Source organism: Cyprinodon tularosa, unplaced genomic scaffold (genome assembly GCF_016077235.1).
Source record: "Cyprinodon tularosa strain WSP-4 unplaced genomic scaffold, ASM1607723v1 ctg1188, whole genome shotgun sequence".
Taxonomy (NCBI): Eukaryota; Metazoa; Chordata; class Actinopteri; order Cyprinodontiformes; family Cyprinodontidae; genus Cyprinodon; species Cyprinodon tularosa.
The window spans coordinates 170,001-292,705 of record NW_024037990.1 but is presented as its reverse complement, the minus strand read 5'-3'; the positions used below and the strand labels follow the sequence as shown (position 1 = coordinate 292,705).

At 45.6% G+C, this 122,705-nt stretch overlaps 4 protein-coding genes across 7 annotated transcripts in view; 3 read left to right on the top strand and 1 right to left on the bottom strand.

Annotated features, from left to right (window-relative positions):
* Nucleotides 1-9,603: 9,603 nt before the first annotated feature.
* On the bottom strand, nucleotides 9,604-60,458 carry trdmt1 (tRNA aspartic acid methyltransferase 1). The gene is made up of 10 exons (XM_038268272.1): nucleotides 60,323-60,458; nucleotides 56,584-56,693; nucleotides 55,968-55,987; nucleotides 39,018-39,110; nucleotides 31,975-32,044; nucleotides 29,888-30,120; nucleotides 18,849-19,571; nucleotides 14,525-14,582; nucleotides 14,154-14,283; nucleotides 9,604-9,812 (listed from the first exon to the last, which is right to left on the bottom strand). The coding sequence occupies exons 1-10, from the start codon at nucleotides 60,384-60,386 to the stop codon at nucleotides 9,670-9,672; spliced, it is 1,644 nt and encodes a 547-aa protein (XP_038124200.1). The 5' UTR covers nucleotides 60,387-60,458; the 3' UTR covers nucleotides 9,604-9,669.
* A 1,740-nt stretch (nucleotides 60,459-62,198) lies between these two features.
* rsu1 (Ras suppressor protein 1) lies at nucleotides 62,199-101,093 on the top strand. Of its 2 annotated transcripts, XM_038268240.1 has the most exons (8): nucleotides 62,199-62,471; nucleotides 64,999-65,049; nucleotides 65,885-66,005; nucleotides 66,960-67,078; nucleotides 71,079-71,160; nucleotides 81,621-81,736; nucleotides 86,060-86,192; nucleotides 100,562-101,087. In XM_038268240.1, exons 1-8 carry the CDS (start codon nucleotides 62,363-62,365, stop codon nucleotides 100,662-100,664), a joined length of 834 nt encoding a protein of 277 aa, XP_038124168.1. In that variant the 5' UTR covers nucleotides 62,199-62,362; the 3' UTR covers nucleotides 100,665-101,087. The 2 variants fall into 2 exon arrangements, with proteins under 2 accessions (XP_038124168.1, XP_038124175.1); XM_038268247.1 differs by lacking the exons at nucleotides 62,199-62,471; nucleotides 64,999-65,049 and adding an exon at nucleotides 65,604-65,624 and having other exon boundaries at nucleotides 65,860-66,005; nucleotides 100,562-101,093.
* LOC119772011 lies at nucleotides 62,518-64,376 on the top strand. The gene is made up of 2 exons (XM_038268259.1): nucleotides 62,518-62,697; nucleotides 62,752-64,376. The coding sequence occupies exons 1-2, from the start codon at nucleotides 62,537-62,539 to the stop codon at nucleotides 63,005-63,007; spliced, it is 417 nt and encodes a 138-aa protein (XP_038124187.1). The 5' UTR covers nucleotides 62,518-62,536; the 3' UTR covers nucleotides 63,008-64,376.
* A 6,723-nt stretch (nucleotides 101,094-107,816) lies between the features above and the next one.
* The window catches only part of c1ql3a (complement component 1, q subcomponent-like 3a), a 22,238-nt gene continuing 7,349 nt past the window's right edge, over nucleotides 107,817-122,705 (top strand). Inside the window, exons 1-2 of one of the 3 annotated variants that reach the window (XM_038268299.1) lie at nucleotides 107,817-108,626; nucleotides 115,170-115,222. In XM_038268299.1, coding sequence (XP_038124227.1) covers nucleotides 108,086-108,626; nucleotides 115,170-115,222 — 594 coding nt within the window. In that variant the 5' untranslated portion in view covers nucleotides 107,817-108,085. Of the gene's footprint in view, nucleotides 108,627-115,169; nucleotides 115,223-122,241; nucleotides 122,290-122,404; nucleotides 122,423-122,705 lie in introns of those variants that run through there. The other 2 variants (XR_005279213.1, XR_005279215.1) reach the window with 2 other exon arrangements.

Below are 122,705 nucleotides of genomic sequence, written 5' to 3'. Positions count from 1 at the left end.
CGAGTCAATTTACATAATCCTGACAGATCGAAAAACGTAGCAAAAACTAGCAAGCGGGTGATTATGTATGTTCACTAAGTAAATATTATGTAAATAAACCCTACACTTCTCGCTATAAATGTAATCAAAACCCATTTAAATGCAGAAACTGATTGAAATTATTGATTTTCCCACTAAAAGTTAGAGAAATCTCAACCATGTTTATACCAAAACGTTACAGTTTCACATTATCTTGAAAAATCTTTGCAAGAAACGAACAAGCAAGTGATTATGTACATCCCCTGAGTAAATATTCTGGCAACAAACTATACATTTCTCACTAGAAATGTAATCAAAACTCATTTTAATGCAAAAACAAACTCAAGTTATTAATCTTTCCACAAAAAAATGAGCGAATGTCGGCCATATATATATATTTTTTTCTTCTCCCAGCTGGAATCTTGAAAGTCACGTGACTAGGACGTAAAACAATAGAAAGCGTATAGGCAGAAGAAACGTAACAGTACCACAAAAAAATGGCCATTAATGTACCTCCACTACGTTTTGCAGTGTGGACCAACGTAGTGGGGGTACATTTTCCCATGAGACTGGGTTGATCTTTAACAACGTAGCCACTCTTATGGGTGGACCCTCTGTAGTTCTGAGGTTTCCCCCCCCCCGACTGACCAGTGGGGTCATTAGTGAGGAGGTATAAGAGCCCACTCATTTCTTGGAGGGTAGTTCCATTATTGTTCATATTTTTGTTCGTATTGTTCTTAAGTTTACTTCGGAAGGGTTAGAATGGGGCCCACATCGCCTATACAACAAGTTCAGGAGTCATGGGGTCACATAGTTTGAGATTTGCTTCCTTAAATGTAAATGGCATGCGCAATCCAGTCAAGAGGAGCAGGGTAATGACCAAAATAAAAAAAGATAAAACACAGGTGAACAAGAACATAACAAATTAAAAAAGTTCGGTTTTTTTATTCATTCTTTAGCTCATGTAAAAACAGCCGTAAAAGGGGAGGGGCTATATTAATCTCAAACTCAGTTGACTTTCAGTTGACACATGAAGAAAGAGACAAAGAAGGTAGATACATCCTAGTTAAAGGCCGATTAGAAAATAAATTGATTACCATGATAAACATATATGGGCCACCAGAAAGTGAAAGAGGATTTCTTCAAAAAATATTTGATAAAATAGCCTCAGAAAGTGAAAGAACGTTAATCTGTGCAGGGGACTGGAATACAGTCTTAAATAACTCTCTAGATACTACAAGCACCAGACGTCAATCCACTAAATCAAAAGATTTAAATATCTTAATGAAAGAGACCGGAACCTATGATGTCTGGAGAGACCTACATAGATCAGAGAAGGACTACACACATTATTCAGCTACACACCAAGGTCCACTCTAGAATAGACTTCTTCCTAATGAATAAAGCAGACAGACACAAGGTGATGGAGCAGCAAATCTATCAGACCACAACATTATCTATCTATCCATTAATCTAGACAACACACCAAAAAATACTTTATGGAAACTAAACATTGGCATCTTAAACAACGAAACTGTCGTAAAAGAGATAAAAAAAATAAATAAAAGATTCCATAACGGATAACCAAAACAGCCAAGTACCCCAGCGTAGTGTGGGACACTGTAAAAGCAATAATGAGAGGGAAATTTATTTCAAGAACAGCTTACTTAAAGAAAAAAAAAGAGGGCTGAATATGACAAAGAAACCTAGAAAAACAACATTCAAGGAAAAGGAAGGATAAAACATTAAATCAAATAAAAAGAGGTCAAAAAACAAATAGAGAATATCCTGAAAGATGAACAAGAAAAGAAATTGAGATCAGTAAATCAGAATCCGGCTCTAAGGCAACAAAAAGTTTGGCAAAACGCCTTAAATCTCAACAAATTAAACAATCAATACATGGTATATTGGACCCAAAAAAGAATAAGGTAACAAACAATTTAGAAGAAATTCATACTGTCTTCAAAGAATATTATGATTCTCTATATACTCATCCAGACCCAAACGGATTAATAAACATAGAAGAATTCCTACATTCACTAGACCTTCCATCGCTGGGAAAAATACAAAATGAGGAATTAACCGCACCCATAACAAAAAAGGAACTAAACAAAGCAATTGGCAAATTAAAACCAAACAAGAGCCCAGAGACAGATGGCTTTCCCAAAGAGTGGTATAGAATCTTCAAGGAAGACCTTTCCACAGTAATGTTAAATTCATTCAACTTTACGCTGCAATACTATGGAAGCAATTTGTTACCATATTTCAAATGAATAAGCATTTTCAGAAATGATTTTTCATTTTAAGAATGTGGCTGCATTGTTTGACTCATAAAGGAAATTAGTAATCAATAATTCTATTCGCAGTTTAATTTTCTTCTTCAAGACTGCTAATCTTAATTAAAATGAAAAAGAAAAAGACATTTGAGATTTATTTTTCTAAATGTACCCCAGCAAATACATACCAAAATTCAATTTGAAATGAAAATGTTTTCTCTTTGATTATGGCATAAAATGTGCAGTCTTAAAGAAGAAAATGCAAATGCAAATAAGATGATTGATTACTAATTTCATTCATGAGTCAAATAATGCAAGCACATTCTTAAAATGAAAAAGCATTTCCAGAAATGCTTTTTCATTTTCAAATTTTACATTTAAAATTGAATTTTGGTATTTATTTGCTGGGGTACATTTTGAAAAATAAATCTCAAATGTCTTTCTCATTTTAATTAAGTAAAAGGATGAGCAGTCTTGAAGAAGAAAATTAAAATGCAAATAGGATGATTGATTACTAATTTTATTTATGACTCAAATAATGCAGCCACATTCTTAAAATGAAAAAGCATTTCTGGAAATGCCTTTTCATTTGAAATATGGTAACAATTTGCTTCCATACAATACGCCATCACCCCTCCATCTTGGAAAGAGGCAGTAATCTCTGTTATAGGAAAAGAAGGTAAAAACAAGACACTTGGTCAATCTTACCGCCCAGTCTCTGTGCTAAATGTAGACTATAAATTATTTACCTCCATTCTATCCAAAAGACTTGAACATCTGTTACCTGACTTGACAGACGATGAACCATCAGGTTTTAGCATGGGAAGCCAAACATAAGATAATTACTGCTGTCAAAATTATCGCGTTATTATCGCGTTAACGCGAGGCCATTTTAATGGCGATAATTTTTTTAATGTGAGATTAACGCTATGTGGTTTTATGGTACAATTTTCCCCCAGTCTATGCATTTTCCATAGGCTTCGAAAGCGGAGCTCCTCAAGGGAAAAAGACGAAAAAGATGTTAATGGATGAATTCAGAGCCGAACATCCAGATGTTAACCCATGAATTCAGAGCCAAACATCCAGATGTTAACAGATGAATTCAGAGCCAAACATCAAGATGTTAACCGATGAATTCAGAGCCAAACATCAAGATGTTAACCGATGAATTCAGAGCCAAACATCCAGATGTTAACGGATGAATGCAGAGCCTAACATCCAGATGTTAGCGGATGAATTCAGAGCCAAACATCCAGATGTTAACAGATGAATTAAGAGCCAAACATCCAGATGTTAACGGATGAATTCAGAGCCAAACATCCAGATGTTAACAGATGAATTCAGAGCCAAACATCCAGATGTTAACCGATGAATTCAGAGCCAAACATCCAGATGTTAACGGATGAATTCAGAGCCAAACATCCAGATGTTAACCGATGAATTCAGAGCCAAACATCCAGATGTTAACAGATGAATTCAGAGCCAAACATCCAGATGTTAACGGATGAATTCAGAGCCAAACATCCAGATGTTAACCGATGAATTCAGAGCCAAACATCCAGATGTTAACCCATGAATTCAGAGCCAAACATCCAGATGTTAACGGATGAATTCAGAGCCAAACATCCAGATGTTAACCGATGAATTCAGAGCCAAACATCCAGATGTTAACAGATGAATTCAGAGCCAAACATCAAGATGTTAACCGATGAATTCAGAGCCAAACATCAAGATGTTAACCGATGAATTCAGAGCCAAACATCCAGATGTTAACGGATGAATGCAGAGCCAAACATCCAGATGTTAGCGGATGAATTCAGAGCCAAACATCCAGATGTTAACGGATGAATTAAGAGCCAAACATCCAGATGTTAACGGATGAATTCAGAGCCAAACATCCAGATGTTAACAGATGAATTCAGAGCCAAACATCCAGATGTTAACCGATGAATTCAGAGCCAAACATCCAGATGTTAACGGATGAATTCAGAGCCAAACATCCAGATGTTAACCGATGAATTCAGAGCCAAACATCCAGATGTTAACAGATGAATTCAGAGCCAAACATCCAGATGTTAACGGATGAATTCAGAGCCAAACATCCAGATGTTAACCGATGAATTCAGAGCCAAACATCCAGATGTTAACGGATGAATTCAGAGCCAAACATCCAGATGTTAACCGATGAATTCAGAGCCAAACATCCAGATCTTAACGGATGAATTCAGAGCCAAACATCCAGATGTTAACGGATGAATTCAGAGCCAAACATCAAGATGTTAACCGATGAATTCAGAGCCAAACATCCAGATGTTAACAGATGAATTCAGAGCCAAACATCCAGATGTTAACGGATGAATTCAGAGCCAAACATCCAGATGTTAACCGATGAATTCAGAGCCAAACATCCAGATGTTAACGGATGAATTCAGAGCCAAACATCCAGATGTTAACCGATGAATTCAGAGCCAAACATCCAGATGTTAGCGGCTGAATTCAGAGCCAAACATCCACATGTTAACCCATGAATTCAGAGCCAAACATCCAGATGTTAACCGATGAATTCAGAGCCAAACATCCAGATGTTAACGGATGAATTCAGAGCCAAACATCCAGATGTTAACCGATGAATTCAGAGCCAAACATCCAGATGTTAACGGATGAATTCAGAGCCAAACATCCAGATGTTAACCGATGAATTCAGAGCCAAACATCCAGATGTTAGCGGATGAATTCAGAGCCAAACATCCAGATGTTAACCCATGAATTCAGAGCCAAACATCCAGATGTTAACCGATGAATTCAGAGCCAAACATCCAGATGTTAACAGATGAATTCAGAGCCAAACATCCAGATGTTAACAGATGAATTCAGAGCCAAACATCCAGATGTTAACAGATGAATTCAGAGCCAAACATCCAGATGTTAACAGATGAATTCAGAGCCAAACATCCAGATGTTAACGGATGAATTCAGAGCCAAACATCCAGATGTTAACGGATGAATTCAGAGCCAAACATCCAGATGTTAGCGGATGAATTCAGAGCAAAACATCCAGATGTTAACCGATGAATTCAGAGCCAAACATCCAGATGTTAACCGATGAATTCAGAGCCAAACATCCAGATGTTAACAGATGAATTCAGAGCCAAACATCCAGATGTTAACGGATGAATTCAGAGCCAAACATCCAGATGTTAACGGATGAATTCAGAGCCAAACATCCAGATGTTAGCGGATGAATTCAGAGCCAAACATCCAGATGTTAACCGATGAATTCAGAGCCAAACATCCAGATGTTAACGGATGAATTCAGAGCCAAACATCCAGATGTTAACGGATGAATTCAGAGCCAAACATCCAGATGTTAACGGATGAATTCAGAGCCAAACATCCAGATGTTAACCGATGAATTCAGAGCCAAACATCCAGATGTTAACAGATGAATTCAGAGCCAAACATCCAGATGTTAACGGATGAATTCAGAGCCCAACATCCAGATGTTAACCGATGAATTCAGAGCCAAACATCCAGATGTTAACGGATGAATTCAGAGCCAAACATCCAGATGTTAACGGATGAATTCAGAGCCAAACATCCAGATGTTAACAGATGAATTCAGAGCCAAACATCCAGATGTTAGCGGATGAATTCAGAGCCAAACATCAAGATGTTAACGGATGAATTCAGAGCCAAACATCCAGATGTTAACGGATGAATTCAGAGCCAAACATCAAGATGTTAACCGATGAATTCAGAGCCAAACATCCAGATGTTAACAGATGAATTCAGAGCCAAACATCCAGATGTTAACGGATGAATTCAGAGCCAAACATCCAGATGTTAACCGATGAATTCAGAGCCAAACATCCAGATGTTAACGGATGAATTCAGAGCCAAACATCCAGATGTTAGCGGCTGAATTCAGAGCCAAACATCCACATGTTAACCCATGAATTCAGAGCCAAACATCCAGATGTTAACCGATGAATTCAGAGCCAAACATCCAGATGTTAACAGATGAATTCAGAGCCAAACATCCAGATGTTAACGGATGAATTCAGAGCCAAACATCCAGATGTTAACCGATGAATTCAGAGCCAAACATCCAGATGTTAACGGATGAATTCAGAGCCAAACATCCAGATGTTAGCGGCTGAATTCAGAGCCAAACATCCACATGTTAACCCATGAATTCAGAGCCAAACATCCAGATGTTAAACCGATGAATTCAGAGCCAAACATCCAGATGTTAACGGATGAATTCAGAGCCAAACATCCAGATGTTAACCGATGAATTCAGAGCCAAACATCCAGATGTTAACGGATGAATTCAGAGCCAAACATCCAGATGTTAACCGATGAATTCAGAGCCAAACATCCAGATGTTAGCGGATGAATTCAGAGCCAAACATCCAGATGTTAACCGATGAATTCAGAGCCAAACATCCAGATGTTAACCGATGAATTCAGAGCCAAACATCCAGATGTTAACCGATGAATTCAGAGCCAAACATCCAGATGTTAGCGGATGAATTCAGAGCCAAACATCCAGATGTTAACCGATGAATTCAGAGCCAAACATCCAGATGTTAACGGATGAATTCAGAGCCAAACATCCAGATGTTAACGGATGAATTCAGAGCCAAACATCCAGATGTTAACGGATGAATTCAGAGCCAAACATCCAGATGTTAACGGATGAATTCAGAGCCAAACATCCAGATGTTCACCCATGAATTCAGAGCCAAACATCCAGATGTTAACGGATGAATTCAGAGCCAAACATCCAGATGTTAACGGATGAATTCAGAGCCAAACATCCAGATGTTCACAACTTGATTCAGGAGACAAACATCCAGATGTTAACGGATGAAATTCAGCGCCAAACATCAGATGTTACCCCTGATTTCAGAGCCCAAACATCCAGATGTTAACGGATGTATTCAGAGCCAACATCCAGATGTTAACGATGAAATCAGATCCAAAAATCCAGATGTTAACGGATGAATTCAGAGCCAAACATCCAGAGGTTATCAGGGACCGGATATTCAGAGCCAAACATCCAGATGTTAACGGGGATGAATTCAGAGCCAAACATCCAGCATGTTAACAGGCCCGATGACATCAGGACAACATCATGTTGTTATCCGGATGAATTCAGAGCCAACCATCACAGATGTTAACGGTGAATTCAGAGCCAAACATCAGATGGGTAGCAGATGAATTCAGAGCAAAACATTCCAGATGTTAACGGAAGAAATTCAGCAGCCATAAATCCAGATGTTAACCCGATGAATCAGAGGGCCAAAACATACAGATGTTAACAGTGAATTAAGAGCCCATACATCCAGATGTTAACGGATGATAAGAGCCAAACATCAGATGTTAACGGATGAATTAAGAGCCAAACATCCATATGTTAGCGGCAATGAATCAGAGCCCATAACTTCACAGTGTTAACCGATGTATTAAACGAGCCAAAACATCCAGATGTTAACGGAGAATTCATAGCCAAAACATCCAGTGTTCAACGGATGAATTCAGAGCCAAACCATCCAGATGTTAGCGGATGGAATTTTCAGAGCCCAAACATCAGACTGTTCACCATGAATTCAGAGCCAAACATCCAGATGTTAACGGAATTGAATTCAGAGCCAAAAATCCAGATGTGTAACCACTGATTTCAGAGCCAAACATCCAGATGTTCCTCAACATGAATTAAGAGCCAAAACATGCCGATGTCTTAACGGATGAATTCTGAGCCAAAAATCCCAGATGTTAACCCATGATTCAGATGCAAACATACAGATGTTAACGGATGAATTCAGAGCCAAAAATCCAGGATGTTAACCGATGAATTCGATCCAAACATCCTGATGGTAAGGGATGAATTCGAGCAAAATACAGATGATTAACGGAATGATTCAGAGCACATACATACAAGATGTTTGAGGTATGAATTCAGAGCCAAACATTCCAGATGTTCACCCTGAATTCAGAGCAACATCCAGATGCTTAAGGATGTATTCAGAGCCAAACATCCAGATGTTAACGGATGATTCAGAGCCAAACATCCAGAGTGTCACCCATGAATTCCGAGCCAAACATCCAGATGTTAACGGATGAATCAGATCCAACATCCAGATGTTAAGGATGAATTCAGAGCAAACATCCAGGATGTTAACGTGATGAATTCAGAGCCAAACATCAAGATGTTAACGGATGAATTCAGAGCAAACATACCAGATGGTTAACTGGAACTGAAATTCAGAGCCAAACATCCAGATGTTAAGGATGAATTCCGCGGGCGCGCGCACAAACATCAAGATGTTAACTCGGATGAATTTCAAGCATCCAAACAATCCAGATGTTAAACGGGATGAATTCAGAGCCAATAACATCAAGACTCGCGTAACGGATGATTTAGATGTGTGTGTATATTGACAGACAGACACCCCCAAACCATCAACTTTTTCTATATTCCTAGCTTGATCACCAGGCAGTTCACTGCTTTCCTAACTAGCGACACCCTCTCACATAGAGGGGCAACACTGGCGTTTCCCACCAAGGTTCACAGCAGGTTTGGGAATAAACGAGCTCGTCTTGTGTGTCCACGTTCTCAGCTTTAGGGATTATCTCTTGTGTGATATTATATATATATGTTCCGATCCCCACCCCCCCTACCTTCTCTAGCAGCCCTGGATCACCAACAGCCTTATGCAGCAGACAGGGCCAAACGCCTTCCCATCGTACACCTCACAGCTTTATCCTAACTAAACAGAAGATAACTCATAAAACAGTTTTTAATCCTCAGATTTTTATTATGAAATGATGTAGAAAGTGTTCAGGAAGTACAGACGCCTCTCAGACATTAAAACTCAGCAAATAGACCACGCTTGGTCGTCGTCTGTTAGCGGAGCGATCAACAGATAGTTTTTGCCTCCTCCGCTCACTCTCCGTATTGCGACCGAGCATACTCACTCTCTGACTAGCTAGGTTAGATGTGTCCCTATCCAGTGCCTCCCCACGTTCAGTCTCCTTCAATGCCGCCCCTCTCTCCCATCAGTTTAGCGCTCCCCGACACCCCCTCGCTACATCAGACTCTTGAATCACCCACGCCTCTGTACGATACCCCCCCTCCGCTCTCTATCCAACTGCACACCTACCCCCTAGGGACTCAACTGCGACTTCCCACGCGCCCCACCCTTCCCCCCATCCTGCACCCACCCCCCCCCCCATGGTCCATACCGACAACCCCCTCCTCCTGCACTCTCCCTCTCTGATGCCCCAGGAAATCCAACTCACTATTTTGATTGATTCCATCATCTTCTGCATTGCGAGCATCGGACCGCGGTACCAGAGGTCGGACTTCCTAAGGAAGCGTAGAGGGTTCTCCTTCAGAACGTCCAAAATATTCAGACAGCATCTGTCGTAGGAGTTTGGCCACAACCAGAACATTCAGACTGTTTCCCAAAACCCGGTACTGCTGGATGATGGAGACGCCGTCTGGAAAAGCTGCAGAGACATTAAGAAAGAGAGATCTTTAAAAACAAGAAGTGGATCATATCATAACTTTAGCATTTATTTAGCTCCATGTTCATCCAGCTAAAGTTCAGCATAAAGTATCGATTCATCAGAAATCATCCCAGAGAAAGATACTAAAATAACTCGATTCAGTCGGATTCATTCCCACTGATCTGACCTAGAAACTGTTTATTATTCAGATGGGTTCAAATCTTTATTTTTCTATTAATGCCTCAGAAGGTCTGAACCAGGATCAGGCTGAGAGGGAACGGCCTTCTGCTGCGATAGACGGGGATTTAATGCCTCAGAAGGTCTGAACCAGGATCAGGCTGAGAGGGAACGGCCTTCTGCTGCGATAGACGGGGATTTAATGCCTCAGAAGGTCTGAACCAGGATCAGGCTGAGAGGGAACGGCCTTCTGCTGCGATAGACGGGGATTTAATGCCTCAGAAGGTCTGAACCAGGATCAGGCTGAGAGGGAACGGCCTTCTGCTGCGATAGACGGGGATTTAATGCCTCAGAAGGTCTGAACCAGGATCAGGCTGAGAGGGAACGGCCTTCTGCTGCGATAGACGGGGATTTAATGCCTCAGAAGGTCTGAACCAGGATCAGGCTGAGAGGGAACGGCCTTCTGCTGCGATAGACGGGGATTTAATGCCTCAGAAGGTCTGAACCAGGATCAGGCTGAGAGGGAACGGCCTTCTGCTGCGATAGACGGGGATTTAATGCCTCAGAAGGTCTGAACCAGGATCAGGCTGAGAGGGAACGGCCTTCTGCTGCGATAGACGGGGATTTAATGCCTCAGAAGGTCTGAACCAGGATCAGGCTGAGAGGGAACGGCCTTCTGCTGCGATAGACGGGGATTTAATGCCTCAGAAGGTCTGAACCAGGATCAGGCTGAGAGGGAACGGCCTTCTGCTGCGATAGACGGGGATTTAATGCCTCAGAAGGTCTGAACCAGGATCAGGCTGAGAGGGAACGGCCTTCTGCTGCGATAGACGGGGATTTAATGCCTCAGAAGGTCTGAACCAGGATCAGGCTGAGAGGGAACGGCCTTCTGCTGCGATAGACGGGGATTTAATGCCTCAGAAGGTCTGAACCAGGATCAGGCTGAGAGGGAACGGCCTTCTGCTGCGATAGACGGGGATTTAATGCCTCAGAAGGTCTGAACCAGGATCAGGCTGAGAGGGAACGGCCTTCTGCTGCGATAGACGGGGATTTAATGCCTCAGAAGGTCTGAACCAGGATCAGGCTGAGAGGGAACGGCCTTCTGCTGCGACAGACGGGGATTTAATGCCTCAGAAGGTCTGAACCAGGATCAGGCTGAGAGGGAACGGCCTTCTGCTGCGACAGACGGGGATTTAATGCCTCAGAAGGTCTGAACCAGGATCAGGCTGAGAGGGAACGGCCTTCTGCTGCGACAGACGGGGATTTAATGCCTCAGAAGGTCTGAACCAGGATCAGGCTGAGAGGGAACGGCCTTCTGCTGCGATAGACGGGGATTTAATGCCTCAGAAGGTCTGAACCAGGATCAGGCTGAGAGGGAACGGCCTTCTGCTGCGATAGACGGGGATTTAATGCCTCAAAAAATTCTGAAAAAGGGTTCAGGTTTAGGAGGGGAACGGCCTTTTCCCCCGGCGATAGACGGGGTTTTAAATGCTCAAAAGGTTAAACTAAACCGGGGTCAGGCTCGAAAAAGGGTAAAAACCTTTTGCTGCGATAGCCCGGGGGATTTAATGCCCCCCCCAGAAGGCCCCCTGAACCGGATCAGGTTTGGTTGGGGGGAACGGCCTTTGTTTGGGGCCCGAGGGGGAAATTTTAATGCCTCAGAAGGTTGAACCGGGGTTCCAGGCCCGAGGGGAAGGGCCCCCTTTGCTCCCGATAAAACGGGGTTTTAATGCCTCAAAAAGGCCCCTTTAAAAAACCCGGGGTCAGGTCAAAAAAGGGAAGGGCCCTTTCCCTCCCTGCGATGGCGGGGGGATTTTAAATGCCCCCCAGAAGGCCCTAAACCCAAAGGATCGGGCCCTTGAAAGGGGGGAAAGGCCTTTTGTTTGGGGAAGAGGGGGAAATTTAAATTGCCCCTCAAAAGGTATTTAAACCAGGGGCACCCCAGGCTGGGGGGGAGGGGGAAACGGCCTTTTCTGTCCCAAGCCCGGGGTTTTTAAATGCCTTTAAAGAAGGGTTTCCTAAACCCAGGGGAAATTTTTTTTGTCGGGAAAAAGTAGGGGAAAGGTCGGGGCTCCATAAGGAGCAGAGGTGGCCCTTTTTCAGTGTTGCCATCCAGGTGTGGGTTTTGGATTTTTTGGGAATTAACCTTAAACCCGTCTCTATGTTTGGCGTTTTTGTGGGGGATTTGGGGATTTATTAGTGAGGGGGGAAGAGGGGGTGCCTCCTTACTTTTAGAAAAAAGGTTTGAAATAGATCCCCGCCCTTCTGGGGTGTTTAAGACTCCCTAACGGCTGGAAAACAGTTGTTTTTTACGTGACTAGTAAAAATTTGTTTTTCTTTTTTAAACCTAAAAGGGGTTTTCCCTCGGGGAATGTTTTGTATGAAATAATTTTTAAATAAAGGGTGGGAGGGCCCCCCTGCCAAAAGGCCTCACCCTTTGTTTAACTTCAAGTGTTGATCTTTTCTGCAGAATAAAAAAAAAACTATTCTTCCCGGGCCAAAATTAGGAGCTCTTTTTCTTCACCTCTGCGGGCAGCTCTTTCTCCCTTTTTTCCTGTTTTTCTGTCTTTCAAAATAAAGTCCACTCATCGTCTTCCATCATAGTTTAATGCATTCCTGACTCATTATTCATTTTCCACCATAAACTGAATGAAACTTCACTGTTTTGACTGCAGTTAACATCTGTGTGTGTGTCAGGGTTAATTTACATTTTATCTACTCCTATTATAAAGGACACTTTCAAATGCATTAAGCTTAAACTTCAAACATCAATAGACTATGAACGGACTCTTAAACCCTTCTTCCCCTTTTATTTCTTTATTCCACTTATTTTCAGTAGTGTTCAGTGTTTGGCTTAGATATTAGATATAATACTGTGTGATTGTAGCTAATAACGATGCATTTTAACTCGTGTTCATTATACACAGTGAACGATTTATCACTCAGGTTGGATTCACTCTTCTTTCAGTAGCATCTGAATGAACTGAGACACATTTATTTGGTTGGTGATTAATAACGCTGCTAAGAGCCAAAGCCTAAATTACTAAACTGGGGAAAGACAACTGGATTTTAACAGCCGATTGAGGAGTCCAACCTTTTAGGAAAGAGGCTAAAACGCTGGTCAGTAAGCAAGTTACAGTTATAATTATTCAACTGATCATAAATAACTATCTTGATGTGAATGACCTATTAATAGATTATTTATTATACTCATAATCTCCTGGTAAACCTGGACAACAGCGTATAAATAGATCCATTAAAAATGACTTTAGGTCTTGATTATAAAGACAGTTTAGTCTCCATCAGTAGAGCTTCCTCGCTGTAGATCTAGTCAAGTAGAAGCTGCAGGCTATCAGCTGCTCCAGAGCAATGACTTTTTGCAGATGTCATAAAACAACAGAAAGATTCTGAAGCAACTTTATCTGCTTTCCTATCAAGCTTTTTAGAAAGCAAATGTTTTATTTTCAGGCTTGAAGGTTTTCCTCCAGTTAGTGGCTGCATGTCTGCCTGGTGTGAAGGGATTGCTGCAGAATCAGTCTACAGCAATGGTGGGTTCACTATCAGTATTTAACTAGCATTAGAAAACCAAGCAGATGTTGTGATTCTGGAGTCTGTTGAACAGCTGATGGCGTCATTGATCTCACATTTATATCAATCCCATCAAAATCTAATATCTGATTCTATCGGCCGCCATCTGAAACCTCATTGGTAGGACTGGGAGATATGACCTCACATCCACATCAGGGTCAACTGGGCCATTTGACCTCCATGAACATTAATCTCCTCTATCAGGAATGCAGCTAATCTATTTAGAATTGATCTATTGAATTAATTAAATTACTAATTGCTTTCAGTTAAATATTAAAGTCTTGAAGCCGTTCAGGTTTAAACATTCTTCAGCGTCTCATTGAACAGGAGGAAACGTTAATGGAGCCTTTATCTGACCTTTGACCTCCACAGATTGGCTGTGCTGCAGGAGGCAGACGTACAGTTTGCAGAATAACATTTCATCAACATCTATGCTCTGGCTCGGCTCCACAGGATGAACTGATGTCATTTCCTTTACAGCCGTGTTAGCGGCTTCATGGGGCTCCTCTCAGACCGGCAGGAGCCAGTCTGCTCTAGAAACACAGCTCTAGGTGGGAAAGGTCAGGGTTGACTTACAGAAGCTCTGAGGGAAGCCCATGAGGTTGGCCACCTCTCTGGGAGTAAAGTAACGCAGTTTTAACTCCATCAGCTTCTGCAGCTTTTCCTCCTCAGACAGCTGGTCCACATTGGAGAAAACATCACTGACCTGCAGAGCAAAGGAGGAAAACATCTTTCACTGGCACATCTGGACAGTTTAGATCTTCTTCACTAGAAGCTGAAGCCATCGCTGGTCTGTTCACCAATATTCACTTTAAACCTACTGAAGGAATCAGGATTTATGCCATTTATTGAACCTCAGCTGACTGAACATTCATCCTTTAAACACAGGTGAACATCTGTATGTAACAGCTGGAGGAGCCGTTATCTGGAAATAAACAGAAGCAAACCTCCTTCTCCAAGTCGCACTGCAGCACTGATCCAGTTCCTTCCACATAACGTCCGTAACTGAGAAAAAACACAGTCAGTCAGTTTGACCAAAAGTACTACTACTAGTACTACCTAGTACTACACAGTATTTCAGCTTCATGTCAGAGTGTTTGAGTGTAGATATAATAACTAAGAGTTCAGGAAGACTGGAACCGATCAAAGAAACAACCAGCTGGAGGTAAAACCATATGTTCTTCATCTCAGTCTGATGAACACGTTAATTTAAATTAAATGAATCCATTAGTTCAACGAAATGAATCCATTAATTCAATGAAATGAATCCATTAGTTCAACGAAATGAATCCATTAGTTCAACGAAATGAATCCATTAATTCAATGAAATGAATCCATTAGTTCAACGAAATGAATCCATTAGTTCAATTAAATGAATCCATTAGTTAAACGAAATGAATCCATTAATTCAATGAAATGAATCAATTAGTTCAATGAAATGAATCCATTAGTTCAATGAAATGAATCCATTAGTTCAATGAAATGAATCCATTAGTTCAATGAAATGAATTCATTAGTTCAACGAAATGAATTCATTAGTTCAATGAAATGAATCCATTAGTTCAACGAAATGAATCCATTAGTTCAATGAAATGAATCCATTAGTTCAATGAAATGAATCCATTAGTTCAACGAAATGAATCCATTAGTTCAACGAAATGAATCCATTAGTTCAATGAAATGAATCCATTAGTTCAACGAAATGAATCCATTAATTCAACGAAATGAATCCATTAGTTCAACGAAATGAATCCATTAGTTCAACGAAATGAATCCATTAATTCAACGAAATGAATCCATTAGTTCAACGAAATGAATCCATTAGTTCAACGAAATGAATCCATTAGTTCAATGAAATGAATCCATTAGTTCAATTAAATGAATCCATTAGTTAAACGAAATGAATCCATTAGTTCAATGAAATGAATCCATTAGTTCAATGAAATGAATCCATTAGTTCAACGAAATGAATCCATTAGTTCAACGAAATGAATCCCTTAGTTCAAGGAAATGAATCCATTAGTTCAAGGAAATGAATCCATTAGTTCAACGAAATGAATCCATTAATTCAATGAAATGAATCCATTAGTTCAACGAAATGAATCCATTAATTCAATGAAATGAATCCATTAGTTCAATGAAATGAATCCATTAGTTCAACGAAATGAATCCATTAGTTCAATGAAATGAATCCATTAGTTCAATGAAATGAATCCATTAGTTCAACGAAATGAATCCATTAATTCAATGAAATGAATCCATTAGTTCAACGAAATGAATCCATTACTTCAATGAAACGAATCCATTAGTTCAATGAAATGAATCCATTAGTTCAACGAAATCAATCCATTAATTCAATGAAATGAATCCATTAGTTCAACGAAATGAATCCATTAGTTCAACGAAATGAATCCATTAGTTCAACGAAATGAATCCATTAGTTCAACGAAATGAATCCATTAGTTCAATGAAATGAATCCATTAGTTCAATTAAATGAATCCATTAGTTAAACGAAATGAATCCATTAGTTCAATGAAATGAATCCATTAGTTCAATGAAATGAATCCATTAGTTCAACGAAATGAATCCATTAATTCAATGAAATGAATCCATTAGTTCAACGAAATGAATCCATTAGTTCAACGAAATGAATCCATTAGTTCAATGAAATGAATCCATTAGTTCAATTAAATGAATCCATTAGTTAAACGAAATGAATCCATTAGTTCAATGAAATGAATCCATTAGTTCAATGAAATGAATTCATTAGTTCAACGAAATGAATCCATTAGTTCAATGAAATGAATCCATTAGTTCAATGAAATGAATCCATTAGTTCAATGAAATGAATCCATTAGTTCAATGAAATGAATCCATTAGTTCAATGAAATGAATCCATTAGTTCAATGAAATGAATTCATTAGTTCAATGAAATGAATCCATTAGTTCAACGAAATGAATCCATTAGTTCAATGAAATGAATCCATTAGTTCAACGAAATGAATCCATTAGTTCAACGAAATGAATCCATTAGTTCAATGAAATGAATCCATTAGTTCAACGAAATGAATCCATTAGTTCAATGAAATGAATCCATTAGTTCAATGAAATGAATCCATTAGTTCAACGAAATGAATCCATTAGTTCAACGAAATGAATCCATTAGTTCAACGAAATGAATCCATTAGTTCAACGAAATGAATCCATTAGTTCAATGAAATGAATTAGTTCAACGAAATGAATCCATTAATTCCATTAATTCGATGAAATGAATCCATTAATTCCATTAATTCGATGAAATGAATCCATTAATTCAACGAAATGAATTAATTAGTTCAACGAAATGAATCCATTAGTTCAACGAAATGAATTCATTAGTTCAACGAAATGAATTCATTAGTTCAACGAAATGAATCCATTAGTTCAATGAAATGAATTCATTAGTTCAACGAAATTAATCCATTAGTTCAACGAAATGAATTCATTAGTTCAACGAAATGAATTCATTAGTTCAACGAAATGAATCCATTAATTCAACGAAATGAATCCATTAGTTCAATGAAATGAATCCATTAGTTCAATGAAATGAATCCATCAGTTCAATGAAATGAATCCATTAGTTCAACGAAATGAATCCATTAGTTCAACGAAATGAATCCATTAGTTCAACGAAATGAATCCATTAATTCAACGAAATGAATTCATTAGTTCAACGAAATGAATCCATTAGTTCAACGAAATGAATCCATTAGTTCAACGAAATGAATCCATTAATTCAACGAAATGAATTCATTAGTTCAACGAAATGAATCAATTAATTCAATGAAATGAATTCATTAGTTCAACGAAATGAATCCATTAGTTCAATGAAATGAATCCATTAGTTCAACGAAATGAATCCATTAGTTCAACGAAATGAATCCATTAGTTCAATGAAATGAATTAGTTCAACGAAATGAATCCATTAATTCCATTAATTCGATGAAATGAATCCATTAATTCCATTAATTCGATGAAATGAATCCATTAATTCAACAAAATTAATCCATTAGTTCAATGAAATGAATCCATTAGTTCAACAAAATGAATCCATTAATTCAACGAAATGAATCCATTAGTTCAATGAAATGAATCCATTAGTTCAATGAAATGAATCCATTAGTTCAATGAAATGAATCCATTAGTTCAACGAAATGAATCCATTAATTCAATGAAATGAATCCATTAGTTCAATGAAATGAATCCATTAGTTCAATGAAATGAATTCATTAGTTCAATGAAATGAATCCATTAATTCAATGAAATGAATCCATTAATTCAACAAAATTAATCCATTAGTTCAATGAAATGAATCCATTAGTTCAACAAAATGAATCCATTAATTCAACGAAATGAATCCATTAGTTCAACGAAATGAATCCATTAGTTCAATGAAATGAATCCATTAGTTCAATGAAATGAATCCATTAGTTCAACGAAATGAATCCATTAGTTCAACGAAATGAATCCATTAGTTCAACGAAATGAATCCATTAGTTCAATGAAATGAATCCATTAGTTCAATGAAATGAATCCATTAGTTCAACGAAATGAATCCATTAGTTCAACAAAATGAATCCATTAATTCAATGAAATGAATCCATTAGTTCAATGAAATGAATCCATTAGTTCAACAAAATGAATCCATTAATTCAACGAAATGAATCCATTAGTTCAATGAAATGAATCCATTAGTTCAATGAAATGAATCCATTAGTTCAATGAAATGAATCCATTAGTTCAATGAAATGAATCCATTAGTTCAACGAAATGAATCCATTAATTCAATGAAATGAATCCATTAGTTCAACGAAATGAATCCATTAGTTCAATGAAATGAATCCATTAGTTCAATGAAATGAATCCATTAGTTCAACGAAATGAATCCATTAGTTCAACGAAATGAATCCATTAGTTCAACGAAATGAATCCATTAGTTCAACGAAATGAATCCATTAGTTCAATGAAATGAATCCATTAGTTCAATGAAATGAATCCATTAGTTCAACGAAATGAATCCATTAGTTCAACGAAATGAATCCATTAATTCAATGAAATGAATCCATTAGTTCAATGAAATGAATCCATTATTGAATTAAATGAATCCATTAAATGAATGGATGATTGTTAGGGACTGATGATGGTGTGAATGAACATGGCTCTGCTTGATCATCGTATCCTATTGATCCAATAACTGTTGTAGATGTGAGGGACGCCTCCATCAGACCCACCCTTTGGTGAAGCAGACGGACCTCCTGCTGTGAGGCTGAACAATGTCCAGGATGGAAGCGTAGCGCAGCAGCGTTTTAGCTCCCAGCAGGTATGGCTCCATGTCCTCCTTCACCTGTGGCTCTAAGAAGGCTTGTATCTGCTGAACGGACAGGTTCTCATTCTGACTGCACTTCCTCTGCACGTCTGCTGGCGTCTCCCGCTTATACAGGACGTCAGGAGGAAGTCCTTCCTCTGCTGGCGTCTCCCGCTTATACAGGACGTCAGGAGGAAGTCCTTCCTCTGCTGGCGTCTCCTGCTTATACAGGACGTCAGGAGGAAGTCCTTCCTCTGCTGGCGTCTCCTGCTTATACAGGACGTCAGGAGGAAGTCCTTCCTCTGCTGGCGTCTCCCGCTTATACAGGACATCAGGAGGAAGTCCTTCCCCTGCTGGCGTCTCCCGCTTATACAGGACGTCAGGAGGAAGTCCTTCCTCTGCTGGCGTCTCCCGCTTATACAGGACGTCAGGAGGAAGTCCTTCCCCTGCTGGCGTCTCCTGCTTATACAGGACGTCAGGAGGAGCTTCTTCCTCTGCTGGCGTCTCCCGCTTATACAGGACGTCAGGAGGAAGTCCTTCCCCTGCTGGCGTCTCCTGCTTATACAGGACGTCAGGAGGAGCTTCTTCCTCTGCTGGCGTCTCCCGCTTATACAGGACGTCAGGAGGAAGTCCTTCCTCTGCTGGGCGTCTCCCGTTTTATACAGGAAAGTCCAGGGGGGAAGTCCCCCCCCTTTGCTGGCGTTTCCCGTTATACAGGACATCGGGGAGGAAAGTCCCCCCCTGCTGGCTTTCTCCCGCTTATACAGGGCGGGGGGGGCAACCCCTTTTCCTTGCTGGGGTCCCCCCCTTATACAGGACGTCAGGAGGAAGGTCCTTCCCCGGCGGGCTTCCCCTGCTTTATAAGGACTCAGGGGGAAAGCTTTTTTCCCTTTTGCTGGGGGCCCTCCCGCAAATACAGGACTTAAAGGGAAGGAAAAGCCCTTTTCCCTTTGCGGGCGTCTCCTGCTTAAAAAGGACTTTCAGGGGGGCGTTTTCCCTCTTGCGGGGGTCTCCCGTTATACAGGAGTCAGGGGGAAAAGCCCTTCCCTCTCTCCCTGAGGGGGAGAGCGCTCTGGGGCCCAGGGGAGAAAAAAAAAGAAACCCCCTGAAAAAAGGGGAGATGCTGTCAAAAAGTTTGGTTGTAGAAGAACCCCCGGAACGGGTTGCAGCCTTTCCCAACCCAGAGACAGCATTTTTCCACTGCATTTTGGCGGGGAAAGAAAGCGGTACTAATGCCCCAGATCTCCCTTTTGGGGGAGGTGAGTCCTGTCCCATACCATGACCCTCCCTCCTACTAACGCCACAATGAGCAGCCTCACTGCATTCACTCGCTTCCTGCAGGTAGCCTCCCATCCTGCTGGGACCCTGGATCCCTCCTGAAAGTCACCTTTATTTCTCTGTTAGCAGAAGCTTAGAGAAGCTGGATGCTTGGGATTTGTGTGTTTTTAAAACAAAACCCTCAGGCCCGGGCCCATCCCGGGTAACCGGGGACCATTGATCTGGATCCCATAGATCTCTGTGATTTGGGAACAAAAACCCTCACCCAGGCTTTTCCCGGGAAAAAAAAAAACCTGGACCATTGATTGGATGTTAAAGATCTGCTTGATCTAGAAAAAAAAACTCAGCCAGGTTTGCCCCAGAAAAACCGGGCCCAATTGAATCTGGAGGGCATAGTTTGCAGTGATCAAAAAACAAAACCTAACCCAAGGCCGCCCCCAGAAACCTGGCCCATTGATCAAATTGCATAGATTGCGTGAATAGAACAAAACCTCAGCCCAGGCTGTCCCATTTTCCCTGGACCATTGTCGGGAAATTTGCTTAGATCTCCCCAGTGATTTGAACAGAACCTTCCCAGGTTTGCCCCAAAAAACCCCGGGCCCTTTTGATCGGGATGCATAAAATTGTTTGTAAATCTAGAAAAAAAAACCCCTTCAGCAAGGCCGTCCCAGCAAAAGGGAAACTTTAAATCTGGATGCAAAATCTCCCAGTGATCAAGAAAAAAACCCCTCACCCGGGGTTTTGCCCCAGTTTAAAACCGGGACCATTGATCGGGGTGCAAAAAACTGTGTGATCTAGAACAAAAACCTCAGCCAGGCCGTCCCATTTTAAAACCTGGCCCATTGTCGGGGGCATAGATCTGCTGTGATCTAAAAACACACCCCTCCAAAGGGCCGTCCCATAACCTGGACCATTGATCTGGATGCATAGATTGTTTTGATCTAAAAACAGAACCCCCGCCGGGGGGCCTGTCCATGCAAACCCTTTGGACCATTGATCTAGATGCAAGAACCCTGCTGTGATTTTAAAACAAAACCCTTTCAGCCGGCGTCCCAGTTTAACCCTTTGGCCCAATTGTTGGATGCATAGTCTGCAATTGATTAAAAACAGAACCTCGCCGGGCCCCGCCCCAGCAAACCGGGAAACCCTTTGATTGGATGCATAGACTGCTTTTGACCCTTGAACAAAACCTCACCCAGGCCTTTCCAAACAAAAACCTGGACCATTGTTCTGGTTTCCCATGATCTGATGTGATTAAAACAAAACCCTTTCACCGGGCCCTTGTCCCATGCTAAACCCCCCCTTTTTGATCTGGAGGGCTTTAGTTTCTGCTGTGATCTGGGAACAAAAAACCTCAGAAAAGGCCGCCCGCAAACCCAAACCATTACCTGGATGAAATAGATCTGCTGTGTTTCTGAACAAAAAACCCTCAGCCAGGCTGCCCCAAAGCAAAACCCTTGGACCATTGTTGGGATGCATTTTTTCTGCTGTAAATCTAAAAACATAACCTCGGGCCCGGTTTTCCCCAGAAAACCGGGACCCCTTGATCTGGATGAAATAGATCTGCTGAAAACAAAGAAAAAACCCCCTCACCCGGGCCCGTCCCAGCAAAATGGCCATTGCCCTTTTGGATGCATAGATTTTGTGTGATCTAGAACAAACCTCACCCAGGTTTCCCCAGCAAACCCTTTGGACCATTGACCTGGATGCATAGATCGGGCTGTTAACCCTAAAAACCGAACCAAGCCGGGGCCGTCCAGCTAACCTGGCCCAAATTGCCCCTGGATGCATAATCTGCTGTGATCTAGAAAGAACCTAGCCAAGGTTTTGTCCCAGTTTAACCCTGGACCATTGACCCTTGGATGCAAAGATTGTTTGGATCTAGAACAAAACCTCAGCCCAGGCCCGTCCCAGCTAACCTGGCCCTTTGATCAAAAATTTGCATAGATCGTTTTGTGATCTAAACAAAAACCCCCGAAAAGGCCCGCCCAAAGCAAACCCTGGACTTTGGCTGGATGCAAAAGACCCTGCTGTAAATCTAGAAAAAAAGAACCCTCGGGCCGGGCCTTTTTTTTCCCAGCTAAACCGGGAACTTTGATCTGGATCCCTTAAAATCTGCAGGGGATCTAGAACAGAACCTCACCCAGGCTGCCCCAGCTAACCGGGCCCCTTTGATCGGGGGTTGCATAGATTTTGCTGGGGATCAAAAACCCAGAACCTCAGCCAGGCTGTCCCAGGTAACCGGGCCATTGACCTGGATGCTTTGATTCGTGGATCTAGAACAAACCCAGCCAGGCCGTCCCACAAACCCTGGCCATTGTTTCAAAAGGGCTTAGATCTGCCGGGTGACTAAAACCAGAATCAGAAAAGGCCGCCCCAGCTAACCTGGCCTTTGAATCTGGATGCTTAATCCTGTTTTCCCAAAGAACAAAACCCAACCAGGCTGCCCCAGCAAACCCTTTGGCCCATTGATTGGATAAAAATTAGATCTGCGTGATCAAAGAACAGAACTCACAGGCGGGGCCCCAGGCAAAACCTGGACCATCTTATTGGATGCATAGATCTGCTGTGATCTAAAAACAGAACCCTCACCCGGGGCTGCCCCAGCAAACCCCTTGGCCTTTTGGATCTGGGATGCTTTAGATCTGTTTGGGGACTAAAACAGAACCCCCAGCCAGGGCTGTCCCAGCAAACCCTTTGGACCATTGATTAAATGCTTTAGATCGGGCCGTGATCGGAAAAAGAACCCCAGCAAGGCCGTCCCAGCTAACCTGGCCCATTGACCGGGATGCTTGAATTGGGGGGGGGGGGGGGGGGGGGAGGGGGGGATCTAAACCCCAAAACCTAAGCCGGGCACTCCCAGCTAACCGGCCTTTTTGATCAAAATTGCTGATCTGTTTGTGATCTAGAACAAACCTCGCCAGGCGCCCCAGCTAACCGGGCCCTTTGATCTAAATGCATAGATCTGCTGTGATTTTGAACAGAACCTCAGAAAAAGGTTTCCCCCAGCAAACCCTGGCCCTTTGCCCCTGGTGCATAGATCTCTGTGATCTAGAACAGAAACTAAGCCGGCCCGCCCCTGCAACCTGGCCCTTTTTGACCCGGGGATTGCATAGATCGTGTGATTCTAGAAAAAAATCAGCAAGGCCTCCCAGTAACCTGACCATTGATCTGGATGCATAGATCGTGTGTTTCAGAACAAAACCCTCAGCAAGGTTTGTCCATGCAAACCCTTGGACCCAATTGATCGGGATGGCCAAAATTTTTGCTGTGATCTAGAACAGAACCTAGCCGGGCCGGGCCCCTGCTAACCTGGCCCAAATTAAATCGGTTTGATAGATCTGCTGTGATCTGAACAAAACCTCAGAAAAGGCCGCCCCAGCTAACCTGGCCCTTAAATCTGGTGCATAGATCTGCGGGGGATCTTAAAACCGAAACCCAAACCCAAGCCTTCCCCCCCCCCCCCCCTTTGGGGTTTTTTCCCCCCAAAAAAACCCCTCCCCCCCCCCCCCCAAATTGATCTGGATCATAGTTTCTGTGTGATCTAGAACGAACCTCAGCCGGCCGCCCCCGAAAAATTTGGACATTGATCTGGATGCTTTAAAATCTGCAGGATCAAGAACAAACCCAGCCCAGGCTGTCCCAGCAAACCCGGGAACCTTGATCGGGATCATAATTTTTCTGTGATCAAAACCCCCAGAACCCAGAAAAAGGCCCGTCCCACCCTAACCGGGTACCTTTTAAATTGGTTGATAGATCTGCAGTGATCTAAAACAGAACCTCACCCCGGGGTTCCCCCGCAAACCCTTTGGACCTTTGGATTGGATGCATAGATCTCCCTGTGATCTAGAACGGGAACCCCCACCGGCCCGCCCCCGCAAACCCTGGCCCATTTATTGGGGCATAGATTGCTGGGGAACTAGAACAGCACCCCCGGCAAAGCCGTCCCGGGCAAACCTGGACCCATTGTTTGGATGCATAGATCGCTGTGATCTACCCCCGAACCTAAACCCCGGTTTGCCCAGTTTAACCTGGACCATTGATTCTAAAATGCATAGATTGCTGTGATTAAAACAGAACCTAAACCCGGGCCCGCCCCAGCAAACCCGGGAAACCAATTGATCGGGATGCTAGACTGCAGTGATCAAAAAACAGAACCTCAGCCAGGCCGCCCCAGCAAACCCTGGACCATTGATTTTGGATGCATAGATCTGGGGTGATCTAAAAACCAAAACCCTCACCCAGGCCGTCCAAGCTAACCGGACCTTTTGTTTGGGGATGCATGATCTAAAGGGTGATCTGGGAACGGGAACCTCACCAGCTGTCCGCCAAACCCTGGCCCATTGTTTAGTTCCCATAGATCTGCTGTGATCTAGAAAAAAACTCACCGGGGCCTTTCCAGTTTTAACCTGGACCATTGATCGGATGCATAGATTTGATGTGATCTAAAACCCAGAAACCTCAGCCAGGTTTGCCCTGCTAACCTGGACCTTTTTAATCTGGAGATTAGATCTGAAAGGATCTAGAACGGAACCATCGGGCCCGGCTTCCCAGCAAACCCTGGCCCATTGATCTGGATGCATAGATTTTCTGTAAATCTAGAAACTTTAAAACCTCTCAAGGCCGTCCCCGCAAACCTGGCCCTTTGATCTAGATGTGGGATCTGCTGTGATCTAGAAAAAAGAAACCTCGCGGCCGTCCCAGAAAAGGAAACCATTAAATTGGATGCATAGATCTGCGGGTGATCTAAAAGGGGGGAACCCTCAGCCGGGCCCTTCCCAGAAACCTGGAAAAATTGATCTGGATGCTTAGATTGCGTAAACCTAAACAAAACCCTGGGCCCGGGCCCTTTCCCAGCAACCTGGACCATTGATCTGGATGAAATAAAATCTGCTGTGATCTAAAAACAAAACCTCAGCCGGGCCCCCGTCCAAGCTAACCGGGCCCATTGCTCTGGATACATAGATCTGCTGTGACCCTTAAAACAAAACCTTCACCCAAGGGCCCGTCCCCAGCAAACCGGGGACCTTTGGGATCTAGATGCATAAAATTTTCTGGATCTAAAAACGGGAACCCCTCACCCCAGGCCGCCCCAATTCCCTTTGGGACCCATTGACCGGGATCCCTTTTGATCTGCAGTAAATCTAAAAACAAAACCCTCGGAAAGGCCGTCCCAGCAAACCCTTTGGACCATTGATCTGGATGCATAGATCTGTTTTGTGATTTTAGAAAAACCTCAGCCAGGCCGTCCAAGAAAACCCGGGCCCATTGTTGGATAAAATAGATCTGCTTAAATCAAAAACAGAACCTCACCCGGGCCCTGTCTTGCAACCCGGGACCTTTTGATTAGATGCATAGTTTCTGCTGTGATCTAAAACCCAAAAACCTCAGAAGGCCATCCCAGCTAACCTGGCCCAAATTGTTTTGGGAGCATAGATTCTGTGATCTAGAACAAAACCCAGCCAGGCTCAAAAAAAGTTAACCTGGACCATTGATCTGGATGCATAGATCTCCCGGTCTAGAAAAAAACCTCCCCCGGGGCTGTCCTTTCTAATGGCCTTTTGATCTGGATGCTTTTAAAGACCCTGCTGTGATTAGAAAAAAACCTAGCCACCCGTCCAAGCAAACCCTTTGGCCCTTTTAATTGGATGCATAGATCTGATGTGATCTAAAAACAAAAACCTCACCAGGCTGTCCTTTGCTAACCTGGACCATTTTTCTGGAGCAAGATCTGCGGGGATTTTAGACAGAACCTCACCCAGGCTTTTCCCAGTTTTCCTTTGGACCATTGATCTGGTTGCATAGTTTCGAGTGATCTAGAACAAACCTCAGCCGGTGTCCTGCTAACCGGGCCATTTCGGGATGTATAGATTGCTGGATCTAGAAAAAAAAACCTCACCCGGGGGTTTTCCCCATTTTAACCCGGGACCATTGATCTGGATGAAATAGATCTCTGTGATTAAAACAAAACCCCTTCAGCAAGGCCGTCAACCAAAAAAAGGTTTAACCCCCCATGGACCCATTTTGGGAAATTTTTTTTGGATTTTTTTGGCTCTTTTAGGGGCCTTGTTAGGTGGGGGGAATTCCGCTTAAAGGAAAAAAAAACCTGGGCCCGGGCCCGTCCGAACCCTTGGACCATTGATTGGATATGATCTGCGGGTAAATTTAAAAACACACCTCAGAAAAGGGCCGTCCCGCAAAACCTGGCCCCTTTGATCGGGATGCATGATCTGTTTTGTATTTTGAAACAAAAACCTCAGCCGGGGCTGCCATGAAAACCGGACCTTTAAATTGATGCATAGGATTGCGGGTGATCTGGGAACAGAACCTCAAAAAAGGCCCCGGTCCCAGCAAAACCCGGGCCTTTGGTTGGATCATAGATCTGTTTGTGTTCTGGGAAAAGAACCTCACCCCGGCCCGCCCCAGCAAAACCTGGACCATTGATCGGTTTTGCATAGATTGCAGTGATCTAAAAACAAAAACCCAGCCAGGCCTTCCCCAGTAACCTGGACCTTTATTGGATGCTTTGATTGTGTGATCTAGAAAAAACCCACCGGGCCGTCCAAGCAAACCTGGCCTTTGATCTGGATGCTTTAATGGATGTGTTTCTAGACAAAAACCCCCACCCAGGTTGTCCATGCTAACCGGGGCCCATTGATCTGGGAGCATTGATCTGCTGTAAATTTAAACCCAAACCCTCAGCCAGGCTGTCCTTTCCCTAACCGGGCCATTGACCCTAGGGGATAAAACGCTGTGATCTAGAACAGAACCCCTAGCAAGGCCGCCCAGCTAACCTGGCCCCCATTGATCTCGGATGCATAGATCTGTTTTAGGATTTAAAAAGAACCTCAGCCGGGCCCGGGCCCACAAACCCCTTGGCCCTTGATCTGGATGCAAAAATCTGCGGAAAATTTCTGGGAACAAAAACCTCAGCCGGGCCCCGTCCCCAAAGCAAACCCGGGAAACCTTTGATCTGGAGCATAAATTTCTGGATTTTGAAAAACTCAGCCCGGCCGTCCAAGTTTAACCCGGGAAACCATTGCCCTGGGGCAAGATTGAGGGTGTTCAAAACAAAAACCTCAGCCGGGCTGCCATGCTAACTGGCCCATTGATCTGATGATGGGTCTGCTGTGATCAGAAAGAACCTGGGTAGGCTGCCCCAAGTAACCTGGACCTTTAAAACTGGATGCAAAAGATCTGATGTATCAAAAAAAGGGAAACCTCACCGGCTTCCCAGCTAACCGGGGCCCATTGATCTGGATCCCATGGGATCTGCTGTGTTTCTAGAAAAAACCTCAGAAAGGGCCCGGCCCCAGTCCCCTGGCCCATTGATCTGGATGCATAGATTGTTTAAATCATAAACAAAACCCTCGGCCGGGGCCCATGGGGGCAAACCTGGCCCCATTTGATCGGGTTTGCATAGATCTGCTGGGGGTTTCTAGAACAAAATTTCAGCAAAGCCGTCCCCTAACCTGGCCCTTTGTTTCTGGGATAATAGATCTGTGTAAATCTAGAACAGAACCCTCAGCCAGGTGTCCATGCTAACCGGCCCTTTTGATCGAGCTTTGACTGCTGTGTTAGAACAGAACCTCGAAAGGGCCGTCCCAGCTAACCTGGCCCAAATTGATCGGATGCATAGATTGCTGTGATCTAGAAAAAGAACCTCACCGGGGCCGGGTCCCAGTTTAACCGCCCATTGATTGGTTTGCATAGATCTGCATGACCCTAGAACAAAACCTCAGCCACCCGGGCCCAAGAAAAGGGGGGACCATTGATTCGGAAATGCAAAGATTGCTTTTGATCTAGAACAAAACCTCACCCAGGCCCCGCCCAAACAAACCTTTGGACCCATTTCTGGATGCATGGGATTGTGTGATCTAGAACAAAACCTCACCAGGCCTGTCCAGGGCTAACCGGGACCTTTTATCTAGTTTGCTTAGATCTGTTTGTGATCTAGAACAGAATCGTGGGGCTGTCCAGAAATGGACCTTGACCCTGGTTTGCATAGATCTATGTGATCTGGGAACGAACCCTTAGCCAGGCTGCCCATGCTAACCTGGCCATTAATCTGGAGGGCCTAGTTGCAGGGGATCTAGAACAAAACCCCCACCAAGGCTGCCCCCAGCAAAACCGGGACCATTAAATTGGGAATGCAAGATCTGCTGGGGATCTAAAAACAGAACCCCCCCCCAGGCCGCCCCCAAGCTAACCTGGCCCTTTTGCTTTGGTAAAATAAAATTGCTGTTTTTCTAGAACAAAACCCTCACCCAGGCTGTCCATGCAAACCCGGACCATTAGATTTAGGGGATAGTTCTGTTTTAAATTAGAACAGAACCTCAGCAAACCCCCAAACCCAGCAAACCCCTGGACCATTGTTTGGGAAATGCTTAGATCTGCTGTGATTAAAACCCAAAACCTCAGCCAGGTCTAAAGCAAAACCCTGGCCCCTTAAATCTGGATGCATAAAATCTGCAGTGATCTAGAACAAAAAACCTCACCCAAAATGCCATGCAAAACCCTGGACCTTGACCCTGGATGCATAGTTCTGCTGTAAATCTGAACAAAAACCCCCAAGGGGGCCGTCCAATTTTAACCTGGCCCTTTTGATCTGGATGATGATCTGATGTGATCTAAACAGAAACCTCGCCAGGCTGTCCTTTTAAACCCTGGACTATTGATTCGGTTTGCTTTAGATCTGCAGTGATCTAAAACGGGAACCCTCCCCCAGGTTTTGGGGTTCCCAGCAAACCGGGGACCTTTTGATCTGGATGCAAAAGATCTGCTGTTGGATCTAAACAGAACCTACCCAGGTTTTGTCCTTTGAAACCCTGGCCCTTTTGACCGGTTTAAATAGATCTGCGGGTGATCTAGAACAAAACCCTTTCGCCAGGCGGGTCCCAGAAACCCTGGACCTTTTGATCGGATGCATAGATTGCTGTGTCTAAAAAACCAAAACCCTCCCCCAAGGTGCCCCATGCAAACCTGGCCTTTGGTTTGGGGTTTGCATAAAATCTGTGTGATTTTAGAACAAAACCCCTCCCGGGCCGTTCAGCAAACCCGGGCCCATTGATTTTAGATGCTTGATTGTGTGATCTAGAAAAAACCCTTTTGAAGGGGGGGTCCCAGTTAACCGGGGACCATTGATTGGATGCTTTAGTTGGGCTGCGTTCTAAAAAAAAACCTAAAGCCGGGCCACCCCGCTAACCGGGGCCCAATTTTTTTGGGAAATGCATAGTTTGGTGTTTTAAAAACAGACCTCCGGCCCGGGCCTTTTCCCGGCTCCCGGGACCTTGATTGGATGATAGATTGCTGTGTCTAGAAACAGAACCCCAAGCCAGGCCGCCCCAGTAATTGGACCATTGATCTGGATGCATAGATCTGCTGTGATCTAGAACAGAACCTCAGCCAGGCCGTCCCAGCTAACCTGGACCATTGATCTGGATGCATAGATCTGCTGTGATCTAGAACAGAACCTCAGCCAGGCTGTCCCAGCTAACCTGGACCATTGATCTGGATGCATAGATCTGCTGTGATCTAGAACAGAACCTCAGCCAGGCCGTCCCAGCTAACCTGGACCATTGATCTGGATGCATAGATCTGCTGTGATCTAGAACAGAACCTCAGCCAGGCCGTCCCAGCTAACCTGGACCATTGATCTGGATGCATAGATCTGCTGTGATCTAGAACAGAACCTCAGCCAGGCCGTCCCAGCTAACAGGCTGCTGCTGCTGACTCATTCTCCTTCTGCTCTGGATGGGGCTCTGGAGGAGCAGCGACCAGTCGCCATGGAAACCCTGCTGGGATCTGGATGCAGAGCGATCACAGCGTAGACCAACCTCTGTTTCTGTCTGGATGTCGGCGTTTTGTCCAGAAAGTTTAGCAACCAGGAAATAACGCAGACGGGAGTTTGGGATCCCCACCTGCAGAAAGACATGAAAAGCATGCAGTGATTACAGTGACCACAGGGGGGCAGTGATTACTGGAAACACATTTTAAACCTTTAGCTGTTAGTTAGAGGCTCCATCTGACTGCTTTAGATCAGTGAAGACACCTTATGATCAGGTCTGTCTCAATGGTAATGGTAGGCAAGAACTGCTTTCTAGCTCCCATTCATTCAACATAGGAGATTATGGGACGATTTCCCACAATCCTTTGCAGACAGGACGCACAGACACAGCAGAGCTCACAGAATTTAACATCAACCTGTGGCTCCTAATGATGTTCTAGATCAGAGGGATACTTTAGGAGGACTTTGGTTTCTGTAGTTCTCTTCCTGAAGGCTGTAGTCCTAATCTGACCATAATCTGTGCCCTAATCTCTCCATCCCATAATAATGTCTGTGAGGCTAAAGACCGTCTGGATTCACCTTTCCCCACCAATGATAGAGTTTTACTCTGGACCCATGCTAGGAACAGGAGGAGCATTTCTATTCAGTTTATTTCTATAGCTGCAATTCACACCATGTCATCTCAGGTCACTTTATAGAAACGACTCAACCAGATCACAGGCGGATCTATGTGGGAGAGAAACAGTTAATCAGACAAACTGATCCTTTAATGTCAGAGGATGAAAGAGAGAACTAGTCCCAGTAGAAGCTGAATCAAGATCTATGACTGGGAACATAAGGAACAATCAGATCTCTGATATCAGATGGAGCTTGGCCATTTAAGGCTTTATATGTGAGAAGGAGGATTTTAAATTCTATTTTGGATTTAACAGGAAGCCAATGAAGAGAAGCCAGGATAGGAGAGATATGATCTCTCTTTTTCATTTTCATCAGAACTCTGGCTGCAGCATTTTGGATCAGCTGAAGGCTTTTAACTACAGTTTGTGGACTTCCTGATAGTAAAGAATTACAATAGTCCAGCCTTGAAGTAACAAATGCATGGACTAGTTTCTCAGCATCACCCCTGGACAGGAGATTGCTGATTTTTGCAATATTCCTCAGATGAAAGAAGGAAATTCTAGAAACCTCTTTGATCTGGGATTTAAATGACAGGTCCTGATCAAAAACAACACCAAGATTTTTTACTTTATAATCTGAAATCAGTTTAATCCCATCCAAATGAAGTGACTGGCTAATCAGCTTCTTTTTCAGAGACTCTGGTCCAAAGACTATAACTTCTGTTTTGTCTGCATTCAGAAGCAGAAGGTTAAGAGTCATCCAGGTTTTTATGTCTTCAAGACATGCCTGTAATCTATGTAATGGGTTAGCTTCATCTGGATTATAGACAGATATAGCTGGGTATCATCAGCATAACAGTGGAAATTAATCCCATGCTGTCTAATAACTCTACCGATTGGGAGAATGTATAAAGTAAAGAGAATTGGTCCTAGCACTGATCCCTGTGGTACTCCACAGGTAACCTTTGAGCATGAGGGAGGTGCAGACTGATCACACAGCAGACCCATATGGAAATAAAGGGGGCGCTATTTCCTATACCAGCTGATGTTTGTCATGTTTTGTGTATGTGTATTTTTTTTTCATTGGTTTGAGTTATTTAATGTTTTTTAAAGATATATTTTATAATATTGTATTAAATGCACCACAGCTCCACATAAAAACCCAATAAAGGAATAATCAGAAAACGCGTACAGAGGAGAGAAAGCATCATTTCCAAATATGGTCTGCTGGCTCCGCCCCTTCCTGTTTGCTGCAGCCAGCTCTGTCTCCCAGTTTCAGCATTTAGGTTCTGAGTGGATTTAATGATCAACTAGGGATCTGATGTATAACCATGCTGTTAGTAGAGAAAGGAGGTCATGGAGGTTCTCACACTTGTTGGGGAGATCATGAACTCCTGGAAGGTGTATCCACATCCCAGCAGCGTCTGCAGCAATCTCTCCCTGAAGAGCACAGAGGATACAAATGAAGTGGACTGGATTTAGTTAGATCGCTGATGGAAACAAAGCTCAGACCAAGAGAACTGCAGCTAGACTTAGACCCAGACTTACAGCTGTGATTACAACTGGAGTTACCCCTGGACTTAAACCTGGGCTTACAACTGGAGTCCCACCTGGGCTTAAGACAGGAGTTACACCTGGACTTACACCTGGGCTTACAGCTGGAGTTACACCTAGGCTTACAGCTGGAGTTACACCTGGACTTAAAGCTGGAGTTACACTTGGACTTACAGCTGGGCTTACAACTGGAGTTACACCTGGACTAACACCTGTGCTTACAACTGGAGTTACACCTAGGCTTACAGCTGGAGTTACACCTGGGCTTACAACTGGAGTTACACCTGGACTAACACCTGTGCTTACAACTGGAGTTACACCTGGGCTTACAACTGGAGTTACAGCTGGACTTACAGCTGGAGTTACACTTGGACTTACAGCTGGGCTTACAACTGGAATTACAGCTGGATTTTACACCGGGGGCTTAGACGGGGTTAAAACTGGAGTTAACCTGGACTTAAAAACATGGGCTTAAAACCTGGAGTTACCCCTAGGTTTAAAAGCTGGACTTAAAAACCTTTGGGCTTACAGCGGGAAATCACACCTGGGCTTACAACGGGATTTAGGAAACCGGGAAACCATACAACGGGTTTAAACAACTGGGAGTTAGCCCGGGGAAATGTACACCGGGGACTTCACTGGATTTAAACAACTGGAAATTACAGCGGGAATTTAAACCCCTTTGGGGGAAAAAAGGGCTGGGCTTTTAAAACTGGAGTTACACCTAGATTTTCACCTGGCTTACAGCTGGAGTTACACCCTTAAGGTTACACGGGAAGTTTACACCGGGACTTACACCGGGGCTTCCCCACCCTGGAGTCACCCCTGGCTTACAAAAGGAGTTAGACCTGGACGTACATCTGGGTTTAAAACAACGGGAAATTTTAGACCGGGACGTACACCGGGAACTTACACGGGAGTTAAACACTTCGATTTATAGCTGGATCAAAAAGCTGGGTTTTTACAACGGGAGTTACACCCTAAAACTTCCCCGGGGGGAATTAAAACCTGGACTTACCCCCTGGGTTTACAACAGGATTTTCAAAAGGACTTACCCCCCTAGACTTCCCAAACGGATTTAAACACGGGAAAATTACAGCGGGACTTACACCTGGGTTTACAGCGGGAAATCACACCGGGGCCTTACAAAAAGGATTTAACCGGACGTTTTTATCGGGGGCTTCCCAATTTGGAGTTAGCCCTGGACTTTACACCTGGACTTACAGCGGGGTTTTTACAATTTAAAATTAAGCGGGATTTTACCCCTGGGGCCTTAAGCTGGGTTTTAAAACCCCTGGAGTTACACCTGGACTTACCCCCGGGGTTTTACAGCTGGATTTAAAAACCTGGGTTTCCCACCCTGGATTTAAACACCGGGACTTCCCACCGGGGCTTACAGCGGAGTCACCCCCTTTGGTTTTACAAAAAAGGAGTTAGACCTGGACGTCCCATCTGGGCTTACAACTGGAGTTAGACCGGGACTACACCTGGATTTTACAGCTGGAGTTACACTTCGACTTATAGCGGGAGTCACAGCTGGGCTTACAACGGGAAAGGTTACACCTGGGAACTTACAACGGGATTTTACACCGGGATTTAAACCCCTTTGGTTTTTAAAAACAGGGTTAAAAAGGATTTTCCCACCTAACTTAAAAACGGGATTTTACACCCGGAATTACAGCTGGAACTTACACCTGGGTTTTTTTACACTGGATTACACCGGGCTTACACCGGGGCCCTTAAGCTGGAATTAAAACCTGGACTAACCCCGGGGTTTTTACAACTGAAGTTACACCTGGACTTCCCACCGGGGTTTACAACGGGAGTTACCCTGGGTTTAAACAACTGGAGTTACGCGGGCCCTTACCCCCTTTTCCCTTATACCTGGATTTTACAGCTGGATTTAACAGCTGGAGTTACATTTGGGACTTCCCAGCGGGGCCCTTACAACGGGAAATTTACACCGGGCTTACCCCTGGGTTTAAAGAGCTGGATTTACTCCTGGGCGTACAGCGGGTAGTTACCCTGGACTTACAAAGCGGAGTTACACCTGGGCTTAAAAACCAGGAGTTACCCCGGGGGCCCTTACAACGGGAAATTAAAACCGGACTAACCCCCGTGCTTACAATGGATTTTACCCCTTTAAACTTTCCCACCTGGGCTTAAAACTGGAGTTACAGAAAGGAATTAAAGCTGGGCTTACAGCGGTTTGTTAAAACCGGGCTTTACAACTGGAGATACACCGGGGCTTACAGTTTGGGTTACACCTGGGTTTTCCCAGCTGGAGTTTAACCCCTGGACTACACCTGGGCTTACAGTTTGGGTAAACCCCCGGGGTTTACAACAAAGTTACACCTAAATTTTTAACACCATGGTTTTTTACAAAGGGAGTTACACCGGAAATGTAAACCGGGGGCTTCCCAACGGGAGTTACACCGGGGTTTTGAAAAAACTGGAGTTAAAAAGCTGGACTTAAAATTTAAGATACACCTGGACTTACCCCTTAATTTTACAACTGAATTCGCAAAATTTTACAGCTGGGTTTTACAGCTGGTTTTTACACCCGGGTTTAAAAGCGGGCCCACTTTTTTGGGGCTTACAACGGGATACACAGGGACTTAAAACCCTGACTTACACCTGGACTTACACCGGGCTTACCAGCTGGAGTTACACCTGGGTTTTACTGCGGGATTTACACCGGGGTTTTTAGAGCGGGGTTTAAAACAACGGGGATTTCCCACCGGGACTTACCCCCTTCTTACAGCTGGATTTCCCCCCTGGCTTACACGGATTTAAACACCGGGGTTTACAGCGGGAGTCCCCACCTGGGCTTAAAAAACAGGAGTTAAGACCGGGAACGTTAAAATCTGGCTTACAACGTTTTAGACCGGGACGACACCTGGATTTTACAGCGGGAGTTACAACGGGAATTTAACAGCTGGACTTAAAAACCCTTTTGGGCTTAGAGCTGGGCTTACAAACGGGATTACCCGGGACTTACACCTGGGTTTAACAGCTGGAGTTACCCCTGGGCCCCCAAGCTGGAGTTACCCCGGGGCTTACAACAGGAGTTAGACCTGGACGAAACATCTGGGTTTACAACTGGAGTTAGACCTGGACTTTACCCCCTGGATTTTCCCGCTGGGGGTTAAAACAAAAATTTACAGCTGGACTTACACCGGGGCTTAGACTGGGCTTACAACGGAGTTACACCGGGGAAACTTAAAACCGGGGTAAAAGTTTGGGATTTTACACCTAGGCTTAAAAGCTGGAGTTACACCGGACTTAAAACCCTTGGTTTAACAGCTGGAGTCACACCGGGGCTTACAACGGGAAAAGTTAAAACCTGGACGTACATCGGGGTTTACAACTGGATTTAAAGACCTGGACGAAACCCCGGGACTTACAGCTGGAGTTACACTTCGACTTATAGCTGGAGTTACACCTGGGCTTACAACTGGAGTTACACCTGGACTTACACCTGGAGTTACACCTGGACTTACACCTGGGCTTACAACTGGAGTTACACCTGGACTTACACCTGGACTTACAACTGGAGTTACAGCTGGGCTTACAGCTGGAGTTACACCTGGGCTTACAGCTGGAGTCACACCTGGGCTTACACCTGGACTTACACCTGGGCTTACAACTGGAGTTACACCTGGACTTACACCTGGGCTTACAGCTGGAGTTACAACTGGAATTACACCTGGACTTACACCTGGGCTTAGAGCTGGGCTTACAACTGGAGTTACACCTGGACTTACACCTGGGCTTACAGCTGGAGTTACACCTAGGCTTACAGCTGGAGTTACACCTGGACTTACACCTGGGCTTACAGCTGGAGTCACACCTGGGCTTACAACAGGAGTTAGACCTGGACGTACATCTGGGCTTACAACTGGAGTTAGACCTGGACGTACACCTGGACTTACAGCTGGAGTTACACTTCGACTTATAGCTGGAGTCACAGCTGGGCTTACAACTGGAGTTACACCTAGACTTACAACTGGAGTTACACCTGGACTTACACCTGGGTTTACAACAGGAGTTACACATGGACTTACACCTAGACTTACAACTGGAGTTACAGCTGGAATTACAGCTGGACTTACACCTGGGCTTACAGCTGGAGTTACACCTGGACTTACACCTGGGCTTACAGCTGGAATTACACCTGGACTAACACCTGGGTTTACAACTGAAGTTACACCTGGACTTACACCTGGGTTTACAACTGGAGTTACACCTGGATGTAAACCTGGGCTTACAACTGGAGTTACACCTGGGCTTACAACTGGAGTTACAGCTGGACTTACAGCTGGAGTTACACTTGGACTTACAGCTGGGCTTACAACTGGAATTACACCTGGACTTACACCTGGGCTTACAGCTGGAGTTACACCTGGACTTACAGCTGGAGTTACACCTGGGCTTACAACTGGAGTTACACCTGGGCTTACAACTGGAGTTACACCTGGACTAACACCTGTGCTTACAACTGGAGTTACACCTGGACTTACACCTGGGCTTAAAACTGGAGTTACAGCAGGAATTACAGCTAGGCTTACAGCTGGTGTTACACCTGGGCTTACAACTGGAGATACACCTGGACTTACACCTGGGCTTACAGCTGGGCTTACAGCTGGAGTTACACCTGGACTTACACCTGGGCTTACAGCTGGAGTCACACCTGGGCTTACAACAGGAGTTACACCTGAACTTACACCTGGGCTTACAACTGGAGTTACACCTGGATGTAAACCTGGGCTTACAACTGGAGTTACACCTGGGTTTACAACTGGAGTTACAGCTGGACTTACAGCTGGAGATACACCTGGACTTACACCTGGACTTACAACTGAAGTTACAGCAGGAATTACAGCTGGGCTTACAGCTGGTGTTACACCTGGGCTTAAAGCTGGAGTTACTCTTGGGCTTACAACTGGAGTTACACATGGACTTACAACTGGACTTACACCTGGACTTACACCTGGGCTTACAGCTGGAGTTACACCTGGACTAACACCTGTGCTTACACCTGGACTTACACCTGGGCTTACAACTGGAGTTACACCTGGGCTTACAACTGGAGTTACACCTGGACTTACACCTGGGCTTACAACTGGAGTTACACCTGGGCTTACAACTGGAGTTACACCTGGACTTACACCTGGGCTTACAACTGGAGTTACACCTGGACTTACAACTGGAGTTACACCTGGACTTAAACCTGGGCTTACAACTGGAGTTACAGCTGGGCTTACAACTGGAGTTACACCTGGACTTACACCTGGGCTTACAACTGGAGTTACACCTGGGCTTACAGCTGGAGTTACACCTGGGCTTACAGCTGGAGTTACACCTGGACTTACACCTGGGCTTACAACTGGAGTTACACCTGGGCTTACAGCTGGAGTTACACCTGGACTTACACCTGGGCTTACAACTGGAGTTACACCTGGGCTTACAACTGGAGTTACACCTGGACTTAAACCTGGGCTTACAACTGGAGTTACAGCTGGGCTTACAGTTGGAGTTACACTTGGACTTATAGCTGGAGTCACACCTGGGCTTACAACTGGAGTTACACCTGGACTTACACCTGGGTTTACAACTGGAGTTACACCTGGACTTACACCTGGGCTTACAGCTGGAGTTACACCTGGACTAACACCTGTGCTTACAACTGGAATTACACCTGGGCTTACAACTGGAGTTACAGCAGGAATTACAGCTGGGCTTACAACTGGAGTTACACCTGGACTAACACCTGTGCTTACAACTGGAGTTACACCTGGACTTACAAACTGGACTTACACCTGGGCTTACAACTGGAGTTACACCTGGGCTTACAGCTGGAGTTACACCTAGGCTTACAACTGGAGTTACACCTGGACTTACACCTGGGCTTACAGCTGGAGTCACACCTGGGCTTACAACTGGAGTTACACCTGGACTTACAACTGGAGTTACACCTGGACTTACAGCTGGGCTTACAACTGGAGTTACAGCTGGATTTACAACTGGAGTTACACCTGGACTTACACCTGGGCTTACAACTGGAGTTACACCTGGACTTACAGCTGGAGTTACACCTGGACTTACAGCTGGAGTTACACCTGGACTTACACCTGGGCTTACAGCTGGAATTACAGCTGGAATTACACCTGGGCTTACAGCTGGAGTTACACCTGGGCTTACAACTGGAGTTACACCTGGGCTTACAACTGGGCTTAGAGCTGAAGTTAAACCATTAAACCAAACCAGCAGTTGCTAGAACCACTTGGAACAGACTTTATCCTGCCAGAAAGTCTTCACAGCACTTTATCAACATGTCAGATTTATCTCGTCCTTTTAGATTTTTAAACATTATGACGACGTAGAAACATTTCTTAGAGAATATATCAGATTTATTAGAATGAAAAACGAATGAAGCACATCAGTCAGTTTTCATGCTTGGCTCCAGCATCAAATGGATCAATCTCTGTCCTCCTGGTTAGTAGACTAGCAGCTTTCTCCCACCTGGCGTCGCCCCCATGACGACTGAACATTTCCAGATCATTACATCCTATCTACAAAAAACTCAGCTGTGCAATCTCATAGAAATATGTTTCCCATCAGCATAGATCTGCATATTAGCATTGAGTACTTCATGTAGTCAGCTGATTAACTGATTTAGGCTTTGGTTTTAAATCAACTCATTTTTCTGAAGAGCTGAACTTGCTCCATGGAGGCGTATCTGATCCTTGGTAGCTTGAAGCTTCCTGCTGAACTGGGACAAGCAGAACCACCATCCAACTCTGCTATAAGCTGTGGACACCTAGGTCCAGCGATATAACCATTACCTCATCATTACCTGGCAGAGGAGATCTCAAAGCCTTTGACGTTTTCCAGCAGGATAAAACCGGGCAGCTTGCTGAACCTGCAAGACACCAGTAGAAGAAAGCTGCTGAACACCGAGTAGAGCCTCCATGGTCACCTAGAAGCTGCTGAACACTGAGTAGAGCCTCCATGGTCACCTAGAAGCTGCTGAACACTAAGTAGAGCCTCCATAGTCACCTAGAAGCTGCTGAACACTAAGCAGAGCCTCCATGGTCACCTAGAAGCTGCTCAACACTGAGTAGAGCCTCCATGGTCAGCTAGAAGCTGCTGAACACTGAGTAGAGCCTCCATGGTCTCCTAGAAGCTGCTGAACACTGAGTAGAGCCTCCATGGTCACCTAGAAGCTGCTGAACACCGAGTAGAGCCTCCATGGTCACCTAGAAGCTGCTGAACACCGAGTAGAGCCTCCATGGTCACCTAAAAGCTGCTGAACACTGAGTAGAGCCTCCATGGTCACCTAGAAGCTGCTGAACACCGAGTAGAGCCTCCATGGTCACCTAGAAGCTGCTGAACACTGAGTAGAGCCTCCATGGTCACCTAGAAGCTGCTGAACACTGAGTAGAGCCTCCATGGTCACCTAGAAGCTGCTGAACACCGAGTAGAGCCTCCATGGTCACCTAGAAGCTGCTGAACACCGAGTAGAGCCTCCATGGTCACCTAGAAGCTGCTGAACACTGAGTAGTGCCTCCATGGTCACCTAGAAGCTGCTGAAACGGAGTAGAGCCTCCATGGTCACCTAGAAGCTGCTGAACACCGAGTAGAGCCTCCATGGTCACCTAGAAGCTGCTGAACACCGAGTAGAGCCTCCATGGTCACCTTGAAGCTGCTGAACACTGAGTAGAGCCTCCATGGTCACCTAGAAGCTGCTGAACACTGAGTAGAGCCTCCATGGTCACCTAGAAGCTGCTGAACACTGAGTAGAGCCTCCATGGTCACCTAGAAGCTGCTGAACACTGAGTAGAGCCTCCATGGTCACCTAGAAGCTGCTGAACACTGAGTAGAGCCTCCATGGTCACCTAGAAGCTGCTGAACACTGAGTAGAGCCTCCATGGTCACCTAGAAGCTGCTGAACACTGAGTAGAGCCTCCATGGTCACCTAGAAGCTGCTGAACACTGAGTAGAGCCTCTATGGTCACCTAGAAGCTGCTGAACACTAAGTAGAGCCTCCATGGTCACCTAGAAGCTGCTGAACACTGAGTAGAGCCTCCATGGTCTCCTAGAAGCTGCTGAACACTGAGTAGAGCCTCCATGGTCACCTAGAAGCTGCTGAACACCGAGTAGAGCCTCCATGGTCACCTAGAAGCTGCTGAACACTGAGTAGAGCCTCCATGGTCACCTAGAAGCTGCTGAACACCGAGTAGAGCCTCCATGGTCACCTAGAAGCTGCTGAACACTGAGCAGAGCCTCCATGGTCACCTAGAAGCTGCTGAACACTGAGTAGAGCCTCCATGGTCACCTAGAAGCTGCTGAACACTGAGCAGAGCCTCCATGGTCACCTAGAAGCTGCTAAACACTGAGTAGAGCCTCCATGGTCACCTAGAAGCTGCTGAACACTGAGTAGAGCCTCCATGGTCACCTAGAAGCTGCTGAACACCGAGTAGAGCCTCCATGGTCACCTAAAAGCTGCTGAACACTGAGTAGAGCCTCCATGGTCACCTAGAAGCTGCTGAACACCGAGTAGAGCCTCCATGGTCACCTAGAAGCTGCTGAACACTGAGTAGAGCCTCCATGGTCACCTAGAAGCTGCTGAACACTGAGTAGAGCCTCCATGGTCACCTAGAAGCTGCTGAACACTGAGTAGAGCCTCCATGGTCACCTAGAAGCTGCTGAACACTGAGTAGAGCCTCCATGGTCACCTAGAAGCTGCTGAACACCGAGTAGAGCCTCCATGGTCACCTAGAAGCTGCTGAACACGGAGTAGAGCCTCCATGGTCACCTAGAAGCTGCTGAACACTGAGTAGAGCCTCTATGGTCACCTAGAAGCTGCTGAACACCGAGTAGAGCCTCCATGGTCACCTAGAAGCTGCTGAACACCGAGTAGAGCCTCCATGGTCACCTAGAAGCTGCTGAACACCGAGTAGAGCCTCCATGGTCACCTAGAAGCTGCTGAACACTGAGTAGAGCCTCCATGGTCACCTAGAAGCTGCTGAACACTGAGTAGAGCCTCCATGGTCACCTAGAAGCTGCTGAACACTGAGTAGAGCCTCCATGGTCACCTAGAAGCTGCTGAACACTGAGTAGAGCCTCCATGGTCACCTAGAAGCTGCTGGACACTGAGTAGAGCCTCCATGGTCAGCTAGAAGCTGCTGAACACTGAGTAGAGCCTCCATGGTCACCTAGAAGCTGCTGAACACTGAGTAGAGCCTCCATGGTCACCTAGACGCTGCTGAACACTGAGTAGAGCCTCCATGGTCACCTAGAAGCTGCTGAACACTGAGTAGAGCCTCCATGGTCACCTAGAAGCTGCTGAACACTGAGTAGAGCCTCCATGGTCAGCAAGAAGCTGCTGAACACTGAGTAGAGCCTCCATGGTCACCTAGAAGCTGCTGAACACTGAGTAGAGCCTCCATGGTCACCTAGAAGCTGCTGAACACGGAGTAGAGCCTCCATGGTCACCTAGAAGCTGCTGAACACTGAGTAGAGCCTCTATGGTCACCTAGAAGCTGCTGAACACTGAGTAGAGCCTCCATGGTCACCTAGAAGCTGCTGAACACTGAGTAGAGCCTCCATGGTCACCTAGAAGCTGCTGAACACTGAGTAGAGCCTCCATGGTCACCTAGAAGCTGCTGAACACTGAGTAGAGCCTCCATGGTCACCTAGAAGCTGCTGAACACTGAGTAGAGCCTCCATGGTCACCTAGAAGCTGCTGAACACTGAGTAGAGCCTCTATGGTCACCTAGAAGCTGCTGAACACCGAGTAGAGCCTCCATGGTCACCTAGAAGCTGCTGAACACTGAGTAGAGCCTCCATGGTCACCTAGAAGCTGCTGAACACTGAGTAGAGCCTCTATGGTCACCTAGAAGCTGCTGAACACTGAGTAGAGCCTCTATGGTCACCTAGAAGCTGCTGAACACTGAGTAGAGCCTCTATGGTCACCTAGAAGCTGCTGAACACCGAGTAGAGCCTCTATGGTCACCTAGAAGCTGCTGAACACCGAGTAGAGCCTCCATGGTCACCTAGAAGCTGCTGAACACTGAGTAGAGCCTCCATGGTCACCTAGAAGCTGCTGAACACTGAGTAGAGCCTCTATGGTCACCTAGAAGCTGCTGAACACTGAGTAGAGCCTCTATGGTCACCTAGAAGCTGCTGAACACTGAGTAGAGCCTCTATGGTCACCTAGAAGCTGCTGAACACTGAGTAGAGCCTCCATGGTCACCTAGAAGCTGCTGAACACTGAGTAGAGCCTCTATGGTCACCTAGAAGCTGCTGAACACTAAGTAGAGCCTCCATGGTCACCTAGAAGCTGCTGAACACTGAGTAGAGCCTCCATGGTCTCCTAGAAGCTGCTGAACACTGAGTAGAGCCTCCATGGTCACCTAGAAGCTGCTGAACACCGAGTAGAGCCTCTATGGTCACCTAGAAGCTGCTGAACACCGAGTAGAGCCTCCATGGTCACCTAGAAGCTGCTGAACACTGAGTAGAGCCTCCATGGTCACCTAGAAGCTGCTGAACACTGAGTAGAGCCTCTATGGTCACCTAGAAGCTGCTGAACACTGAGTAGAGCCTCTATGGTCACCTAGAAGCTGCTGAACACTGAGTAGAGCCTCTATGGTCACCTAGAAGCTGCTGAACACCGAGTAGAGCCTCTATGGTCACCTAGAAGCTGCTGAACACCGAGTAGAGCCTCCATGGTCACCTAGAAGCTGCTGAACACTGAGTAGAGCCTCCATGGTCACCTAGAAGCTGCTGAACACTGAGTAGAGCCTCTATGGTCACCTAGAAGCTGCTGAACACTGAGTAGAGCCTCTATGGTCACCTAGAAGCTGCTGAACACTGAGTAGAGCCTCTATGGTCACCTAGAAGCTGCTGAACACTGAGTAGAGCCTCCATGGTCACCTAGAAGCTGCTGAACACTGAGTAGAGCCTCTATGGTCACCTAGAAGCTGCTGAACACTAAGTAGAGCCTCCATGGTCACCTAGAAGCTGCTGAACACTGAGTAGAGCCTCCATGGTCTCCTAGAAGCTGCTGAACACTGAGTAGAGCCTCCATGGTCACCTAGAAGCTGCTGAACACCGAGTAGAGCCTCTATGGTCACCTAGAAGCTGCTGAACACTGAGTAGAGCCTCTATGGTCACCTAGAAGCTGCTGAACACTGAGTAGAGCCTCTATGGTCACCTAGAAGCTGCTGAACACTGAGTAGAGCCTCTATGGTCACCTAGAAGCTGCTGAACACTGAGTAGAGCCTCCATGGTCACCTAGAAGCTGCTGAACACTGAGTAGAGCCTCTATGGTCACCTAGAAGCTGCTGAACACTGAGTAGAGCCTCTATGGTCACCTAGAAGCTGCTGAACACTGAGTAGAGCCTCTATGGTCACCTAGAAGCTGCTGAACACTGAGTAGAGCCTCCATGGTCTCCTAGAAGCTGCTGAACACCGAGTAGAGCCTCCATGGTCTCCTAGAAGCTGCTGAACACTGAGTAGAGCCTCTATGGTCTCCTAGAAGCTGCTGAACACTGAGTAGAGCCTCCATGGTCTCCTAGAAGCTGCTGAACACTGAGTAGAGCCTCCATGGTCACCTAGAAGCTGCTTGATCGCTAGTTTGACTGCAGTGGATGTAACATTTGCTCAAAACGTTAAATGAGATGATGGTTAGGTATTAAGACCAGGATTAGGATTAGGAACAGACTGACAGATTAGGTAAAGGCAGTAAAGTCACTAACAGAAAATATAATAAATATACCGTTCAGAAGTTTGGGATCACCCAAACAATTTAGTGTTTTCCTGAAAAGTCACACCTATTAACCATTAGGGTCATTGTCCTGTTGTAGGATGAAATTGGCTCCAATCAAGTGCTGTCCACTGGGTATGGCATGGCGTTGCAAAATGGAGTGATAGCCTTCCTTATTCAGAATCCCTTTACCCTGTACAAATCTCCCACCTTACCAGAACCAAAGCAACCCCAGACCATCACATTACCTCCACCATGCTTAACAGATGGCGTCAGGCATTCTTCCAGCATCTTTTCATTTGTTCTGCGTCTCACAAACGTTCTTCTTTGTGATCCAAACACCTCAGACTTGGATTCTTCCGTCCACAACACTTTATTCCAGTCTTCCTCTGTCCAATGTCTGTGTTCTTTTGCCCATCTTAATCTTGTTCTTTTATTGGCCAGTCTCAGATATGGCTTTTTCTTTGCCACTCTGCCCTGAAGCCCAGAATCCTGCAGCCTCTCTTCACTGTAGATGTTGACACTGGTGTTCTGAGGGTTCTATTTAATGAAGATGCCAGTTGGGGACCTGTGAGGTGTCTGTTTCTCAAACTAGAGACTCTAATGTACTTATCTTCTTGCTCAGTTGTGCAACGCGGCCTCCCACTTCTTTTTCTACTCTAGTTAGAACCTGTTTGTGCTGTCCTCTGAAGGGACTAGTACACACCGTTGTAGGAAATTTTCTATTTCTTAGCAATGTCCCGCATGGAATAGCCTTCATTTCTAAGAACCAGAATAGACTGTGGAGTTTCAGATGAAAGTTCTCTTTTTCTGACCATTTTGAGCGTTTAATTGACCCCACAAATGTGATGCTCCAGAAACTCAATCAGCTCAAAGGAAGGTCAGTTTTGTAGCTTCTGTAACGAGCTAAACTGTTTTCAGATGTGTGAACATGATTGCACAAGGGTTTTCTAATCATCAATTAGCCTTCTGAGCCAATGAGCAAACACATTGTACCATTAGAACACTGGAGTGATAGTTGCTGGAAATGGGCCTCTATATACCTATGTAGATATTGCACCAAAAACCAGACATTTGCAGCTAGAATAGTCATTTACCACATTAGCAATCTATAGAGTGTATTTCTTCAAAGTTAAGACTAGTTTAAAGTTATCTTCATTGAAAAGTACAGTTTCCTTCGAAAATAAGGACATTTCAATGTGACCCAAACTTTTGAACGGTAGTGTATTTCTATGTCTCCACTGTTCTAGAGCTGCAGGGCCTTCTGGGATCCGTAGGCAGCAGAAAGGATCCAGCCTCTCCACTAGGGATGGGAATCGAAAACCGGTTCCTGTTAAGAACCGGTTCCGTATTTTACGATTCCATGGCATCGTTTTGCAGCTCTCTGAACGATTCTTTTTTCGATTCCCGCAGCACCAGAGCCTAGAGCGCCGGCTCTGGGATGCACGACTTACGTCACGTTTTTTACGTAAGTTACGTAAGTTACGTAAGTTACGCAAGTTACGCAAGTTACGCAAGTTGGAAGAACTATTCGAGGAGGAAGACAACGAGCTGCGGTCACTTTGTGAATCAAAGCCCCGTCTTTCCTTAGCCCAGAGGGTAGATCAGGAAATCCAGCTCTATAAAAGCTTGCCCTCCATCCCCTGCAGGGATAGCGCCACACTGTGGTGGTGGAACAAGCAAGATACGCTGCCCTTGCTATCTGGACTGGCTGAAAACTACCTCTGTGTGCAGGCTTCCTCCACCCCATCTGAGAGGGTGTTCTCCACGGCTGGAGACACCATAAGCGCTGAAAGATCCCGTATCCTTCCAGAAAAAGCAGATATGCTCATCTTTCTGCAAAATAACTGTTAATTTTCCCTACTACTGTTTTATAATTAGTATTTTTTGTTATTTAAAATAGGTTATTATCCCATCATTTGTTATTAGACATTGTTGGTTATTAAGTTTGTTCTTGTATTCATTTTTCATTTAAACACGGATGTTACTCCAGTTTCACATTTCCTGTGGACATCTTGATCTTGTTGAGTTTGTAAGATTGTGCAATAGTTAAGTAAACAAAGTTGATTCTGATAATCAAACTGTTTGTTCTCCTTTTTCCCCCAAATTGGAATAAAAAAAAAGAATCGATAAATCGAATCTTCATAACGAAAGGAATCGGAATCGTAAAATCTTAAATTCCATCATCTCCACTGGAATGTGGAATCACTGTGTGAACAAACGTGAAATCCATCTACTTGAAAAATCGAGGATACAGAAACACCTTACGTTCGGGGTCGCACCAGCCTGAGAAACTAACGGAAGAAGAGTTGGACACAGCGATGACACATACACATCAGAAGAACAATAACTTGTTTTACGCAGATGGTTATTTAACATGATAGTTCCTTCCAGCTCAGATAGCAGTGAGTTCTACAGATAGTGAACTATAGGATGCTGATACAGTTTATAGTAAATATTTACGGTTTGAAAGGGGCAGAGACGGTCATCATTACAGTCCACGACACTTATTGAATCCTCACAATACCTAAACAAAAGGTGCAGAGTGAGAGGCATCATCACAGCATAGAAATAATATAGAACAGTTTGAACAGAGAACATAGAGGCATCATCACGCATAGTAACGTTAACACTGACACAGTTAGAACGTGAACAGAGACTAGAGGCATCATCACAGCATAGAAATAATATAGAACAGTTTGAACAGGAGAACATAGAGAGGCATCATCACAGCATAGAAATAACATAGAACAGTTTGAACAGGAGAACATAGAGAGGCATCATCACAGCATAGAAATACATAGAACAGTTTGAACAGGAGAACATAGAGAGGCATCATCACAGCATAGAAATAACATAGAACAGTTTGAACAGGAGAACATAGAGAGGCATCATCACAGCATAGAAATAATATAGAACAGTTTGAACAGAAGAACATAGAGAGGCATCATCACAGCATAGAAATAACATAGAACAGTTTGAACAGGAGAACATAGAGAGGCATCATCACAGCATAGAAATAACAAGATGAACAGTTTGAACAGGAGAACATAGAGAGGCATCATCACAGCATAGAAATAACATAGAACAGTTTGAACAGGAGAACATAGAGAGGCATCATCACAGCATAGAAATAACATAGAACAGTTTGAACAGAAGAACATAGAGAGGCATCATCACAGCATAGAAATAACATAGAACAGTTTGAACAGGAGAACATAGAGAGGCATCATCACAGCATAGAAATAACATAGAACAGTTTGAACAGGAGAACATAGAGAGGCATCATCACAGCATAGAAATAACATAGAACAGTTTGAACAGGAGAACATAGAGAGGCATCATCACAGCATAGAAATAACATAGAACAGTTTGAACAGGAGAACATAGAGAGGCATCATCACAGCATAGAAATAATATAGAACAGTTTGAACAGGAGAACATAGAGAGGCATCATCACAGCATAGAAATAATATAGAACAGTTTGAACAGGAGAACATAGAGAGGCATCATCACAGCATAGAAATAACATAGAACAGTTTGAACAGGAGAACATAGAGAGGCATCATCACAGCATAGAAATAATATAGAACAGTTTGAACAGGAGAACATAGAGAGGCATCATCACAGCATAGAAATAACATAGAACAGTTTGAACAGGAGAACATAGAGAGGCATCATCACAGCATAGAAATAATATAGAACAGTTTGAACAGGAGAACATAGAGAGGCATCATCACAGCATAGAAATAACATAGAACAGTTTGAACAGGAGAACATAGAGAGGCATCATCACAGCATAGAAATAATATAGAACAGTTTGAACAGGAGAACATAGAGAGGCATCATCACAGCATAGAAATAACATAGAACAGTTTGAACAGGAGAACATAGAGAGGCATCATCACAGCATAGAAATAATATAGAACAGTTTGAACAGGAGAACATAGAGAGGCATCATCACAGCATAGAAATAACATAGAACAGTTTGAACAGGAGAACATAGAGAGGCATCATCACAGCATAGAAATAACATAGAACAGTTTGAACAGGAGAACATAGAGAGGCATCATCACAGCATAGAAATAATATAGAACAGTTTGAACAGGAGAACATAGAGAGGCATCATCACAGCATAGAAATAATATAGAACAGTTTGAACAGGAGAACATAGAGAGGCATCATCACAGCATAGAAATAACATAGAACAGTTTGAACAGGAGAACATAGAGAGGCATCATCACAGCATAGAAATAACATAGAACAGTTTGAACAGGAGAACATAGAGAGGCATCATCACAGCATAGAAATAATATAGAACAGTTTGAACAGGAGAACATAGAGAGGCATCATCACAGCATAGAAATAATATAGAACAGTTTGAACAGGAGAACATAGAGAGGCATCATCACAGCATAGAAATAATATAGAACAGTTTGAACAGGAGAACATAGAGAGGCATCATCACAGCATAGAAATAACATAGAACAGTTTGAACAGAAGAACATAGAGAGGCATCATCACAGCATAGAAATAACATAGAACAGTTTGAACAGGAGAACATAGAGAGGCATCATCACAGCATAGAAATAACATAGAACAGTTTGAACAGGAGAACATAGAGAGGCATCATCACAGCATAGAAATAATATAGAACAGTTTGAACAGGAGAACATAGAGAGGCATCATCACAGCATAGAAATAACATAGAACAGTTTGAACAGGAGAACATAGAGAGGCATCATCACAGCATAGAAATAATATAGAACAGTTTGAACAGGAGAACATAGAGAGGCATCATCACAGCATAGAAATAACATAGAACAGTTTGAACAGAAGAACATAGAGAGGCATCATCACAGCATAGAAATAATATAGAACAGTTTGAACAGAAGGACATAGAGAGGCATCATCACAGCATAGAAATAACATAGAACAGTTTGAACAGGAGAACATAGAGAGGCATCATCACAGCATAGAAATAATATAGAACAGTTTGAACAGGAGAACATAGAGAGGCATCATCACAGCATAGAAATAATATAGAACAGTTTGAACAGGAGAACATAGAGAGGCATCATCACAGCATAGAAATAACATAGAACAGTTTGAACAGGAGAACATAGAGAGGCATCATCACAGCATAGAAATAACATAGAACAGTTTGAACAGGAGAACATAGAGAGGCATCATCACAGCATAGAAATAATATAGAACAGTTTGAACAGGAGAACATAGAGAGGCATCATCACAGCATAGAAATAACATAGAACAGTTTGAACAGAAGAACATAGAGAGGCATCATCACAGCATAGAAATAACATAGAACAGTTTGAACAGAAGAACATAGAGAGGCATCATCACAGCATAGAAATAACATAGAACAGTTTGAACAGGAGAACATAGAGAGGCATCATCACAGCATAGAAATAACATAGAACAGTTTGAACAGGAGAACATAGAGAGGCATCATCACAGCATAGAAATAATATAGAACAGTTTGAACAGGAGAACATAGAGAGGCATCATCACAGCATAGAAATAACATAGAACAGTTTGAACAGGAGAACATAGAGAGGCATCATCACAGCATAGAAATAATATAGAACAGTTTGAACAGGAGAACATAGAGAGGCATCATCACAGCATAGAAATAACATAGAACAGTTTGAACAGGAGAACATAGAGAGGCATCATCACAGCATAGAAATAACATAGAACAGTTTGAACAGAAGAACATAGAGAGGCATCATCACAGCATAGAAATAATATAGAACAGTTTGAACAGAAGAACATAGAGAGGCATCATCACAGCATAGAAATAATATAGAACAGTTTGAACAGGAGAACATAGAGAGGCATCATCACAGCATAGAAATAACATAGAACAGTTTGAACAGGAGAACATAGAGAGGCATCATCACAGCATAGAAATAACATAGAACAGTTTGAACAGGAGAACATAGAGAGGCATCATCACAGCATAGAAATAATATAGAACAGTTTGAACAGGAGAACATAGAGAGGCATCATCACAGCATAGAAATAATATAGAACAGTTTGAACAGGAGAACATAGAGAGGCATCATCACAGCATAGAAATAACTATAGAACAGTTTGAACAGGAGAACATAGAGAGGCATCATCACAGCATAGAAATAACATAGAACAGTTTGAACAGGAGAACATAGAGAGGCATCATCACAGCATAGAAATAATATAGAACAGTTTGAACAGAAGAACATAGAGAGGCATCATCACAGCATAGAAATAATATAGAACAGTTTGAACAGAAGAACATAGAGAGGCATCATCACAGCATAGAAATAATATAGAACAGTTTGAACAGGAGAACATAGAGAGGCATCATCACAGCATAGAAATAATATAGAACAGTTTGAACAGGAGAACATAGAGAGGCATCATCACAGCATAGAAATAATATAGAACAGTTTGAACAGGAGAACATAGAGAGGCATCATCACAGCATAGAAATAATATAGAACAGTTTGAACAGGAGAACATAGAGAGGCATCATCACAGCATAGAAATAATATAGAACAGTTTGAACAGGAGAACATAGAGAGGCATCATCACAGCATAGAAATAATATAGAACAGTTTGAACAGGAGAACATAGAGAGGCATCATCACAGCATAGAAATAATATAGAACAGTTTGAACAGGAGAACATAGAGAGGCATCATCACAGCATAGAAATAATATAGAACAGTTTGAACAGAAGAACATAGAGAGGCATCATCACAGCATAGAAATAATATAGAACAGTTTGAACAGGAGAACATAGAGAGGCATCATCACAGCATAGAAATAATATAGAACAGTTTGAACAGGAGAACATAGAGAGGCATCATCACAGCATAGAAATAACATAGAACAGTTTGAACAGAAGAACATAGAGAGGCATCATCACAGCATAGAAATAACATAGAACAGTTTGAACAGGAGAACATAGAGAGGCATCATCACAGCATAGAAATAACATAGAACAGTTTGAACAGGAGAACATAGAGAGGCATCATCACAGCATAGAAATAATATAGAACAGTTTGAACAGGAGAACATAGAGAGGCATCATCACAGCATAGAAATAACATAGAACAGTTTGAACAGGAGAACATAGAGAGGCATCATCACAGCATAGAAATAATATAGAACAGTTTGAACAGGAGAACATAGAGAGGCATCATCACAGCATAGAAATAATATAGAACAGTTTGAACAGGAGAACATAGAGAGGCATCATCACAGCATAGAAATAATATAGAACAGTTTGAACAGGAGAACATAGAGAGGCATCATCACAGCATAGAAATAATATAGAACAGTTTGAACAGGAGAACATAGAGAGGCATCATCACAGCATAGAAATAACATAGAACAGTTTGAACAGAAGAACATAGAGAGGCATCATCACAGCATAGAAATAATATAGAACAGTTTGAACAGGAGAACATAGAGAGGCATCATCACAGCATAGAAATAACATAGAACAGTTTGAACAGGAGAACATAGAGAGGCATCATCACAGCATAGAAATAACATAGAACAGTTTGAACAGGAGAACATAGAGAGGCATCATCACAGCATAGAAATAACATAGAACAGTTTGAACAGGAGAACATAGAGAGGCATCATCACAGCATAGAAATAACATAGAACAGTTTGAACAGGAGAACATAGAGAGGCATCATCACAGCATAGAAATAACATAGAACAGTTTGAACAGGAGAACATAGAGAGGCATCATCACAGCATAGAAATAATATAGAACAGTTTGAACAGGAGAACATAGAGAGGCATCATCACAGCATAGAAATAACATAGAACAGTTTGAACAGGAGAACATAGAGAGGCATCATCACAGCATAGAAATAACATAGAACAGTTTGAACAGGAGAACATAGAGAGGCATCATCACAGCATAGAAATAACATAGAACAGTTTGAACAGGAGAACATAGAGAGGCATCATCACAGCATAGAAATAACATAGAACAGTTTGAACAGAAGAACATAGAGAGGCATCATCACAGCATAGAAATAACATAGAACAGTTTGAACAGGAGAACATAGAGAGGCATCATCACAGCATAGAAATAACATAGAACAGTTTGAACAGGAGAACATAGAGAGGCATCATCACAGCATAGAAATAATATAGAACAGTTTGAACAGAAGAACATAGAGAGGCATCATCACAGCATAGAAATAATATAGAACAGTTTGAACAGGAGAACATAGAGAGGCATCATCACAGCATAGAAATAATATAGAACAGTTTGAACAGAAGAACATAGAGAGGCATCATCACAGCATAGAAATAACATAGAACAGTTTGAACAGGAGAACATAGAGAGGCATCATCACAGCATAGAAATAATATAGAACAGTTTGAACAGGAGAACATAGAGAGGCATCATCACAGCATAGAAATAATATAGAACAGTTTGAACAGGAGAACATAGAGAGGCATCATCACAGCATAGAAATAATATAGAACAGTTTGAACAGAGAACATAGAGAGGCATCATCACAGCATAGAAATAACATAGAACAGTTTGAACAGAAGAACATAGAGAGGCATCATCACAGCATAGAAATAATATAGAACAGTTTGAACAGGAGAACATAGAGAGGCATCATCACAGCATAGAAATAATATAGAACAGTTTGAACAGGAGAACATAGAGAGGCATCATCACAGCATAGAAATAACATAGAACAGTTTGAACAGGAGAACATAGAGAGGCATCATCACAGCATAGAAATAATATAGAACAGTTTGAACAGGAGAACATAGAGAGGCATCATCACAGCATAGAAATAACATAGAACAGTTTGAACAGAAGAACATAGAGAGGCATCATCACAGCATAGAAATAACATAGAACAGTTTGAACAGGAGAACATAGAGAGGCATCATCACAGCATAGAAATAACATAGAACAGTTTGAACAGGAGAACATAGAGAGGCATCATCACAGCATAGAAATAACATAGAACAGTTTGAACAGAAGAACATAGAGAGGCATCATCACAGCATAGAAATAACATAGAACAGTTTGAACAGAAGAACATAGAGAGGCATCATCACAGCATAGAAATAACATAGAACAGTTTGAACAGGAGAACATAGAGAGGCATCATCACAGCATAGAAATAACATAGAACAGTTTGAACAGGAGAACATAGAGAGGCATCATCACAGCATAGAAATAACATAGAACAGTTTGAACAGGAGAACATAGAGAGGCATCATCACAGCATAGAAATAACATAGAACAGTTTGAACAGGAGAACATAGAGAGGCATCATCACAGCATAGAAATAATATAGAACAGTTTGAACAGGAGAACATAGAGAGGCATCATCACAGCATAGAAATAACATAGAACAGTTTGAACAGAAGAACATAGAGAGGCATCATCACAGCATAGAAATAACATAGAACAGTTTGAACAGAAGAACATAGAGAGGCATCATCACAGCATAGAAATAACATAGAACAGTTTGAACAGGAGAACATAGAGAGGCATCATCACAGCATAGAAATAATATAGAACAGTTTGAACAGGAGAACATAGAGAGGCATCATCACAGCATAGAAATAATATAGAACAGTTTGAACAGGAGAACATAGAGAGGCATCATCACAGCATAGAAATAATATAGAACAGTTTGAACAGGAGAACATAGAGAGGCATCATCACAGCATAGAAATAACATAGAACAGTTTGAACAGAAGAACATAGAGAGGCATCATCACAGCATAGAAATAACATAGAACAGTTTGAACAGAAGAACATAGAGAGGCATCATCACAGCATAGAAATAATATAGAACAGTTTGAACAGGAGAACATAGAGAGGCATCATCACAGCATAGAAATAATATAGAACAGTTTGAACAGGAGAACATAGAGAGGCATCATCACAGCATAGAAATAACATAGAACAGTTTGAACAGGAGAACATAGAAGTAGAATAGAACATGAATAAAGTAAAGTCTGCTGATGATAATCTACCAATTTTTATTTATCATTTTACATCGAGCTGAGAGGCAACAGGGTTGAGTGAAAAGGAGGCAGACAAACAGCAAAGGTCAGCAGGTCAACAGAAACGCTAATGACTCCTGGGTCATATGCTTACCGCCTGCCACCCCCTAATCCGCTGCTCTTAATTTCAATCACTTTAAAAGAATATCCAGATTGGGACAGATTCTTTATTTATCCCTAATTAACAAAGCAAGATAGAATATTTATTAGATTGTTGGTATGGTGGTCTGCTGAAGGGCTGCCATGATCAGTCGACTAACTGTACGAATATAAAAGTTCCTGTCAGAGCCTTTTTGATAATAATAATAATACTGCAAACAAATTTTTTTAGAGCACTTTACAAGCAAATCTCAAAGTGCTAAATAATAGAAATAAAAACAATATTTAAACTTGAAGTGTTTTTTGAAAGACTTCATAAGCAGTGTTCCTGAAAAGTATAGCCAAAGTTTATTGCATATCAGGGAATGAGGCAAATAGTGTGGAGACAGGAAGGCCCAGCAGAGGGCGCCATGGGGAGTCAGCCTCTCTGCCATGGATGAACAGTTGCTAACTGGTGTGGAAACAGAACAAGCTTGTATTACATTACAGAGGTTTTCTGGGACAACGTTAAGTTAGCTTAGGGTGGGAATGGTTGCATTAGATTAATCTAGATTAGGTTGGGTCAGGAGTGGGCTGGATTAGATTACTGTAGGTGGGTGTAGGAGTGGATTGGATCAGATTAGGTTAGATTACTGTAGGTGGGTGTAGGAGTGGATTGGATCAGATTAGGTTAGATTACTGTAGGTGGAGTTAGGAGTGGATTGGATCAGATTAGGTTAGATTACTGTAGGTGGGTGTAGGAGTGGATTGGATCAGATTAGGTTAGATTACTGTAGGTGGAGTTAGGAGTGGGTTGGATCAGATTAGGTTAGATTACTGTAGGTGGAGTTAGGAGTGGGTTGGATCAGATTAGGTTAGATTACTGTAGGTGGGTGTAGGAGTGGATTGGATCAGATTAGGTTAGATTACTGTAGGTGGGTGTAGGAGTGGATTGGATCAGATTAGGTTAGATTACTGTAGGTGGGTGTAGGAGTGGATTGGATCAGATTAGGTTAGATTACTGTAGGTGGAGTTAGGAGTGGGTTGGATCAGATTAGGTTAGATTACTGTAGGTGGAGTTAGGAGTGGGTTGGATCAGATAGGTTAGATTACTGTAGGTGGGTGTAGGAGTGGATTGGATCAGATTAGGTAGATTACTGTAGGTGTTGGATCAGATTAGGTTAGATTACTGTAGGTGGAGTTAGGAGTGGGTTGGATCAGATTAGGTTAGATTACTGTAGGTGGAGTTAGGAGTGGGTTGGATCAGATTAGGTTAGATTACTGTAGGTGGGTGTAGGAGTGGATTGGATCAGATTAGGTTAGATTACTGTAGGTGGGTGTAGGAGTGGATTGGATCAGATTAGGTTAGATTACTGTAGGTGGGTGTAGGAGTGGATTGGATCAGATTAGGTTAGATTACTGTAGGTGGGTGTAGGAGTGGATTGGATCAGATTAGGTTAGATTACTGTAGGTGGAGTTAGGAGTGGGTTGGATCAGATTAGGTTAGATTACTGTAGGTGGAGTTAGGAGTGGGTTGGATCAGATTAGGTTAGATTACTGTAGGTGGGTGTAGGAGTGGATTGGATCAGATTAGGTTAGATTACTGTAGGTGGGTGTAGGAGTGGATTGGATCAGATTAGGTTAGATTACTGTAGGTGGAGTTAGGAGTGGGTTGGATCAGATTAGGTTAGATTACTGTAGGTGGAGTTAGGAGTGGGTTGGGGTATATTTAATTTGCATAGCATTAGATTAGGTTAGCAGAGGCCTAATGAGGGCAGTTTCCAGTGCAGGGGGAACATGCGAACATTGCATGGGGTGTTGTACTTCATATGGGGCCCACCCAGATAATGTTGCTTAGGGTCCTATTGTTGTGTCATCACACCATTGGCTCAAAGCTTTAGCCTAAAGGCAGAAACAGGAGCATGAAGGTGTGAGCAGCTTTCTAAATCACTGGTTCTTCATCAACATGAACTTTCAGAAGGACTGAAGGTCAGACTGTGGCTGCAGAGCAGAAACATCTACATAGACGCTGAAGGTTGTTATTGCTTCATGGGTTTCTGATGTAATCTCAATCTGCTACATGCTGAGGACACACTGCAGATTATGACAGATTAGACTATTTTAACCTGGAACTAGCAGGATGGAGAGTCTATCTGGAATTAAATCATTTTATCTTTATTCTCTAAGCATGGTTGCTGTGAGGGATTGCTGTAGAGCCAATGAGTCGATTCACTTCTATTCAGTGTATTTCTATAGCTCCAATTCACATCATCTAATCTCAGGTGACTTTATAGATCCAGATCATCCAGTCAGATTACTTCAAAGTTTTCTATCTAAGGAAAACCAGCTGATTGCATCGACTCATTGACTCTACAGCAATCCCTCACACTAAGCATGCTTGTAGCGACAGTGGAGAGGAAAAACTCCCTTTGAACAGGAAGAAACCTCCTCCTTCCACATCCCCCCCCCCCCCCCCCCCCCCCCCCCCAGCCACCTACCTCGATGGTCTTGTTCCAGAGGGGCGTGTCTGGGAAGTTGTGCCTGTAGATCTTATTGGCTGTGGTGTTGATGTCCACAGCAGCCACCACCTTGGCAGGAGCTCCGCTTTCTGTTTAGGAAGCATCATCATCATCATCATCATCACATTGATCACTATCATCATCATCATGATCATCATCATCATCATCAGATCATCAGACAGGCGCTTTGTTCATCAGTAACATCTGCAGACCAGTGGAGGGCAGCGTTGCTGATGGATCAAACAGTATGGGGTCTTGGTGAACCTCTGCAGTCAACCTCTATAAAGATGGTCCTATTAGCCACATGCTAACCGCTGTTCCTGCTGATGGTCTTGCTAGCCACACGCTAACCACTGTTCCTGCTGATGGTCCTGCTAGCCACATGCTAACTGCTGTTCCAGATGAAGGTCCTGCTAGCCATACGCTAACCGCTGTTCTTGCTGATGGTCTTGTTAGCCACTTGCTAACCACTGTCGCTGTTGATGGCCATGCTAGCCACATGCTAACCGCTGTTCCTGCTGATGGTCCTGCTATACACACTCTAACAGCTGTTCCTGCTGATGGTCCTGCTAGCCACATGCTAACCGCTATTCCAGCTGAAGGTCCTGCTAGCCACACGCTAACCGCTGTTCTTGCTGATGGTCTTGTTAGCCACTTGCTAACCACTGTCGCTGTTGATGGCCATGCTAGCCACATGCTAACCGCTGTTCCTGCTGATGGTCCTGCTATATACACTCTAACAGCTGTTCCTGCTGATGGTCCTGCTAGCCACACGCTAACCACTGATCCTGCTGAAGGTCCTGCTAGCCACACGCTAACCGCTGTTCTTGCTGATGGTCTTGTTAGCCACTTGCTAACCACTGTCGCTGTTGATGGCCATGGTATACACACGCTAACAGCTGTTCCTGCTGATGGTCCTGCTAGCCACACGCTAACCACTGATCCTGCTGATGGTCCTGCTAGCCATAAGGTAACCACTGTTCCTGCTGATGGTCCAGCTAGTCACACGCTAATCGCTGTTCCTGCTGATGGTCCTGCTAGTCACACGCTAATCGCTGTTCCTGCTGATGGTCCTGCTAGCCACATGCTAATCGCTGTTCCTGCTGATGGTCCTGCTAGCCACATGCTAATCGCTGTTCCTGATGATGGTCCTGCTAGCCACACGCTAACTGCTGTTCCAGATGAATGTCCTGCTAGAAGTATGCTAACTGCTGTTCCTGCTGGTGGTACTGCTATCCACACGCTAACCTATGCTCTTGCTGATGGTCTTGTTAGCCACATGCAAACTACCAGATGCTAACTTCAATCTGAATTAAAGTTCATTTGAAATTGACTCAGTTTATTTACTGTATTGCATTTATTGTGTTAAAATTATGATTTAAAATCTTAGTCCACAAGCATCTCATTCATATTTTCCCCTAAATGGTCACCTTATGGCAGGGGGTCAGCGACCCCTAGAGGGGCCACAGAGGTACTGCACCGTGAACGTTTCGGTTGATTAGACTTTTTTTTATATTCCCCCTGTAATATTTCCAACTAATTAAATGTCTTTAAATCCACATTAACATGAATCCAACAGACTGTAGTAAACAGATAAATGGAGGCAGAAGATGTCTTTCAGTCATCAATGCTCACATTCAGAGACACACATCAAGCTGGACACCGTTTCATTCACAACACCTGTCCCATCAACCAGGAATCAGAAATACTTTAATAATCCCAGGGATGGATTACTTTAGTTACATTACTCCATCTGTAATAGAGTGACTTTAGGACCAGTTTGATAGAACACTATCTAATACTTTATATATAATTAGGGGGTCCCCGCTCCATCTCACCATCAGGTGGCCTGGAAAACATTGAAGACTGCTGGATTATGTTATATGTTCATATTTTGTATTGGCTGCATCTAGAAATATCAAAGATATTTTCAGTTTAAACATATATTAAATAATACAATAAAACCTCCATTAATTTCAATGAAATCATTGTTCTAGGTCAGGGGTCTGCAACCTGCGGCTCTAGAGCCACATACGGCTCTTTGGACCCCCTACAGCGGCTCTTAATAGTGGCTAAAATGTATATGAAGAGCTAAATAATGTACTAGTCTTAAATGTTTTCTTAAACACAAGTTGGAAATAAACACAAGATGGAAAAGAATGACATTAAAAGAACCAGAAGTATGTTTTTAGAAGCTTTTTTCTTTGAATGAGCTTGGAATTTATGTGTTTAATATTATTTTAAAAGCTAAAAATACATAATTTGTTGGCAACTAATTTCCCATATAAGATATAAAAAAAAATAGGCTTTTTTTTAAAGTTTTTTTTTTTCTTCAAGTATTTTGAGGCCCTAAACAACTTTTACTTGGTCGGATTCGGGGCTAAATGGCTCTTTGGATATGAAAGGTTGCAGACCCCTGTTCTAGGTCATCAGATCAATTCAGTTCAGTCTGTCCAATCAGCTGCCTGTAGTGTCTTTAAATGTCCAGCAGGTGTCAGTATTCAGTCAGCAGCGTTTCATCATCATGGCACCACAACCTCTGAAATAAAACCAGAAGCTGGAGGTGGCCTCTGATTGGTCAGACTGGGATGGTGGAAGAAAAAGACCCAGGTGATCAGAAACTGCTCTGGTCCTGGTTGGGTTCTGGTGGACCTCTATGGATCTGAGATGGGGATCATTTATATTCTAAAATTTATTGATCATTAATAAATGATCTTGGTGTTATTTTTGATCAGGACCTGTCATTTAAATCCCAGATCAAAGATGTTTCTAGAATTTCCTTCTTTCATCTGAGGAATATTGCAAAAATGAGCAATCTCCTGTCCAGGGGTGATGCTGAGAAACTAGTCCATGCATTTGTTACTTCAAGGCTGGACTATTGTAATTCTTTACTATCAGGAAGTCCACAAACTGTAGTTAAAAGCCTTCAGCTGATCCAAAATGCTGCAGCCAGAGTTCTGATGAAAATGAAAAAGAGAGATCATATCTCTCCTATCCTGGCTTCTCTTCATTGGCTTCCTGTTAAATCCAGAATAGAATTTAAAATCCTCCTTCTCACATATAAAGCCTTAAATGGCCAAGCTCCATCTGATATCAGAGATCTGATTGTTCCTTATGTTCCTAACAGAGCACTTCGCTCTCAATCTGCAGGTTTACTAGTGGTTCCTAGAATTTCTAAAAGTAGAATGGGAGGCAGATCTTTTAGTTCTCAGGCTCCTCTCCTGTGGAACCAACTACCAGTTTTAGTCCGTGAGGCAGACACCCTGTCTACTTTTAAGGCTAGGCTTAAAACTTTCCTTTTTGATAAAGCTTCTAGTTAGAGTGGCTCAGGTTATCCTGAGCTATCTCGATAGTTCTGCTGCTATAGGCTTAGACTGCTGGAGGACATAGGGACCCCCATTTCATCATTCTGCTTCATTCTATCTCTATTCTCCCACTCTGCAGAATCTGTTAGTTCAATCTCTAACGTTCTGCTCTCTCTGCTTTTTCTCTTTTTTAACTCTTCCATTCTTCTTGGTTTTCTCTACTTTCCTTCTTCCATCCACCAAGCATCATCCTCTCCCTCTGCTGTTTACCTGCAGCTCCCACACCGGGGGGGGGGCTGTGTTTACCCGCTTCACGTGGAAGCAAACCCCGGAAGTGTCTCTGCCTGCAGCAGTCTGACCGAGCAGCTGATTAAACATCTTAGCGGAGAACAGATCCTGTCCTCCGGGTTTACCTTTCAGGGCGTAGTGCATGCCTCCGATCCCGCTGTAGAGCTCCAGCACCCGGAGAGGCTGCATGGCGGCGGACACCTGGAGGCTGATAACCAGCCCGAGGGCGCAGCAGCGCCACCTAGCGGACCGGAGGGCCTGAACCCAACCTCTCTGCAGACCCCAGCGGTGAAAAATACATTGGATAAAAGCTTTTATGTCACAGAAAGAATCTATCTGGTTCCATGACCCAAAATATATTTTTAATAAAGTCGGAAAGTTGGATTTGGTGCTGAAATGTGATGATGAAATTAGGAAACTGTCTGTCCAGTGATCTGAATTTCATTAACAGATATTAAACTTTTATTATTTGACATAATTTACTCCACATGGCTCCACTGGGGAACAACAGAACTATAACGATAAACAGGAAAACAATATTTAACGTTGAAGTTTGGTTTGAAAACAAGGTGATCTTTGTTACTGATCTAAGGGATGATCGTGGACATTTCCTACATTTTAACACCTTTAGAGAAATATTTGGTATTAACTGTTTGACACAGAAATGAACAAAGTCTGCAGAATAAAAGCTGCTGCTCTGCTGCACCTCTCTCTCTCTCTCAGTCAAATAGTCTTTCCAGAACTAAAAAAATTGAGCAATTGCTTATTAGAGATAGAAAATGTAACAATCATTTAACAGGGACAGCATTTAAATGTAAAACCTTTCATTGTTTCACTGGAATGACAAAAATTATAATAATTAATCTTTCAGGTAACATAGAAAAATTTTTTTAAATATTTAACATTCCAATTCCACCAAAGGTAAAAGAAATATAATCTAAAATGATGAATAGTTTTTATCCAACAGCAGAAACTCTGAGAACAGAATTGGATTTGAGGAGGATGCCTGAAACTATGGAACATTCTTCTATTGTTGTCGGGTCACAGGTCGCCTCTGGCAGAACCTGCATATTTGGTTAAGTAATGAAATAGATGATCTAATACTTTTTGAGATAAATCAAACATTAACATACAAGAATGACATTGTGAAGGATTTATCCGACACGCTCCATATGGTCATGAATTTGGGAAGATATATCGATGTATGTAAATGGAAAAATCTAAAACCTTCATTTATACGTTTTAAAAACTAAAAATCTTCTATTGGTCTTTATCGCTGTTAGCCGACAAATATGGACATAAACAGAAAGACATGATGGGTTTCCTGACCCGACAAAATGCTGAAGTGAACAAGATGCCAGGAGTGAGTTTGTCTCTTTTAATTGATTTAAGTTTTGATGTTTCCATTGGTTGTCATAACGCTGCCTGATTGATTGTTTATTTCTGTTTCTCTGCACTAGTTAAGCTGATCTTCTGTATATGAATGTTATTTTCTCTTTTTTTTGTAAAAATGAAAAGTTGAGATTCTTACTTGAAAATATAAATAAATATTTTTTTGTTAAATAAAAAAAAAAAGATCTTGAGGCTGATAAGGAGCCTGGAGGCGCAGTAGCGCCACCTACATGGACAGGCTTTAGAATAAGATGGAAACATTGACAGCAGTAATAATCATGTTAGTCTCAGTGGATCCTGATAAATGAGTGTTTATAGAAATAAAACCTGAAGATTGACTCTTTAAATCCATCCTACATGGGATGAATGTGAAGGTTGAATCTGTTTGCACTGGATCTACAGCTGAACCATCACCATCTCAAAGCAAAGATCTTTCAGACTTAGATCTCATCACTATTAGGAGCAACTTACCGGAACCGGAAGCTGGAGTCCCCTCTCCAATATGGCGGCCAGGTTCACGCACATGAAAGCTTCCGGTGCCGTGTTGCGTCCGCAGCCGGGCGGCGCAGAGGAAGAAAGATTTCCTAATAAGGACTGGGCGCTCCTTCCTCTGGAAACACTTCCGGGTGGGCGGCGCGTCAGAGAAAACTTCCAAACAGATTATTCCTGTTTTTCCTCCTCGGTCAGCCTCTGGGCTCCTTTTCTCTGCTTCCTCTCATCCTCCGTCGCTCCGCTAACGTCCGCGTGCCTTTCTGCTCCATAGTTCCTGAACCATGTCCAAGTCTCTGAAGAAGATCGTGGAGGAAAGTCGGGACAAGAACCTTCCAGAGGTGGAAATGTGCGACAGAGGGATTTCTAACATGCTGGACATCCCGGGGCTGTGTAAGATAAACGATCTGTGATTCCTCAGGGAGGGGGGAGGAGGGGGTCTATGTAGATGGGGGACTATGGAGGCTGAGGTCCAAGTTGTTCATGAAGCCGGAGGTCCATGGAGGTGGGTGTCTATGTCCATGGAGGTCTATGTCCATGGAGGTCTGTATCCATGGAGGTGGTTGTCTATGTCCATGGAGGTCTATGTCCATGGAGGTCTGTATCCATGGAGGTGGTTGTCTATGTCCATGGAGGTCTATGTCCATGGAGGTGGTTGAATATGTCCATGGAGGTCTATGTCCATGGAGGTCTATGTCCATGGAGGTCTGTATCCATGGAGGTGGTTGTCTATGTCCATGGAGGTCTATGTCCATGGAGGTCTGTATCCATGGAGGTGGTTGTCTATGTCCATGGAGGTCTATGTCCATGAAGGCTGGGTCTATGTCCATGAAGGCTGGGTCTATGTCCATGGAGGTGGGGGTCTATGTCAATGGAGGTCTATGTCCATGGAGGTGGGGGTCTATGTCAATGGAGGTCTATGTCCATGAAGGCTGGGTCTATGTCCATGGAGGTGGGGGTCTACCACCTTCATGAAGGCTGGAGGTCCAAGGAGATGGGTGTCTATGTCCATAGAGGTCTATATCAATGGAAGTCTATGTCCATGGAGGCTGGGTCTATGTCCATGGAGGTGGGGGTCTACCACCTTCATGAAGGCTGGAGGTCCAAGGAGATTGGAGTCTATGTCCATAGAGGTCTATGTCCATGGAGGTCTATGTCCATGGAGGTGGGGGGTGTATCTCCATGGAGGTCTATGTCCATAGAGGTCTATATCCATGGAGGTCTATATTCCATGGAGGTGGGGGGTGTATCTCCATGGAGGTCTATGTCCATAGAGGTCTATATCCATGGAGGTCTATGTCCATGGAGGTGGGGGTGTATCTCCATGGAGGTCTATGTCCATAGAGGTCTATATCCATGGAGGTCTATATTCCATGGAGGTGGGGGGTGTATCTCCATGGAGGTCTATCTCCATAGAGGTCTATATCCATGGAGGTCTATGTCCATGAAGGTCTGTTTCCATGGAGGTGGGGGTGTATCTCCATGGGGGCCTATGACCATGGAAGTGGGGGTCTATGTCCATGAAGGTCTATATCCATGGAGGTGAGGGTCTATGTCCATGGAGGTCTATATCCATGGAGGTGAGGGTCTATGTCCATGGAGGTCTATATCCCATGGAGGTGAGGGTCTATGTCCATGTAGGTCTATATCCCATGGAGGTGAGGGTCTATGTCCATGTAGGTCTATATCCCATGGAGGTGAGGGTCTATGTCCATGGAGGTCTATATCCATGGAGGTGCGGGTGTATCTTCATGGAGGTCTATTTCCATGGAGGTGGGGGTGTATCTCCATGGATTCCTATGTACATGGAAGTGTGGGTCTATGTCCATGGACATCTACATCCATGGAGGTGTGGGTCTATGTCCATGAAGGTCTATGTCCATGGAAGTCTATATCCATGGAGGTGGGGGTGTATCTTCATGGAGGTCTATATCCATGGAGCTGGGTGTCTATGTCCATGCAGGTCTATGTCCATGGAGGCTGGGTCTATGTCCATGGAGGTGGGGGTCTACCATCTTCATGAAGGCTGTAGGTCCAAGGAGGTGGGTGTCTTTCTATGTTCATAGAGGCCTATATCCATGGAGGTCTATGTCCGTTGAGGTGGGGGTGTATCTCCATGGAGATCTATGTCCATGGAGGTCTATGTCCATGGAGGTCTATATCCATGGAGGTCTATGTCCGTTGAGGTGGGGGTGTATCTCCATGGAGATCTATGTCCATGGAGGTCTATGTCCATGGAGGTCTATATTCATGGAGGTGGGGGTCTTTGTCCATGGTGGTCTATGTCCATGGAGGTGGGGGTGTATCTCCATGGAGGTGGGGGTCTATGTCCATGGAGGTCTTTGTCCATGGAGGCTGGGTCTATGTCCATGGAGGTGGGGGTCTATGTCCATGGATTTTGGGTTCTATGTCCACGGAGGTGGGGGTCTATGTCTATGGAGGTGGGGGTCTATGTCCATGGATTTTGGGTTCTATGTCCATGGAGGTGGGAGTCTATGTCTATGGAGGTGGGGGTCTACCACTTTCATGGAGGTGGGGGTCTATGTCCGTGGATTTTGGGTTCTATGTCCATGGAGGTGGGAGTCTATGTCCATGGAGGTGGGAGTCTATGTCCATGGAGGTGGGAGTCTATGTCCATGGATTTTGGGTTCTATGTCCATGGAGGTGGGAGTCTATGTCTATGGAGGTGGGGGTCTACCACTTTCATGGAGGTGGGGGTCTATGTCCATGGATTTTGGGTTCTATGTCCATGGAGGTGGGAGTCTATGTCTATGGAGATGGGGGTCTACCACTTTCATGGAGGCTGGAGGTCCACGTTGTTAATGAAGCTGGAGGTCCATGGAGGTGGAGGTCTTCTGCTGCTGAAATCTGAAGGTGTTGGAGTTCTTCTTCATGTCTCTCTGTCTGTGTCTGATTTCAGTCACGCTGTCCCACATCACCCAGCTGGTCCTCAGCCACAACAAGCTGACAGGTAAGAAGCTCCTGACCTTCAGCCTGATGTTTCCTTAGATGGACGAAGGTCCATGAAGGTCTTTCTCCATCTGATGTTTCCTTAGATGGACGAAGGTCCATGAAGGTCTTTCTCCATCTGATGTTTCCTTAGATGGACGAAGGTCCATGAAGGTCTTTCTCCATCTGATGTTTCCTTAGATGGACGAAGGTCCATGAAGGTCTTTCTCCATCTGATGTTTCCTTAGATGGACGAAGGTCCATGAAGGTCTTTCTCCATCTGATGTTTCCTTAGATGGATGAAGGTCCATGAAGGTCTTTCTCCATATGATGTTTCCTTAGATGGATGAAGGTCCATGAAGGTCTTTCTCCATATGATGTTTCCTTGGATGGATGAAGGTCCATGAAGGTCTTTCTCCATCTGATGTTTCCTTAGATGGACGAAGGTCCATGAAGGTCTTTCTCCATATGATGTTTCCTTGGATGGATGAAGGTCCATGAAGGTCTTTCTCCATCTGATGTTTCCTTAGATGGATGAAGGTCCATGAAGGTCTTTCTCCATATGATGTTTCCTTGGATGGATGAAGGTCCATGAAGGTCTTTCTCCATCTGATGTTTCCTTAGATGGACGAAGGTCCATGAAGGTCTTTCTCCATCTGATGTTTCCTTAGATGGACGAAGGTCCATGAAGGTCTTTCTCCATCTGATGTTTCCTTAGATGGACGAAGGTCCATGAAGGTCTTTCTCCATCTGATGTTTCCTTAGATGGACGAAGGTCCATGAAGGTCTTTCTCCATCTGATGTTTCCTTGGATGGATGAAGGTCCATTAAGGTCTTTCTCAATCTCATTTTTCCAGCTGTTCCTCCAAACATCTCAGAGCTGAAGAATCTGGAGGTTCTCAACCTTTTCAACAACCAGATTGAAGAGCTGCCCACCCAGATCAGCAGCCTGCAGAAGCTCAAGCACCTCAACCTAGGGTACGTGATGTCTCCTTCCCCCCCCCCCCCCCCCCCCCCCCCCCTCCTCCTTCCTTTCCTTCCTTCCTTCCTTCCTTCTCGGCTTCCTCAACTCAACTCAACTCTACTTTATTTATAAAGCGCTTTCAGTCAGCCAAAGCTAAAATCAAAGTGCTGTACAGGTCATTTGAGCAGATTATAAAACACAATTATCACCACAACACAAGACAAAAATAAGAAAAAAACAAAACCAAGTAAGAGAAAAGGTAAAGACAGAAACAGCCAAAGGCTGTTCCTTCCCTCGTTCCTTTCTTCTCCGCTTCCTTCCTTCCTTCCTGCCCCCCCCCCACTTCCTTCCTCCTTCCTTCATCCTTCCTTCCTTCTTGGCTTCCTTCATCCTTCCTTCCTTCTTGGCTTCCTTCATTCCTTCCTTCTTGGCTTCCTTCCTTCCTTCCTTCCTGCCTCTCTCCCTTCCTTCCTTCCTGCCTCCCCCCCCACTTCCTTCCTTCCTTCGTCCTTCCTTTTTGGCTTCCTTCATTCCTTCCTTCCTTCCTTCCTTCCTTCCTGCCTCTCTCCCTTCCTTCCTATCTTCCTGCCTGCCTCTCTTCCCTGCTTCCTTCCTTCCTTCCTTCCTTCTTGGCTTCCTTCCTTCTTTACTTCCTTCCTTCGTTCCTTCCTTCGTTCCTTCCTTCTTCGCTTCCTTCCTTCCTTCCTGGCTCTCTCCCTCCCCCCCCCACCCCCCCCCCCCCCCATCCTTCCTTCCTTTCTTCTTCACTTACTTCCTTCCTTCCCTCTTCGCTTCCTTACTTCCTTCCTTCCTTCCCTCTTCGCTTCCTTTTGAAGGCTTTTGAAGGCTCCTATCCAGCTAAAGGTTTGAGAAACAGATCAAACCAATGATGATGATGATGATGATGATGATGATGGCTGTTTTTTCTTAATGCTAACCAGCCGCTGTTGTTTGCTCTGTGGTTCCAGGATGAACCGTCTCAGCGGTTTACCCAGAGGGTTTGGGTCTCTTCCTGCTCTGGAGGTCTTGGATCTCACCTACAACAACCTGAACAAAGACTCACTGCCTGGAAACTTCTTCTACCTGAGTGAGCTTCACCAACCCGCCATGGGGCACGCCTTGGGCTGTTTCTGTCTTTACCTTTTCTCTTCTACCTGAGTGAGCTTCAACCATAACACCATGGGGCACGCCTTGGGCTGTTTCTGTCTTTACCTTTTCTCTTCTACCTGAGTGAGCTTCACCCATAGCACCATGGGGCACGCCTTGGGCTGTTTCTGTCTTTACCTTTTCTCTTCTACCTGAGGGAGCTTCACCCATAGCACCATGGGGCACGCCTTGGGCTGTTTCTGTCTTTACCTTTTCTCTTCTACCTGAGGGAGCTTCAACCATAACACCATGGGGCACGCCTTGGGCTGTTTCTGTCTTTACCTTTTCTCTTCTACCTGAGTGAGCTTCACCCATAACACCATGGGGCACGCCTTGGGCTGTTTCTGTCTTTACCTTTTCTCTTCTACCTGAGTGAGCTTCACCCATAACACCATGGGGCACGCCTTGGGCTGTTTCTGTCTTTACCTTTTCTCTTCTACCTGAGGGAGCTTCAACCATAACACCATGGGGCATGCCTTGGGCTGTTTCTGTCTTTACCTTTTCTCTTCTACCTGAGGGAGCTTCAACCATAACACCATGGGGCACGCCTTGGGCTGTTTCTGTCTTTACCTTTTCTCTTCTACCTGAGGGAGCTTCAACCATAACACCATGGGGTACGCCTTGGGCTGTTTCTGTCTTTACCTTTTCTCTTCTACCTGAGGGAGCTTCACCAACACGCCATGGGGCACGCCTTGGGCTGTTTCTGTCTTTACGTTTTCTCTTCTACCTGAGGGAGCTTCACCAACACACCATGGGGCACGCCTTGGGCTGTTTCTGTCTTTACCTTTTCTCTTCTACCTGAGGGAGCTTCACCAACACACCATGGGGCACGCCTTGGGCTGTTTCTGTCTTTACCTTTTCTCTTCTACCTGAGGGAGCTTCACCAACACACCATGGGGCACGCCTTGGGCTGTTTCTGTCTTTACGTTTTCTCTTCTACCTGAGGGAGCTTCACCAACACACCATGGGGCACGCCTTGGGCTGTTTCTGTCTTTACGTTTTCTCTTCTACCTGAGGGAGCTTCACCAACACACCATGGGGCACGCCTTGGGCTGTTTCTGTCTTTACCTTTTCTCTTCTACCTGAGGGAGCTTCAACCATAACAGCATGGGGCACGCCTTGGGCTGTTTCTGTCTTTACCTTTTCTCTTCTACCTGAGGGAGCTTCAACGATAACACCATGGGGCACGCCTTGGGCTGTTTCTGTCTTTACCTTTTCTCTTCTACCTGAGGGAGCTTCAACCATAACACCATGGGGCACGCCTTGGGCTGTTTCTGTCTTTACCTTTTCTCTTCTACCTGAGGGAGCTTCAACCATAACACCATGGGGCACGCCTTGGGCTGTTTCTGTCTTTACCTTTTCTCTTATACCTGAGGGAGCTTCACCAACACACCATGGGGCATGCCTTGGGCTGTTTCTGTATTTATCTTTTGTCTTCTACCTGCTGCACCTGAAACTGTTCCTCTTTTCTCCTGGTTGTGGTTAAGGAGTTTTGATGGCAGTGGTCCTGGGTTGTTCTTCAGGTTGATCAGCTTTGGGCTCTGCTGCTGAAGCAGGGAGAAGATTCAGTGGAAGAAAAAACATTTTGGCAATCCTCCACGTTTACCCAGGAGAGAAAAACTGGATGTGATTTATTTCAGACAGCAGCTGATGAACCTGCTGCTGACCTTTGACCTTAGGCTAATGAAGACCAGTCCGAGCTTCTGGAGCTTTTTCTCCGGAGCCTGTCCAGATTGATCTGTGTAGATCAGTGTAGCTGATGCCTGGTTAGCAATCAGCAGCCTCTCTGAGGACGGTTTCTGGTTGGAGGTTCTAGGAAAATCAGCACCTTTAAACCTGGGCTGCTTTAACTTCTGCTGGGTCCAATTGGACCGGCATCCATTGGATGGGCTTCTCTTGTCTTGAACTGGGAACTAAAGCTGTCTCTGGGAATTTCCCCTTGATAATGGGAGGCGGCTTTGATCCTGCAGAACCAGAACCAGCCAGAAATATATCCAGTCTGAACCAAACAGCCAGAACCAACCAGACAGAACTATCCAGAAATATACAGTCAGAACCAGTCAGAACCAAGCAGCCAGAAATATATCCAGTTAGAACCTGTCAGAACCAACCTGCCTGAATGCAACCAGAACCAGCCAGAAATATCCAGTCAGAACTAGCCAAAATAAACCATTCAGAACTAGCCAGATTAAACCAGTCAGAATTAGTCAGAATCATTCAGAACAAACTAGTCAGAACCAACCAGCACGAAACAGTCAGAACCAACCGGCCAGAACCAGCCACCCAAAAATGTGCAGTCAGAACCAGCCAAAAATATCAAGTCAGAAGCAGCCAGAACCAACCAGAACAACTCAGAACCAGAATCAGTCAAAACAAACCAACAAGAATCAACCAGAACAATCCAGTCGGAACCAGTCAGATCCAACCAGCAAGAATCAATCAGAACCAGCCAGGCAGAACCAGTCAGAACCGTTCAGAACTTACCAGTCAGAACAAACCAGTCAGAATGAACCAGAACAAACCAGAATCATTCAGTCAGAACCAGTCAGATCCAACCAGCAAGAACCAGTCAGAACCAGCCAACCAGAACCAGTCAGAATCAACCAGCCAGAACCAGCCAGTCAGAACAAACCAACCAGAACCAGTCAGAACCATTTAGAGCTAACCAGTCAGAACCAGCCAGCCAGAAACTGTCAGAACCAGTGAGCCAGAAGCAACCAGCCGGAACCAGTCAAAACGAACCGGCCATAACCAGCCTGCCAGACCCAGTCAGAACCAACCAACCAGAACCAGTCAGAACCAGCGAGCCAGAACCAGTCAAAACCAAACAGCCAGAACCAACCAGCCTGAATCAATCAGAACCAGACAACCAAAGCCAGTCAGAACCAGCCAGAACCAGCCAGAACCAGTCAGAACCAGTCAGTCATAACCAGTCAAAACCGACCAGCCAGAACCAGCCAAAATAAGCCAGCCAGAACCAGTCAGAATCAGCGAGCCAGAACCAGTCAAAGCCAACCAGTCAGAACCAATCAGAACCATCTAGAACCAACCCAAACCAGTTAGAACAATCCACATCCAGTCGGAATTGACCAGACCCAGGATACAGCCTGTCTGGGTGTAACGTTGTCATCAGACACTAGATGGCAGCAGAAGCCAGTAGAACCTCTCCCTGCTGCATCGGTTCAGATAGGAGACAAACTGATCAGCAGCTGTAGGCCTGTACCAGAGCTAGAACTACTGATACTGGTACCAGACCTAGAACCAATGATACTAGTACCAGACCTAGAACCACTGATACTGGTACCAGACCTAGAACCACTAATACTGGTACCAGACCTGGAACCAATGATACTAGTACCAGACCTAGAACCAATGATACTGGTAACAGACCTAGAACCACTGATACTGGTACCAGACCTAGAACCACTGATACTGGTACCAGACCTGGAACCAATGATACTAGTACCAGACCTAGAACCAATGATACTGGTAACAGACCTAGAACCTCTGATACTGGTACCAGACTTAGAACCAATGATACTGGTAACAGACCTAGAACCACTGATACTGGTACCAGACCTAGATACCAATACTGATACTGGTATCACTCAGACCTAGAACACACTCAGCGCTCTCGCTCAGCGAGCTAACTCGTCAACCCAATGCGAAACCACCATTGATATAGTACCAGCCTAGCTCTCTCAATGATACTGAGTAACAGACCTAGAACCACTGATTCTGGTACCAGACTAGAAACCACTGATACTGTTACCAGACCTGGGAGACCAATGATACTAGTACCAGACCTAGAACCAATGATATGGTAACAGACCTAGAACCTCTGATACTGGTACCAGACTTAGAACCAGCCCTTCTGTTTCTAGATTTAGCCACCATGAGAAGTCCTTCTAACTCACCCATCTGTGCTTTGTGTCTCCCAGCCACCCTCAGAGCGCTGTATCTCAGTGACAACGACTTTGAGGATCTTCCTGCTGACATCGAGAAGCTGACAAAGCTGCAGATGATAGGGGGAGGTGCATTTAAAAGACACCAGACAACATATCTGGGAGGTGGAGGCGTACGACTCTCCAGCTGCTGATCGAGGTTCTTTGTATTCGCTCACCTACTCACTCTCGAACTATAGAAAGTAGTTCAGCCAGCTGTATTTTCCATTTTGACGGATGCTGCCTGCCGTCCTCACTAGAAATATAGAAAGTAGATCAGACAGTGCTGTCCAGATGCAAGCCACCAGATGCCCTCGCAATGCGCTCCCTCCCCCTCTTTGTCTGGAGCAGAGAGATTTATGTAGGTAATATACGCTTCTTCCGCGTCCTGCTCCTCCAGACAGCTGATCCAGACGCCTGCGGCCACTGTAGCGCGAAGAAATCGCAGAGCATTTGTTTTGAGATCTAGTGCACTTGAACTATAGAAAGTAGATCAGACAGCTGATCCAGACGCTGCTGCCTGCGTCCTCACTAGAACTATAGAAAGTAGATCAGACAGCTGATCCAGACGCTGCTGCCTGCGTCCTCACTAGAACTATAGAAAGTAGATCAGACAGCTGATCCAGACGCTGCTGCCTGCGTCCTCACTAGAACTATAGAAAGTAGATCAGACAGCTGATCCAGACGCTGCTGCCTGCGTCCTCACTAGAACTATAGAAAGTAGATCAGACAGCTGATCCAGACGCTGCTGCCTGCGTCCTCACTAGAACTATAGAAAGTAGATCAGACAGCTGATCCAGACGCTGCTGCCTGCGTCCTCACTAGAACTATAGAAAGTAGATCAGACAGCTGATCCAGACGCTGCTGCCTGCGTCCTCACTAGAACTATAGAAAGTAGATCAGACAGCTGATCCAGACGCTGCTGCCTGCGTCCTCACTAGAACTATAGAAAGTAGATCAGACAGCTGATCCAGACGCTGCTGCCTGCGTCCTCACTAGAACTATAGAAAGTAGATCAGACAGCTGATCCAGACGCTGCTGCCTGCGTCCTCACTAGAACTATAGAAAGTAGATCAGACAGCTGATCCAGACGCTGCTGCCTGCGTCCTCACTAGAACTATAGAAAGTAGATCAGACAGCTGATCCAGACGCTGCTGCCTGCGTCCTCACTAGAACTATAGAAAGTAGATCAGACAGCTGATCCAGACGCTGCTGCCTGCGTCCTCACTAGAACTATAGAAAGTAGATCAGACAGCTGATCCAGACGCTGCTGCCTGCGTCCTCACTAGAACTATAGAAAGTAGATCAGACAGCTGATCCAGACGCTGCTGCCTGCGTCCTCACTAGAACTATAGAAAGTAGATCAGACAGCTGATCCAGACGCTGCTGCCTGCGTCCTCACTAGAACTATAGAAAGTAGATCAGACAGCTGATCCAGACGCTGCTGCCTGCGTCCTCACTAGAACTATAGAAAGTAGATCAGACAGCTGATCCAGACGCTGCTGCCTGCGTCCTCACTAGAACTATAGAAAGTAGATCAGACAGCTGATCCAGACGCTGCTGCCTGCGTCCTCACTAGAACTATAGAAAGTAGATCAGACAGCTGATCCAGACGCTGCTGCCTGCGTCCTCACTAGAACTATAGAAAGTAGATCAGACAGCTGATCCAGACGCTGCTGCCTGCGTCCTCACTAGAACTATAGAAAGTAGATCAGACAGCTGATCCAGACGCTGCTGCCTGCGTCCTCACTAGAACTATAGAAAGTAGATCAGACAGCTGATCCAGACGCTGCTGCCTGCGTCCTCACTAGAACTATAGAAAGTAGATCAGACAGCTGATCCAGACGCTGCTGCCTGCGTCCTCACTAGAACTATAGAAAGTAGATCAGACAGCTGATCCAGACGCTGCTGCCTGCGTCCTCACTAGAACTATAGAAAGTAGATCAGACAGCTGATCCAGACGCTGCTGCCTGCGTCCTCACTAGAACTATAGAAAGTAGATCAGACAGCTGATCCAGACGCTGCTGCCTGCGTCCTCACTAGAACTATAGAAAGTAGATCAGACAGCTGATCCAGACGCTGCTGCCTGCGTCCTCACTAGAACTATAGAAAGTAGATCAGACAGCTGATCCAGACGCTGCTGCCTGCGTCCTCACTAGAACTATAGAAAGTAGATCAGACAGCTGATCCAGACGCTGCTGCCTGCGTCCTCACTAGAACTATAGAAAGTAGATCAGACAGCTGATCCAGACGCTGCTGCCTGCGTCCTCACTAGAACTATAGAAAGTAGATCAGACAGCTGATCCAGACGCTGCTGCCTGCGTCCTCACTAGAACTATAGAAAGTAGATCAGACAGCTGATCCAGACGCTGCTGCCTGCGTCCTCACTAGAACTATAGAAAGTAGATCAGACAGCTGATCCAGACGCTGCTGCCTGCGTCCTCACTAGAACTATAGAAAGTAGATCAGACAGCTGATCCAGACGCTGCTGCCTGCGTCCTCACTAGAACTATAGAAAGTAGATCAGACAGCTGATCCAGACGCTGCTGCCTGCGTCCTCACTAGAACTATAGAAAGTAGATCAGACAGCTGATCCAGACGCTGCTGCCTGCGTCCTCACTAGAACTATAGAAAGTAGATCAGACAGCTGATCCAGACGCTGCTGCCTGCGTCCTCACTAGAACTATAGAAAGTAGATCAGACAGCTGATCCAGACGCTGCTGCCTGCGTCCTCACTAGAACTATAGAAAGTAGATCAGACAGCTGATCCAGACGCTGCTGCCTGCGTCCTCACTAGAACTATAGAAAGTAGATCAGACAGCTGATCCAGACGCTGCTGCCTGCGTCCTCACTAGAACTATAGAAAGTAGATCAGACAGCTGATCCAGACGCTGCTGCCTGCGTCCTCACTAGAACTATAGAAAGTAGATCAGACAGCTGATCCAGACGCTGCTGCCTGCGTCCTCACTAGAACTATAGAAAGTAGATCAGACAGCTGATCCAGACGCTGCTGCCTGCGTCCTCACTAGAACTATAGAAAGTAGATCAGACAGCTGATCCAGACGCTGCTGCCTGCGTCCTCACTAGAACTATAGAAAGTAGATCAGACAGCTGATCCAGACGCTGCTGCCTGCGTCCTCACTAGAACTATAGAAAGTAGATCAGACAGCTGATCCAGACGCTGCTGCCTGCGTCCTCACTAGAACTATAGAAAGTAGATCAGACAGCTGATCCAGACGCTGCTGCCTGCGTCCTCACTAGAACTATAGAAAGTAGATCAGACAGCTGATCCAGACGCTGCTGCCTGCGTCCTCACTAGAACTATAGAAAGTAGATCAGACAGCTGATCCAGACGCTGCTGCCTGCGTCCTCACTAGAACTATAGAAAGTAGATCAGACAGCTGATCCAGACGCTGCTGCCTGCGTCCTCACTAGAACTATAGAAAGTAGATCAGACAGCTGATCCAGACGCTGCTGCCTGCGTCCTCACTAGAACTATAGAAAGTAGATCAGACAGCTGATCCAGACGCTGCTGCCTGCGTCCTCACTAGAACTATAGAAAGTAGATCAGACAGCTGATCCAGACGCTGCTGCCTGCGTCCTCACTAGAACTATAGAAAGTAGATCAGACAGCTGATCCAGACGCTGCTGCCTGCGTCCTCACTAGAACTATAGAAAGTAGATCAGACAGCTGATCCAGACGCTGCTGCCTGCGTCCTCACTAGAACTATAGAAAGTAGATCAGACAGCTGATCCAGACGCTGCTGCCTGCGTCCTCACTAGAACTATAGAAAGTAGATCAGACAGCTGATCCAGACGCTGCTGCCTGCGTCCTCACTAGAACTATAGAAAGTAGATCAGACAGCTGATCCAGACGCTGCTGCCTGCGTCCTCACTAGAACTATAGAAAGTAGATCAGACAGCTGATCCAGACGCTGCTGCCTGCGTCCTCACTAGAACTATAGAAAGTAGATCAGACAGCTGATCCAGACGCTGCTGCCTGCGTCCTCACTAGAACTATAGAAAGTAGATCAGACAGCTGATCCAGACGCTGCTGCCTGCGTCCTCACTAGAACTATAGAAAGTAGATCAGACAGCTGATCCAGACGCTGCTGCCTGCGTCCTCACTAGAACTATAGAAAGTAGATCAGACAGCTGATCCAGACGCTGCTGCCTGCGTCCTCACTAGAACTATAGAAAGTAGATCAGACAGCTGATCCAGACGCTGCTGCCTGCGTCCTCACTAGAACTATAGAAAGTAGATCAGACAGCTGATCCAGACGCTGCTGCCTGCGTCCTCACTAGAACTATAGAAAGTAGATCAGACAGCTGATCCAGACGCTGCTGCCTGCGTCCTCACTAGAACTATAGAAAGTAGATCAGACAGCTGATCCAGACGCTGCTGCCTGCGTCCTCACTAGAACTATAGAAAGTAGATCAGACAGCTGATCCAGACGCTGCTGCCTGCGTCCTCACTAGAACTATAGAAAGTAGATCAGACAGCTGATCCAGACGCTGCTGCCTGCGTCCTCACTAGAACTATAGAAAGTAGATCAGACAGCTGATCCAGACGCTGCTGCCTGCGTCCTCACTAGAACTATAGAAAGTAGATCAGACAGCTGATCCAGACGCTGCTGCCTGCGTCCTCACTAGAACTATAGAAAGTAGATCAGACAGCTGATCCAGACGCTGCTGCCTGCGTCCTCACTAGAACTATAGAAAGTAGATCAGACAGCTGATCCAGACGCTGCTGCCTGCGTCCTCACTAGAACTATAGAAAGTAGATCAGACAGCTGATCCAGACGCTGCTGCCTGCGTCCTCACTAGAACTATAGAAAGTAGATCAGACAGCTGATCCAGACGCTGCTGCCTGCGTCCTCACTAGAACTATAGAAAGTAGATCAGACAGCTGATCCAGACGCTGCTGCCTGCGTCCTCACTAGAACTATAGAAAGTAGATCAGACAGCTGATCCAGACGCTGCTGCCTGCGTCCTCACTAGAACTATAGAAAGTAGATCAGACAGCTGATCCAGACGCTGCTGCCTGCGTCCTCACTAGAACTATAGAAAGTAGATCAGACAGCTGATCCAGACGCTGCTGCCTGCGTCCTCACTAGAACTATAGAAAGTAGATCAGACAGCTGATCCAGACGCTGCTGCCTGCGTCCTCACTAGAACTATAGAAAGTAGATCAGACAGCTGATCCAGACGCTGCTGCCTGCGTCCTCACTAGAACTATAGAAAGTAGATCAGACAGCTGATCCAGACGCTGCTGCCTGCGTCCTCACTAGAACTATAGAAAGTAGATCAGACAGCTGATCCAGACGCTGCTGCCTGCGTCCTCACTAGAACTATAGAAAGTAGATCAGACAGCTGATCCAGACGCTGCTGCCTGCGTCCTCACTAGAACTATAGAAAGTAGATCAGACAGCTGATCCAGACGCTGCTGCCTGCGTCCTCACTAGAACTATAGAAAGTAGATCAGACAGCTGATCCAGACGCTGCTGCCTGCGTCCTCACTAGAACTATAGAAAGTAGATCAGACAGCTGATCCAGACGCTGCTGCCTGCGTCCTCACTAGAACTATAGAAAGTAGATCAGACAGCTGATCCAGACGCTGCTGCCTGCGTCCTCACTAGAACTATAGAAAGTAGATCAGACAGCTGATCCAGACGCTGCTGCCTGCGTCCTCACTAGAACTATAGAAAGTAGATCAGACAGCTGATCCAGACGCTGCTGCCTGCGTCCTCACTAGAACTATAGAAAGTAGATCAGACAGCTGATCCAGACGCTGCTGCCTGCGTCCTCACTAGAACTATAGAAAGTAGATCAGACAGCTGATCCAGACGCTGCTGCCTGCGTCCTCACTAGAACTATAGAAAGTAGATCAGACAGCTGATCCAGACGCTGCTGCCTGCGTCCTCACTAGAACTATAGAAAGTAGATCAGACAGCTGATCCAGACGCTGCTGCCTGCGTCCTCACTAGAACTATAGAAAGTAGATCAGACAGCTGATCCAGACGCTGCTGCCTGCGTCCTCACTAGAACTATAGAAAGTAGATCAGACAGCTGATCCAGACGCTGCTGCCTGCGTCCTCACTAGAACTATAGAAAGTAGATCAGACAGCTGATCCAGACGCTGCTGCCTGCGTCCTCACTAGAACTATAGAAAGTAGATCAGACAGCTGATCCAGACGCTGCTGCCTGCGTCCTCACTAGAACTATAGAAAGTAGATCAGACAGCTGATCCAGACGCTGCTGCCTGCGTCCTCACTAGAACTATAGAAAGTAGATCAGACAGCTGATCCAGACGCTGCTGCCTGCGTCCTCACTAGAACTATAGAAAGTAGATCAGACAGCTGATCCAGACGCTGCTGCCTGCGTCCTCACTAGAACTATAGAAAGTAGATCAGACAGCTGATCCAGACGCTGCTGCCTGCGTCCTCACTAGAACTATAGAAAGTAGATCAGACAGCTGATCCAGACGCTGCTGCCTGCGTCCTCACTAGAACTATAGAAAGTAGATCAGACAGCTGATCCAGACGCTGCTGCCTGCGTCCTCACTAGAACTATAGAAAGTAGATCAGACAGCTGATCCAGACGCTGCTGCCTGCGTCCTCACTAGAACTATAGAAAGTAGATCAGACAGCTGATCCAGACGCTGCTGCCTGCGTCCTCACTAGAACTATAGAAAGTAGATCAGACAGCTGATCCAGACGCTGCTGCCTGCGTCCTCACTAGAACTATAGAAAGTAGATCAGACAGCTGATCCAGACGCTGCTGCCTGCGTCCTCACTAGAACTATAGAAAGTAGATCAGACAGCTGATCCAGACGCTGCTGCCTGCGTCCTCACTAGAACTATAGAAAGTAGATCAGACAGCTGATCCAGACGCTGCTGCCTGCGTCCTCACTAGAACTATAGAAAGTAGATCAGACAGCTGATCCAGACGCTGCTGCCTGCGTCCTCACTAGAACTATAGAAAGTAGATCAGACAGCTGATCCAGACGCTGCTGCCTGCGTCCTCACTAGAACTATAGAAAGTAGATCAGACAGCTGATCCAGACGCTGCTGCCTGCGTCCTCACTAGAACTATAGAAAGTAGATCAGACAGCTGATCCAGACGCTGCTGCCTGCGTCCTCACTAGAACTATAGAAAGTAGATCAGACAGCTGATCCAGACGCTGCTGCCTGCGTCCTCACTAGAACTATAGAAAGTAGATCAGACAGCTGATCCAGACGCTGCTGCCTGCGTCCTCACTAGAACTATAGAAAGTAGATCAGACAGCTGATCCAGACGCTGCTGCCTGCGTCCTCACTAGAACTATAGAAAGTAGATCAGACAGCTGATCCAGACGCTGCTGCCTGCGTCCTCACTAGAACTATAGAAAGTAGATCAGACAGCTGATCCAGACGCTGCTGCCTGCGTCCTCACTAGAACTATAGAAAGTAGATCAGACAGCTGATCCAGACGCTGCTGCCTGCGTCCTCACTAGAACTATAGAAAGTAGATCAGACAGCTGATCCAGACGCTGCTGCCTGCGTCCTCACTAGAACTATAGAAAGTAGATCAGACAGCTGATCCAGACGCTGCTGCCTGCGTCCTCACTAGAACTATAGAAAGTAGATCAGACAGCTGATCCAGACGCTGCTGCCTGCGTCCTCACTAGAACTATAGAAAGTAGATCAGACAGCTGATCCAGACGCTGCTGCCTGCGTCCTCACTAGAACTATAGAAAGTAGATCAGACAGCTGATCCAGACGCTGCTGCCTGCGTCCTCACTAGAACTATAGAAAGTAGATCAGACAGCTGATCCAGACGCTGCTGCCTGCGTCCTCACTAGAACTATAGAAAGTAGATCAGACAGCTGATCCAGACGCTGCTGCCTGCGTCCTCACTAGAACTATAGAAAGTAGATCAGACAGCTGATCCAGACGCTGCTGCCTGCGTCCTCACTAGAACTATAGAAAGTAGATCAGACAGCTGATCCAGACGCTGCTGCCTGCGTCCTCACTAGAACTATAGAAAGTAGATCAGACAGCTGATCCAGACGCTGCTGCCTGCGTCCTCACTAGAACTATAGAAAGTAGATCAGACAGCTGATCCAGATGCTGCTGCCTGCGTCCTCACTAGAACTATAGAAAGTAGATCAGACAGCTGATCCAGACGCTGCTGCCTGCGTCCTCACTAGAACTATAGAAAGTAGATCAGACAGCTGATCCAGACGCTGCTGCCTGCGTCCTCACTAGAACTATAGAAAGTAGATCAGACAGCTGATCCAGACGCTGCTGCCTGCGTCCTCACTAGAACTATAGAAAGTAGATCAGACAGCTGATCCAGACGCTGCTGCCTGCGTCCTCACTAGAACTATAGAAAGTAGATCAGACAGCTGATCCAGACGCTGCTGCCTGCGTCCTCACTAGAACTATAGAAAGTAGATCAGACAGCTGATCCAGACGCTGCTGCCTGCGTCCTCACTAGAACTATAGAAAGTAGATCAGACAGCTGATCCAGACGCTGCTGCCTGCGTCCTCACTAGAACTATAGAAAGTAGATCAGACAGCTGATCCAGACGCTGCTGCCTGCGTCCTCACTAGAACTATAGAAAGTAGATCAGACAGCTGATCCAGACGCTGCTGCCTGCGTCCTCACTAGAACTATAGAAAGTAGATCAGACAGCTGATCCAGACGCTGCTGCCTGCGTCCTCACTAGAACTATAGAAAGTAGATCAGACAGCTGATCCAGACGCTGCTGCCTGCGTCCTCACTAGAACTATAGAAAGTAGATCAGACAGCTGATCCAGACGCTGCTGCCTGCGTCCTCACTAGAACTATAGAAAGTAGATCAGACAGCTGATCCAGACGCTGCTGCCTGCGTCCTCACTAGAACTATAGAAAGTAGATCAGACAGCTGATCCAGACGCTGCTGCCTGCGTCCTCACTAGAACTATAGAAAGTAGATCAGACAGCTGATCCAGACGCTGCTGCCTGCGTCCTCACTAGAACTATAGAAAGTAGATCAGACAGCTGATCCAGACGCTGCTGCCTGCGTCCTCACTAGAACTATAGAAAGTAGATCAGACAGCTGATCCAGACGCTGCTGCCTGCGTCCTCACTAGAACTATAGAAAGTAGATCAGACAGCTGATCCAGACGCTGCTGCCTGCGTCCTCACTAGAACTATAGAAAGTAGATCAGACAGCTGATCCAGACGCTGCTGCCTGCGTCCTCACTAGAACTATAGAAAGTAGATCAGACAGCTGATCCAGACGCTGCTGCCTGCGTCCTCACTAGAACTATAGAAAGTAGATCAGACAGCTGATCCAGACGCTGCTGCCTGCGTCCTCACTAGAACTATAGAAAGTAGATCAGACAGCTGATCCAGACGCTGCTGCCTGCGTCCTCACTAGAACTATAGAAAGTAGATCAGACAGCTGATCCAGACGCTGCTGCCTGCGTCCTCACTAGAACTATAGAAAGTAGATCAGACAGCTGATCCAGACGCTGCTGCCTGCGTCCTCACTAGAACTATAGAAAGTAGATCAGACAGCTGATCCAGATGCTGCTGCCTGCGTCCTCACTAGAACTATAGAAAGTAGATCAGACAGCTGATCCAGACGCTGCTGCCTGCGTCCTCACTAGAACTATAGAAAGTAGATCAGACAGCTGATCCAGATGCTGCTGCCTGCGTCCTCACTAGAACTATAGAAAGTAGATCAGACAGCTGATCCAGACGCTGCTGCCTGCGTCCTCACTAGAACTATAGAAAGTAGATCAGACAGCTGATCCAGACGCTGCTGCCTGCGTCCTCACTAGAACTATAGAAAGTAGATCAGACAGCTGATCCAGACGCTGCTGCCTGCGTCCTCACTAGAACTATAGAAAGTAGATCAGACAGCTGATCCAGACGCTGCTGCCTGCGTCCTCACTAGAACTATAGAAAGTAGATCAGACAGCTGATCCAGACGCTGCTGCCTGCGTCCTCACTAGAACTATAGAAAGTAGATCAGACAGCTGATCCAGACGCTGCTGCCTGCGTCCTCACTAGAACTATAGAAAGTAGATCAGACAGCTGATCCAGACGCTGCTGCCTGCGTCCTCACTAGAACTATAGAAAGTAGATCAGACAGCTGATCCAGACGCTGCTGCCTGCGTCCTCACTAGAACTATAGAAAGTAGATCAGACAGCTGATCCAGACGCTGCTGCCTGCGTCCTCACTAGAACTATAGAAAGTAGATCAGACAGCTGATCCAGACGCTGCTGCCTGCGTCCTCACTAGAACTATAGAAAGTAGATCAGACAGCTGATCCAGACGCTGCTGCCTGCGTCCTCACTAGAACTATAGAAAGTAGATCAGACAGCTGATCCAGACGCTGCTGCCTGCGTCCTCACTAGAACTATAGAAAGTAGATCAGACAGCTGATCCAGACGCTGCTGCCTGCGTCCTCACTAGAACTATAGAAAGTAGATCAGACAGCTGTTTCGTTTTAGTTTTAGCTGTCATGCTAACAGATGCTAACGGATATTTCTCTGTGTCCAGCTGAGTCTCCGGGACAACGACCTGATCTCGTTACCCAGGGAGATCGGTGAACTGGCTCAGCTGAAGGAGCTTCACATCCAGGGCAACAGACTGACCGTCCTTCCTCCTGAACTCGGTACTCAGCTTCCTCCTCCTCATCCTCGCTGCCTCCCCCACCTTTAGCACCAATGCTAATCAGATGGTTGAGCTGCAGGTTTCTCTCTATTGATTTTCCATTCATCTGAATCTGCTCTGCTCCAAGGTTTTTACTGTAATGCATTAATCAGTGTTTTAATGAGATTAATGGGGCTGAAGGCCGCAGACAAAGATCACCATAATATAGAATCTATTCCTGCTTGTCTTCCAAACAGACATGTCTTCTTTTAATGGTTTTCTGTCAGAATGTTGACATGTTTCATTATTTGGGACTCAATATGGCCGACATGTTGAATCCATAGAGCTGATCAACAGCTCTGATGGGATTGGTCTAACAGAACAGAAGAGTCTGCCTGGTGGACCAATCAGAGCCCTTTACACAGGAAACACAATAAAAACAAACTTTAATTTTATAATGTTTATCTTTTTAAACTAGTCCATCATTAGACTGGATGCTATAGACTGGACACTCTTGACTGGACGCTATAGATGGGACGCTATAGACTGGAAGCTTTAGACTGGACGCTATAGGCTGGACGCTATAGACTGGACACTGTTGACTGGACGCTATAGATGGGACGCTATAGACTGGACGCTATAGACTGGACGCTATAGGCTGGATGCTATAGACTGGAAGCTTTAGACTGGACGCTATAGACTGGATGCTATAGACTGGAAGCTTTAGACTGGACACTATAGGCTGGACACTATAGACTGGACGCTATAGATGGAACGCTATAGACTGGACGCTATAGGCTGGACACTACAGACTGGAAGCTTTAGACTGGACGCTATAGGCTGGACACTCTTGACTGGACGCTATAGATGGAACGCTATAGACTGGACGCTATAGGCTGGACACTATAGACTGGAAGCTTTAGACTGGACGCTATAGGCTGGACACTATAGACTGGATGCTATACACTGGACGCTTTAGACTCGACACTATAGGCTGGACGCTATAGACTGGAAGCTTTAGACTGGACACTATAGACTGGACACTCTTGACTGGACGCTATAGATGGAACGCTATAGACTGGACGCTATAGGCTGGACACTATAGACTGGAAGCTTTAGACTGGACGCTATAGGCTGGACACTATAGACTGGATGCTATACACTGGACGCTTTAGACTCGACACTATTGGCTGGACGCTATAGACTGGATGCTATACACTGGACGCTTTAGACTCGACACTATAGGCTGGACGCTATAGACTGGACGCTATACACTGGCTGCTTTAGACTTGACACTCTAGGCTGGACGCTATAGACTGGACGCTATACACTGGCCGCTTTAGACTCGACACTCTAGACTGGACGCTGTAGACTGGATGATTTAGACTGGATGCTTTGGACTCAACACTCTAGACTGGACGCTGTAGATGGGACGCTATAGACTGGAAGCTTTAGACTGGACGCTATAGGCTGGACACTATAGACTGGATGCTATACACTGGACGCTTTAGACTCGACACTATAGGCTGGACACTAGACTGGACGCTATACACTGGACGCTTTAGACTCGACACTCTAGACTGGACGCTTTAGACTCGACACTCTAGACTAAGGGTGTGCAAAATAATCGTCAAATCGATGCATCGTGATTCTAATTTTTGTGATCTACTGAATCGATTCTTGAAGGCAAGAATCGATTATAAAAAAAAAAAATGAACAAATAAAATACATTAATGGTTGGCGCACATCAATCAAACCAAGTGGAATACAACTTCCAGTCCAGCAGATGTCGCTGCGGATGTGTTGACGCCTGCTGCTTTGTGTCATAAGCATGTCCGGACTGATTATCCTCACTTTGTTATTTTAAGTTTGATGAATCCTAAGATCTTTTTGTTGGTGTGTCCATGCCAGTAATAGTAATATTTCTGTCCAGTATTTGTTTTCATGGCAACCCCTCCAAAAGTAATTTCAATAAATCCAGCTATGTATGAATTCAGTTGCTTTCAGTTATGTATCAATTGAAGACACTATCCAGATCACACCCAGCCAGTCAGCCACTGGTAAGGGCTGTATCTTTTTCTTACAGTGTTCAGTGAAAATATCGCAATGCATCGCAATATTTCAAGTATCGTGATGCATCGTGATAGAATCGCATCGTGGCATGTGAATCGTGATTCGAATCGAATCGTGACTTCTTTGCCAATACCCACCCCTACTCTAGACTGGACGCTATACACTGGCTGCTTTAGACTTGACACTCTAGGCTGGACACTATAGACTGGACGCTATACACTGGCCGCTTTAGACTCGACACTCTAGACTGGACGCTGTAGACTGGATGATTTAGACTGGATGCTTTGGACTCGACACTCTAGACTGGACGCTGTAGACTGGATGATTTAGACTGGACGCTATAGATGGGACGCTATAGACTGGATGCTATAAACTGGAGATTTTAGACTGGACGTTGAGATATGATTTAGACTGGATGCTTTAAACTCGACATTTTAGACTGGAAGCTTTAGACTGGGCGCTATACACTGGACTCTTTAGACTCGACAATCTAGACTGGACGCTGTAGACTGGAGGATTTAGACTGGACGCTATAGATGGGACGCTATAGACTGGAAGCTTTAGACTGGAGGCTATAGGCTGGACGCTGTAGACTGGACGCTATACACTGGACGCTTTAGATTTGACACTCTAGACTGGACGCTATAGGCTGGACGCTTTAGACTCGACACTCTAGAATAGACGCTATAGACTGGACGCTATACACTGGCTGCTTTAGACTTGACACTCTAGGCTGGATGCTATAGACTGGACGCTATACACTGGACGCTTTAGACTCGACGCTATAGGCTGGACGCTATAGACTGGACGCTATACACTGGACGCTTTAGACTCGACACTCTAGACTGGACGCTATACACTGGCTGCTTTAGACTTGACACTCTAGGCTGGACGCTATAGACTGGACGCTATACACTGGCCGCTTTAGACTCGACACTCTAGACTGGACGCTGTAGACTGGATGATTTAGACTGGATGCTTTGGACTCGACACTCTAGACTGGACGCTGTAGACTGGATGATTTAGACTGGATGCTTTGGACTCGACACTCTAGACTGGACGCTGTAGACTGGATTATTTAGACTGGATGCTATAGATGGGACGCTATAGACTGGATGCTATAAACTGGAGATTTTAGACTGGACGCTCGAGATATGATTTCGACTGGATGCTTTAAACTCGACATTTTAGACTAGAAGCTTTAGACTGGGCGCTATACACTGGACTCTTTACACTCGACAATCTAGACTGGACGCTGTAGACTGGATGATTTAGACTGGACGCTATAGATGGGTCGCTATAGACTGGATGCTATAAACTGGACATTTTAGACTGGACACTCGAGACTGGATGATTTAGACTGAATGCTTTAAACTCGACATTTTAGACTGGAAGCTCTAGACTGGATGCTTCAGACTGGGCGCTATAGACTGCAAGCTATAGACAGGACGCCTTGACTGGACACTCTAGACTGAACGCTATTGACTGGATGCTATTGACTAGACTCTATAGACTGGATGATTTAGACTGGACAGTATAAACTCGACATTTTAGACTGGACGTTTTACAATTGACGCTATAGACTGGATGCTTTAAACTTGACATTTTAGACTGGAAGCTCTAGACTGAGCACTTTAGACTAGACACTTTAGACTGGATGCAGTAGACTGTACAATATTGACTGGACACTTGACTGGATGCTATTGAATGGACGCTTTAGACTGGACGCTATAAACTGGACATTTTAGACTGGACGCTTTAGACTGGATTCTATAGACTGGAAGCTTAAGACTAGACGCTTTAGACTGGAAACTCTAGACTGGATGATTTAGACTGTACGCTATAGACTGGACGCTTTAGACTAGACACTCTAGACTGGACGCTTTAGACTGCACGGTATTGACTGGACGCTCTGGGCTGGACGCAGTAGACTGGACACTCTAGACTCTACGCTATTGACTGGACGCTATTGACGCTTTGGACTGGATGCTATAAACTGGACGCTTTACAATGGACGCTATAGACTGGATGCTTTAAACTCGACATTTTAGACTGGAAGCTTTAGACTGGATGCTATAGACTGGACTGTTAAGACTGGACGCTTTAGACTGGAAACTCTAGACTGGACGCTATTGATTGGACCCTATTGACTGGATGCTATAAACTGGAAATTTTAGACTGGACACTTTACAGTGGACGCTATAGACTGGACACTTTGCAAATCATGACTAAATAATAGAAGCCTAACTGATTGTAATAATTGTCTTTGCAGGGAATCTGGATCTAACTGGTCCAAAGCAGGTGTTCAAAGCTGAGAACAATCCGTGGGTCACTCCCATCGCAGACCAGTTTCAACTGGGAGTCTCCCATGTCTTCGAATACGTCCGCTCAGAGACCTATAAGTAGTAAGTCATTAAACTTACACGCTGTCATTATCCTTGTCCCAGTTTGTCCTTCCAATTAACATGAAAGTTTATCCTCTCAGTTAAAACCAAACCAGTTTATCTTCCCATTTAACACTGAACCAGTTTATCCTCCCAGTTAAAACCAAACCAGTTTATCTTCCCAGTTAAAATTAAACCAGTTTATCCTCCCAGTTAAGACCAAACCAGTTTGTCTTCCCAGTTAACACTAAACCAGTTTATCCTCCCAGTTAAGACCAAACCAGTTTATCCTCCCAGTTAAGACCAAACCAGTTTATGTTCCCAGTTAACACTAAACCAGTTTACCCTCCCAGTTAAGATCAAACCAGTTTATCTTCCCAGTTAAGACCAAACCAGTTTATCTTTCCAGTTAACACCTCACCAGTTTATCCTCCCAGTTAAGACCAAACCAGTTTATCTTCCCAGTTAAGACCAAACCAGTTTATCTTCCTAGTTAAGACCAAACCAGTTTACCCTCCCAGCTGAGACCAAACCAGTTTATCTTCCCAGTTAAGACCAAACTAGTTTATCCTCCCAGTTGAGACCAAACCAGTTTATCTTCCCAGTTAAGACCAAACCAGTTTATCCTCCCAGTTAAGACCAAACCAGTTTATCTTCCCAGTTAAGACCAAACCAGTTTATCTTCCCAGTTAAGACCAAACCAGTTTACCCTCCCAGCTGAGACCAAACCAGTTTATCTTCCCAGTTAAGACCAAACCAGTTTATCCTCCCAGCTGAGACCAAACCAGTTTATCTTCCCAGTTAAGACCAAACCAGTTTATCCTCCCAGTAAAGACCAAACCAGTTTATCTTCCCAGTTAAGACCAAACCAGTTTATCCTCCCAGTTAAGACCAAACCAGTTTATCCTCCCAGTTAAGACCAAACTAGTTTATCCTCTCAGTTAAGACCAAACCAGTTTATCCTCCCAGTTGAGACCAAACCAGTTTATCTTCCCAGTTAAGACCAAACTAGTTTATCCTCTCAGTTAAGACCAAACCAGTTTATCTTCCCAGTTAAGACCAAACTAGTTTATCCTCTCAGTTAAGACCAAACCAGTTTATCCTCCCAGTTGAGACCAAACCATTTTTATTTTCCCCTTTTAAAGGGAAAAAACTAGTTTATCCTCTCAGTTAAGCCAAACCATTTTATCTTCCCATTAAGCCCAAAACTATTTTATCCTTTTATTTAAAGCCCAAAACCCAGTTTACCCCCCCATTTTGGGGACCAAACCGGGAATTATTTCCCCCATTTAAGCCCAAAACCATTTTTATCCCCTTTTTTTAAAGGCCCAAAACCATTTTACCCCCCCAAGCTGAGCCCAAAACCCCGTTTTTTTCCCCCCCAAGTTAAAAACCAAACCATTTATCCCCCCAGTAAAGCCCAAAACCCCATTTTTAAAATCCTCCCAGTTAAGCCCAAAAACTTTTTTTATCCCCCTCGTTAAGCCCAAAAAACCAGTTTATCTTCCCATTAAGACCAAACTAGTTTATCCCCCGTTGAGCCCAAAACCAGTTTATTTTCCCCAGTTAAAAACCAAACTAGTTTATCCTCCAGTTAAAAAACCAAAACCCCATTTTTATTTTCCCCAGTTAAGACCAAACCCTTTTTTTATCCCAGTAAAGCCCAAAAACCTTTTTATTTCCCATTTTACCCCCAAAACCCCGGGTTTTTTTTATTGAATTTGGGTGAAAAAATCATTTGAAAAAAACCCAGACTGGATCATTTGAAAGTCTAAGCAATTTTTAGATTTAGGCATAAAAATTTTCTACTTTGGAGTAGTGGGGAAAAGGGGGCGGGGAGGCTCTGAGGGGGGGGGGGGGACGGTTAGATTTTTAGGCAAAAAAAATTTTCATGGATAGTGAGGAAGGGGTTGGGCTCTGGAAAAGTGTTAGATTCAGGCATTTTAATTCAACATGGATAGTGGGGAAAGGGGTGGGGCTTGGAGACGGTTAGTTCCCTAGGCATTTTTTATCTCCCATGGAGTAGTGGGGAAAGGGGCTGGAGGCTCTGAGAGACGTGTTAGTTTCCCAAGGCCCAATATATCTACATGGAGTAGTGGGGAAAGGGGGGCTGGAGGCTTTTGAGAGAGTGTTAGATTCTAGGCATATATTTTCTAATGAAGTGTAAAGGAAGGTGTGGAGGCCTGAGAACGTTTTAGTTTTCTAGGCTTATATATCTACTTTAAGTAGAGAGGAAGTGCGGGAGGCTCTGGGGGAAAGTGTTGGGATTCCTAGGCATATAAAATCTAATAATTAGTAAAGGAAAGGTGCTGGAGGCCTAAAGGGGAAGTTTTTAAATTTCTAGGCAAAAATATTTTCAGGGAGTAGTGAGGAGGGGCTGGAGCTCTGAGGACGTGTTAGATTCTAGGCATATAAAACACAGGGAAGTAGTGGGGAAAAGGGGGCTGGGAAGGCTCTGAGAGAGTGTTAGATTCTGGGGGCATAAAAAATTTTACAGGGAGTGTGGGAAAAGGGGCGGAGGCTCTGGGGAACGTGTTAAAAAGTTTCCCTAGGCTAAATATCTAAATAAAGTAGTGGGGAAAAGGGGCTGGAGGCTCTGAGAGACGTTTTTAGATTCTAGGCATATTTTATCAAAAAGGATAGTGAGGAAAAGGGGCGGGGAGGCTCGGGGAAGACGTGTTAGATGCTGGGCCCTTTATATCTACATGAAGTAGGGGGGGGAAAATGCTGGAGGCTTGAAGAGGGTTAAAAATTTTCCTAGGCATATATACTACATAAAGTAGTGGGGAAAAGGTGCGGGAGGCTCGAGGGACGTGTTAGATTTACATATATATCTACATGGGTAGTGGGGAAAGGTGCGGGAGGCCCCTGGGGGGAACGTGTTAGATTCTAGGCATTTATATCTACAGGGAAGTAGTGAGGAAGGGCTGGAGGCTTTTAGGACGTGTTGGGATTTAGGAAAATTTATCTACATGGAGTGGGTGGGGGAAGGGGCTGGAGGCTCGAAACGTTTTTAGATTTGGGCCCATATATTTCTACATGGAGTAGTGGGGAAAAGGGGCGGGGAGGCTCTGAGGGCGTGTTTGATTTGGCATATAAAAATCTTACAGGGAAGTAGTGAGGAAGGTGCTGGAGGCTCTGAGGGACGTGTTAGATTCTAGGCATATATATCTACATGAAGTAGTGAGGAAGGGTGCTGGAGGCTCTGAGAGACGTGTTAGATTCTAGGCATATATATCTACATGAAGTAGTGAGGAAGGTGCTGGAGGCTCTGAGGGACGTGTTAGATTCTAGGCATATATATCTACATGGAGTAGTGAGGAAGGTGCTGGAGGCTCTGAGGGACGTGTTAGATTCTAGGCATATATATCTACATGGAGTAGTGAGGAAGGTGCTGGAGGCTCTGAGAGACGTGTTAGATTCTAGGCATATATATCTACATGGAGTAGTGAGGAAGGTGCTGGAGGCTCTGAGAGACGTGTTAGATTCTAGGCATATATATCTACATGAAGTAGTGAGGAAGGTGCTGGAGGCTCTGAGGGACGTGTTAGATTCTAGGCATATATATCTACATGAAGTAGTGAGGAAGGTGCTGGAGGCTCTGAGAGACGTGTTAGATTCTAGGCATATATATCTACATGGAGTAGTGAGGAAGGTGCTGGAGGCTCTGAGAGACGTGTTAGATTCTAGGCATATATATCTACATGAAGTAGTGAGGAAGGTGCTGGAGGCTCTGAGAGACGTGTTAGATTCTAGGCATATATATCTACATGGAGTAGTGAGGAAGGTGCTGGAGGCTCTGAGGGACGTGTTAGATTCTAGGCATATATATCTACATGAAGTAGTGAGGAAGGTGCTGGAGGCTCTGAGAGACGTGTTAGATTCTAGGCATATATATCTACATGAAGTAGTGAGGAAGGTGCTGGAGGCTCTGAGAGACGTGTTAGATTCTAGGCATATATATCTACATGAAGTAGTGAGGAAGGTGCTGGAGGCTCTGAGAGACGTGTTAGATTCTAGGCATATATATCTACATGAAGTAGTGAGGAAGGTGCTGGAGGCTCTGAGGGACGTGTTAGATTCTAGGCATATATATCTACATGAAGTAGTGAGGAAGGTGCTGGAGGCTCTGAGGGACGTGTTAGATTCTAGGCATATATATCTACATGGAGTAGTGAGGAAGGTGCTGGAGGCTCTGAGAGACGTGTTAGATTCTAGGCATATATATCTACATGGAGTAGTGAGGAAGGTGCTGGAGGCTCTGAGAGACGTGTTAGATTCTAGGCATATATATCTACATGAAGTAGTGAGGAAGGTGCTGGAGGCTCTGAGAGACGTGTTAGATTCTAGGCATATATATCTACATGAAGTAGTGAGGAAGGTGCTGGAGGCTCTGAGGGACGTGTTAGATTCTAGGCATATATATCTACATGAAGTAGATATACCACCATCACTATCACCACCACAACCATCACCACCATCACATCCACTACCATCACCACCATGAACACCAACACCACCATCACTATCACAACCACCACTACAATCACCACTATCACCACCATCACATCCACTACCATCACCACCATAACGATCACCACCACCACCATCACCACCATAACGATCACCACCACAACCATCACCACCATGAACACCAACACCACCATCACTATCACAACCACCACTACAATCACCACTATCACCACCATCACATCCACTACCATCACCACCACCATCACCACCATAACGAACACCACCACTACCATCACTACCACAACCATCACTAAAATCACCACCATCACCACCATGAACACCTCCACTGCCATCACCACCACCACAAATCACAACCACAACCAACCATCACCACCACCATCACCACATAATAACCACTAGGAGCAAACAATTGGAACAACACTGTTCTTCCTGATCATCTATTTCCTCCTAAACCTGCCATGGGTGTCTGCTGATCTTTGACCTTCAGGGTCCAAAGGGATGAGGCAGGCAGTTCAGTCCCTGCTGGTTCTTTTACCCTGGCTCTAGTGTTGGTGAGGTGGTCTGCCTTGGAACTGGATATAGAGCAGCAACTGTGTGGTCCTCACTCTGGTTGTAGCTTTACCAGAGCAAACAGGCAGGTCTGGTTTAGCAAATTGGCCAAAGGGCCAGTTCCAGGCAGATTTCTCCCTCGTTCCTATGGGGTGGGCTTGTTTTCGGTCTGAACACGACCTTAAAGACCCCCCATCCCAATGGGGTGGGCTTGTTTTCGGTCTGAACACGACCTTAAAGACCCCCGATCCCAATGGGTGGGCCTGTTTTTGGTCTGAACACGACCTTAAAGACCCCCCATCCCAATGGGGTGGGCCTGTTTTTGGTCTGAACACGACCTTAAAGACCCCCCATCCCAATGGGGTGGGCCTGTTTTTGGTCTGAACACGACCTTAAAGACCCCCCATCCCAATGGGGTGGGCTTTTTTTCGGTCTGAACAAGACCTTAAAGACCCCCCATCCCAATGGGGTGGGCCTGTTTTTGGTCTGAACACGACCTTAAAGACCCCCCAATCCCAATGCGGTGGGCCTGTTTTCGGTCTGAACACGACCTTAAAGACCCCCCATCCCAATGGGGTGTGCTTGTTTTCGGTCTGAACAAGACCTTAAAGACCCCCGATCCCAATGGGTGGGCCTGTTTTTGGTCTGAACACGACCTTAAAGACCCCCATCCCAATGGGGTGGGCCTGTTTTTGGTCTGAACACGACCTTAAAGACCCCCAATCCCAATGGGGTGGGCCTGTTTTTGGTCTGAACACGACCTTAAAGACCCCCCATCCCAATGGGGTGGGCCTGTTTTTGGTCTGAACACGACCTTAAAGACCCCCCATCCCAATGGGGTGGGCCTGTTTTTGGTCTGAACACGACCTTAAAGACCCCCAATCCCAATGATGTGGGCCTGTTTTTGGTCTGAACACGACCTTAAAGACCCCCCATCCCAATGGGGTGGGCCTGTTTTTGGTCTGAACACGACCTTAAAGACCCCCAATCCCAATGACGTGGGCTTGTTTTCGGTCTGAACACGACCTTAAAGACCCCCCATCCCAATGGGGTGTGCTTGTTTTCGGTCTGAACACGACCTTAAAGACCCCCGATCCCAATGGGGTGGGCCTGTTTTTGGTCTGAACACGACCTTAAAGACCCCCGATCCCGATGGGGTGGGCCTGTTTTTGGTCTGAACACGACCTTAAAGACCCCCAATCCCAATGATGTGGGCTTGTTTTCGGTCTGAACACGACCTTAAAGACCCCCAATCCCAATGGGGTGGGCCTGTTTTTGGTCTGAACACGACCTTAAAGACCCCCCATCCCAATGGGGGTGGGCCTGTTTTTGGTCTGAACACGACCTTAAAGACCCCCAATCCCAATGATGTGGGCCTGTTTTTGGTCTGAACACGACCTTAAAGACCCCCATCCCAATGGGGTGGGCCTGTTTTTGGTCTGAACACGACCTTAAAGACCCCCCATCCCAATTGGGTGGGCCTGTTTTTGGTCTGAACACAACCTTGAAGACACCCCATTCCAATGGGGTGGGCCTGTTTTTGGTCTGAACACGACCTTAAAGACCCCCAATCCCAATGATGTGGGCCTGTTTTTGGTCTGAACACGACCTTAAAGACCCCCCATCCCAATGAGGTGGGCCTGTTTTTGGTCTGAACACGACCTTAAAGACCCCCAATCCCAATGGGGTGGGCCTGTTTTTGGTCTGAACACGACCTTAAAGACCCCCCATCCCAATGGGGTGGGCCTGTTTTTGGTCTGAACACGACCTTAAAGACCCCCAATCCCAATGAGGTGGGCCTGTTTTTGGTCTGAACACGACCTTAAAGACCCCCCATCCCAATGGGGTGGGCTTGTTTTCGGTCTGAACACGACCTTAAAGACCCCCGATCCCAATGGGGTGGGCCTGTTTTTGGTCTGAACACGACCTTAAAGACCCCCCATCCCTATGGGGTGGGCTTGTTTTTGGTCTGAACACGACCTTAAAGACCCCCCATCCCAATGGGGTGGGCCTATTTTTGGTCTGAACACAACCTTGAAGACCCCCCATTCCAATGGGGTGGGCCTGTTTTTTGTCTGAACACGACCTTAAAGACCCCCATCCCAATGGGGTGGGCCTGTTTTTGGTCTGAACACGACCTTAAAGACCCCCCATCCCAATGGGGTGGGCCTGTTTTCGGTCTGAACACGACCTTAAAGACCCCCCATCCCTATGGGGTAGGCTTGTTTTCGGTCTGAACAAGACCTTAAAGACCCCCAATCCCAATGGGTGGGCCTGTTTTCGGTCTGAACACAACCTTAAATACCCCCAATCCCAATGGGGTGGGCCTGTTTCCAGTCTAAAAACGACCTTAACGACCCCCCATCCCAATGGGGTGGGCCTGTTTCCAGTCTGAAAACGACCTTAAAGACCCCCATCCCTATGGGGTGGGCCTGAATTTTCAGGTTTTCTAAGCCATAACAAGGCTTTGAATTGAAAAAACTTCCTGGATGGGAAACAAAACATCTTCCAGCAAAGTTCAGTGGATTGTTTTTAACTTTTTTTTTTTAACCAATTGGCCAAGGTTATCAGTTCACTGATGTTAATTTAACCCCACCCCCCCACCCCGCCCAAATGACCAGGTCAATATTCCCAAAGACACTAAAGGATCAAATCTAGATCTAGAAGTAATGAACAGCGGTCTGCTGTTTGACCCCAGGATGTTTCTGCTCAGTTTTCTCCTCCCAGGTGTTTAGAAATGTCTGCAGTAGAGTCATCGACACCAAGCAGCCCAACATCTCCAGCCTCTGGCTGTAAAGTCACAGACTTGATGCAACCAGCCGGGTTTCCGTTGATACAAACTTTTTCATTGTCTGAATGATTTGATAGAAGTTTGTCTGAAATAGAAATGAAGTGAAACTGTTTCAGTAAAACCAGTCAGTTGATCCATATTCAGCGTCTCCTTCCACTTTCCCTAAAAACACATCCACACATGCTTCACTTTTAATAGAGAAAACCAAGTGTTTCTGCTCCTTGGTGACTCATGCAGATGCTGCCTGTTCTTAATTAAGCCAAAGTTGAAGAGCAGAACTGTAGAAAATCATCTGACTGAATCTTTTCGTCTCCTGCTAATTGGTTTTCAGAAGTTCCCCCTGCAGCAGTGCAGCCTGGGACCCACCCAGAGTTTACCGGCCTTATGTGACTGCCAGCTTCTCAGGGTGTGAAAGGGAAGGTCAGGTTTCCTCTGCTGCAGAGTCACCATGGCGGTGAAACACCTGCTTTTATTCAGCAGCCTGACAATGACAGCATTTAAACAGTCAGGAGAAAGAAAACAGCCTTTCTAACAATGGCTGACTTGGTGCTCCACATGGTTGGACCATAGCTGGGAGCCTCAGGCTGCAGGGTTTAATATTAATTCAGCAGCAGTTTGCTTTCTGGAACTCTGACATGGTTTCAGTCAGATGGTCCCTAAAAATTTAGCTTTTATTATCTAGATTGGCTCACAGCTGATTGCATCAGATATCGACTCTACAGCAATCCCTCACACTGAGCATGCATGCAGCGACAGTGGAGAGTAAACCAGAACCTGGCTCAGAGGGTGGTGTATGGACGCCATCAGGTGGTTGGGTCACTGTTAGCCGTCGGTTCATTGGTTCCCCTCCTCAGGGAGGTTGGTCTGACTGTCAGGGTTCAGCAGTGGACGGCTTTATGTCCTTTCTTTTTAAAAACAAATGTTTGTTGTTCTCGGCTTCACATGTCTCCCTGACTAGAAAATTACAAATCAGAGCAATGCTTGGAGGTTGAGCGTCACATCTGCAGTTATCTGATTGGCTCTGACCTGATGAGGCCGATCCTGTTAGACCCACCTTTGAATTTGAGCTTTGGCAGCTCTTTACCAGAATGATACGTGTGTTAACGCCGTGTAACCCTATAATCCCCCAATTAGATAACCTCCCAAACCCTATAATCCCCCTAACCCTATAATCCCCCAAACCATTTAATCCCCCTAACCCTATAACCACCCTAACTCTATAACCCCCTAACCCTATGATCCCCCTAACCCTATAATCCCCCTAACCCTATAATCCCCCTAACCCTATAATCCCCCTAACCCTATAATCCCCCTAACCCTATAACCACCCTAACTCTATAACCCCCTAACCCTATGATCCCCCTAACCCTATAATCCCCCTAACCCTATAATCCCCCTAACCCTATAACCACCCTAACTCTATAACCCCCTAACCCTATAATCCCCCTACCCCTATAATCCCCCTACCCCTATAATCCCCCTAACCCTATAATCCCCCTACCCCTATAATCCCCTAACCCTATAATCCCCTAACCCTTTAATCCCCTAACCCTATAATCCCCCTAACCCTAAAACCACCCTAACTCTATAACCCCCTAACCCTATAATCCCCCTAACCCTATAACCACCCTAACTCTATAACCCCCTAACCCTATAATCCCCCTACCCCTATAATCCCCCTAACCCTATAATCCCCCTAACCCTATAATCCCCCTACCCCTATAATCCCCTAACCCTATAATCCCCTAACCCTGTAATCCCCTAACCCTATAACCACCCTAACTCTATAACCCCCTAACCCTATAATCCCCCTAACCCTATAACCACCCTAACTCTATAATCCCCTAACCCTATAATCCCCCTAACCCTATAATCCCCCTAACCCTATAATCCCCCTAACCCTATAATCCCCCTACCTCTATAATCCCCTAACCCTATAATCCCCCTAACCCTATAAACCCCCTACCCCTATAATCCCCTACCCCTATAATCCCCCTAACCCTATAATCCCCCTACCTCTATAATCCCCTAACCCTATAATCCCCCTAACCCTATAACCACCCTAACTCTATAACCCCCTAACCCTATAATCCCCCTACCTCTATAATCCCCTAACCCTATAATCCCCCTAACCCTATAATCCCCCTACCTCTATAATCCCCTAACCCTATAATCCCCCTAACCCTATAATCCCCTAACCCTATAATCCCCTAACCCTATAATCCCCCTACCCCTATAATCCCTCTACCTCTATAATCCCCTAACCCTATAATCCCCCTAACCCTATAATCCCCTAACCCTATCTCTATATGGTGCATCATTGGTATCATGTGGGCAAAAGTCAGCTTCCTCTTCATCAGATTGTGTAACTTCTTGATGGAGCAGATCTACAGAGTTTCTCCAATCAATCAGTTGGGCTGAATTATTCACTCCTGTGTCTGTGCTCCAGCTAAATAGGATTAGATGCTGATTAGAGGAGATTGCTTCCAATATTGATCAATGTGAAGGTTTCAGCCCTTCTTATGAGGAGGGCTAATGTTTGTTCATTTCACCACCTCACGGCAGAACAAAGGCTCTGTGACACGAAGAGGAAGGAATGGTTTGATCTGCAGTCAGAGGACCACTAACAAGACTTCAGGGAGCAGGAAGAGAGGCCGGCTTTTCCACTCCACTGACCCTCTGGCATGGCGCAGGCCTGCTAGGAGCCCAGAGGGAAACAGTGACAGACAGCTTAGCTGAAGGGGGGGGGGGGGGGGGGGGGTGCTATGTGGAGCCCTTCAAGGTTCTACTAATTGGATATCAATAACCTCAACCTTTGATGGATTATTGCTTTATTTTTATTACTAAATGGCAGATTGAAGCAGATATTGCAGATTAGGATTAAACTCCAGGACAGACTGAGAGGGACAATCTGAACAGGTGGGATGGTTGGGGTCAGGTGACCTTCAGCCCAGACTGTAGGAGCAGAGAGCCCCCTGGTGGTGGGGCGGAGATCCAGGGAGCTGCAATAGGGTCTAGAAACACCAGAGAATGGGTTCTTGATCCTCTGAGGAGGGATTGACTGGTTCCACAGCAGCTCTGATGATGGTTCCTTCTATCTAATGAAGGTGGAAGGTTCTAGAGACACCAGAGAATGGGTTCTGGATCCTCTGAGGAGGCATTGACTGGTTCCACAGCAGCTCTGATGATGGTTCCATCTATCTAATGAAGGTGGAAGGTTCTAGAGACACCAGAGAATGGGTTCTGGATCCTCTGAGGAGGCATTGACTGGTTCCACAGCAGCTCTGATGATGGTTCCATCTATCTAATGAAGGTGGAAGGTTCTAGAGACACCAGACAATGGGTTCTGGATCCTCTGAGGATGCATTGACTGGTTCCACAGCACCGCTGATGATGGTTCCTTCTATCTAATGAAGGTGGAAGGTTCTAGAGACACCAGAGAACAGGTTCTGGATTCTCTGAGGGGGGATTGACTGGTTCTACAGCAGCGCTGATGATGGTTCCTTCTATCTAATAAACGTGGAAGGTTCTAGAGACATCAGAGAACAGGTTCTGGATTCTGTGAGGGGGGATTGACTGGTTCTACAGCAGCGCTGATGATGGTTCCTTCTATCTAATGAAGGTGGAAGGTTCTAGAGACACCAGAGAACGGGTTCTGGATTCTCTGAGGGGGGATTGACTGGTTCCACAGCAGCGCTGATGATGGTTCCTTCTATCTAATGAAGGTGGAAGGTTCTAGAGACACCAGAGAATGGGTTCTGGATCCTCTGAGGAGGCATTGACTGGTTCCACAGCAGCTCTGATGATGGTTCCATCTATCTAATGAAGGTGGAAGGTTCTAGAGACACCAGAGAATGGGTTCTGGATCCTCTGAAGAGGGATTGACTGGTTCCACAGCAGCGCTGATGATGGTTCCTTCTATCTAATGAAGGTGGAAGGTTCTAGAGACACCAGAGAATGGGTTCTGGATCCTCTGAGGAGGCATTGACTGGTTCCACAGCAGCTCTGATGATGGTTCCATCTATCTAATGAAGGTGGAAGGTTCTAGAGACACCAGAGAATGGGTTCTGGATCCTCTGAGGATGCATTGACTGGTTCCACAGCAGCGCTGATGATGGTTCCTTCTATCTAATGAAGGTGGAAGGTTCTAGAGACACCAGAGAACAGGTTCTGGATTCTCTGAGGGGGGATTGACTGGTTCTACAGCAGCGCTGATGATGGTTCCTTCTATCTAATAAACGTGGAAGGTTCTAGAGACATCAGAGAACAGGTTCTGGATTCTGTGAGGGGGGATTGACTGGTTCTACAGCAGCGCTGATGATGGTTCCTTCTATCTAATGAAGGTGGAAGGTTCTAGAGACACCAGAGAACGGGTTCTGGATTCTCTGAGGGGGGATTGACTGGTTCCACAGCAGCGCTGATGATGGTTCCTTCTATCTAATGAAGGTGGAAGGTTCTAGAGACATCAGAGAACGGGTTCTGGATTCTCTGAGGGGGGATTGACTGGTTCTACAGCAGCTCTGATGATGGTTCCTTCTATCTAATGAAGGTGGAAGGTTCTAGAGACATCAGAGAACAGGTTCTGGATTCTCTGAGGGGGGATTGACTGGTTCTACAGCAGCTCTGATGATGGTTCCTTCTATCTAATGAAGGTGGAAGGTTCTAGAGACATCAGAGAACAGGTTCTGGATTCTCTGAGGGGGGATTGACTGGTTCTACAGCAGCTCTGATGATGGTTCCTTCTATCTAATGAAGGTGGAAGGTTCTAGAGACATCAGAGAACAGGTTCTGGATTCTCTGAGGGGGGATTGACTGGTTCCACAGCATCTCTGATGATGGTATCTTCTATCTAATGAAGGTGGAAGGTTCTAGAGATACCAGAGAAGGAGCTCTGGACCATATGAGGAGGGATTGACTGGTTCTACAGCAGTGCTGATGATGGTTCCTTCTATCTAATGAAGGTGGAAGGTTCTAGAGACACCACAGAATGGGTTCTGGATCCTCTGAGGAGGGATTGACTGGTTTCAGAGCACCGCTGATGATGGTTCCTTCTATCTAATGAAGGTGGAAAGTTCTAGAGGCACCAGAGAATGGGTTCTGGATCCTCTGAGGGGGGATTGACTGGTTTCAGAGCACCGCTGATGATGGTTCCTTCTATCTAATGAAGGTGGAAAGTTGTAGAGGCACCAGAGAATGGGTTCTTGATCCTCTAAGGAGGGATTGACTGGTTTCAGAGCACCGCTGATGATGGTTCCTTCTATCTAATGAAGGTGGAAGGTTCTAGAGACACAAGAGAACATGTTCTGGGTTCTCTGTGGGGGGATTGACTGGTTCCACAGCACCGCTGATGATGGTTCCTTCTATCTAATGAAGGTGGAAGGTTCTAGAGACACCAGAGAATGGGTTCTTGATCCTCTGAGGAGGGATTGACTGGTTCCAGAGCAGCGCTGATTATGGTTCCTTCTATCTAATGAAGGTGGAAGGTTCTAGAGACACCAGAGCATGTTTTCTGGATTCTCTGAGGGGGGGTTGACTGGTTCCACAGCAGCGCTGATGATGGTTCCTTCTATCTAATGAAGGTGGAAGGTTCTAGAGACACCAGAAAACAGGTTCTGGATCCTCTGAGGAGGGATTGACTGGTTGTACAGAAGCGCTGATGATGGTTCCTTCTATCTAATGAAGGTGGAAGGTTCTAGAGACACCAGAGAACAGGTTCTGGATCCTCTGAAGAGGGATTGACTGGTTGTACAGAAGCGCTGATGATGGTTCCTTCTATCTAATGAAGGTGGAAAGTTCTAGAGACACCAGAGAACGGGTTCTTGATCCTCTGAGGAGGGATTGACTGGTTCCACAGCAGCGCTGATGATGGTTCCTTCTATCTAATGAAGGTGGAAGGTTCTAGAGACACCAGAGAATGGGTTCTGGATCCTCTGAAGAGGGATTGACTGGTTCCAGAGCACCGCTGATGATGGTTCCTTCTATCTAATGAAGGTGGAAAGTTCTAGAGACACCACAGAATGGGTTCTGGATCCTCTGAGGAGGGATTGACTGGTTCCACAGCAGCGATGATGATTGTTCCTTCTATCCAATGAAGGTGGAAGGTTCTAGAGACACCAGAGAATGGGTTCTGGATCCTCTGAGGAGGGATTGACTGGTTCCTTCCCAGCGCTGATGATGGTTCCTTCTATCCAATGAAGGTGGAAGGTTGTAGAGACACCAGAAAATGGGTTCTGGATCCTCTGAGGAGGGATTGACTGGTTCCACAGCAGTGCTGATGATGGTTCCTTCTATCTAATGAAGGTGGAAGGTTCTAGAGACACCAGAGAATGGGTTCTGGATCCTCTGAGGAGGGATTGACTGGTTCCTTCCCAGCGCTGATGATGGTTCCTTCTATCCAATGAAGGTGGAAGGTTGTAGAGACACCAGAAAATGGGTTCTGGATCCTCTGAGGAGGGATTGACTGGTTCCACAGCAGTGCTGATGATGGTTCCTTCTATCTAATGAAGGTGGAAGGTTCTAGAGATGTCTTCTCACAGTTTCTCTCTTCTCTCCACAGTCTCCATGGTCGGCACATGCAGGCGAACCCAGAACCTCCAAAGAAGAGCAGCGATAAGAGCAGGAAGATCAGCCGCAAGCCGCTGGCTGCCAAGAACAAATAAAGGAGGAAGTGGATCAGAACCTTCCACCTGTATGGCTCCATCTGGTTCTGGTTCTGCTCATCTTTCTCCATCAGTTGTTTGCTTCTTCATGTTTTATGCAGCATTTCACGTTTAATGTTCACCCAGACTTTCTAAGACTTTTCTCCAGAACCGTGGAACCAGCAGCTCCACCGTTCTTTACTATTCTAGCTCAGCTCAGGCAGACTGAAGAAGAAGGTCAAAGGTCACTGCTGCTGTTAAACATCTGGATGTTTCCAGCAGCAGGAAGTTCGTCCAGGAGCCCCTGGTCCCCAGGGAATCCTGCTTTTTAAGGATCCCTGGTCCCCAGGGACCCCTGCTGTTCCAGGACCCCTGGTCCCCAGGGAATCCTGCTGTTCCAGGACCCCTGGTCCCCAGGGAATCCTGCTGTTCCAGGACCCCTGGTCCCCAGGGAATCCTGCTGTTCCAGGACCCCTGGTCCCCAGGGAATCCTGCTGTTCCAGGACCCCTGGTCCCCAGGGATCCTTAAAAAGCAGGAGCCCCTGGTCCCCAGGGAATCCTGCTTTTTAAGGATCCCTGGTCCCCAGGGACCCCTGCTGTTCCAGGACCCCTGGTCCCCAGGGAATCCTGCTGTTCCAGGACCCCTGGTCCCCAGGGAATCCTGCTGTTCCAGGACCCCTGGTCCCCAGGGAATCCTGCTGTTCCAGGACCCCTGGTCCCCAGGGAATCCTGCTGTTCCAGGACCCCTGGTCCCCAGGGAATCCTGCTTTTTAAGGATCCCTGGTCCCCAGGGACCCCTGCTGTTCCAGGACCCCTGGTCCCCAGGGAATCCTGCCTTTCCAGGACCCCTGGTCCCCAGGGAATCCTGCCTTTCCAGGACCCCTGGTCCCCAGGGAATCCTGCTGTTCCAGGACCCCTGGTCCCCAGGGAATCCTGCCTTTCCAGGACCCCTGGTCCCCAGGGAATCCTGCCTTTCCAGGACCCCTGGTCCCCAGGGAATCCTGCTGTTCCAGGACCCCTGGTCCCCAGGGAATCCTGCTGTTCCAGGACCCCTGGTCCCCAGGGAATCCTGCTTTTTAAGGATCCCTGGTCCCCAGGGAACCCTGTCCTCCAAGGTCCCCTGCTTTCCAGGGACCCCTGCTGTCCAGAGAACCCTGTTTCCAGGGAACCCTGCTGTTAAAGGACCCCTGGTCCCCAGGGACTCCTGCTGTCCAGGGACCCCTGCTGTCCAGGGACTCCTGCATTTTTGATCTTGGGGCCCCAGTCATGACTTACTGCATGGCTGATTAACAGGCTGGTGCGAAGGAACCATTGGACTCTAGAGGTCCAGGGGGACAGATGGAGGACAGGCGGAGGACAGGTGGGGGACCACTGCTGTAAGGCCTTAAATCATGATGTTGGTCCTTGCTAACATTTCCTCCTTAAAGAGCTGTGGGCCCCAGAGGGCCTCCAGTGGGGGCAGGTCTGAGCTGCATCCGTTTCTCTCTGCGCTCTGTAACCATAACAGCTTCTCATCGATTTAGATCAATTCACTTTGATCTTTTTTATATATAATCTGCTGTCATCATATTTCTGCTCGTTGCTCAGAATAAATGCCTTAAATCCATGTCTGGTTTTTGTCTGATAAACTTTCTGCTGCTGCTTTTTACAGGAATATTTTTCCAGTATTTTGGTTCATTTTCTCTTCTGACCTTAAATGATCTGATCTGGGATCAGTCGCTGTTCCTCAGAGATTACAGCTCAGATAGGGCAGGTAATCCTCAGGTAGCGGGCCCCAAGGCCTTCCTTCTGCTAACAGAGATATTAATCCAATTATCTGGATCCCATCAGCAGAACTCCTGACGCCTTCGGTTTTCCATGATGATGTCAGCGAGACGCCGTATGGAAATGGTCAGGAACAACCAGACTGGGATTCATCTTCCCAGTTCAAAAAGCTTTTGGTTTCCATGGTGACCTCCAGTCCTATCAAATCATTACCATCTTGTTCCAGAGACTCAGAAATCAGTTGATCTACATATTCTAGAGTTTCTTTCATAACTTGGCGTCTAAAGCATCTATTTTCATAGAGTTGATTCTTTTAGTTTTGGATTCATCTCAGACTTTTCCAAGGACACAACGAGTCCCAGGCCGACCGGACGCCATTGATTTCCTCTCAGTGATTTATAGTCGGGCAGCGATGGGACAGCCCAGACTCTGAGCAGCTCAGTGAATCAGCTGCCTCTAACAGACACATTCTATACTAAAAGATCTGGATCTGTGTCAGAAACAGTTTTTATTATTTTAGTTGTTTTTAGAGCGGACTATGGAGTCGAGGACTGCAGTTAATCTACCAACCAATCAGATCAGTGGATTTATAGGAATAACTTTATTGGATTTAAATAGATGAATATAAAAATTAACAGAATTGATTTAAAGCTCCTTCTAGAGTTCCTCAGAACTTCATTTCCTTATTTAATAGATTTAAAAACCTCTTCTGGCGGACGAGGTGCAACAGGAAGGATATTTGCTGATGACATTTTATTTTGGGACGTGTGATATTCTATGTTCTGCTGAAGGAGGCTGCATGTTGGAGCAGAAATACCTCCCTGTTCACCTCGTCTCCAAGGACAGAGCAGACTGGACTTCTAGAGGAAGCTGAGGTCCTTCAGATGCTGCAGATCTTCTATCAGTCTGATCTCTGCCTCCATCATCATCATCAGAGCTAATGACTGAAAGAAGCTCAACCAGCAAATAAAGAAGGCCGGTTCTGTTCATCAGACTGTTAGACACCAACAGAGGGTCTTCAGTCAGAGGCTGAACCAGATCTGCTGCAGACAGACCTCTACAGGAGATCCTTCCTCTCTACAGCATCAACATCTAGAACAGCTGGATTAAAATAACCTTATAGATTAATTTATATTTAAACGTGGATGAAATAGTTGATAGGCGTGTTTTATGAAAGTTAAACCCACAATGATGACAGGAATAAAAAAATCCATGAAAATGAGCAAAAGAAAGTCAGACGCTGCTTTTCAGCCATGCTTCAATGGCATGACTTAGAAAATAAAACATGGAAAGCCTTTAACTATTTAAATGTTCACATCCCCAGAAGTTCTGGGCGAGGAGGAGGAGTAGCAACAATCTTCCAGTCTGACTTACTGATTACTACCAAGACAGTTAATACCTACAACTCTTTTGAACATTTAACCCTTAATTTCCCTGATCCAGATTTCAAAGCAGAAAACCTCTTCTTTTTGTAACTTTGTATCGTCCACCAGGTCCTTACTCTGAATGTTTAGATGAGTTTTCAGAGTTCCTTTCTGATTTGGTATTAAATACTGACAGGGTCATCATAGTGGGAGATTTTAACATCCATGCTGACATTGAAGGCGATAGCTTAAGAGCAGCCTTTAATGCTATCTTAGACACTATTGGCTTTGTTCAAAATGTGAATAGTCCCACGCATTCTCATCTTCATACTTTGGATCTTGTGCTGACATACGGCATAGAATGTGAAGAAATAACAGTATTTCCTCACAACCCTGTCCTCTCTGACCACTTTCTAATAACCTTCAGGATTACTTTAACAGAGTTCTCCTCCCCCAAAAGAAGGTTACATTTTAGTAGATCTTTATCAGATAGTGCAGTTATAAATTTTAAAGAATCTGCTTCACTTTCTCTCTGCTCTGTGTCACTGAGCAGTGCTGCAGAGTGCAAAAGCTTAGCTTATTCCCCTTCACAGGTTGATGATTTTGTTGATGGGGTTGCTAGTTCTCTGCGTACTGCCTTAAATAAATAAATCTAACTAATAACATATATTAATAAATATATATATATATTTAGAGAGAGAGAGATAGTATTCATAAACAGAGTTTAATAATAGCTTTAATCAATAATGCTTTTCAGTTGAACTTTTGTTTTCTATGAGTTTTATTTCAGGAACTTACTGTGAACCTGACCCTCACCATCTCTGGATTAGCTCAAGTTGATCAAAGCTTTAACCCTTTATAGGGCAAGTCAGAGTTTTTAATCACTTTCATACCCCATAGAAATAGAGAGACCCCCCGTCCCTCAGTGAGCTCTAGAAGCACAAGCTCTATATCCAGCCATTCAGCAGAGATCCTGCTACATGGCTGTACATCTTATTTTGGGATTTAACCAATTAGATGAGCCCTTGAATGATAGATTACCTACTGGAAATTAAGTTGGAAAAAAGAAGTTAACAGTCAAGGAAAAAGATAAAAAGCTCATTGAAAAGTTAAAAAGTTAGTAAGCCTAGTTAACAATTATATTTAGGTTTATAAACAAAAAAATGTCAGTACCAGTATCAGCAATAATGCCTCTAAGGTTATAATGGACCAATAAAAATGTGTTTCTTTCTCTCTCAGTGTTTTTCATGAATTTCTCATAGAAGCACTTCTGTTATTTTTCTTAATATATTCAGACAAGTTGGTGTTTCTGGTTATTACTTTGATATTAAGCATCAAAATATCCATATTTATTGAATGTTCCAAAGATAAGAAGGTCTTGTCCTGGATTCCAATAATAATTGGCTGGAACTGTGGATTTTCACTGAGGCCCTATAAAGGGTTAATGCGTCATCTGTAGAGCACATTGGAAAAGTAACATGAAGTCAGAGTAAGACAATAAATGGTATTTTTTAATTGGCGTACAAGTAAATTCCTCTATCAAACAGTTTCAGCAAAAGATCGTCTTATTTCTGTATTTAAGTTTTTTTTTTTTTAAGTCTTAAAAGCAATGTTGTGCTTTTTATTTCTTTAGTTCCGCAAATATTTATTTCTTTTTTTGTTCAGAATGGTCTTGTGCATTTCATGGATATTTTGTTCTCTGTAAGAAATACTGTAAAACTTTTCCTGTTTTCCTGTATCAAACCATGTAGTAAAAAAAACAGTTACCAACCAATAAATTTAGTGTAAAAACGGTGGAATGCAGGTTTTACTTGCAAATACCTGTAAAACTGAAACATAAAATCTTGGTAGTTTTTGTAATGTCAACGATAGGAAGTATTTTAAAACTTGTGTAATTTGATTACCTGCCTGTACTTTGTGAAGTGACAGCAAGTGTCATTCTTGGACAGAATAATTTCATTTTGAGTCAGATTTCCTGTGTTTTGGTAAAGATAGTGAGTGCAGAGAAAAGGTGTTTTATTTTGAAAGGAAGGGTTAGTATATATTTATCTAAATGTGTTTTATTTTGAAATGAAGGGTTAGTATATATTTATCTAAATGTGTTTTATTTTGAAATGAAGGGTTAGTATATATTTATCTAAATGTGTTTTATTTTGAAATGAAGGGTTAGTATATATTTATCTAAATGTGTTTTTTTTTAAATGAAGGGTTAGTATATATTTATCTAAATGTGTTTTATTTTGAAATGAAGGGTTAGTATATATTTATCTAAATGTGTTTTATTTTGAAATGAAGGGTTAGTATATATTTATCTAAATGTGTTTTATTTTGAAATGAAGGGTTAGTATATATTTATCTAAATGTGTTTTTTTTTTAAATGAAGGGTTAGTATATATTTATCTAAATGTGTTTTATTTTGAAATGAAGGGTTAGTATATATTTATCTAAATGTGTTTTATATTTTGAAATGAAGGGTTAGTATATATTTATCTAAATGTGTTTTATTTTGAAATGAAGGGTAGTATATATATACTAAATGTGTTTTAATTGAAATGAAGTTAGTATATATGATTCTAAATGTTTTTATTTTGAAAATAAGGGTTAGTATATATTTATCTAAATGTGGTTTATTTTGAATGAAGGATTAGTATATATTTTATCTAAATGTGTTTTTATTTTAAATGAAGGGGTAGTATATATTTTAGCTAAATGTGTTTTAATTTTGAATGAAGGGTTTAGTAAATATATTTTATCTAAAGTGTTTTATTATGAAATGAAGGGGTAGTATATTTTAATCTCTAATGTGTTTTTTTTAAAATGAAGGTTAGTAAGAATTTTTATCTAAATGTGTTTTATTTTTGAAATGAAGGGTTAGTATATATTATCTAAATGGGTTTTATTTTGAAATGAAGGGTTAGTATATATTTTATCTAAATGTGTTTGTATTTTGAAATGAAGGGTTAGTATATATTTATCTAAATGTGTTTTATTTTGAAATGAAGGGTTAGTATATATTTATCTAAATGTGTTTTATTTTGAAATGAAGGGTTAGTATATATTTATCTAAATGTGTTTTATTTTGAAATGAAGGGTTAGTATATATTTATCTAAATGTGTTTTATTTTGAAATGAAGGGGTAGTATATATTTATCTAAATGTGTTTTATTTTGAAATGAAGGGTTAGTATATATTTATCTAAATGTGTTTTATTTTAAATGATTGATTGAGTTTAGCAGGTGTGAGTCTGAGTTAATAGTTTAGAAAAAGTATCTGAGGTTTGGATAAACGCTTCTTAGCGACTGACAGAAACTGTAATGTCTTTATTTTTCCAGATATAATATTTATGAGGACTGTTTGTAGAAAAATGAGCATCATTATTTTATGAAGCGTAGAGATTTATTAAGGGTATTTAGTGTAATACATCTAAGAAGAAAAGGTAATCCTCCGATTCTGTCAAAGTTATAAATGGGAAAAATATTTCACGTAGAGTTTTTTTTAGATTTTTTTAAATGTTTAACTTTGAATGAATTGTTTAAAGTTTTAAGTTAACAAATTGAATTCCTCTTTTTTCATCTTTATTCATTAGATTTTGTTCCTTTATGAAACGGCATTTCTTTTTCTATATAAAGTTTATTTTATTAATGTTGATCAGTTTGGATAAATAAATGTAGATAAACCATCAGCTTTGAGCGTTTCTATCAGACAAAGATCTTTGTTCAACTATTTATGGGCTTAAATGTTTTATTGGTTTTATATTTTGATCTTTAATTATTGTGATTCTAAGGGAATGTTGGGGAATGCAGCTTTTAAATGAGATTTAATGGAAAGGAAATCACAATAGATTTACAGTCAGATGTCCTCATGTCCAGAAGAAAAGGATTTTCTTTGGGGTCCTCTTCCTCCTCCTCCTCCTCCTCCTCCTCCTCCTCCTCCTCCTCCTCCTCCTCCTCCTCCTCCTCCTCCTCCTCCTCCTCTCTCCCCTCTCCCTCCTCCCTCCTCCTCCTTAAAATCAGCTGCCCTCCTTCCTTCCTTTTCCTCTGATCTTTGCCTTCAGATCAGTCACCAGGCTCCACTTCTTCCACTCCTGGGTTTCTGGTTCCAAACCCTCCTCCTTCTTTCCTCTCTGAGCATCAGAGCCTGTCTTCTCCTCCTCTCTCCATCCTCTCCTCCTCTCTCCATCCTCTCCTCCTCTCTCCATCCTCTCTCTCCCTCCATCCAGCCATCATTGCCCCTAAAAGCAGGCAGCAGGACCCGCCTGCGCTCCCGCGGCTCGCTGGCAGGAAGCGGGCTGTGGCAGCGGGGGTCCTGGGGATCATGGTGGTTCTGGTTCTGGTAGTCCTCATCCCGGTTCTGGTCAGCTCCGCCGGAACTTTGGCTCACTATGAAATGCTCGGCGCGTGCAGGATGGTGTGCGACCCGTACGGAAGCAGCCCGCCGAGCAGCACCCCGGACAGCAGCCTCCTGCAGTCTCTGCCCACCTTCATCCAGGGGCCCAGAGGGGACCCGGGCCGCCCCGGGAAGCTGGGGCAGAGGGGGCCCCCAGGGGAACCGGGGCCCCCCGGACCCGCGGGGCCACCCGGGGATAAAGGCGAGCCGGGCAGACCTGGACCCCCGGGACCCAGCGGAGTCTCTGGCGCCATCAGCGCGGCCACCTACAGCACCGCGCCGAGGATCGCCTTTTACGCAGGGCTGAAGAAGCAGCACGAGGGATACGAAGTGCTGAAGTTTGATGACGTGGTGACCAACCTGGGAAACCACTACGACCCAACATCCGGGAAGTTCACCTGCTCCATCCCTGGGATCTATTTCTTCACCTACCACGTCCTGATGCCGGAGAGACAGAAGAACCGCATGCGTTAGAACTAGGCGCGGACCTGTGCAAGAACAACCAGGGTAGAAGGCTGGTTATTAACTGCAGCCTGGAGACGGTGTCAGGGCAGAAACAGGCAGGAAACAGGCAGAAACAGGCAGAAAACCAGCCAGAAACAGGAGGAGACGGAACCAGCATGTGGGCTGACCTGTGCAAGAACAACCAGGTAGGAAAGGCTGGTTATTACTGCAGCCTGGAGACGGTGTCAGGGCAGAAACAGGTAGAAACAGGCAGAAACAGGCAGAAAACCAGCCAGAAACAGGAGGAGACGGAACCAGCATGTGGGCCGACCTGTGCAAGAACAACCAGGTAGGAAAGGCTGGTTATTACTGCAGCCTGGAGACGGTGTCAGGGCAGAAACAGGCAGAAACAGGCAGGTAAAGGCAGAAAACCAGCCAGAAACAGGAGGAGACGGAACCAGCATGTGGGCCGACCTGTGCAAGAACAACCAGGTAGGAAAGGCTGGTTATTACTGCAGCCTGGAGACGGTGTCAGGGCAGAAACAGGCAGAAACAGGCAGGAAAAGGCAGAAAAACCAGCCCGAAACAAGGAGGAGACGAACCAGCATGTGGGCCGACCTGTGCAAGAACAACCAAGGTAGGAAAGCTGGTTTTACTGCAGCCTGGAGACGGTGTCAGGGCAGAAACAAGGCAAGAAACAGGCAGGAAAAGGCAGATACAGCAAAACAGGCAAAAAACCAGTCAGAAACAGAGGAGAGGAACCACATGTGGGCTGACCTGTGCAAGATACAACCAGGTAGGAAAGGCTGATTATACTGCAGCCTGGAGACGGTGTCAGGCAGAAACAGGGGAGAAACAAGGGCAGAAACAGCAGAAAACCAGTCAGAAACAGGAGGAGAGGGAACCAGCATGTGGGCCTGACCTGTGCAAGAACAACCAGTAGGAAAAGGCTGATAAATTACTCGCAGCCTGGAGACGTGTCAGGGCAGAAACAGTCATGAAACAGGCAGGAAAAGGCAGAACAGACGAAAAGACATGAAGAAAAACACCCATCGGGGGGGAAACAAGCGGCAAAGCGACACCGAACGCACCCACAATGCAACCCCGCACGGAGCGCTCAGGTAACAGCGAACACAACCGAGCACCATATTTCGGAGAACATAAAGCAAACCAGGGCAGACGCAAAAGTAATAAACGACACAGAAGGGAGGATCAAAGAAAACTAAATCGCGACCACCAAAAAGCCCGAGCACACCACAAGGACACACACAAGCGCCCCGCCACCACTCATTCCACCCGCCCCTACCCGCACCCCCCCCACCCGACCCTCCAGCCCCACCCCCGCCTGTGACCCCCACCGCCTAATCCCTGCCCCGCATTGAACCCCCCTGATTATCTCGCTTCGCCGCCTTATCCTTCCCTTCGCCCTCTGTCCTCGGCCTAAACCTTTCTCCCCGTACATTCGCCCCCCACCGCCGCACGTCCCTTCCCCCTCGCCCTCCCAGAGGACGTGCCTGTCTAGACCACCCTCATAAAAACAGCCAGAAAAAAGTAGGAGACCGGAACCACATGTGGCCGACCTGTGCAAGAACAACCAGGAAGGAAAGGCGGTTATTACTGCAGCCTGGAGACGTAGTCATGGGCAGAAACAGGCAGAAACTGGCAGAAAAAGCAGAAAACAGTCCATAAAAACAGGCCAGAAAAAGGAGAAGAAACAGGAACCAGCATGTGGGCCGACCTGTGCACGAACAACCAGGTAGGAAAGGCTGGTTATTACAGCACCTGGAACGGTGTCCAGGGCAGAAAACAGGTATAAACAGGCAGAAACAGGCAGAAAACCAGCAGAAACAGGATGAGACGAACCAGCATGTGGCTGACCTGTGCAAGAACAACCAGGTAGGAAAGGCGGGTTATTACTGTCAGCCTGGAGCCGTGTCAGGGCCAAGAACGAGGCAGGAAAAGGCGAGAAATTCAGCCAGAAACAGAGAGACGGAACCAGCAGTGGGCCGACCTGTGCAAGACAACCATGTAGAAAGGCTGGTTATTAACTGCAGCCCTGGAGACGGTGGTCAGGGCAAAACAGCCAGAAACAGGGCAGGTAAAGGCAGAAAACCAGCCAGAAACAGGAGGAGACGGGAACCAGCATGTGGGCCCACCTGTGCAAGAACATACCAGTAAGGAAAGGGCTGGTTATTAACTGCAGCCTGAGACGGTGTCAGGGCAGAAACAGGCAGGAACAGGCAGGAAAAGGCAGAAACAGTCAGAAACAGGCAAAAAACAGTCAAAACAGGAGGAAGGGATCCAGTATGTGGGCCGACCTGGTGAAGAACAACCTGGTAGGAAAGGCTGGTTATTAACTACTGGCAGCCTGGAGACGGTGTCAGGTGCAGAAACAGGTTAGAAACAGCGCAAGAAACAGGCAGAAAACCGAGCCAGAAACAGGAGGAGACGGAACCAGCATGTGGCGACGCTTTGCAAGAACAACCAGTAGAAAGGCTGGTTATTAACTGAGCCTGGAGACGGTGTCAGGGCAGAAACATAGAAACAGGCAAAACAGGCAGAACACCAGCCAGAAACAGGAGGAGACGGAACCCAGTCATGTGGGCCGATCCTGTGGCTAAGAACAAACCAGGTAGGAAAGGCTTGGTTATTTAACTGCACCTGGAAGAGGTGTCAGGGCATAAACAGGTAAAACAGCAAAACAGGCAGAAAACCACCAAAACAGGAGAGACGAACCAAGCATGTGGGGCTGACCTGTGCAAGAACAACCAGGTAGAGAAATGCTGGTTATTACTCCGCAGCCTGGAGACGGTCGGCAAAACAGGTAGAAACAGGCAGGAAAAGGAGAAAACCAGTCAGAAACAGGGAGGAGGAGCGGAACCAAGCCAAGTGGGCTGACCTGTGCAAGAACAACCAGGTAGGAAAAGGCTGGTTATTACTCGCAGCCTGGAAGACCGGTGTCAGGGCAGAAACAGGCAGAAACAGAAAGGAAAAAAAAAAAAACCATGCAAAAACCAGTCAATACAGGAGGAGAGGGAACCAGCAAGTGGGGCCCCCCCTGACCTGTGCAAGAACATACCAGTAGGAAAGGCTGATTATTTCACTCGCAGCCTGGAGACGGTGTCAGGGCAGAAACAGGGGTAGATACAGGCAGAAACAGGCAGACAAACCAGTCAAAACAGAAGGAGAGGGAACCAGCCATTTGGGCCTGACCTGTGCAAGAACAACCAGGTAGGAAAGGCTTGATAAGGTACTGCAGCCTGGAGACGTGTCAGGGCAGAACACTCAAAACAGGCAGAGAAAGGCAGAAAACACTCATAAAAAAACAGCAAAAAAGGAGGAGAACGGAACCACAAATTTGGCCGACTTGTGCAAGAACAACCAGGTATGTAGGCTGTTATTACGCAGCTGGAGACGGTGTCAGGGCAGAAACAGGCAGAAACAGGCAGAAAAAGGCAGAAACATCCATAAAAAACAGCCAGAAAAAGCGAGGAAGAGAGGAACCAGCATGTGGCCGACCTGTGCCAGAACAAGCCAGGTAGGAAAGGCCTGGTTATTACTAGCTACTGCAGCCTGGAGACGGTGTCTGGGCAGAAACAGGTAGAAACAGGCGAAACAGCATAAAACCAGCCAAAACAGGAGGAGACCGGAACCAGCATGTGGCGTGACCTGTGCAAGAACAACCAGGAGGAAATGGCTGGTTATTACTGCAGCCCTGGAGACGTGTCAGGCAGAAACAGGCAGAAAACATAGGCAGGAAAAGGCAGAAAATCAGCCAGAACAAGGAGAACGGAAACCAGCATGTGGGCCCCGAAAACTTTGCAAAACAACCATAGGAGGAAAGGCTGGATAATTACTGCAGCCTGAGACGTGTCAGGGCAGAAATACAGGCAGAAACAGCAGGTAAAGGCAGAAAACCAGCCTGAAACAGGAGGATAACGGAACCCCAGCATGTGGCCGACCTGTGCAAGAACAACAGTAGGAAAGGCTTGCGGTTATATACTGCAAGCCTGTGAGACGGTGGTCAGGCAGAAACAGGCAGGAACAGGCAGGAAAAGGCCGAAACCGTCAGAAACCAGGCAAAAAACCGTCAGAAACAGAGGAGAGGGAACACATGTGGGCCCGACCTGTGCAAGAACAACCAGTAGGAAAAGGCCTGGTTATTACTAGGCAGCCTGGTGACGGTGTCAGGGCAAAACAGTAGAAAACAGGCAGAAACAGGCAGAAAACCAGCCAAAACAGAGGAGACGAACCCATCATGTGGGCCCGACCTGTGCAAGAACAACCAGGTTAGGAAAGCTGGTAATTACTGCAGCCTGATGACGGTGTCAGGGCAGAAACATTAAAACAGGGCAGAAACAGCAGAAACCAGCCAGAAACAGGAGGAGACACGGACCAGCATGTGGCCGACCTGTGCAAGAACAACCAGGGTAGGAAAGGCTGGTTTATTACTGCAGCATGGAGACGGTGTCAGGGCAGAAACAGGTAGAAACAGGCAGAAACAGGCAAAAAACCAGCCAGAAACAGGAGGAGACGGAAATCCAGCATGTGGGCTGACCTGGCAAGAAACAACCAGGTAGGTAAAGGCTGGTTAATAATCTGCAGCCTGGAGACGGGGTCAGGGCAGAAACAGGTATGAAACAGCAGGAAAAGGCAGAAAACCAGTTTCCAGAAACAGGAGGAACGGAACCAGCATGTGGGCTGACCTGTGCAAGAACAACCGTAGGAAAGGCCTGGTTATTACTGCAGCCTGGAGACGGTGTCAGGCAGAAACAGGCAGGAAAAGGCAGAAAATTCAGCCAGAAACAGGAGAGACGGAACAACCCCCAGCGAATGTGGGCTGAACTGTGCAATAACAACCAGGTAGGAAAGGCTGATTATTACTGCAGCCTGGAAAGGGAGTCAGGGCAGAAACAGGTAGAAACAGCAGAAACAGGCAGGAAAACCATCAAAACAGAGAGAGGGAACCACATGTGGGCCGACCTGTGCAAGAACAACCATGTAGGAAAGCGGTTATTACTGCAGCCGGAGACGGTGTCAGGGCAAACAGGCAAAACAGCCAGGAAAAGGCAGAAAACCAGCCAGAAACAGGAGGAGAACTGAACCAGCATGTGGGCCGTCCTGTGCAAGAACAACCAGGAAGGAAGGCTGTTAATACTGAGCCTGGGACGGTGTCAGGTGCAGAAACAGGCAGGAACAGGCAGGAAAAGCAGAAACAGGTCAGAAAAAGGCAAAAACCAGTCCAGAAAAAGAGGAGAGGGAACCAGCATGTGGTGGGCCGACCTGTGCAAGGAACAACAGGTAGGAAAGGCTGGTTTATTACTGCAGCCTTGGGAGACGGTGGTCAGGGCAGAAACAGGTATAAACAGCAGAAACAGCAAATACCAGCCAAAACAGGAAAGAGAGGGAACCAGCATGTGGTCCGACCTGTGAAGAACAACCAGGTAGGAAAAGGCTGTTTATTACTCGCAGCCTGGAGAACGGTGTCAGGGCAGAACCAGGTAGAAACCAGAAGGCATAAACAGGCAGAAAACCAGCCAGAAAACAGAGGAGAGGAACCAGCATGTGGCCGACCTGGCAAGAACAACCAGGTAGAAAGGCTGGGTATTACTGTCAGCCTGGAACGGTGTCAGGGCAGAAACAGGTAGAAACAGGGCAGAAACAGGCAAAAACCAGCCAGAAACAGAAAGAAGGAACCAGCAATGTGGGCCGACCCTGTGCAAAACAACCAGGTAGGAAAGCTGGTTATTACTGCAGCCTGGGAAGACGGTCCAGGGCAAAACGCGGCAGAAACAGGCAGGTAAAAGGGCAGAAAACCACCAGAAACAGGAGGAGACGGAAACCAGCATGGGGGCCGACCTGTGCAAGACAACCAGTAGGAAAGGCTGGTTTTATTACTGCAGCCTGGAGACGGTGTCAGGCAGAAACAGGCAGGAACAGGCGAAAAGGCAGAAACAGTCAGAAACAGGCAAAAAAAACCATCAGAAACAGGAGGAGAGTGAACCAGCATGTGGGCCGACCTGGTGCAAGAACAACCAGTAGGAAGAGGCTGGTTATTACTGCAGCCTGGAGACGGTGTCAGGGCAGAAACAGGTAGAAACAGGCAGAAACAGGCAGAAAACCAGCCAGAAACAGGAAGAGAGGGAACCAGCATGTGGGCCGACCTGTGCAAGAACAACCAGGTAGGAAAGGCTGGTTATTACTGCAGCCTGGAGACGGTGTCAGGGCAGAAACAGGTAGAAACAGGCAGAAACAGGCAGAAAACCAGCCAGAAACAGGAAGAGAGGGAACCAGCATGTGGGCCGACCTGTGCAAGAACAACCAGGTAGGAAAGGCTGGTTATTACTGCAGCCTGGAGACGGTGTCAGGGCAGAAACAGGTAGAAACAGGCAGAAACAGGCAGAAAACCAGCCAGAAACAGGAAGAGAGGGAACCAGCATGTGGGCCGACCTGTGCAAGAACAACCAGGTAGGAAAGGCTGATTATTACTGCAGCCTGGAGACGGTGTCAGGGCAGAAACAGTCAGAAACAGGCAGGAAAAGGCAGAAACAGTCATAAAAACAGCCAGAAAAAGGAGGAGACGGAACCAGCATGTGGGCCGACCTGTGCAAGAACAACCAGGTAGGAAAGGCTGGTTATTACTGCAGCCTGGAGACGGTGTCAGGGCAGAAACAGGCAGAAAAAGGCAGAAACAGTCATAAAAACAGCCAGAAAAAGGAGGAGACGGAACCAGCATGTGGGCCGACCTGTGCAAGAACAACCAGGTAGGAAAGGCTGGTTATTACTGCAGCCTGGAGAAGGAGTCAGGGCAGAAACAGTCAGAAACAGGCAGGAAAAGGCAGAAAACCAGCCAGAAACAGGAGGAGACGGAACCAGCATGTGGGCTGACCTGTGCAAGAACAACCAGGTAGGAAAGGCTGGTTATTACTGCAGCCTGGAGACGGTGTCAGGGCAGAAACAGGTAGAAACAGGCAGAAACAGGCAGAAAACCAGCCAGAAACAGGAAGAGAGGGAACCAGCATGTGGGCCGACCTGTGCAAGAACAACCAGGTAGGAAAGGCTGGTTATTACTGCAGCCTGGAGACGGTGTCAGGGCAGAAACAGGCAGAAACAGGCAGGAAAAGGCAGAAAACCAGCCAGAAACAGGCAAAAAACCAGTCAGAAACAGGAGGAGAGGGAACCAGCATGTGGGCCGACCTGTGCAAGAACAACCAGGTAGGAAAGGCTGGTTATCAGTGCAGCCTGGAGACGGTGTCAGGGCAGAAACAGGCAGAAACAGGCAGGAAAAGGCAGAAAACCAGCCAGAAACAGGCAAAAAACCAGTCAGAAACAGGAGGAGAGGGAACCAGCATGTGGGCCGACCTGTGCAAGAACAACCAGGTGATAAAGGCTGGTTATTACTGCAGCCTGGAGACGGTGTCAGGGCAGAAACAGGCAGGAAAAGGCAGAAAACCAGCCAGAAACAGGAGGAGACGGAACCAGCATGTGGGCTGACCTGTGCAAGAACAACCAGGTAGGAAAGGCTGATTATTACTGCAGCCTGGAGAAGGAGTCAGGGCAGAAACAGTCAGAAACAGGCAGAAAAAGGCAGAAACAGTCATAAAACCAGTCAGAAAAAGGAGGAGACGGAACCAGCATGTGGGCCGACCTGTGCAAGAACAACCAGGTAGGAAAGGCTGATTATTACTGCAGCCTGGAGACGGTGTCAGGGCAGAAACAGGCAGAAACAGGCAGAAAAAGGCAGAAAACCAGCCAGAAACAGGAAGAGAGGGAACCAGCATGTGGGCCGACCTATGCAAGAACAACCAGGTAGGAAAGGCTGGTTATTACTGCAGCCTGGAGAAGGAGTCAGGGCAGAAACAGTCAGAAACAGGCAGAAAAAGGCAGAAACAGTCATAAAAACAGCCAGAAAAAGGAGGAGACGGAACCAGCATGTGGGCCGACCTGTGCAAGAACAACCAGGTAGGAAAGGCTGGTTATTGCAGCCTGGAGACGGTGTCAGGGCAGAAACAGGCAGAAACAGGCAGAAAAAGGCAGAAACAGTCATAAAAACAGCCAGAAAAAGGAGGAGACGGAACCAGCATGTGGGCCGACCTGTGCAAGAACAACCAGGTAGGAAAGGCTGGTTATCAGTGCAGCCTGGAGACGGTGTCAGGGCAGAAACAGGCAGAAACAGGTAGAAACAGGCAGAAAAAGGAGGAGACGGAACCAGCATGTGGGCCGACCTGTGCAAGAACAACCAGGTAGGAAAGGCTGGTTATTACTGCAGCCTGGAGACGGTGTCAGGGCAGAAACAGGTAGAAACAGGCAGAAACAGGCAGAAAACCAGCCAGAAACAGGAAGAGAGGGAACCAGCATGTGGGCCGACCTGTGCAAGAACAACCAGGTAGGAAAGGCTGGTTATTACTGCAGCCTGGAGACGGTGTCAGGGGCAGAAACAGGCAGAAACAGGCAGGAAAAGGCAGAAAACCAGCCAGAAACAGGCAAAAAAAAACCAGTCAGAAACAGGAGGAGAGGAACCAGCATGGTGGCCGAACCTGTGCAAGAACAACCAGTAGGAAAGGCTGGTTTATCAGTGCTGCCTGGAGGACGGTGTCAGGGCAAAACAGCAGAAACAGGCAGAAAAGGCAGAAAACCAGCCAGAAACAGCAAAAAACCATCAGAAACAGGAGGAGAGGGAACCAGCAATGTGGGCCGAACCTGTGCACAGAACAACCCTGTGATTACAGGCTGATATTACTTCGCAGCCTGGAGACGGTGTCAGGGCAGAAACAGGCAGGAAAAGGCAGAAAACCAGCCATAAACAGGAGAGACGGAACCAGCATGTGGCTGACCTTTGGCAAGAACAACCAGGTGTAGGAAAGGCAGATTATTACTGCACGCTGGAGAAGGAGCAGGGCAGAAACAGTCCAAAACAGGCAGAAAAAGGCAGAACAGGTCCTAAAACCAGTTCAGAAAAAGGAGGAGACGGAACCAGCATGTGGGCCGAGCCTGTGGCAAGAACAACCAGTAGGAAAGCAGATTATTAGCTGCAGCCTGGAAGACGGTGGTCAGGGCAGAAACAGGCAGAAACAGGCAGAAAAAAGGCAGAAAAACCAGCCAGAAACAGGAAGAGAGGGAACCAGCAGGTGGGCCGACGCTATCAAGAACCACCAAGGTAGGAAAAGGGCTGTTATATTACTGCACCTGGAGAAGGAGTCAGGGCAGAACAGTCAGAAACATGGCAGAAAAAAGGCAGAAACAGTCATAAAAACAGCCAGAAAAAAGGAGGAGACACGGAACCAAGCATGTGGGCCGACCTGTGCACGAACAACAGTAGAAAAGGCTGGTTATTACTACTGCAGCCTGGAATACGGTGTCAGGCAGAAACAGGCAGAAACAGGCAGAAAAGGCAGAAACAGTCATAAAAAACTAGCCAGAAAAAGGAGGAGACGGAACCACAATGGTGGGCCGACCCTGTGCAAGAACATCCAGGTAGAAAGGCTGATTATTACTGCAGCCTGGAGACGGTGTCAGGGCAGAAACAGTCAGAAACAGGCAGGAAAAGGCAGAAAACCAGCCAGAAACAGGAGGAGACGGAACCAGCATGTGGGCTGACCTGTGCAAGAACAACCAGGTAGGAAAGGCTGGTTATTACTGCAGCCTGGAGACGGAGTCAGGGCAGAAACAGGCAGAAACAGGCAGAAAAAGGCAGAAACAGTCATAAAAACAGGCAGAAAAAGGAGGAGACGGAACCAGCATGTGGGCTGACCTGTGCAAGAACAACCAGGTAGGAAAGGCTGTTATTACTGCAGCCTGGAGACGGTGTCAGGGCAGAAACAGGCAGAAACAGGCAGAAAAAGGCAGAAACAGTCATAAAAACAGCCAGAAAAAGGAGGAGACGGAACCAGCATGTGGGCCAACCTGTGCAAGAACAACCAGGTAGGAAAGGCTGGTTATTACTGCAGCCTGGAGACGGTGTCAGGGCAGAAACAGTCAGAAACAGGCAGGAAAAGGCAGAAAACCAGCCAGAAACAGGAGGAGACGGAACCAGCATGTGGGCTGACCTGTGCAAGAACAACCAGGTAGGAAAGGCTGATTATTACTGCAGCCTGGAGAAGGAGTCAGGGCAGAAACAGTCAGAAACAGGCAGGAAAAGGCAGAAAACCAGCCAGAAACAGGAGGAGACGGAACCAGCATGTGGGCCGACCTGTGCAAGAACAACCAGGTAGGAAAGGCTGGTTATTACTGCAGCCTGGAGAAGGAGTCAGGGCAGAAACAGTCAGAAACAGGCAGAAAAAGGCAGAAACAGTCATAAAAACAGCCAGAAAAAGGAGGAGACGGAACCAGCATGTGGGCCGACCTGTGCAAGAACAACCAGGTAGGAAAGGCTGGTTATTAGTGCAGCCTGGAGACGGTGTCAGGGCAGAAACAGGCAGAAACAGGCAGAAAAAGGCAGAAAACCAGCCAGAAACAGGAAGAGAGGGAACCAGCATGTGGGCCGACCTGTGCAAGAACAACCAGGTAGGAAAGGCTGGTTATTACTGCAGCCTGGAGACGGTGTCAGGGCAGAAACAGGTAGAAACAGGCAGAAACAGGCAGAAAACCAGCCAGAAACAGGAAGAGAGGGAACCAGCATGTGGGCCGACCTGTGCAAGAACAACCAGGTAGGAAAGGCTGGTTATTACTGCAGCCTGGAGACGGTGTCAGGGCAGAAACAGGCAGAAACAGGCAGAAAAAGGCAGAAACAGTCATAAAAACAGCCAGAAAAAGGAGGAGACGGAACCAGCATGTGGGCCAACCTGTGCAAGAACAACCAGGTAGGAAAGGCTGATTATTACTGCAGCCTGGAGAAGGAGTCAGGGCAGAAACAGTCAGAAACAGGCAGGAAAAGGCAGAAAACCAGCCAGAAACAGGAGGAGACGGAACCAGCATGTGGGCCGACCTGTGCAAGAACAACCAGGTAAGAAAGGCTGGTTATTACTGCAGCCTGGAGACGGTGTCAGGGCAGAAACAGGCAGAAAAAGGCAGAAAACCAGCCAGAAACAGGAGGAGACGGAACCAGCATGTGGGCCGACCTGTGCAAGAACAACCAGGTAAGAAAGGCTGGTTATTACTGCAGCCTGGAGACGGTGTCAGGGCAGAAACAGGCAGAAACAGGCAGAAAAAGGCAGAAACAGTCATAAAAACAGCCAGAAAAAGGAGGAGACGGAACCAGCATGTGGGCCAACCTGTGCAAGAACAACCAGGTAGGAAAGGCTGATTATTACTGCAGCCTGGAGACGGTGTCAGGGCAGAAACAGGTAGAAACAGGCAGAAACAGGCAGAAAACCAGCCAGAAACAGGAGGAGACGGAACCAGCATGTGGGCCGACCTGTGCAAGAACAACCAGGTAAGAAAGACTGGTTATTACTGCAGCCTGGAGACGGTGTCAGGGCAGAAACAGCCAGAAACAGGCAGAAACAGGCAGGAAAAGGCAGAAAACCAGCCAGAAACAGGAGGAGACGGAACCAGCATGTGGGCCAACCTGTGCAAGAACAACCAGGTAGGAAAGGCTGATTATTACTGCAGCCTGGAGACGGTGTCAGGGCAGAAACAGGTAGAAACAGGCAGGAAAAGGCAGAAAACCAGCCAGAAACAGGAGGAGACGGAACCAGCATGTGGGCCGACCTGTGCAAGAACAACCAGGTAGGAAAGGCTGGTTATTACTGCAGCCTGGAGAAGGAGTCAGGGCAGAAACAGGCAGAAACAGGCAGGAAAAGGCAGAAACAGTCAGAAACAGGCAAAAAACCAGTCAGAAACAGGAGGAGAGGGAACCAGCATGTGGGCCGACCTGTGCAAGAACAACCAGGTAGGAAAGGCTGGTTATTACTGCAGCCTGGAGACGGTGTCAGGGCAGAAACAGGCAGGAAAAGGCAGAAACAGTCAGAAACAGGCAAAAAACCAGTCAGAAACAGGAGGAGAGGGAACCAGCATGTGGGCCGACCTGTGCAAGAACAACCAGGTAAGAAAGGCTGGTTATTACTGCAGCCTGGAGACGGTGTCAGGGCAGAAACAGGCAGAAACAGGCAGGAAAAGGCAGAAAACCAGCCAGAAACAGGAGGAGACGGAACCAGCATGTGGGCCGACCTGTGCAAGAACAACCAGGTAGGAAAGGCTGGTTATTACTGCAGCCTGGAGAAGGAGTCAGGGCAGAAACAGTCAGAAACAGGCAGAAAAAGGCAGAAACAGTCATAAAAACAGCCAGAAAAAGGAGGAGACGGAACCAGCATGTGGGCCGACCTGTGCAAGAACAACCAGGTAGGAAAGGCTGGTTATTAGTGCAGCCTGGAGACGGTGTCAGGGCAGAAACAGGCAGAAACAGGCAGGAAAAGGCAGAAACAGTCAGAAACAGGCAAAAAACCAGTCAGAAACAGGAGGAGAGGGAACCAGCATGTGGGCCGACCTGTGCAAGAACAACCAGGTAGGAAAGGCTGGTTATTACTGCAGCCTGGAGACGGTGTCATGGCAGAAACAGTCAGAAACAGTCAGAAACAGGCAGAAAAAGGCAGAAACAGTCATAAAAACAGCCAGAAAAAGGAGGAGACGGAACCAGCATGTGGGCCGACCTGTTCAAGAACAACCAGGTAGGAAAGGCTGGTTATTAGTGCAGCCTGGAGAAGGAGTCAGGGCAGAAACAGTCAGAAACAGTCAGAAACAGGCAGAAAAAGGCAGAAACAGTCATAAAACCAGTCAGAAACAGGAGGAGACGGAACCAGCATGTGGGGCCGACCTGTGCAAGAACAACCAGGTAGGAAAGGCTGGTTATTACTGCAGCCTGGAGACGGTGTCATGGCAGAAACAGTCAGAAACAGTCAGAAAACAGGCAGAAAAAGGCAGAAACAGTCATAAAAACAGCCAGAAAAAGGAGGAGACGGAACCAGCATGTGGGCCGACCTGTTCAAGAACAACCAGGTAGGAAAGGCTGGTTATTAGTGCAGCCTGGAGAAGGAGTCAGGGCAGAAACAGTCAGAAACAGTCAGAAACAGGCAGAAAAAGGCAGAAACAGTCATAAAACCAGTCAGAAACAGGAGGAGACGGAACCAGCATGTGGGCCGACCTGTGCAAGAACAACCAGGTAGGAAAGGCTGGTTATTAGTGCAGCCTGGAGAAGGAGTCAGGGCAGAAACAGTCAGAAACAGTCAGAAACAGGCAAAAAACCAGTCAGAAACAGGAGGAGACGGAACCAGCATGTGGGCCGACCTGTGCAAGAACAACCAGGTAGGAAAGGCTGGTTATTAGTGCAGCCTGGAGACGGTGTCAGGGCAGAAACAGTCAGAAACACCCAGAAACAGGCAAAAAACCAGTCAGAAACAGGAGGAGAGGGAACCAGCATGTGGGCCGACCTGTGCAAGAACAACCAGGTAGGAAAGGCTGGTTATTACTGCAGCCTGGAGAAGGAGTCAGGGCAGAAACAGTCAGAAACAGGCAGAAAAAGGCAGAAACAGTCATAAAACCAGTCAGAAACAGGAGGAGAGGGAACCAGCATGTGGGCCGATCTGTGCAAGAACAACCAGGTAGGAAAGGCTGGTTATTACTGCAGCCTGGAGAAGGAGTCAGGGCAGAAACAGTCAGAAACAGGCAGAAAAAGGCAGAAACAGTCATAAAAACAGCCAGAAAAAGGAGGAGACGGAACCAGCATGTGGGCCGACCTGTGCAAGAACAACCAGGTAGGAAAGGCTGGTTATTAGTGCAGCCTGGAGACGGTGTCAGGGCAGAAACAGTCAGAAACAGACAGAAAAACAGCCAGAAAAAGGAGGAGACGGAAACAGCATGTGGGCCGATCTGTGCAAGAACAACCAGGTAGGAAAGGCTGGTTATCAGTGCAGCCTGGAGACGGGGTCAGAGCAGATGCGTTCTTTGATGCGTTCACTGTTCCTTTTGATAGGAACTCTGTATAGTTGTTTCATTCAGACTCTGTGTTTAGCTAGAGTCTGAGAGATTGATGTTATGCTGATTGCTGCAATATTCCCAGACAACACAAGGTTGTCCTGTAGTACTCTGGACTGAATGTCTTTCACTTTTATTTCATTGTCAGCAGTCACCATGTTGACAATAGCAAGTTCTTGTTCTTCATTGAGGAGCG

Bases quoted from the DNA above. Each gene is read 5' to 3' on its own strand.
- trdmt1 (XM_038268272.1), bottom strand. From the start codon at position 60,386: ATGCAGCCTCTCCGGGTGCTGGAGCTCTACAGCGGGATCGGAGGCATG. The intron at 55,988-56,583 runs GTAGGTGGCTGG...TTCTGCCTTTAG, and splicing joins TCTGGAACAAGACCATCGAG to GCTAAAGCTTTGAGCCAATG. The intron at 14,583-18,848 runs GTGGGTCTGATG...GTTTTTTCTCAG, and splicing joins TCCGTCTGCTTCACCAAAGG to TTACGGACGTTATGTGGAAG.
- rsu1 (XM_038268240.1), top strand. From the start codon at position 62,363: ATGTCCAAGTCTCTGAAGAAGATCGTGGAGGAAAGTCGGGACAAGAAC. The intron at 62,472-64,998 runs GTAAGATAAACG...GTCTGATTTCAG, and splicing joins GCTGGACATCCCGGGGCTGT to TCACGCTGTCCCACATCACC. The intron at 67,079-71,078 runs GTGAGCTTCACC...TGTGTCTCCCAG, and splicing joins TGGAAACTTCTTCTACCTGA to CCACCCTCAGAGCGCTGTAT.
- LOC119772011 (XM_038268259.1), top strand. From the start codon at position 62,537: ATGGAGGCTGAGGTCCAAGTTGTTCATGAAGCCGGAGGTCCATGGAGG. The intron at 62,698-62,751 runs GTCTATGTCCAT...ATGTCCATGGAG, and splicing joins CTGTATCCATGGAGGTGGTT to GTCTATGTCCATGGAGGTCT.